The following is a 144,179-nucleotide window of genomic DNA, read 5'->3' as shown; positions in this document are numbered from 1 at the left end:
AGTATAAACAGCAGCCGTTCCCTCATCTCCATGACCGAAAGCCTACCGGCCCAGCTAGACAGCTGTTCAGAATTCAAGCGCATATTTCCAGATGCTGTTATGCAGGATCTCAGCATCTTCAGTCATAAATGTCACCATAATGCAGTTAGTAGATGCAAGGAGCTGGTTAAAAATAAAACAAGTCTGTTACTTCTGCTGCCTAGTTTTCCTTCCAGCCCCTTGGTAATATTGTTTAACCTCATGTCATTTTTATCCCGGATGTAATTACACCCACTGTTCCAGTATAACTTTACCACACTTCCCGGCTGCGTTCCCCAGTTGGAAAGAAAAGAAGGGAGCTGAGGAAAAGGGGGAGGGGATGTTCTGCAGACCTGCAGGAATAATAAAAAATCCAACAACAACCCTCTGAAACCAGCCCCCCTTTTGGGCTGTGCTGCCCAGCCACACGGCTTGATGACTTCCCCAATGCCCACCTCCGATTAAAGCAATTGATGCACCTTTGAATTAAAATGACGCTATCTCTTTAACAGAGAGAAGACAAAAAATATTGGTGCCCTGAACCCCACTGGGAGTAAATTCATACTGCCGTATTGATTAGATTTTTTTTCCCTTTTGCCTGATTCCCACAGCCTCCTGGGTAATGAAGATTAAGCTTCAAGCCTTCTGATATTACTTTGAAATGCAGAAACCCTCAGAAAAAGAGATTATGTTTGTTCTCTTCTTGGGAGACCAGCAAATATCGTTAGGGATGGACCAATATCTCCCTGTTTGCCCCCTTGCCACCTTTTTGAGCAGCCAGGCTATATCTGTGTGTGTTATGTCTCAATCTATGTCTCGATCTATCTATCGTTAATGGTAAGGATTCATTTGATTTAACTGGTGTTAAATTGCAGTGAGGAGCTTGGGTGAATTCAGGAGGCAGCCACCTTAACACCAGACCAATTAATTATCAGCACTGTTATGACAAAGGCTAGGTGGGGTGAGTGCTAGCAACACGGTTGTAATTCCTAGGATCCTGTGTGAATCGGAAGCGGTCCCAGGTATTTAATTTGTGTCATTTGGGATTTCCCGTGGTGTAATGAGTTCAGAATCTAGTCCACTAGGCCTGAATCTTTTCTCGCTTCTGCTCATTTAATACCATTGACTTTAATTATTACTAAACCAGGTGCAAGCCTGTGCTGTTGTTTATGTGTAGTGTGTTACGTGTAAAATAGCCTAAAATAGCTGAGGATTTAAGAATTGGACAGTAACAGACCGCGAATCCCACGCTGAACAAAAAGAGCTCTCCACCCTGCTTGGAGCTTTCCATCACTTCACACCAACTCAGCACAAGTTTTAGGTTTCAGCAGGACACACAGACAGGATGACGATCCTGGAATCTGAGAGCATAGATTGCAGTAATAAGATTCCAGCAGCACCCAGAAGCCCCCCTGAGCTACGGGCTGTCCCTAGACATAGTGAGAGACTATGCCCCCAAGAGCTTCCAGTTTAAATAGACAAGGCAGTGGCGTGAGTAAGTATCATTAGCCCCGTTTTACAGATGGGAAAACTGAGGCACCGAGAAATGGAATAATTTACTTGAGGTCACACAAAGAGATAGAGGCAGAACTGGCAAGTGAACCCACGTCTGCTGAGCCCCCAGCAGCTGCTACTATTCCAAATCCAGCCTTCCTTTCAATGGAGCTACTCCTGATTTACACCTGTCCAAGGGCTCACTCCTACAAGGTGCTGAGTGCCGCCAGCTTCCACAGAGCTTATGTGGAGTTTAAGGTGCACAGAGCTACCAGGAGGGGCTCAGCTCTTTGAAGAATAAAGCCCTTGAGTGGGGAAAGAATCAGGCCCATTGACTCCACTGAATTTCCTCCCCTTTCGCACCTGTACAACTGAGAACAGAATCAAGCCCTCCGTGGGCAGAAATGACCCCCCCAGAGGCTTTCTCATTGCAAACAAACAAGCCCTTCTCCTTAAGATAATGAGACAGCCTGGGGTGAAAAAAAGATTTATGGAATTTGGAATATTTGCAGCCTAGCTTAAGCAAGCCCAGTGCTCAGCTGGCATAAATAAACATTGCTCCAGGGGGGTCAATGGAGCTGCACCCATTTGTACCGGCAGAAGAACTGGCCCAAGAACTGTCAGTAGCTTCGGCTCTGCAGGCAAGTCGAGTAATGGAGCCTGTCTTCGCTGCTCCTTTGGGGCTTGGCAGGGTCCTGTTTAATTAAACCTCTGAGGACCCGGGCAGAAGAGCTGCTCCCCTGCAGTGAACGGGAATAAATCCAAACGAGATTGCCTTGCAGGAGAAACGGCCGGAAGCAGAAGCTGTGCCACTGACTTAAACCTAGTTTGGCCATCGTTTTTAGGAGTATGTGTATCATCGGAGCACCTCACGAGAAGGACAACTAAAATGATTAGAGGTTTGGAATGGGTCCCATATGAGGAGAGATTAAAGAGGCTAGGACTTTTCAGCCTGGCAAAGAGGAGACTAAGGGGGGATATGATAGAGGTCTATAAAATCATGAGTGCTGTGGAGAAAGTGAATAAGGAAAAGTTATTTACTTGTTCCCATAATATAAGAACTAGGGGCCACCAAATAAAATTAATGGGCAGCAGGTTTAAAACAAATAAAAGGAAGTTCTTCTTCATGCAGCGCACAGTCAACCTATGGAACTCCTTGCCTGAGGCGGTTGTGAAGTCTGGCTGAAAATTACCACCTGGAGAATTGCTGAGCACCTTAGAAATCTGTCTCCCTTTAAAATCAACAAGAGTTGAAGCTGCTCTCAGAACCTCTCAAGAGCTGAGCCGTGATTGCCTGGGCAATGAGATCGAGGGATGTGATCATTCCCCTCTATTCGGCATTGGTGAGCCTCATCTGGAGTACTGTGTCCAGTTTTGGATCCCACACTACAAGGAGGATGTCGAAAAATTGGAAAGAGTCCAGCGGAGGGCAACAAAAATGATTAGGTGGCTGGAGCACATGACTTCTGAGGAAAGGCTGAGGGAACTGGGATTGTTTAGTCTGCAGAAGAGAAGAATATGGGGGGATTTGATAGCTGCTTTCAACTACCTGAAAGGGGGTTCCAAAGAGGATGGATCTAGACTGTTCTCAGTGGTACCAGATGACAGAACAAGGAGTAATGGTCTCAAGTTGCAGTGGGAGAGGTTTAGGTTGGATATTAGGAAAAACGTTTTCACTAGGAGGGTGGTGAAGCACTGGAATGGGTTCCCTAGGGAGGTGGTGGAATCTCCTTCCTTAGAAGTTTTTAAGGCCCGGCTTGACAAAGCCCTGGCTGGGATGATTTAGTTGGGGATTGGTCCTGCTTTGAGCAGGGGGTTGGACTAGATACCTCCTGAGGTCCCTTCCAACCCTGATAGTCTCTGATTCTATGATTCTATGATATATAACATCCTTCTCAAGTGCACTTCGTCTTGACCCTCATGGCATGCTCTGTGTTGTTGTGGTTTATTGACATCTGCTATGCTCAGAGGGACGTATGTGTTAGGGGCCACATCCATTGTTTTGGGTCTTTGTCCTACGTCTCAGTCTTTAACAGGTTGAGAGCAAAGGACATGAGCAAAGAGATTCTGAGATCATGGCGAACTCTTCTGTGACCAGCCTGTATGTGAATTCACTGCTGGTTAAAGGTGCCGGACCCAGGGCACTGGAGACTGGGGGAACTATTCTGGTCTTGTGGTTGTGCCAGAGGTCTTCCATTGGGTTCACCACAGATTTACAGGCCCAGGTCTCCTGTTTAGACCATCCAATCGCTGGCCAGGGTGGAAACCTTTGGAGCAAAAAGATGTGTGTGGAAGAAGCTTATTTGTGCCGTGTCCACAGTGGCTGGATTTACAAAGATGTCTACGGGAGTCCAGTTCTCAGATCCAATCGCATTACAGTTGGAATTGGGTGCCTAACTCCCTTGGGTTCCTTCAACAATCCCAGTCAAACTGGACACTACACAAAGAAGCTGCCTCCACGCGTATGTCCCTGCTCCAAAGGCAGTGATCAGAAGGTCGTTCGGTCACTAAGGGCTCTTGCCGGCCCTGGGGCCAAACCCATTGCATTTGGAGACGCCCCTCAGCAGGATGCTGGGATGAAAGTAAAATGAGGAAGCTCCCGCCAAGCCTCCCAAACCTTCCCCAAGCCGTGACTTATCTCAGCAGTGTGCAATCCCAGCGCGTCACGTGGGCTCGGCATTCTGCAGGCTCTCCTGCTTTTTTCTGTCCTAATAGGCCGGCTCTAACCATGTATGAAGTGATATTTCGACTCTTTATTTTTCTATCAATAAACTTTATTGTCCTTTTCTTGCAAACCCTTCAGCAATTAAAAAAAAAAAGAGGAAGAAGAAGACAAAGGGAGTTGATGTTTGACTGCTGGGCTATCACTTAAGCCCTTGTTCCTGTTTACTCAGGGCTTATTAGAGCTCATTCAATGCCTATAGCAGGGCTAGATCAATAGCTGCTGGGAGCAAGAGCAATTCCGCTTGGCCACTGTAGCCCATGTTGCAGAATTGATCTGCTTGGCTGCTGCAATCTGAAAATCCATCTCTTTTTGCTCTCTCTCGCCAGCCGGGTTGCTAGGCAACGGGGGCTCCTTTGGGCAGTCATTGGTCAGTAGCAGCGGACAGGTCTCCATGTCCCCCAGTGGTCAGTTGGTCAGTTTGGGCTGCAATCTGTCCTCCAGGATGGCTCCAGGCTTGCGGGGGAGATGGAGGGGGGAGAGGAAAAAAATCAATAGTAACTCACATTTAACCTTTCTTTAAAAAAATCTTTTAGAAAACTATATTGACCCATTCCTTATCACTTTGTACCATTGCTGCCTGGTCTGCAGGGGGTTCGGTTTCCTGAACATATGTACTTTAGTAGGCAGTTACTGCTTGATTCTTTTTCAAGGTAAAGCACTTTTCTTTTTCTTTCTTTCTTTCTTCCTTCCTTTCTTTCTTTCTTTCTTTCTTTCTTTCTTTCTTTCTTTCCACACAAGTTGCACTGGTTTAGCTAAAGGCATGCTTTTAAACTGATTTGGTTAAACTGGTGCAAAACCCATGTGAATGCTCTTTGAATTGATTTAAACCTGGTTTATGTCCATTTAACATAGCCTGGGAAGGAATCGACTTAAGCGAACCAATATAAGCCTGTATAAATTGATTTAGTTATGGCCACACAAGACTGATTTTAGTTTACAACTTTGTGTGTAGACAAGGCCATTTCTCTTTCTTTCTTTCTTTCTTTCTTTCTTTCTTTCTTTCTTTCTTTCTTTCTTTCTAAGATCCATTCGATAAAACGTATCACTCCAGCTACAAGGATCCTAAGTCAACTATTCTTCTGGGTCCCATCTACATAGGTGTCTTGCTTTCAGTCTTCAATATTTGATCCTAAAAGTGGTTCTCAGAATCTGAATTCCTATGTCAAAGCCCATCAAATAAATGCCTAAGACACAGGGCGTGAGTTAATTGCACAAATTCTCTTCGCTGTGGTCTCCTTTCAGTGAGATAACTCTCTCCTTTGCAAAACGGGCAGCACAACAGAATGATTCCCTTTCTTCTTCCGAGATGGGGTGCTCCTGATTGTTTGGCTTGGCATGGGCTTTTGAGATGCCTCTTAAAACCGCTTAAAACATTTAACAATCAGTGCAGGTACTATTAGGCTTTACACAATGGAGGAGCAAGGGACAAGTCTCAAGGGATGAGGCAAAGGGATTTTCCATGCTTTTGTATGTCAGAAACAGAGCAGAGCTTGGAGGGGCCGGAGGAGGGAGTGAAAAAGGAGAGAGAATCATTGTCATCTCTCTCCCCCTCGAAATCTATCCCAAAACATTTGTAATCACACCACAAACTGATTGTGACATTCCACCGATACCATATTGTGTGTACAGAATACCCATGACAGCTATAGTTACCTCAGGTGATGTCTATATGGTACACGCCACTTACCTATCTGTCTATCCCCATACACCCACCCTCCATCACCTCTTTATTTATCTGTCCATCTAGCTGATATTCCCATTACCGCATTACCTATATACCACAGTATCTAGAGTTCAAAGTGCTGGACAGAGGTGGCCAGGTCATTATCACTGTTTTACAGGCAGAGTAACAACAGAAAAGAGAGGCTCGGGCTAGAATTTTTCACAAGTGGTTGCCTAAAGCTGAGCACTGAAAGCCAAGGGCCTAAAGCCGTAATAAAGTGTCTAAGAATTAAGGGGCCATCTTCAGAAGTGTGGGTGACCCGTAGCCCCCACGGCAGCCAATGAAAGCCACGTGTGTTCGGTGCCACTGTAAATTAGGCCACTTTTATTAGCACTAGGGTGACCAGACAGCAAGTGTGAAAAATCAGGACAGGGGTGGGGGGTAATAGGAGCCTATATAAGAAAAAGACCCAAAAATCAGGACTGTCCCTATAAAATCGGGACATCTGGTCACCTTAATTAGCACCTCCCCACCCCGAAATGGATTTAGATGTTTCTCAGCTGGAAAATTTTAGGACGAATTAACTTAGTCGAAGTCATACAGCAAATCGGTGGAAAAACAGAGCCTGAATATCCTGACTCCTAACCCTGGGCACATTCAATTTGACCACAGCTGCTTTCAGGGCCATATCATGCACAGTTTGACCATGAAGCATACAGCATACTTAGACCATACGCTTTTTGGCTCTGTTTGTACAGCACCTAGCACAATGGGCTTGTAGGGGCTACCACAAGATAAATAAATCATCATCAGTGGCTAGGACACTGGACTGGAACTCAGGAAACCTGGTTTCTAGTTCTGGCTCTGACACTGACATGCTGGGTGACCTTGGGCAAGCCGCTTTCCTCTCTGTGCCTCAGTGTCCCCATCTGAAAAATGAGATAATGCTGCTGCCTTTAGAAAGCACTGTGAGATCTATTGATTGGACAGTGCTATTAAAAGCCTTGGAATAATTATCATCATTATCTAGTACATGCACTATTCTCACAGTAAACCATTTACAGGAATAGACACACAGGATATGACAGCCTGCACTTTGAGGGACATATGCGTGACAGTGCATATTCTAACATAGGTGTTCGGTGTTATACAAGCTATGGGAAAGTAATGACATAGGTACTTCCACTATACCAGTGTCTCTCAACCTTCCCAGACTACTGTACCCCTTTCAGGAGGCTGATTTGTCTTGCATACCGCCAAGTTTCACCTCACTTAAAAATGATTTGCTTACAAAATCAGACATAAAAATACAAAAATGTCACAGCAACTATTACTAAAAAAATTGCTTATTTTCTTATTTTACTATATAGTTATAGTTCCCCCAACCCAACCCTGCCCTGCCCAACAGGAAAGGTCCATTGACACCAGACAGACTATTGTGGGATGTTAAAGAGGACAAAAGATGTTTGTTGTTCTGCTATCCCCCATCCCCACCCCTCTGGTGAAGATGCAGGCAAGGGGATTCCTCCCATCAGCTGAATTGCAGCTCAGAGCACAAAGCAGAAAGGGGATAAAAACCCAAAACAAAAGGAACTGAGTATCTTTATGCTACTTCGACAATGGGGGCAGAGGGAAGGCTTTTCCAGGCATAAACAAGAGATCCCCAGATGTTTTGCCTGGGTTATCCCTAAAGGACATATGGAACTTGCAGATTACAGAAGCTTCCATTATCTTTTGAAATTTAAGATTGTAATTCATTTGTGTACTTATGTTTACCTGCTTTAACCTTGTAAATAACTCTCTAATTTCTTTTTCCTATTTAATAAATCTGCATATAGTTTATTATACGGTTGGATACAAGCGTTGTCTATGGTGTTCGATCTGAATATTGCTGTGACTCTTGATGTACGGGACCATCTATCACAAAGGCAGGCTCATGTGGGTGGCAAGACAGATAGGAGTACGCAAAGAGACTGCCTATGACTCCATAAGAACAGCCATACTGAGTCAGACCAAAGGTCCCTCTAGCCCACTATCCTGTCTGCCGACAGTGGCCAATACCAGGTGCCTCAGAGGGAATGAACAGAACAGGGAATCATCAAGTGATCCATCCCCTGTCGCTCATTCCCAGCTTCTGGCAAACAGAGGCTAGGAACACCATCCCTGCCCAGCCTGGCTAATCATCATCGATAGATCTAGCCTCCATGAATTTATCTAGTTCTTTTTTTAACCCTGTTATAGTCTTGGCCTTCACAACATCCTCTGGCAAGGAGTTCCACAGGCTGACTGTGAGTTGTGTGAAGAAATACTTCCTTTTGTTTGTTTTAAACCTGCTGTCTATTAATATCATTTGGTTACCACTAGTTCTTGTGTTATGAGAAGGAGTAAATAAAAACTTCCTTATTTACTTTCTCTACACCCGTCATGATATTATAGACCTTTATCATATCCCCCCTTAGTCGTCTCTTTTCCAAACTGAAAAGTCCCAGTCTTATTAATCGCTCCTCATACAGAAGCCGTTCCATACCCCTAATCATTTTTGTTTTCTGATTCTAATATCTCTTTCTGGAGATGGGGCTACCACATCTGCATGCAGTATTCAAGATGTGGGTATACCTGGACTTATATAGAGGCAACATGATATTTTCTGTCTGATTATCTATCCCTCTCTTAATGATTCCCAACCTTCTGTTCACTTGTCTGACTGCCGCTGCGCATTGAGTGGATGATTTCAGAGAACTCTCCACAATGACTCCAAGATCTCTTTCTTGAGTGGTAAGAGCTAATTTAGACCCCATCATTTTATACGAATAGTTGGGATTATGTTTTCCAATGTGCATTACTTTGCATTTATCAGTATTGAATTTCATCTGCCGTCTTGTTGCCCAGTCACTCAGTTTTGTGAGATCCTCGAGTATCACTATCTTGAGTAGTTTTGTATCATCTGAAAAATTTGCCACCTCATGGTTTGCCCTCTTTTCCAGATATTTATGAATATGTTGAATAGGACTGGGCCCAGTACAGATCCCTGGGGGACACCACTATTTATCTCCCTCCATTCTGAAAACTGATCATTTATTCCTACCCTTTGTTTCCTGTCTTTGAACCAGTTACCAATCCATGAGAGAACCTTCCCTCTTATCCCATGACAGCTTACTTTGCTTAAGAGCCATTGGTGAGAGAGCTTGTCAAAGGCTTTCTGAAAATCTAACTACACTATATCCACTGGATCTCCTTTGTCCACATGCTTGTTGACCCCTCAAAGAATTCTAGTAGATTGGTGAGGCATGATTTCCCTTTACAAAAACCACGTTGACTCTTCCCCAACATATTCTGTTCATCTATGTGTCTGACAAATTTGTTCTTTACTATAGTTTCAGCCAGTTTGCCCGGTACTGAAGTCATGCTTACTGGCCTTACTGCCAGGATCGCCTCTGGAGCCCTTTTTAAAAATTGGCATCACATTAGCTATCCTCCTGTCATTTGGTATAGAATCATAGAATCTCAGGGTTGGAAGGTGCATTTGATTCACCTCGTTTCTATTGTGTATCGTTTTGTGCTCAAAGCAGGACCAATCAGAAGCTGATTTAAATGATAGGTTACAAACTACAGTTAGTAATTCTGCAATTTCACATCTGAGTTCCTTCAGAACTCTTGGGTAAAAACCATCTGGTCCTGGTGATTTATTACTGTTTAATGTATCAGTGTGTTCCAAAACCTCCTCTAATGGCACCTCAATCTGGGACAGTTCCTCAGATTTGTCACCTAAAAAGAATGGCTCAGGTTTGGGAATCTCCCTCACATCCTCAGCTGTGGAGGCTGATGCAAAGAATTCATTTAGTTTCTCCGCAATGGACTTATTATCCTTGAGTGCTCCTTTAGCATCTTGATTGTCCAGTGGCCCCACTGGTTATTTAGCAGCTTCCTGCTTCTGATGTACTTGAAAAAAAATTGCTATTACTTTGAGTCTTTGGCTAGCTATTCTTCAAATTCTTTTTTGGCCTTCCTACTTATATTTTTACACTTCATTTGCCAGAGATTATGCTCCTTTCTATTTTCGTCACTAGGATTTAACTTCCACTTTTTAAAGGATGCCATTTTGCCTCTCACTGCTTCTTTTACTCTGTTGTTTAGCCAGGGTGGCACTTTTTTGGTTGTCTATGTTTTTTTTTAATTTGGCGTATACATTTAAGTTGAACCTCTATTATGCTGTCTTTAAAAAGTTTCCACGCAGCTTGCAGGGATTTCACTTTTGGCGCTGCACCTTTTAATGTCTGTTTAACTAACTTTCCCCTTTCTGAAATTAAACGCTCAGTGGTGGGCTGCTGTGGTGTTTTCCCCGCCACAGGGATGTTAAATTTATTTATATTATGGTCACTATTACCAAGCGGCCCAGCTATATTCACCTCTTGGGACTGATCCTGTGCTGCACTTAGGACTAAATCAAGAATTGCCTCTCCCCTTGTGGGTTCCGTGTTAAGATTGTTTCAGTGCCTGAGACACTTACACTTGGTAACTGGTGAAATCTAGGTAAAGAACTCACCACCAATGTGAGGTTTGTGCCCTGACTCCTGACAGTCTGCCCTGAGGGTGGTACGCAATCTCTTGAACCACTGCAGGGCAGTGTTACACCTTGAAGCTATATAGGCCTGGAAGGCTGTCGTGCCTCTGTGTATACGGTAGCTACCCATACACTGCTCTGCTCCTGTAGGAACGATACACAATAAAAACGAGGTGAATCAAATGCAAGCAGTCACGTCGGCTCTTTGGCTGGATTTACAATGTGTTGTTAGACTACAATGTGGTTCACGGGCTTTGAATCCAAGTCTGGGATTTTGCTCTCAATCCCCTGGACCTTAATACGCCACAGTCGTCACTGATTTTAAAAGGTAGGGTAAAATCCTGCTTGTCTCTCACTAGAGGAGTCCCAAGGAGGTCAATTACTTATGTGATTAGGATAAGCAGGGTTTGGTGATAAATTTCTTATTGATGTGAAAAAAAAATCTGTAGTCATCTTCAGAGCAGAGCATGGCATGATGACATAATGGAAAGATACACACACACACACAATATCACATGCCTCCACTCCACTGTGTATTCAGTCTCTGGGATCTGCTGATCTGAGTTATGGTTTTTCAGTGGTCTTTGTGACACCAGCAGCTGCAATGTACAATTGGAAAGCTAAACCTCAACAGTCGATTCTAGTTGCAGGGATTCTTCTGTGTAAAGGAAATCATTTGAATTTCTACCTGTTGCGTTAGAACGTGTAGCTCATATTCGGCTCTCTGTCACTCTGGATTTACCCTGCTGTCTCTGACAGCAGAATATGGCCCTGTGTGTTTGTTTTCCACAGGCCTTCCCCTGTTCAGCTACTCACCCGCGATAACAGGCTGAAAAAAGAGGCAATGGTTGTAATCTCCTAACTCAAGGGCTCTCAGACCTGCCCCACAGTCTCTTTTCTCCTTGTGGCAAGGAAGTTGCAATATCCCAGTGATGTCTCTTCTCATGTGTTTGCCATTATTTGTCCAAGTATTTTACAGAATTGCCTGTCCAATCTTCCGTGGCCTGGGTCAAAGGACAAGGGTCAGTTCTAGGGTTAACTCATTACTCCCATAAAGATTTTCCACTTTGCACTCATGATTTGCACTGTGGAACTCCTTGCCTCAGGAGGTTGTGAAGGCTAGGACTATAACAGGGTTTAAAAGAGAACTAGATAAATTCATGGAGGTTAAATTCATTAGTGGCTATTAGCCAGGATGGGTAAGGAATGGTGTCCCTAGCCTCTGTTTGTCAGAGGGTGGAGATGGATGGCAGGAGGAGATCACTTGATCATTACCTGTTAGGTTCACTCCCTCTGGGGCACCTGGCATTGGCCACTGTCGGCAGACAAGGATACTGGGCTGGATGGACCTTTGGTCTGACCCAGTACGGCCATTCTTATATTCTTATGTTCATCAATTTTAAGTCATGATCTTCCAAACTCCACCTTCTTCCACATATAGCTAGGAGAACATATCAAGATCAGATCCCCCGATGGTTCCTAATCTCATAGGTGGTAGTTATATGGGTTAAGCAGACTGCAGAGGAAAGGTAACATCTAGGAAAGAAAGACCAAGGGGCAAGTCTTTGCAAGTCTGGTCTCTCGTGTTCGCTGTTGACTATGAGAAGGCCATGGTGTCAATGGATTGTCTCCTGTGGAGTCTTACATTCTTGATCCCCTAGAGTTTGAGGAACAATGTCTCATCTCACAAGCGCTACAAGCCAGATTCCCACCTGCATCACACCAGTGTAAATCCAGAGTGACTTCACTGGAGAGCTAATCCAGATTTACACACATGTAAGTGAGAGCAAAACCTGACCCTATGTGCATGGACAAGTCAAAGCAGTGAGATCAGAGGCAGACTGAGAAAATGATTTGATTAATTTTTATTTCTTTTTGGTTGGGTGGCCAAACTGAAAAATCAGGGGAAAAAATCATTTTGGGTGGAAGGAAACATTTCATTTCATTTTGGGATGGTTTTTACACCCAGCCCCTTTTTAAAAAGAATAAATCTCAGTGAATTCTGCATGAAATGTTGTTTTGAAACAAAAAGTCAAAATGCTGAGACTTTCTCAAAATGTTGTCTTTTTGGGCGGGCAGGGAGTGGGGGTGAGGTTGACCGTAACTTTTCACTGAATTCTATGGATTTGCAAATAGTTTCGGTCGATCTGAAACCACATTTTTGTGTCAAGTAAACTATTTGTACAAAAAAAAAATCACCCAACTTGAATCAGAACCTCCTCCGCCCACCCCCAGGCAATGACAAGGGGAGCACATAGGCGATACCTAAGGTTAAGATTTTGTCATAGTTATTTTTAGTAAAAGTTGTGACAGGTCGCAAGCAATAGACAAAACTTCATGGAAGCCCATGATCTGTCGGTGTGGGAGGGTGGGGAAGCGACTGGCAGTCCTAGCCATGCCACGTAGGCAAGGGAAGAGTGGGTGGGTGGCAGCTTACGCCCTGGCACTGTGATGGGAGCTAAAGCTGAAGAAGTCATTGAGGGCCATGAAAGTCACAGAATCTGTGACCTCCATGATCAAATCGTATCCTTTGCTATGCCTCTCTGTCAGGTGTGGCAGCATGCACTGCACGCTCACTCCCTTGGGGCCCTGGAGATGTCAAGGTTTCTGCAGCCACAGTAAGTCCCTCCACACAGACCATGAGCTCTCCCTTGTCCTCCCACTTTGCACCCTCTGGCCAGGGGTGGCTCTAGGAATTCCGCTGCCCCAAGCACGGCGGCATGCCACGGGGGGTGCGCTGGCGGTCGCGGTCCCGCAGCTCCGGGGGATCTCTTGCAGACGTGCCTGCGGAGGGTCCGCTGGTCCCGCGGCTCCGGTGGAGCATCCGCAGGCACGCCTGTGGGGGGTCCACTGGAGCCGCGGGACCAGCGGACCCTCCGCAGTCATGCCTGCGGGAGGTCCACCGGAGCCGCCTGCCGCCCTCCCGGCGACATGCCGCCCCAAGCACGTGCTTGGCGTGCTGGGGTCTGGAGCCGGCCCTGCCTCTGGTGCACAAAGCTTACTGAAGGGCCTGGTTCTGATCTGCCTCATACTGGTGGAACTCGGTAGACGCCAGCAAACTCAGCGGCATGAAATCAGCATCAGACTCTGGATTAGGAATCTAAATGCTTCTCAGAAAGTGATTGCTCCAGAGAAGTGGACGAATCAGAATCCTCCATTCATCAATGTAGCCACACTTTTAAAAAACGGGTGAAAGTGTGTGTAGTTCAAGGTAGGGTGCAAACTAGTCCTGAAGTTATTAAAAATAGGGGGGAAGACAGTAGACAGCAAAGAATGATACCTTCCTTCTGGCAGTGCCTGGCTTATGAGCAGTTGACTTCTTAACCTTAGGTCCCAAATTCATTATAGTAATTAAAGTCTATCCCTATACTTTAGAGCTGGTTAGGAATTTTCCAGTGACATTTTCTTTCTTTTTTTTTTTTTGTGAGTATTTTTGGTGAAAAAGGCTGCTTTGTGCAATCTGGCACTGCGGGAAAGGGTTGGTTAATCTCTCAATTCAACATTATTTTGAAGGGGAAAAAAAAATCTCTGACATTGTCAAAATGTCAGCACTCCATTACAGGCCTGTTGAAGACAACGAGGTCACATATAGGATTGAGACACAAGGGTGGGCAGGAAATAGATTTCCCATCTGTGAGGGGAACATTTTCAAAAAGAAGTTTCATTTTCTCCTTTGAAACAACTTTTTCAAAGCCGTAGTTAATTTAGGCTAAAAAAAAAAAATCTAAAACCATATAAAAGGTGGAAAACAAAAAAAACCTATTTCGCAATTATTAAAACAAAACATTTCCATTTACCTGCTCCGAATGTTTTGCCAGCTTATCGGTTCACACGATTTTTTGAGATTTTGACTTTTTGTCCCAATTCAGATGCGAGATGGAGTGTTCACCCCACACCGACCCTGAAGGGGTTAAGGTGCCAATTAACATCACAGTACTAATTGCTGATGAAGCACAGCTAGGCCAGGATTATAACGGGAGGAAGTTTGTAGCTGCAAGTGGCTGCAGAGAGAGAATCTTGGTCACTCTCTGAGACAACAGTGGTGACAAGGAGGAAACTCAAGGGGAAGGATAAGCCCTGAGATCTTAACCCTGAAAGAAGGGTCAACCCCAGAGGAGTTGTGGGGAAAGACAGCCTGAGAAGTCAGGGTAGGAAGAAGCCCAGGAAAACAACAGCAAGGAGGGGACTGTGTAGACCTTGGCAGATGGCTATAGGGTCCTAGGGCTGGAACCCAGAGTAGGGGCAGGGCTGGGTTCCCCTCCCAGCCACTGGTAAGTGGTGAGGGCTATTGGAGTCTCCATTTGGACAGCTGATCCAGCAATACTTTGATACCCCAGAAGGGGGGACTATACAGGCACTTAGCCAAAGGGCTGAGTCATGAAGACAGAGCCCTGTGAATTACAGGGAGAGAGACCAACCCAGCGGCAGAGTGACCGTGGGCAAGGGGCACCATGTGGGAGAAAGCTGCTATGCAATGACTTGCCAGGATGAGGTGCTCTTGCAGCAAGTGAACCCCGTTACAGATGGGAAAATGATTTCCTGCCCGCCCCTACCTTTCAGTCCCATTGTCGTCAGCGGCACTGTGATGGGGTGTTCACCCCCACACCATCTTGGAAGGGGTGAATGAGACTGCAAAGGGGCCACAGCAGAGGGGATTTAGGGGCGTTGAGGAATCCCTGAATGATGATGGAGAGGGACTAATTATAAAGCCAGGAAGCTGGCAGCAGAAGAAGTCTGCTGCGAGGGAGCCTGTAGCTTATCTCTTGGCATTAGAGAGGGAAGGAAGGAAACCTAGGGGAGAGGGTATAGGAAAAGGCTCAGGGAGCTTAAGAGGGTTTAAGATAGTGCAGACTTTGGCTGCTGATTAGAGGGTATCTGAGCTGGTAGCTAGAGGAGTGGGCAGGCCTGGGTTCTACCAGCCACTGAAGGGGCGGCATTGCCTGGATAGTGGGTCCAGAGAGACTCTGTGCCCCAGAAGGGGAAACCAGGCCAGAGGACCAAGGCACAAAGAGAAGCTGCAGCTCCTGGAGCAAGAGAGAGGCTGCAAATTGAGAGAGAGAACGGACAGGAAGAGGCACCACCTGCGGTGAGTAGGGTACCGCATGACGGAGACATAAGCACAAGCATAAAGTTAAGCACATGCTTGAGTGCTTTGTCGAATATGGATCTTCCCAGAAACAGGGCAATAACATCCTTTCCCCATAGGTTTGGGGGAGCTGGAGTCTGTTTTATGTTAATGGCTGTTGAATGATCATTTCACTAAACACTATATCAACTCCTTGTGAACGCTGTCTACTCCAGGTTCTGTGAGAATTTACCATGCCAAGAGGATGTCTCAGGAAGACCATTAACTGATTTTTGTTTTCACTTAGAGCTAGCAGCATTGACATGTCTGCTCAATATTTGACAAGCTATCTGCTGACCCTGTCAGCTGCTGAGATCTTAGCAGTATCTCTGTTAAATATTCCTCTGTTCTTCACCACCACATAAACCTTCATTTTGATCCCAAGCCTCGGTAATCAAACTCTTCTAATGAGCTGGATTCCACTTTGTCAAGCTCGTGGCTTTCTCCCGTATTCCAGCGCTAAATGGGATCCCTTTAACTTTGTCTCGGGATTGTCCAAGACAATCTGAACCAGCTCCAATGGCCTCGGTCTCCATTCTGGTAGCAAGCAGTAGCCACGCGGCAGTTCCTCTGTGGGCCTTGAGGAATGATGTAAGAGCAGCAACTGACTTCCTCATTTTCTGATTTCAAGCCATTTCCTCACTCACCCTAACCCAGCCATAGCCAGGGCCATGGACAGCTCTGGTGGCCATGACAACACCTTGCCATTTACTAGGGGCATTCTCCTACAAGGCAGAGAATTCAGCAAAGCCCACACTGGTTTTCACAAAGGAAGGACTATTATCCCCATTTTGTGGAAGGCAAACTGAGGCCCAGAGGAATTAAATGACTTGCCAAGCTAACTTCATGGCAGAACTAGAAATTGAACCCAGATCGCCTAATGCCTGCTACAGGGCCTCAACCACAAGCCCAGCTGTCTTCTCTGAAAGAGCTCATCAGAGAACCATTTAATTCCTACCTTTGCCCTGCAGACTCCGCTTTCTCGGGATTGTTCGCTGAAGTCAACGGATTCAGGCCTTCCTCAGCCGGCAGGAGAAACCAAGACTGTCGCGGATGTTCTGATTATTTCTGTTGGCTTGGTCTGAAGCCAGAATTTTTCATAAACTCCACTGGCAGCTCGTAGAGCCATCAGAACATTTCAGGTCAAGCCCACAGATACCAAGAACTTTAAGAGCTATGTTTCATTTTAAGTCCCTACATGGGGAACAAATATCTGATCATGGGCTCTTCAGCCTAGCAGAGAAGGGTCTAACACAATCCAATGGCTGGAAGTTGAAGCTAGACCCATTCAGACTGGAAATAAGACATACATTTTTAACAGTGAAGGTAAATAATCACTGGAACCATTTACTAAGGGCCATGGTGGATTCTCCATCATTGGCAGTTCTTAAATCAGGATGTGCTTTAATTCAGCAGGTTGGGACCTCAAAGGGGGTCACGGCCCCCGTTGAATGGGGTCACCAGGGCTGGCATTAGACTTGCTGGGGCCCAGGGCTGAAGCCCGAGCCCCACTTCCCTGTGCTGAAGCCAAAACCTGAGGGCTTCAGCCCTGAGTCCAGGACTTAGGTTGCAGGCTCCCTGCCTTGAGCTGACACCCTTGAGCTTCAGTGTTGGCTCGCCTTCCCGGAGAGGTGGGTCTGGGGCTTTGCCCGCCCCCAGCCAGGGACGTGGAGCTCGGGTGGGCTCAGGCTTCAGTCCTCCCTCCTGGGGTCATGAAGTAACTGTTGTTGTCAGAAGGGGGTTGCTGTGCAATGAAGTTTGAGACCCGCTGCTTTAGTTCAGAAGGAGTCATTCTGGGGAAGTTCTGTGGTCTATGTTATACAGAGGATCATATTAGATCAGTGGTCCATGGACACCTGGGGGTCTGCAGACTGTGTCTGATTTCCAAAGGGGTCTGAACGTCCATTTGAAAATGTTTAGGGGTCCCAAGGTTGAAAACCACTGGATTAGATGATCACAATTGTCCCTTCTATCCTTGGAATCTAAGAAGTGTTTCCAGTCGGATCATTCTTAGCACTAGATGGGCCAAAGCTGCCGAGGAGATGAAATTCCTCAAAGCTTGGAAGGGTTCCAGTGACTCCTTTCTTCTTTCCACAGCTCTGATTAACCCGCCATCCCTCCAGCATTCACCTTTCTTGGCTTTGTTTCCAAGAAAAGCTTTCCAAAGGAAGGACTTCAATGATACCACCTCAAGACCAGTTATTGTCATGTAACGTACTGATGCCTGGTCCCCTTCAGTGCCTGATTGGCAGGAATCTGAGTCAGTTACAACCCTCGCTTGAGAGCTTTAGCTTAAGCTCTATCAGCCATGTTTGGTCTCTTGCACCATTGCAGTCACACACATGCATAGGTGTTAACAAGTCATTCCAGGTAGCAGGTTTACCTCTGAACTGGAAACTTTTGGCTTCTGCCCTTACCCCATGATCTGAGCTCCCTGCTAATGCCAGATAAGTGGGAAGGGTGCTGCACAATTGGAAGAACAGGTCCTTTAAATGCCACCGTAAACCAAGGTCTCATCTCGGGGAAGGGGGAAGTCCCATGGTACTTGGCAAAAGTATCAAGGAGAATTCCTAGAGCTGGCTGACAAAAGCTTTTCCTCGGTTTTCGGCCAGCCAGGAAGCTGGTCAAAATTTGACTAAATGAATTTAAGCATGTGTTTAAGCGCTACCCTGAATGGGGATATTTGTCTGAGACCGATCCAGCGTCTGTTGAGATCAGTGGCAAAACTTCTGCTGAACTTGGGAAGAGCTGGACCTGCTCCTGTTTTCCAGTGAATTGGCCCTCGGCCCTGCCCCATGCCCCCTTTTGTGGTCACTTTCCAGGTGCATGCCCGTGTGTTGCTGCCCAGCGAGAATTGCAAAGCGTGTGAGGAAAACAAATGTACAGCTCAGAGGTGGGTGAATTCACATTTTCTCATCCAATCAGGGAACAGGGACCGAAGCACATGATTTCTCTTACCAATCATCACTAAGAAACCTAGCTCAGCTTGCTGGCATTTGTGATCAATCCATAGAGAAAACACACTGGAAAAAGTGTTTGGCAAATATATTCAAACAGGGCTGATTTCACCTTCATGCAGGGGCTCCCCTATGACCTGTGTGCCACTACATCCCATGTAAACCTGTTAGATTTAAATGGGGTTTAATCCACCAGGGATTAATTTCACCCTGAGAGACTGTCCTATCCCTTGCTGTAACGGTTTCAGTGCATTCACTGATGATGCCCATTAAATCTTCCCAGCTAGTCACCTTCCCATATTGCCCAGAATGATTATCATGTAACAATTGTGTTCTCCTATCATACAAGCTGTCAGGACATCCAGTATCTTTCCCCGGTGACACGTATGGCTGGTCAAGCAGAAAGTTTAGGGAGCTCATGGCACTAAAGTGACCCCATGACATGTACTATTCAGGGGGTTCCCAGTGATAAGCCATGAGTATGGAAGTTCCTGTGTTTTTGTGTCAAATGGATTCGGGACTCTAAGAGCACCATACGCAATGGTTTTTAAAGGGCGTGCACAGACAAATCAATTGAGGCCTTATGCCTGACCCTGCTCCCACCTGGAATCAGGAGCAAAATCAACATTCTCTTCAATACAAGCACAGTCAAGGCCCTTCTTTGTTAACACCGGAAAAACATGTTCTGGACCCCCCTCAGATGGGGACATGAGAGAGGGATTGTGACGCCATGGTTCAAAGAGAGGCCAAAGACCCAGCACTCCTGGGTTCTCATTCTTGTTCTGCATGAAGCTGGTGTGTGGTTCTGGGATAGTCTTTTCAAAGTGAGTTGCCCTGAAATCAGTGGGAGAACATAAGACCGGCCATACTGGGTCAGACCAAAGGCCCAGTGTCCTGTCTTCTGACAGTGGCCAATGCCAGGTGCCCCAGAGGGAATGAACAGAACAGGGAATCATCAAGTGATCCATCCCCTGTTGCCCATTCCCAGCTTCTGGCAAACAGAGGCTAGGGACACGATCCCTGCCATCCTGACTAATAGCCATTGATGGACCTGTCCTCATGAACTTGTCTAGTTCCTGTGTCGAGGAGCTGCGGATAATCAGCACATCTGAAAATCAGGCCACTTATTTTGGTCCCCAAGGCCCTTATCCTGCAAATCACTTAAGCTCATGAGTAATTTTGCTCATGTGAAATTAAAGGAATTACTCACACTGAGCGCAGTGATGTATATGCTTTTCAGGATTGAGTATGGGTTTAAGAGCCTAACTTTTCTGGATTGGTGGATTCCTAGATGTTAAAGCCAGAAGGGACTTTTATGATCATTTAGTCTGACCTGCTGCATACCACAGGCCAGATCACTGGCTGCCTGGAACACAGAACTAGACTGAGGCACCCAAGTTTGGCAGTGTTGGCCTTCATTGCTCTGTGCCTCAGTTTACCCATCTGTCCCATGGAGATAATAATCCCATCCACGAGTGTCATTCGGCAATAGTGTGTAAAATCCCTTTAGATCGGGGTCGGCAACCTTTCAGAAGTGCTGTGCCGAATCCTCATTTATTCACTCTAATTTAAGGCTCCGCGTGCCAGTCATACATTTTAACCTTTTTAGAAGGTCTCTTTCTAGAAGTCTATGATATATAACTAAACTATTGTTGTATGTAAAGTAAATAAGGTTTCAAAATTTTTAGAAGTTTAATTTAAAATTAAATTAAAATGCAGAGCCCCCCAAACCGGTGGCCAAGACCCGGGCAGTGTGAGTGCCACTGAAAATCAGCTTGCGTGCCACCTTCGGCACCCGTGCCATAGGTTGCCTACCCCTGTTTTAGATCATCGGAGGCAAAGGAGGTTGATGGAGTGTCACATTTTATTAAGATCATGGCTTCCAGCCCACACAATATTTGTTGGTGGCTTTTTTAAAGATCCCTAGTCATTTTGGGAAATCTTGGCTCATCTAGCCATGAAACTCTCCTGATCAACCAGATTCCTGAGATTTCTTTTCACCCCTCCCTACCTGAAGGGCATTCTCAGTATTGTAGTGACGCTGACCTTGCGACGAAGGTACAAACCCCTGACGTAGACGGGCTGGTCGGCACAAAGCAGGGCTGACCTCGGGCCATGACAAGGTTAAACCTCACGTGTCAAAATTCGAAGTGAAATCCAGGCCTTACTGAAGTCACTGGGAGTTTAGACACTGAGGTCAGTGGAGACTGGATTTCAGCCGAGGGGTTACCGTGGAGTGGCCGCACTGCTGCAGCCAGGCTGCTATGGATTTTAATGCAGACAGGGAGGACTGCTTGCTGCTTATAGCTGATATTCGCTGATGAAACAACAGGACGATTGAGTGTAATGGGAGAGACCCATCATCTTGGAAAAGGGAACGGAGCCTGTTCACACGGCTCCCAGTTCAGCAAAGCATTTCAGCACACGCTGAAGGCCATCCCTGTGCAGCAAAGCCCCAATTCAGCGGAGCATGTGAATAGTCCCATCAGGGGTCAAGAACATGCTCAAATTTAAGCCTGTGCTTAAGTGCTTTGCTGAATTCAGCACATGTCTAACTTTAAGCACGTGTTCAAGTCGCATTGAAGTCGATGACCTGAATGCTCAGTCTGCCTAAGGCCTTGCTACCCCTCTCTGATTTACACACACGCCGAGCCTCCTTTACACCTCAGAGCCATGGAGAATTAAGGCCATTGACATCAATGGGACATAAGCACATACTTAAAGTTAAGCACATGCTTACGTGCTTCGCTGAATAAGAATGTTCTACTGAGCTGGGCCACAAGCCAAAAAAAACTAAAAAACCAACCAACCACCCATGCACAACTCAGCAGCAAGGGTATCCAAGTTTCTTCTTTACAGATCCCGTAGAGACTTGGTGTCTGGAAGCCAAACCCTCAGCAGCCACTAAAAAGCTCAAGTGTTGAACTGCCAAGGATTATCCGTTTTTTTCACCCTCTGCTTGATTTCAACTGGACATCCACTGTGGGCAGGAGAGAGGGAGAGACAGAGAGAGAGAGAGAGGAAAAAGTCAATTGACAAAGCAAGGTTATTAATTTTTCAGAAAAGAAAATGCATTATGTATATTTCAGGAGAAATATTGATACGAGGTTTAATGCTTGCTTTCTTTGCCATTTTATTTCTGTTCTCCACACCATTACATTTTAATAAGCCTCCATCTTTCGATGCTCATCTCTTGTGCATTAAGCGAATACATTTTCAACCAAAGTGCAGGGTTTTTATTTTCTTCTTCTTTCTTGGTTTATTGAAAAAAGCGTGGGGTGATTTCACAGGCATGTTGCATGCACGTTTGCTTAGCATCTCACAACAGACCTGCTGCATGATTTCATTGACCCAGGCAGGAAAGTGGCGAGGGATGGGAAATAACTACAGATCCAAACTCTGGCAGCTTCTGTGCTGATACATTTCAATGCTATTTCTTCCAGCATTCCTAGGGTGTTTCTGCAGTGAGGGATCATGGAAACAAAACACCCAGACATATGAAAGCTAATTTTCAAATTTGTCTTAGAGGGTTTTTTTTTGCAGTATTTTTTTCCTGTGCACCCAGGGCTATTATGATTGTTATTAATATAATAGCAGAGCCTACAAGCCCCAATCAAAATCAGTGCACCCGTGTCTTAGGTGCTGTCTGTGCCCATCATGAAGGAAAGTGCCTGCTCTAAAGATCTTACAGCCTAAATAGAGAAGACAGATAAAGGGACCGAGGGAAAAATAGAAATATAACCCACTGGTGAGCATGCGTTACAGGGCCCCCTTTGTGCTGATCCACAGAGGATGTGAGTTGTCACAATATAAACTGCAGCAGCTTGGCTCAAGCTATACCAGCTCGTGCTTTTGGCTCTTGAGGTCTCCAGTTCAATTCCTTGCGTGTCCAACATCATAGAAAGTGCAAAGGTCGGGGTGGAGCTAAGAACAGAAGCCAGCTCACCTGAGTCCGGCTCCATTGGACTATCCGTTAGGCGTCACTGACTCCCAGCAGGTCACTTCTGCGGAGAGGACCCACAAAAGGCCTATGCACCACTTAAGTCCAACACTGAGGGTTTAGACCCCAGCCCTACCAGGAGCTCTGTGTGGGCGGAAGGACCCTAGCACTCATGTGGAGCATTATTGCTTTCAGGGGGGGCTCCTCTCAAGCACAGGTGTCAGCCCCCAGGCGACTCTTGACAGAATCCAGGCTTCTGCACTGGGGTAAAGGTATTGACAAGTAAAAGGGAAGCAGTGGCTCTTTCAAGGGATGGATGAGCAGCTTTTAACGTAGGGCCTGATCCATCTCTTGCTGAAATCAATGGAAAGTTTGTCCCGGCTTTCAGTGCGGACGCGTCAGCCCTGTCGCAGCGGGGCTGTCATTTCTCAGTGCGTTTTTGGTTGCAAAACGTCCCTTCTCGAGGCAAATAAAATATCTTATAGTAAAAGAAATCCCTTATCTGCACTGTTAATGACTCCTTGTATTATTAAAGGAACAGCATCTCCTTACACATCAGCTCTGTCTAGAAAAAATTGCCTCCTGTTGTTACAACTAACCCCTAGATGATTTTAGCAGAAAGATATCAGAGGAAGGGGGAAAAACACTTTTTTCAGTATCGGGGTGGTGGGGGGTTAACCCTGTTTGTGGTGTGAAGGATTCACACAAACAAGACAAACTTTAAACTAGACAAATTGTACCATAAAACCACAAAACTTGGCAGAGAGAACTCAGGGGCACTTGAAACTATTTTCAAATCATTGTAAAGATGTGGATTCGATTTCAAGTTGATTGTGTCCCTTTAAAATGGAAAGGATTTTTAAAAACTTTCCCTTTCCTTCATCATCAGCAGCATTATTTCATTCCACTTAACTTGAACATTCCCATGGATCAGTTTCCCATTGGTTTATGGTGAATTTCACTTTTCTGAGGCTCATGTGCCAGCCCACTTAGGTTACTGTTGCCATGAGTGTGCATGGCACCATGCAGACAAGAAAGAGCAGCTGAGTTTGTGTTGACAATACCCCGTAGCACGTTGACAGTGGGGAAAAAATAGCACTTGTTTCCAGTGAGCGTTTTTTAAAGATCACGAAAATACCCTGCAGATCTAATACGTGTAAAGAGTCAGCATAGTCCGATAGATACTTGAGTAAGATACTTGACAGGTAATCTGGAGACTTGTATCAGAGGGGTAGCTGTGTTCGTCTGGATCTGTAAAAGCAGCAAAGAGTCTTGTAGCACCTTATAGACTAACAGACGTTTTGGAGCATGAGCTTTCGTGGGTGAATACCCACATCCGACGAAGTGGGTATTCACCCACGAAAGCTCATGCTCCAAAACGTCTGTTAGTCTATAAGGTGCCACAAGACTCTTTGCTGGAGACTTGGGTTCTGTTTCTAGCACGGCCACCGCCCTTGGGTTAGTTGCTTCTTCCTTGGTTTCCCCTTTCGCCCCTTGTGTATTTAGATTGTAGGTTCTTTGCTGCTTTGATTGTAGGAATTCAGTGGACTTCAATGAGAGTTTTGCCTAAATAAAAAAAAAAAAAAGAAAGATCTGGCCCATGCATTCAACTGTGATTTATGAAACTCCATTGGGTATGTCTACATGGCAATTAGACACCTGCGGCGAGCCAGGCCCATTGGCCCAGACCCTCGGGGCTTGGGCTAAGGGGTTGTTTAATTGCTGAGTCGAAGTCCAGGCTTGGGCTGGCACCTGGGCTCTAACGGACCCTAATGTCTACACCGCCACTGAAACAGCCCTTTAGCCCTAGTCAGCTGGCCTGGGCCAGTCCCGGGTGTCTAATTGCAGTGCAGACAAACCCAGTGTCTCTTAGAAAGGATGCAGCCGGGAAGGAGTTGCATGTAATCTAATAGCAATGGTTGCCTTATAACATACAGCACTTACCTAACACTTCTCAAAGAGCCGTACAGGGGGGGGTCAATGTCAGTATCGCAATGAGGAAACCAAGGCACCGAGAGAGGAAGTGACTTGCCCAGGGCAACTCAGCCGGCCAGCAACAGAGGCAGGAATAGGACCTAGGTTTTCTGACTCCCAGTGCGCTATCCACTAGGCCATACTGCTGCCCCAGTATAGTCATGGCTCACTCTGGTGGCTCACTGAGCACATGCCTCAAGCCTGATCCTGCAGGCTGTATGCAGACAAGTTCCAGTTGGCTGTGATAAGAGGTTTGCTACTCAGCTCCAGGGATGAAGAGTGTATTCCCAATGGCACTGGGACACAGAGCCTCTGGCTATTATACTGGCCTGCCAGGGGTACTCATCACTTCTGGGGACAGACCCTCTGCAGGCATCAATCCAGGTAACTCCACTGAATGGCACCTCCTTTAACCCAGGCCAGCACTGGTCAAGCCCTGGCACACCAAGGCAGCAGGACATGTCTATCTCTCAGGCATTACTTGTACCTTCAGAATGTTCTCTGGTTCCCTTCATCAGGGAAGACCTGACCTTGCTTGTTGCAAGACACGCCTTTCCCTTTGCAGCTAAGAGCTGAGACACATTCCAAGAGCTCCCCCAACCCCTGTCTTTCTTCTTATGCAGCTGCATGTAGCTGTTCCTCCAGAGGGACACAGATTTATGCCTTTGCTCTGCAGTCTCTTAGAACATAAGAACAGCTATACTGGGTCAGACCAAAGGTCCATCCAGCCCAGTATCCTATCTACCAACAGCAGCCAATGCCAGGTGCCCCAGAGGAAGTGAACCTAACAGGTAATGATCAAGTGATCTCTCTCCTGCCATCCATCTCCACCCTCTAACAAACAGAGTCTAGGGACACCATTCCTTACCCATCCTGGCTAATAGCCATTAATGGACTTAACCACCATGAATTTATCCAGTTCTCTTTTAAACCCTGTTATAGTCCTAGCCTTCACAACCTCCTGAGGCAAGGAGTTCCACAGGTTGACTGTGCGCTGTGTGAAGAACTTCCTTTTATTTGTTTTAAACCTGCTGCCCATTGATTTCATTTGGTGGCCCCTAGTTCTTATATTATGGGAACAAGTAAATAACTTTTCCTTATTCACTTTCTCCACATCACTCATGATTTTATATACCTCTATCATATCCCCCCTTAGTCTCCTCTTTTCCAAGCTGAAGAGTCCTAGCCTCTTTAATCTCTTCTCATATGGGACCCATTCTAAACCCCTAATCATTTTAGTTGCCCTTTTCTGAACTTTTTCTAGTGCCAGTATCTCTTTTTTGAGATGAGGAGACCACATCTGTATGCAGTATTCTTCATAAGGATGAGGTCTTTCCGCCTCTCTCTTCCGCTGCTATTTACTAGTTCACACTGTGTTGTTTAACATGATGAAGATTTTTGTGAACACACACATTTGGGGGTAGGAGATGAGAACCTAGAAGGATCCAGCCAGTTCCTATAACCCACACACTCCAGTGCTGCAGGCCTGGAACCTACCACAGCCTTGTGAAAAGGGGGTTTGGGGGGTCCACATGGCTGTGGAGAAACAGCTGCCTCGTCCCAAAGACACAGGTTCCTTCCTGCACCACTGATAGACATCAGTGGGGTTCCTGGCAGAGTAGGGTGTTACTCAGCGGGAGTGGAGGAAGGAGAATGAGATATAAGATACACAACAGCAGGTCATGCAAATACAACCTCATTCGGGAACAGAAGGAAATGCACTCCCAGCTCCTGATCTGAGGCCCTGGCTCAGCTAAGAACCTGCTTAACTTTAAGTCAATAGGATTTAAGGCCATGCCTGAGTGTTTTGCAGCATGGGGACCTCGCCGCGTAGGTTTCTATAGAGCAATATGGTGCTGTGACACGTTACAGTGGCAACTGGATGTATGGATTAAGGGTGCCATAAACAGCTGAGATATTCTGTTTAAACAATCGTTTGTTGACAAGACTATTCTAATCCCATCGAAGCCCTAAGTGATAGATGCATGTTGTCTTTCTGAATCTCATGCTGCATCAGCCATTGATTTTTCAGCCTGGATGCTAAAGTAACCTTTACCTGAGAGCTTAGGCAGAAAGTGATAGGTGTGTGTGCTACAGCCCCTTGTTTGCACTGCGGCAGGAGGACAAAAAGGGGGTGGCGGTTGCGTTTATCCCCAGAGGAGAAAGGTGGCCTGGCCTGGCCCTTTTTAGGACCGCGGCCGGGGGAACTGGCCTAGGCTAGGCTTGCCTGGTGCTACAGTGTGGCTGTATATGATTGCTGCAATGCACACAAGTGAAGTGAGGGTTGTGCGTGGGGATATTTCCCATCAAAGGCCCTGCCCCTTTCCTGAGCAGAGGTGTTAGAGCTGAGGGTGCAGGGGGTGCAGCAGCACCCCCAGCTTGAAGTGGTTTCCATCACGTCCAGGGTTTCCAGTTTGGTTGACTGGCTCTCAGCCCCCCACTGTACACATTGTTCCAGCCTCCCTGTTCCTGGGGGCCATGTTCCATGTGGCGTGAAGCTCGGGTTACCAGTTCAGTGTTCGGGGGTCCAGGTGAGATTCAGATCTCCTGGTGAGAGGCTGTTTCTCTCTCTCTCAGACACAGACACTTCCTCCCAAGGACACCCAGACACGAGAGTTTGTAAACCCGGAGGTTTCTGGAGGGGAGGAAGGAGAAGCCTGCAAAATGAGGGACACACAATGGGAGGGGTGACCCCTTTACAATTGATTTGTTTGTTTTCTCCTTCCCCTGGGTACTTTTTGGAAGTCCTCCCAGCCCGGTTACCCCAGATCCCATGTATGTACCAAGCCGTCTTCTTGACGGAGCACACACGTGGAGGGGTGTATCCCCCACCCCCATGCACACACACACGCACACACACACACACACACACACAGTTAACTCCACAGGAGACAGCCAACTTGGTCACAGTCAGCCTGGCTTGTCTGCCTGTGCGGCACAAGTCACTGCCCCACAGCACAGCAGCGGGGACTGACCCTGGGTCACCCACCCAGGGGAGCAGCAGAGCCTGCCAACACCCCCCAGCCTGGGCTGGGGCACCCTTCCTGGGCGCTCTGTTTTAATCGCCTTTCTACAGGGGAACCAGGGGAAGGAATCTATTGACAGTCTGTCTCCACATTGCTGTCAATTCTTCCGGCGGCATCATTAAATCCAAGAGTGGATCTTAATTTAACGGGTTCGCTAACGGATCACGTCATTAGTTTTCAATACTTAAAAATAAAGAGACCCGAGTGATGTATTTAAATAGAAGTGATCCCCAAGAAGCCGATTTCCGGCTCCGCAGAGACATTCCCGGGAAGAAATCGCTCTGCTCCCTTTCACAACTGCAGAAACGACCCCCACTTCCTCCCCCCCCCTTTCTTCTCCCCACTGTGTTCAATAATAAATGACAATGGGGAAAAGCAATTCCTGCACCGGCTCAGCGTCTGGGTTTCTTATCAAAACAATTACACCGAGGAGGATTCCCGGAAAATGACTCCTCGAAGTGGGTCTCTGCCCTCCCAGCAGTCGGGATACAGAGAATAAAGCCGCCTCGAGTTTACGGCTAGAAGTGACACCAGACGGAAAGCAAATCGCAGTGGGGGTTGTTTTCTGGATCACAGGGGAAATAAGAGGCAGATCCCCTTCCTCAGAGGGCCCAGAATCCCGCCTTCTGCTTTGTAGGGTGCATGGGATTTGCAGTGCTCGAACGTGTGTGTGTGTGTGTGTGTGTGTGTGTGTGGAAACAAACACAAGCCCCAATTTGTATAGTGGGAGGGGCTGAGGGCCATTGCACCAACCTGTAACCCCTGTATCTGATGGAAACCACTTCCAGCCGGGGGGAGGGGGGGTGAAGTCCCACCCCCAGCACCCCTCGTTCCAGCACCTCTGGCGATAGATCGATCTCACCTCACCCGCCTCGCCTCTCTGGCAGCTAGCTGGGGGGGGGGGGGGTATCCACACAAGCAACTATACAGGGGCAGGTGGAGCTTTAGTAAAGCAGAAAATCCGAGCTCGTGGAAAGCACCTGGCAGAGGGAATATGACAATATTGAACTGTGACACGTCCACCCTCCTGCCCCTGCCAGGCAGGCCAGCTCGCCTGTTCGGAAAGACGTTCTGGATGGAGGAAATCGATGGTTTCCCCTTCCCCAGCCCCCGCAAAAAGTTACCTGCAGTTGACCCTGCAGAAGCTGGTTCTGCCTGGGAGGCTGTTTGTTGTCATTAAACACCTGGTTTGGGTGTTGCTTTACACACACACACACACACACACGTTGTCATTATGAACTTCCCCACCATTTTGCATGCAATGACCATAGCACCGTTTGCAATATCCTGACAGCATCTTCGTGCCTACGATCTAGGAAAGTCCCCCGCGTTGTATCCGTCGGAGGCGCAAGGAGCCATTCCAAAGCCCTGGGTGTAAAAGCTCCGTTATTCTGAGCACACGCAACGTGGGTTCAAAGGCTGCGATAAAGGAACAAAAAGTGCTTAAAAATATTGCCTGAAGTTGCTCTTGCTGCGGTGGGAAGGTGGCTTCTCTTCCTAGGCTGCATTGTACAGAGGCATGGCCACCCCCTCCCTCCTTCGGGGCCCCTCGGCTCCCTGGGTCCTTTAGGTAAAGAAGTGTGTGCGGGGGGTCCCTGGCGAGGCAGCACCTTTTCTGGGTTCGAAGCAAATGGCATCGTAACAAGATTTAGATTTTCCAGGAGAAAGAGAGAGATGAGCATAGAGGTACCCACGGACCTACCGGGTGTGTCCAGTGCTAAGTCTAGAGTGCCCAAGGGGGAAATAAAATATCTTGTATTACCATAATACAGCTCTGATTATTCCCCTGGGGCAATCGCAAATCTGAATTGCCGGGGCGATAGCGTGTGTGTGTGTGTGTGTGTGTGTGTGTGTGTGTGTGTGTGTGTGTGTGAGAGAGAGAGAGAGAGAGAGAGAGACATTTACTATTCATATATAATTTCTGATAACGGTATTTTCAGTGCTAGTTTCTAGAACCTGGACTCTGTTCATATTAGAGCTTTTAAAATATATCTGTGACTAAAGTCACTGTTCTAGTCTATATCTATCGACCAACCTACCTATCCATCCCTATACACCCCCTCTATCTATCTATCTATCTATCTATCTATCTATCTATCTATCTATCTATCTATCTATCTATCTATCTCCACCCCCCCCGTCTATCTATTCCTACACACACACACACACCCTCTCTCTCTCTCTCCTGGTATGAAGCAGAAATTCAATAACGCCCAGGGAACATATTGAAGTCGGGGGTATCACTGTGCCCCAAAGGCTGCAGGATCCGGCCCCGCACAGATCTTCCTACCCGTGAACCCGCCAGTGCCCCCTTAGCGACAGGAATAGGGTCAATAGGCCGCTGTCTGAAGTCCGATCACCCAAACTCCCAAGTCAAAAGCAGCGGTAGCAGGATCGGGCCCTCAGTCGAAGGCGCTATCTCTGGGGAGGCACGGGGAGGGGGGGCTGACCGGTGGAAACTGAAGTTAGCCTCACTTGTAGGGCTGAGAACAGAATCTCTTCTTTTGCTTTAGCCACAAACACCCCCTTCCCCTCCCCCCTTCCCCGGAGCCATTAACCCTTTATTGGCAAAAGGAGACATCACCGGGAAAATACCCTCTCTAAGCTTGCCTCTCTTTTGTTGTTGTTGGTTTAGTTTGTTTGTTTGGTTGTTTTAAAGGACAGATTCGCCTGCCTTCTTTGCGACCCGATTGGTTACAAAATATGAAAACAAGACAACTGCCCGCGAAGCTCCTTAATGTGGCTGAGAAGGGATTTGGAGCTATGGCCGGTCGATAGACTTTAACATATTCACAGATGTGGGATACCTACGGAAATACTCCTAGCGACTGCACATAAATCTCCCCCCGGCCCCCCTCCCCAAACCACCCTGCTTAGAATGGCTGGTGCTTTAGTTACTAAACACATTCGAACGAGCCGTTACATCTGTAACTTTAATATCCGAGGGAGGGGGCCTCCCTTTGTCAATATCAGCGGAGTGATCACAGCAGAGGGGGACGCGTTACTCGCTTCCCATTGGGTTTTGTGCGCCACTGAACAAACTTTTATTTTCAGATTCTCATTCTCTCTCTCTCTCTCTCACACCCACACCCACACACACACCCCTCATACAATTTCCAAACGACACAAACCGTAAAAGGAAGCAGTACCACGACTCGGAGACCTAAACCACACACTCACAATCGATTGTAGTACTCCCAGATCTTACACACGTTGGAAGGTCAAACCGAATTGCAGAAGGGTGTGTGTTAAGAAATAAACCTCAGCAATTGTTTTTATCAACCATTCTTATTGTTACAGGGTTTATTTTATAAAATAAACCCTGTAACAATAAGAATATTATATTATATCTAATATATAATAATATAATATAATTCATATACAGACTCATATATATAATATACGGTATATTATATAATATATAATAATGTAATGTGATTCATATATAGACGCATATATCTAATACATAATATTAGTATATTATATAATATATAATAATATAATATAATTCATATCTATCTAACTATCTCCATACACCCCCTCTATCTATCTATCCCCATACACCTCCTGTATGTATCTATCTATCCCCATACACCCCCATCTATCTATCTATCTATCTATCTATCTCCATCCCATACCATCCAGATTCATTTCTGCTTTTAACTGTGAGCTACAGAAGATAAACAATCCAGGTTTCTGACAAATGAAACCCTCTCTTCCGAGCTGAAATGTTTTAGTTACATAAACAGCTGAAGCCGATAGGATCAATGCTGCACTTCCCAATCTAAGACCTTTCCATGACCAGCCCATTCAAATCGTCTGCTGGGAAGTCATGGCTGTACCTCTGGCGGGGAATGTGCTTTGCCTGTGAGACGAGAAAGACTAGAAAAGAGAAGAAAAAATGGACAGAAGGAGAAAAACCAGGAAAGGGAAAGGCCAGCCGGGACCCCTTTACAAAGAAAATATGTCCCCCGTTTTATGGTTACACAATGTTGTTCTGTGTCCCTAAGCAAATGTTTTCTTGCTTTCACAAACAAAAGCTGCGCTCTTTGCAAGCCGGGCTTTGCTCATGGAAGAGTTTAAAGTTCAAGGGTTGGGCCCCATTTAACTTTTCAAAATAAATTGCGAATTAAAAAGGCTCTCCAAGTCTGCCATTGATTTCCCCCTCGTCTTATTGGGCACAGGCATTTTTTTCAGTTGGTGGAATGGGATGAGCCCTCGCCTGTGATATTTGCAATATTACACAAGCACAAAAGTTATTTTGCTGGATTTCCAAGTCGCAGAGGGAATGGAGATACCAACATCTGGGCTGGACGTCACCCCTGGAAATGTAACAAAGGTTTGCAGTTCGGAAGGCTGTGAAAAGGCGTTTAGATTAGATTAGATTCTCTTTTTGTAAAAGTTATTTCTGTGTGTGTGTGGGTATAGACAGTCGCTCTATAAATTATAAGCATATAGGATAATAGTAAGAATAATATATAGACCACTAATGGAATAAATTATATATCTAAGAAAACATCATATGATCATATCGAAAATATCATATAATTAATTCCCTTAAATGTTAATATATTATTTTCTTCCACGTCTTAATATTTTCTTTCTTTCTTTCTTTCTTTCTTTCTTTCTTTCTTTCTTTCTTTCTTTCAAAAAAAGGCAGTCAGACACCTGGTTAAACAGATTTTTTTTAAAAAAAGACTTTCCCCTGGCAGCCCTGTTCTTATGCCATCCGTCCCAGTTAAAATGTTGTGAGAATAGAAAGTTGCGAGCCAGTTGGTATGAAATGAGAAATCTCTCCCAGCCATAACTTCTCAATAGGAGTGCTTTTTAAACCTCAGAACTGGAGACGTGTCCAGCTATGAAATCGGATTGATCAATGTATGAAAATATAATGCATGATGCAAAATATTTTTTTTTGTAATTCCTTTATTTTTCCTTAAACCTAACCCCTTTCCAATTTTAAAAGATCTCCTTTTGAACCACCTTACAGTGGATTCAGAACCGAGCTTTCACAGAGTGTCATCCTACTAAAGTATTGGGGATTTTTTTAAAATTTAAAAATAAATGGCTTTATTTCAATTGATTTGAAAACCCCGGTCGGGTTCGAACCGGAAGAGTGTTTTCTCTCCGTGTATTAGATTTGAAAATAAGAACGAAACGGGGTATATAAACTCAGAAAATAGAAAAGATACAAAGTCAGCTTAAATCCTGCTACCTACTCATTTTTTTTTAAATCCCTTTCACCTTGCCTTTCCCCTGAGAGAAAAATATTTCCCACCACTCAATGCTGAATACTTCAATCAGAATCACGCAGAATCGCCACGCGGTTAATTTACCACGTGGAATGAGAACCTAGGGAGAGAAACGTTAAAAAGAAAAACCCAGGAGTTGCAAAAGGTTAATGGAAAGTTATGTTTCCAAGAGTGTCGCGTGCGGGAATTTTACTTACACAAGGAAAGACGGGGGTGATACGGGATATGTCTCTGTGTATAATGGTCTAAATTCTTTTTTCGAAAAATCTTGGGACAAATAAAAATATATAATCTATAATTCTATAATCACATGGATAGGTACATTTCTAGAGACAATAGATATTTACACATATACATACGTATCTATATAATCTAGATCTTTATCTATACGTATATAACCGTTTTTGTTTGTATATGTCCATCTATAAATAGATTGATGTGAATATGTGTGTGTGTCTCTATGGGGGGGTGTTATATATCTGTATGAATATGTGTGTATACATGTTAGTAAGATATAGGTGTGTATACATACTATATATATACAGAGAGAGAGAGAGAGAGAAGGGTATTTTTATTTACTAAAAGTTTGAGTCCCTAAGCAGAATTCCAAAGATTCAATATAAATGGACCCAAATTCTAAAGTAACTTTCTCAGCTTAGATTTTTTGTTTTGTTTTGGAGGTGAAAGCTTTTGAATTCCCTTCAAGAACCACTATCAAAGTCTCCTTTTTTTAAAGCTATTGATTGTAAAAGTCTTATTTAAACCAACACATTTTAGTTTCTCACATTTTAAACCATCATCTGGGGCCCATTGTATGGAAAATCGATTAGCAGAAATTGCCACGGTGTTCGCTTTACAGTTAATTGTTGTAAAATCGAGACATCTATAGGCACAGGCTGGGCTATAAAATATTTGGAACCGAAATGAAAGGGTCTGCAAAGGGATCTTTTCAATAGCCACTAAATAATTCACCTGCCAGGCGATTCCGTAGTTATTTTGAATCTCTGCGGAACTTTAAGGAACTTGATTTTCTGGAGGAGACATACCATGTAAGCTTTGTCTTTCTAACTGCATAAAGGAAATATTCCCTGTATCTCTCTCTCTCTCCCGACCCTGTATGCCTTGCCAAAGAGATTTGATGTTTGTGCATGTAAGATTAGATGATTGACATAAGATTGACATATCCCCTACAAAGCCGGCCAGTGAGTCCCTGAGCTACATTTCGAGACACACAACTTTTGCTTTGTAGCTATTCCTAAATGGGAAGAAACAGAGAAAAATGCAGAAAAAAATCGTAACAAAATAGCAGCCTTGACCAGCACCTTAGTCACAAGGGGGTGAGAATTATAAACGGGGAAATGCATTGATAATGTGTTGTTCATATTTTTTCTCTTGAAATTAAAATATTTTTCAGTACTCACTGGCTGATCTATTCCCAAATTCTAAGAAATATAAGATGATAGATAGATAGATAGATCAATGAAGCAACCGTAATATGTTTAGGAATACATCTAAGCAACTCAGTATCCAGCAGCTTTCAAAGGAGATCCCAGTAATTATAGCTGCAGACATAAACAATCTCTCTGCAATGCAATAGCTGTACTGGCTGCATAGACAGATATAAGCACTATCTGTGTATTACAGAATTATTTCTGGGTGGGGTGGGTCTAGGTGAACATCATTCACTAGAACACAAATTTAGCTAACCCCTCAGGAGTCACATTTAAACGGACGTTTTATCAGATGCCTTCAAATTTGCCGTCCCCATAGATCTTCTTCACGCCAGAACAGCCTGGAAGTCAGAGAGGAAGTTGGAAAACAAGGCTACATACAGGGCTGGTGGGAATAACGCCAGGACTCGGGGTCTCGAAGACACAGTGCCCTGCAGTTTGATCAGCGATCCCCTTTACTCGGCCCTTCGCAGCAGGGCTATTTCCTTCTTATTCTTTCAAAGGCAGGTTGGAACCCAGGGAACAAACGTCAGACCGTAACAAGGCTTAGTGAGTCTACGGGTTCCCTACCCCAATGACGGTCCGAAAGCTCCTGACCCCCTACATCACATCCTCTCTGTCCCTGGACTCCCAATTTACCAGCTTTCTGCCTCCTCCCCCATCCTCCGCAGGTTTTTAGCACTGGCACCCTGCAACTCCCAGCCCCCTCGCTCCTGCTCGCCCCGTGTTCGTGAAAATGACCGGGTGGCTTCGGAGGAGCAGAGAGATGAGGATTAAATAGAGAGAGGGAGCGCAGGAAAAAAAGAGCCAGAGAGCGAGGAGGGGATCAATGGGATACAGCTGTCGAATGGAGAGGGAGAAAGGAAATCAAAACCGCCTGCCACCGCTGCAGCTCAACTAATTGTTGAAAGACTCCGAGTGACCAGCAGAGAGACCGGGCTGTATTCTGAGCCAGTTTACCAAAGTGCTGGGTGTGCAGGGCCAGGCCAGGGAGTTTCCAGAGGTGACATCTGGATGCCCACCCTCAGGAGAAACAGGAAAATATTGTGTGTCAGATGCCTGCCTATCGATCTCCATACACCCCCCTCTATCCCCATACACCCCCTCTATCTATCCCCATACACCTCATTTATCTATCGATCTATCTCACCCCCTGTATCTATCTGTTCCCATTCTGTATCTATCTATCTACGGGAACACAACTGCATGGGCGTTGCAGACTGGAAAGGGTTTCCAATGAAACCTGTTTGCAGCAGGGAAATCGAATTAGCTCGAATCCCTTCGAGCTGGGAGGGCCAGAGGGTTCGGATGTCCGGGGCAGCTGGCTGGATCCATCTTTCAATGAAAGCCCTCCCACGGGGCCCGATCCTGGGGAAGCCTGGTGACAGAGAGCAGCCCGAGGCGGGCCCAGCCTGCCAAATGCTCAGGTCCTGAGGGGTAATGAGACGCGGGGCTCGGCTCGGGTAGAGGAGAAGTGGGCAGCCAGAGTCCCCCGGGGGACGGGGCAGAAAACAAGGTTCTAACCAACCCCCCACCCCAAACCCAGCATGGTTCCCGGGGGGCCTGAGACGCTCCCCCACCACCCCGCCCCCCGAGCACGTGGCCTTTGAAAAGCTGCTCCCGGCCCAGGGATTTCTGGAGCACGACACCCCTGTCCCATTCAGCGGGGCCCTGTGCTTTCTGTCCCACGAGTCCCGGCTTCAGCCTTTCCCTCCAGCGGCTCCGGCTCTGGGCAGGGGGCTCTGGGCTCCACTTGGCAGGAAGCAGCTGGTTGTAGCTCACCAGGCGATCGCCTCTCGCTGTGTTGTGCTGGTTGTTGGGTGTACATTCCTGACCGACACTATGGGGGAGCTGGAAGGGGAATGGGGATTTGGGTGTGACCGTGGGCGTGTTTCAGAAACTGACCAGCCCCCGCCAGAGATTTCCGAGTCACATTCAACCCCCCAACCCTAAGACGAGCAGCGGCAGCGCCGGATGAATGAGCCGCCCCCAGCAAGGCGGAAGTGGAAGGGGCTTTCCCCTCGCCCCTGCTTTGGAGCCAGCAGGGCCAGACCTGTTCCTAGCACAGGAGGGAGGGAAGGGCCGCTGGGGAGGATTTCTGTTATGAACCATGCTCCTTTGACCAAAACCCCACCAGCTGATCGCCCCAGACTTTCCAGCGCCTTGGACAACTTCTGATGCTCATGTATTGACTCCAAGCACCCCCTTGTTACCAGAGCAGAACTCCCCCAGACTCGAACACCCCCTGTGCCCCCCCTTTCCACCTCTCCTGGGTTGCATTTCTGGGGAAGGATTTCACGTTGTTGCAGAAATCCTGCTTCTTCCTAAAGTTCCCGTCTGCCTCCTCCTCCATATGGCTCAGCACATTTGCCAGCCTTTCGCCTAATGATATTGTATTGATCGCGGAGGAGCAATGGGGTGTCTCGCAGAGTGGAGAGACGCGCGAGCATTGCTCAATTATATTTTACTAATTACTAAAAGTCCCCTTGCCAAGCTTCGGCAGGGGAGGGATCCTTGCCTAGCCGCCCAGGGAGTCAAATGAAGAGGCGAAAGGTTTATTGTGCAGAAGAGAAGATCCCAATTTCTGGCTTCCCAAGATGCCAGCAATTGGCAGGAGTCTGTCTGCAGCACTCCAGGGAGACTCTCCAGGCATTACTACGATTAATTAAACTAGACGTTTGCCCTGTTGTGTGCTCCACCATACCGAGCCACGCACGTCCAGACGGATAAAACACACACACAAGATGTTTAGGGCCGGATCCTACAAAACTCCCATTGAAGTCCATGGACGTTCTGCAGGAGTAAGACTGCAGGTTTGAACTCACGCCAGACAAATAGATGTGTTAGTGCTGTTATGTCACATGCTATGTTTTCCAGACACTAATGTGCTTTTGTGTGTGTGTGTGAAGTTGAATAAAACCCTCCTTCAGGGGCTGCTCTTGAATTAAAGTTTGGATCTTTCTGTGTCTTGTATTTATTCCGATGTCCTCGTCCCCGTTCCCTCCCTCCTGGGTTCTCCCTCCCGTTTCTAGCTGAGGGCCAGCTCTTCTGCCCGCTCGCTAGGAATGTATGAGGCTTCCCATCAAAGTTTGCCAGCTCCCTGGCTAAGGGGTGTGATTAGGCTGCTTGGGGAAGGTTTTTCTTTCACGGGGAAATCTCTTTAACTGGCCCTGAATGAAAAGGCAAATGGGGGCGGGCGGGTGTCGAAGAATTTTTTGCATAATAAATAGAGAACCTGTAACAACTCTCCATCTCGCCCCCCCCCCCATATTCACACAATGCCCCAGACCCAGTACTGGATTTTGTCCCATAATCCTTCTCGTTGGGGGTTAGGATACCCCCAGCTCCCCAGATCCACTCTCTTCCCTTCCTGTTTCTGAATCACAAGCTGGCCGTTTGGAAAAATCTTTCTGTCTGAAATCCATTTCAAGATCAAAAAGCGATCTCAGTGTGTGTGTGGGGGGGAGGGGGGTTGTATTCCTTTATGCTACAAATCCTCCGTGTAAGTCTCTTTAAAGCAAACACCATTTCATGCCGGATTCACGGGCTACAAGTGACATTTCCCTGAGGACCTGGTACTCATCACAATAGCACACCTCTTCCACAGCCCAACCTCCAAAAGCATCTGAGATGCTTCAGTTCCTACAAGAGTCAGAACCTTCTGCATCCAGCTCCCACTCCCTTGCTAACAAGGATTCCCACAGGACTCTCCTTGCATTGATAAAGAAAGAAAGAAACAATAGATGGATGAGATAAATACATAAAAACGAAAGGGAAATTGACTGTCAACCAATGGAAATTGACCAGCCTCGTATCCAAGTTAAGAAACCAGAAGAGGCAGAATTACAGAGGACTAGGAGTTGGAACAAGGCTGCGAAAAGTGACTGGTATTTTCAAATGAAATTTACAATGACTAAAAAAAAAAAAGTTCGCAGATGGCATGAAAAGGGAAAGAGGCCTGTGGCCTTGCAACATGGTGACGCGAGGCAATGAGAGTTATTCATTAATTATTATTAATGATTAATTATTATTTTTATCAGCTCATGCACAAGCGTTGCATTCTGCGCGGTCTCCAACTAACCCGAGGCTTCTTCCTTTCCTCTTCTTTTTTTAAACGATGCTTTATTGACGAGAGGAGGAAACATCAAAGCAACTGTACAATGAACCAGGTGCCTGCATTAGGAAAAGACGGGGTTGGCTTGGCATCTGCTCCACCAGAAAGGAGCGTTAGGGAGCAACACAGAGAGCGCGCGCTGTTCTGATTTGGAGCACACTGGTGTCAATCCGGATTTAGACCAGTAACGAATCAGAATCCGGTCCAGACCCATCTCAGCCCCACAGAGCAATGGCTCAGTGCTCCTTTTGCGGGATACATTCATTATAAAGTAGTCCCTCCTCAAGGCTTCAACCGCTAAGATTTCTCACCGCCTTTCGTTTTCTTTTTGCTCCGAAATGGTGCAGAAACGCCCATGGAAAGGGGGCTTTCGGCCTATGATTTTCCTTAAAGGTTAAACTGCTACACTGAGACCACGTGAAAGCTTGAATAAAGATCCGGGGCGGAATGATCTGTTCTCTGTCCCCAGGTCTGGGGAACTTGGAGCAGTGGGTTACCCGAGGGTGGGGAATAGGTCTGGGTCTCCTGGACATTAAGGGGACCCCGGACTTTGCCACACAGGCTCCTTCAGTGGTATTCTGCCCTCTAGGGGAGGGCAGCTGTAGTGCAGCTTCTGCTCCTCCCCCAAACTTTGGAGTGAGGATTGGAGCTTTTCCTAGAGCAGCGTTTCTCCAGCTGGGGCCCTGACCGAAGAGGGGGGTCACAAGACTATTGTAGGGGGGTTGCAAGAGTGGCAGCCGCTGGCCGGGTGCCCAGCTCTGAAGGCAGAACTGAGGGTGGTATGGTATGGGGGGCTCATCCCTTTTTTTGGGGGGGGAGGGTTGTCACAGCCTGAAATATTTACAAAGGGTGTTCCAGCAAAAAAAGTTTGTGAACCCGTGTCCTAGAGTTATAATGTGGGGAGAGTGAGCCCAGACACCAGTGACCACCTGCTTGTGACAAGGGCCCTGGGAGCCTTGTGGCACTAGGTGGGGCCTTGCACGCTGGAGAAATGTGGGGAGAGGTGGCATACGCTTCCCGGACTGTAGACCTCCCTGCTCGCTCTTGGGGACTTTTCAAACACCGTCCTGTTCACACGCCTGGTGCTCCAGTGTCATGACCCTGGCATGTTCTCCGAGACTCCAAGGCACCCACTTCCTGGGGCGGGGGAGAGAGAAGAAAGTCCAGATCCTTGGGGCGCTGTTTCATGATGTCTCTCTGGGCCACCACTGACACCCTTGCTCTGGATGGAGGAAGGCTGCGAGAGGTGGAAGTGGAAGTGCCATGTTCCACCCCCCTTTCCCTTGTCCACAACCGGTTCTAGGCCACGGCAGGGTTCTGCCACCTATTGGGCTCACACAAGTGGAGCGGGAGGGGTTTGGGGGTGGGTGGGTTGTAGGGCAACCATCCTTCCTTGATGCCTGGTCTAGGGGACATTTCAAATGCTTCAGAGACACCTACAACGAGGGGGGAAAGGGATGCAAAATCATGCTCTGAAGTGTCCCTAGCCTCTGTTTGCCAGAAGTTGGGAATGGGCGACAGGGGGTGGATCACTTGATAATTGCCCTGTTCTGTTCATTCCCTCTGGGGCACCTGGCATTGGCCACTGTCGGAAGACAGGACACTGGGCTAGAAGGACCTTTGGTCTGACCCAGCATGGCCGTTCTTATGTTCTTATGGTCATTCTCCAGGATAAGAAGTTGCCCCTTCAGTAATAGGGGTGAGGGGGAGTGCATGGAACCAGTATCTCTTTTGCCCTTTGAGAGAGTCTCCTGCCCAGCTGAAGAGGAGAAATGGATGGTACAATCCATCTCAGGTTTCTTCCTTCTCAGTGAGGTCTGGAAAACAACCAGCCTCCCTACCACTTCCCTCCAGGCTGCTGCTGTTGTTTCGCATGTAAGGGGCCTACCAAGGACTAAGGAAATGGCTGGCTCTGGGATTGATTTTATATTGCTATCAAACAAAAAGAAAAGCAAGAGTTGTATTCAGGCTCACCAGTTCTAGAGTGAAAGCAGGACAGTTTTTAGCGAGAAGGCTTTTTCCTTGTCTCTGTACAGAGCAAAAATAAAGACATTTTTTGAATATTTTGCATAAAAAAGTTTGCTACGAAGTAGTAATTGAATATTCATGCAGCTTGTTGAGCGGCTGCACGGAAGCAGAGTTTAAATTTATTATTCATTATGATTGTTAATTATTAGTATGAATTATTAAGCTCAAGCCTCCCTTTGCCATTTCGGATCAGCAAGAGGCTGCCATATATCAGCTGATGCACGAGTTCAGTCATTTCATGGTGTTGAAGATGAAATGTCTCTGCAGCTCAGATGTTTCTTGAGACCTGTGGAAGCCCGAAGTCAAAGGGGAAGGATGCAAGACACGCAGCAGGTGCAAGCAGCAAACGTGCATTTTAGAGTTTTTTGTCAAGGTATTGTGGCCATCCTATTCCCCAAACTGCTGCAGGAATATATAGAGTGAGCAACATAGGTGCTTTCAATGGACATGTCTAAGGGATTCAAATACAATCGACACAAGATAACCCCTAATCTCTGGGCGCTTGCTTATCTTCTTTGCCCTTCTCAGAAGTTTGCCTTCCAGAAAGAAATTGACCAGGGATTCCAAGGGAAAAGACTGGATCAAGCGAGAAAAACTGGCAATGATTAAAATAAAATACTGCACGTCAACATGACTTTTCTCCTACATAAATTGCATTTGTGGTGTTGGTTTGGGAGGAGAGTTGGTGCAATGCATCGGGGTCAATAGCAGCTAAATGGAGACTTCTATTCCCCCCCCCAACTCATTACAATTATTTGGTCTCATGCAGGCCACTGTAATAGATTTAGAGGGTTGGAGGATGATTTCCAAAGGAATAGACGTGTCCTTTATTGATGGCGCTTATTAAATCCAAAGCTTCAGAATAGTTAGTAATGCTTTAAAAACGGTAAGCTATAGATTTTTGTTACATAGTCCAATAAAGCTTTGGAAACCAGCATATATTGACCTGAAAGGACTCAGAACAGACTGAAAATATTGGAACTGTTTCAATATCAATTTAAATATTAGCCAGAGGCTCCATGGACGCTACATTCTTTGTCCTTTTTTGTCTGCTCTTCCTCTCTTTTTAGCCAAAGAATGGTCTCGGATTTCACAAGTGCTTTTTCCCTAGAAAGGCGAGAGATGAGCTGTCGTTGTCTGCCCGTCTGGCTATAGCTAAATGTCTGTGTTTTATTGTCTCTCACCTACTGTCTCGCTTTCTAAGATTCTGTTTAATGCATGTGTCTGAGCTGAATGTAAAGATCAGGAGTTGTTTAAAGGGAGAGAGGTGTGGGCGTTATTGCAATGTCTGTACAGTCTATTGGTTCCTGCCAGTCTTTGATTTCCAGGGAGCAACCTATTTCTGCTGCGGAAATATTGTCTTTTTAATTTTGCCAGCTATTGTGCTGTTGGCGGGGGTCACACGTAAGTAAGTTTTAAAGATGAGTAAAACACTGATTGGATCCGGAAAACCAATTGCCTTCCTTCCTTCCTTCCTTTCTTTCTTTCTTTCCCCAGACACCCCATCTATCTATCTATCTATCCCCATATACCTCCTCTATCTATCTATCCCCACCCAACCCATCTATCTATCTATCCCCACCCAACCCATCTAACTATCTATCTATCCCCATACATGCCCTCTAGCTAGCTAGCTATCCCCATACAACCCATCTATCTATCTATCTATCCACCCCCATACACCCCCTCTATCTATCTATCTATCTATCTATCTATCTATCGTACAAGGCCAAAAGCTCTTGGATTCTATGGCGCGAACCCGTAAAGACCTGTGTTTGTAAGTAGCCTTGCGGAAGACGGGAGGAATACTCACCTGAGTAAAGTTACTGCTGGTTACAGGCCGCCCGGTGGTACGTGCATAACGCACGCCTATTGCTGTGTGTGTGTGTGTGTGTCTGCACACGTGCGTGCGTTGCCATCTCACACCCAGACACACACCCGGCCACCTCCCAGCGAGGGTTACCACGTTCCCTGGCCACTGCCCTGGCGGTGTGAACAGCCCTTTGCCTCGGAGCGAAGCAGCCAGCCCGAAGTGGAATCCGGTTTCCCCTGCGTGCCCACGGGTGCCCAGAGAGCTGGAGCTGACCCGCTCCTTTCCCCAGGAAGAGAGTCAGGAGATATTTCTCCTCCTCTCCTCATCTGGAGCGATCGATACCTGTGGGGACAGAGCCGAGATCGCCCGCGAGCCTGCAATCCCCAGAGGCCGGGCGGAAAAGCCCAGGTGGGACAATCCCGTTAGCCTGGGGTTGTCAGAGGGCACAACGGTGTGTGTTTTCCAACGCCTCCCCTTCCGCAACAGAGCCCCGCCCGCCTCCCCCAAAACACACTCAGGGAAAGAGATCGTGAATGTATGTAGACACACACCGACACACACACACATACACTGACACACACACGCTATCTGATACACACTCTCTCTCTCTCTCTCACACACTTACACACACACACACACACACACACACATCTCCATGGAATAGCCTGCTTGTGCATCGATTGATAGATCGATATAGAAATTAGCTAACGTCAGAGCTATATCTATCATATACAGTTGAGTCTGTATGATCTATAATAAACAGAGCAATAAGCTAACTAAAACTGTGTCCACAACTGTCAACTTTTTTTTCTCCTAGGCACATCCCTTTAGAATATTTTTCCCTCCACCCCACCTCTGCTTCAGGGCACTAATCATCGATTAATCAGTGTGTGTGTTACACCAATGCAGCGCGTGCAAACGGTCTCTTTGCTATCTACATTTTTCTATATGTTTCAAATCCGATCAATTCTCCTCTTTGACACGCGGCTCTGGGTTTGCACTCAGACACGCCTGGGCTTTGTTGCACAGGGCGGCGGGGAGGAGGCGAGGCAGGTTGCACTGAGGTGTGTGCATGGTTGGGGCCCGGGGGGGGGGGAGGTTAGAGCGCTAGGTGTCCAGGAAAGCAGAAGTTCATTTATTTTCCAATTGCACGTTGCCATCAAGTTACAGTTTCACCAGATTAGCTGGGAGGGGGAGAGAGGGGGCGGAGGGGAGGAGGGGGGGCTGTGTGGCGAGCCAGGAGCTGCTGACGTCAGGCCCTGCTGGCTGTGAGATTGAGGCTGGCTGGAGGTCCGGGATTCAATGCAATCCGCAGCTTTCCAGCGCCGGCTGCAGAGCGCGGAGAGCCCGGGCTGCCACTGCCAGCAGCCGGGGCAGAGCCCGGGCGAGCGGCGCGCACCCACTGAGGCCGGGCGTTGTATGGCGAGGCGGTGGGGGCGGGAGGGGGCAGCCAGGCGCGCGGGAGGGAGGCCAGGCTCCCCACCGAGCCATGCTGGATTGACTGCGCGCTGGGGGCAGATCGATGGCTCTGAATTAAGCCGGGCGGGCGGGGTGGGGGGGCCAGCATGGAACTGACCATGGAGAGCCTGGGCAGCCTGCACGGCGTGTCCCACTCGCAGGCCGGGGAGCTGATGAGCCCTGCCCACGGCCGGCCGGCTGCCCACCGGAACCTGGTCTCCCACGCCCGGCCGGCCATGGTGTCCAGCATGGCCTCGATCCTGGACGGCGCCGGGGACTACCGGCCGGAGCACAGCCTGGGGGGCCCCTTGCACCCGGCCATGAGCATGGCGTGCGAGTCCCCCTCGGGCATGAGCCTGAGCAGCACTTACACCACCCTGACCCCGCTGCAGCACCTGCCCCCCATCTCCACCGTCTCGGACAAGTTCCACCACCCGCACCCGCACCCGCACCACCACCCGCACCAGCGCCTGCCCGCCAGCGTCAGCGGCAGCTTCACGCTCATGCGGGACGAGCGGAGCCTCTCCTCCATGGGCAACCTCTACGGCCACTACCCCAAGGACATGCCGGCCATGGGGCAGCCCCTCTCCCCGCTGCCCAACGGCCTGGGCCCCCTGCACAACGCGCAGCAGCCGCTGGCCCCCTACGGCCCCGGAGGGCACCTGGCCAGCGACAAGATGCTCTCGCCCAGCGGCTTCGACTCCCACGCGGCCATGCTCTCCCGGAGCGAGGAGCACCTGGCCCGCGGGCTGGGCGCGCCGGGCGCCGGCATGATGCCCCCGCTGAACGCCATGCACCACCCGGGCCACCCCCACGGCCAGCCCAACGGCTCCCTGCTGGGCGAGCGGGAGAGGCAGGCGTCCGCCTCGGGCTCGCAGGCCGGCGGCTCCGGGCAGGTGGAGGAGATCAACACCAAGGAGGTGGCGCAGAGGATCACGGCCGAGCTGAAGCGCTACAGCATCCCCCAGGCCATCTTCGCCCAGCGGATCTTGTGCCGGTCGCAAGGCACCTTGTCCGACCTGCTGCGCAACCCCAAGCCCTGGAGTAAACTCAAATCCGGGCGGGAGACCTTCCGGAGGATGTGGAAGTGGCTGCAGGAGCCCGAGTTCCAGAGGATGTCGGCGCTGCGGCTCGCAGGTAGGGGGCAGAGGAGGCGCGGGGGTGGTGGGACTGGGCCGGGGGCATTAGAAACCCGAAGGACCGGGGTGGGTCTGCCCGGACCCCCGCAGCAAAGGCACGCGCACATCGGTACTGATTGCAAAAATCTGATCCGTGCTTCTCCTTGGACATGCTGCTAATCGGGGAAGGGACACACACACACACACACACACACACGGTGTGCTCTCCTTTCACTGCTCCGCACTGGGTAGCTGAATCCTTCTTTTTCTCTCTCTGTGTTTACCGGTTGTTTCAAGTCTTTAACCGATTGCATGGAAAAGCAAATCATATTTATCGTGAACCTCATCCTTTCCCCCACCTCAAAATCCCCTCCTCCGACCAGCCTGCTGCTGACAGTCTGAAATATAAAGATAATAGGTCAAAGGAATCAGGGGTGCAAATGCTATAGGTTATTTAGAATCTGTCTATCTATCTATCTATCTATCTATCTCCATACACCCCCTCTATCTATCTATCTATCTCTACGCAGCTATTTAGCTACCTACCTGCTTTTCTCTGGTTTATTTTTTGGTCTATTGGAGGGGCTTAATACTAACGTGGACTCGCCACCCTAAATGCATAGCGGTAAATCAGTTACCCCGGTAAGATCTGAAGGGTCTGTATACACAGAAAACCCCGAGGCCTGCTTCTTCGTGCTGCTGAATGAGTCCAAACTCAGCTGTTCCCCTCCTCCCATGCCTGCCCCATGGATCGATAGGCTAGCTTCTTCATTTTACCGCCAATCAATTCTCTATAGCCCGGGCAATGATTTGCATTTGGGATCTATCTGACGCGGTTCTCTCCCAGTCTGGGTTTCTTTTGCGAGCGAAGGGGGCTTTGCTAGCAGGGAGATGCTGCTGTCTGGGTCTGAAAGGCCGAGGCAGGTCCCCAAACCATCACGGCTCAGATGCTGATGCAGTCCTGACTTCATTTTAAATGAATGGACAGTCACCGACAAATAAACGCGCCCAGGCTTGGTCTTAGGACCGGGGGACAGGACACATTGCCTCTTGCGCTCCAGGGGCCTATGGCACCGAGCAGAGAGACCCCCAAAGAGCGAACTGGGAATGATTTCTGTGTATCCCGGGAGAGGTGGGGTCTGGTTCTCTGTGTTAAGATTTAGGTTAAAATTGCACTGATAGAATTTCTACACATTCCCTCCACCCCCCACCCCTCCACTAGGGTGGAATTCATGCGTCCAGTCTAAAGCCTCGTGTGGATTTCATGATTATAAACACGGTTGTCTAGAAAAATACATGCATACGGTCTGTATGATATATATCATCCATGATGCATACAGCTAAACATATAGTCCCAGGAAACGTGTATTATAACTAAGTATGCATCGTGTATTATGTACATTATACAGAATGCGTGTGTATATATGTGTGTGTGTATATAATGTGTGTGTGTATAATGCAACGTGTATACACACACACACACACATATATATATATATATATATATATTCATACTCATAGTCTTTATGTGTTTATAAATGATACAGTCTGAAGGCAAAGTGTGGATAAATATTCCTCTCTTCTGCATACAAGACAAACAGAGACAGTTTCTTTCTCTTCTGCTTGTGAGTCTGCCTAACAGAACCCTGGGTTTTATACTGGTTTTTAAGATCATTTATAATGCAGCGTAAACACAGATGCAATTCGCCTGTTACGGACCCAGAATACAAGGTGAAATGTATTTACCCAGATCGATTTTCTCCATGTGGAAACACAGCGAGCTCTTTAAGATATTCATAAGTAAGATGAAAACCTCCTTGTGTATCACGGACTTTCGCTTTCTCGGCTCGTTGTGGGCAGAGGACATTGTTCACATGGACTCGGGGTTCTCTACCGCCTCAGGGCTCTTTCCAGAAATAAGAGGCTCTCGGCTGGTGCAGCCATGGGTGTGCTATACACACCTGCACACTTTCCCCTCCTCCTTCACCTCCAACCCCCCCCCTTCTCTCCTGTGTTCTCAGGATTGCTTCTCCCCATTTCATTCCCCCCTGTGCTCTAACCCACCTGCCTTGCTGCTAAGGGAACAGGATTGCTTCAGAGGCTAAATGACAAGGAAGTCCTCTGGGTTGGACTTCAGAACTGCCAGAAGCTGGGACTTGACTACAGGGGGGATAAATCATTGGAAATTGCCCGGTTCTGTTGGTGGCCCCTGAAGCACCTGGCACTGGCCACTGCCAGCGACAGGAGACTGGGCTAGATGGACCATTGGCCTGCCCCAGTGGGGCCGTTCTTATGGATAGTTTGTGTCTGGTGGCCTCAAAGGGGGCGGATCGGGCTATTTAAAAAAAATCCGCATGACCTGTGGGCCATCTAGTGTCAGTGTATCTGAGCTCCAAGCAGATCCCGGGCGAATGTGATGAAGCGCTCCTCACCTATAGCAAGATGTCTGGGGTTATTTATGAGGGGCGAGCAGTATTCATATGTATTTAGTGTAATTCAGTTGCTCTTTAATTAGGGCAAGATCGTGGCATCCTTTAGTTCCAGTCGATGCCCTATTGAAAAGCAGTTAATAGAATGCAAATTGTTCCTGCCTTTACAAGGTTCTGGTAAATAAAGATTTAAACACTGCCACGATTGGCTTGTTAAGTACCCCCGTTGTTCAATCTAATTGAGCAGTTGGTGTTTTATTTCTGACTCGCCAAAATAAAATAAAAAAAACTTCAAAGCTTGAAGATTCAAGGGGGTTTCTCTCTCTATATATATATGGCCCTGTATTTTACCTAAAAGATTCAACAAAAACCCTCCACTAAATGAACTTACAATATTGTTGGAACAGGGTCACTCGTCATGATTATTTTTTTTAATCGTTTTTTGAATTTTGAGTTGAAATGAAATTAGGGATTCCTCTATCAACTTTTTTTTTTGTGAACGAGGAGGTAATTTGCCCTGGGTGATTTTCACTGATTTAAGTCAAAATCTGTTGGATACACATTTAACTACCTTCTCTGCTGCATATATTAAAATATAGTTCGGTTCAAAAGAAAAGTAATGTAGTGCATACTATGCAATGTGTTGCATTGGATTTTAAAATATCAGCTATGTTACGTATATAAAATTCAGTTCTATTAAATTAATACGTCTATATTACATGGCAGGAAATAGCAAACGTTTAAATATCAGTTATGTTACATATCCAAAATAAAACACACAAAATAAGGCGGATTATTATCTATGATTCTATGATTACAATCAAAGTACTGCATCATATTAAATGCACTGCATTGTAAATATGCACTGCAATTCTAAGAAAGATGAGCATTAATTTTTTTCTAGAAAGTTTTGTTTTGTTTCCAAATTAGCAGGAAAATGCCACGTTCTTTAAACAAAAAGGTAAAACGGATTGTAAATCACTAGGTGTGCCTGGAAAATGTAATCTGAAAATCGCAACCCAAACCCGAATTTAAAGGGCATTCTTGCAAACGACGTTTGCCAATCGGTTAGGGAAGGGTCTGTCTACGTTTGGTAACGCTCTGCCACTGGGTTTGGGGATGTGCAAGGAATTTTGCGAGCGCTAATTAACCAGTACTAGAGAGGGTGAGACAAGGCCATCAAGCAGTATTTTTAAAAAGCCCGAGGAGTCGCTGAAAATGGCAGCTAATGTGCTGGTAGAGGCTTTGTGTACTCAGAGGGCGAGGGTGTAATTTCAAAGGGCACCTTTCCCCGGCGCCTGATTTCAAAACTATGTTGGAATCATTGTCGGGGTGAAGAAAGGCAGGGACACAAGAGAGTTACTGCTTTGGTACTTGTATGGACGGGGGGAAAGAACCCAAGTCCTAGCTAGCCGGATTCGCTAGGTCCCCGCGCATCAGGGTGTTTTAAAAGCATGCACCCCCCTAGAGCCTAACTCTGCATTCCTAGCACTGCCAGAGTCCCCGCGCAGGCCCATGGATGACTACCTCTGGGTATATGTTGCGTGCACATGTGTGTGCAAAGGTCGGAGCAGGGAACATGCCAGCTGAGCAGGAGATGTAGGTTCTCTGGAGAGGCGCGGCACCCCGGGGGTTGTTTCCGTTTCTGCGGGTTTTCCCGGTGTTTCCTGACCGGTGGGTTGATGGTGTGTTGTTTTAGTGGCTGTGGTCACTCCTGGCTTTGCTCCCCCTGCGGCTGAGCTGCACACGCTGCAGGCGTCCCCCTTCATCGCCTTTAACAAGCGTCATCAGGTGGCCAGGGGACTTGGTCTGGGGGAGGGGGCGGCCCCAATCGATACCTTCCAATGACTCCCCCCCATCCATTGCAGTTTTTAAACCCTCTTCAGATATCGTTCCGATTGCCCGCACCAGAGCACAGCTGTATTTTGAGGGCGGATAGGGGGTGGGGGGGCGGGTTGCGATATTGAATCATACATGACTGAGACCGGCTACACGGCACAGAAAATCGATAGCGGAGCCAAAGTACAAAGCGACAGCCAGTGCGCCGGGCTGGGGACATTGCAAACCGGGGATCGAAATAGCCCAGCTCGAAGGTGTGAGCAGGGACCCCTGCCGACCCCCGGCCGAGAGGCGAGCCGGGTGTGTGGGGCGAGACCCGGAACCAGGGAAGCCAGCAAGGAACGAATCGGGAGGGGGCGGGGTTAAGGCACCGATTTAGCTGCCACTTGTAGCTAAAGGGAAGAGAGACCCAGCTGAGCGAGCAACCCAAGGAGAATTGAGGGGGTTAGAGGTGGGCGGAGAGGGCAGAAGGAAAGAAGGCTCGATAGAGAGTGGGGGGGGGGTGTTGGTGGTGACAGAGGGAGGCAGCGTGGGGTGTGTATTGGTAGGTGGCGAGAGAAAGGCACAGTGGGGTGTGTTCTGCTGGTGACAGAAGGAGCCACAGTTGGCGTGTATTGGTGGTGGTGACAGAGACGCAGAGTGGGGTGTGTATTGGTGATGACAGAGGGAGGCACACGGGGTGTGTTTCGTGTTGCTGACAGAGGAAGAGCTAGTGAGGTGTATATTGTTGGTGGTGACAGAGGGAGGCCCGGTGGGATGTGTATTGTTGGTGACAGAGGGAGGCACAGTTGGTGTGTATTGGTGGTGGTGATGAAAGCACAGTGGGGTGTGTATTGGTGGTGACAGAGGGAGGCACACTGGGTGTGTATTGTTGGTGACAGAGGGAGGCACACTGGGTGTGTTTAGTGTTGCTGACAGAGGAAGAGCTAGTGAGGTGTATATTGTTGGTGGTGACAGAGGGAGGCACAGTTGGTGTGTATTGGTGGTGGTGGTGATGAAAGCACAGTGGGGTGTGTATTGGTAGTGACAGAGGGAGGCACACTGGGTGTGTTTAGTGCTGCTGATGGAGGAAGAGCTAGTGATGTGTATATTGTTGGTGGTGACAGAAGGAGGCCCGGTGGGGTGTATATTAGTGGTGGTGATAGATGGAGGCACAGTGGGGTGTGTATTGGTGATGGTGATAGAGGGGGGTACAGTGGGGTTTGTACTGGTAGTCGAGACAGAAGCACAGTGGTGTGTGTATGGGTGGTGAGAGAAAGGCACAGTGGGGTATGTTCTGCTGGTGACAAGGAGGCCCAGTGGGATGTGTATTGTTGGTGACAGAGGGAGGCACAGTTGGTGTGTATTCGTGGTGGTGATGAAAGCACAGTGGGGTGTGTATTGGTGGTGACAGAGGGAGGCACACTGGGTGTGTATTGTTGGTGACAGAGGGAGGCACACTGGGTGTGTTTAGTGCTGCTGACAAAGGAAGAGCTAGTGGGGTGTATATTGGTGGCGGTGACAGAGGGAGGCCTGGTGGGGTGTGTATTAGTGGTGGTGATAGATGGAGGCACAGTGGGGTGTGTATTGGTAGTGACAGAGGGAGGCAGAGTGTGGTGTGTATTGGTGGTGACAGATGGAAGAACAGTGGGGTGTGTATTGGTGGTGAGAGAAAGGCACAGTGGGTGTGTATTAGTGGTGGTGACAGAGGGATGCACGGTGGGTGTGTATTGGTGGTGACAGAGGGATGCACAGTGGATTGTCTATTGGTGGTGACAGGCACATGGAGTGGGTAGTCTATTGGTGGTGACAGGCAGATGCAAAGTGGTGTATATTTTGGTGTAACAGAGGGAGGCACAGTGGGTGGTGTCTTGGTGCATACACAGGGAGGCAGAGTGGTGTGTGTATTGGCAGTGACAGAGGGAGGGCTAATGGGTGTGTATTGGTGGTGACAGGGCGGCACAGTGGGGTATGTACTGGTGGTGACGGGGAGGCACAGTGGAGTGTGTTGGTGGTGATCGACAGAGGCACAGTAGGATGTCTATTGATGGTGACACACAGAGGCACAATGGGATGTGTTTTGGTGGTGACAGAGGGAGGCAGTTATGTGCGTATTGGTGGTTGTGACAGAAAGAAGCCTAGTGGGGTGTGTATTGGTGCTGGTAACAGAAGGACACCTAGTGGGATGTGTATTGGTGATGGTGACAGATGGAGGCCAAGTGGGGTGTGTATTGGTAGTGACAGAGGGAGGTACAGTGGGTTTGTGTTTGTGGTGACAGATGGAGGCCAAGTGGGGTTTGTGTTTGTGGTGACAGAGGGAGGCACAGTGGGGTTTGTGTTTGTGGTGACAGAGGAAGGGGACAATGTATCTGATACAAATAATGAAGGAAGGGGAAGGACAGGCGAGCTGGATACAGACCCTGGGAGTCACCCAGCCCCTGGCAGTGCGTGAGACCGGCCCCTCTAACGCCTCCCCAAGAGAAGGAAGCTGCGGGGGGTGTTTCCATCTACCGGGCCTTTACCCCCAGACCCGACCCGCCCCGCCGGCCGGGCGCCCAGCCCCCGGGCAGGGAAGGGGGCTCTGACATTTGAGGGAGGTTTGCAGCCAGCCAGCCCCTCCCCCCGCCCCCCGCGGGGCAGTCCCTGGGCCGGGTTCACAAGTCCACCCTGATGGATGACTTAGAGCCAGTAAATGGAAGATCAATAAACAAGCGGGGGCCCCTATAAAATGGCTGTTGGTGCCTTTCTCTCCTTTCCACTCCAGTTCCCGCTTCCAGCCGCAGCGCCTGGCCGACGTGCAGCTGAACCATTAATTATTCAGCCGGCCCCGGCCGCGGCTCCGAGCGCCAGCAGGCGGGTTTGTTTGGCTTGGGGGGGAGCCAGCTTGCCAGGCTGGACTCCGGGGGGGGAGCTGTCTCTCTCTAGCTGCGGTTGTCCCCCCCCCGGGGGTGGTCGGTTTCTTTTAGCCCGATGGACCCTTCTCTCGCCTGCCCATCCATCGCTACCTCTGCCTGTCTCGTGGAAATCTCCCTCCGGCCCGGTACACCCCTGCAAACTTCCGTCTTCTCTGCCCTGCCTAGGTCCGATTCGGACTCTGCTTAGGAAGAGGGGGGTGGGGGCTAAGGGGGTGTGGGACCCGGGGGAGTCCTGGGGGTAGGTGCACAGACAGAAGGGCTCCCAGACACACCCGCACAAGCACTCACAGCCGGGTATAGTGCGGTTACACAGAGATACACAAGTACACCCCCTCCTCCAGAAGCAGATTCACTTGCAACACACCCGCAAAGACGCAGAGCCAAATACACAACGCACCCAGGGGCCGAGCGATGTGGAAGTTCTCTCTGTTGTGCATACGTGTGTACTTTGTGAGTGTGCACCTGTGGATGTGGATGGGCATAACTGTGCACACGTGTGTGTAAGAGAGACACGGTGGGTGAGGTAATACCTTTGTACTGGAACAACTTCTGTCGGTGAAAGAGGCCAGCTGCAGGGCTTGAAGAAGAGTTAATCTCTTTCACCGACAGAAGTTTGTCCTATAAAAGACATGACCTCCCCCACCTTGTCTCTCTCATATCCTGGGACCAACACTGCAAACAACGTGTGTCGAGAGAGGAAAAAGATACATCACCAGACGTGTAAACTAAAGGTGAACATTCGTGCAGGCCAGCACACAACAGACACAGAGAAGAAGCCACGTAGAGAATGTTACACACAGTGAACATGTGTGTGTCCTGTGTTCGTGCACTTGTGCGTGTGAATCTGCGGTGTGCAGCATGGCGATTGTAGGATGGTTTTATCAGGGTACATTTGGCAATGTATTTTGTGGGAAAATCTAAAGTGAATGTTCCAGGTCATCCTTTATGAACGTCCAGACAACATGACAGTTTTTTAATATATAATTATTTAGATTTTTAGAACACCCTATGTCATGTGCTGGGTGCCCCTTCTAATATTTAAAACAATCCGAAAATCAAGTTACGCTGAACCACTAAAATCAACAGCTGCCTCCCCATGTGATCATAATTCACTCCCACCCCATCCCTTCCTTACACCGCCACTGTGCAATTAACAACCCTCCTCCTTCTGTCCACTCCTCACATACTATCCCGTCATGTATGTGCCACACATGTCACAGAAAAATATATTTTAGAGCAGCGATGGCTTTATACTGAGACCACTTCTCGTACCCCCTGCCCCATGGAGCCAGTTGTTCCAGGGAGCATCGATTGGACTGAACCCGCGTGGCCGGCGAGAAACCAGTAAAAATAGATCCTCATCTGAGGTGAATTGAAATAGCTCCATTGAAGTCAACTGGTTTATTCTGGTTTACACCACCTGAGGCTCTGGCAGTAAGGAGCTAAATCCCCTCTCAGAAGGGCCGCACCCCCACACGAATGATGCTGATGCCCAACATCCGGGCGCGTCCCGAGACTGGATGTTGTGGAGGCAAATGGGGAATCTCCCCCTGGCTGTTGTATCAAGATCCCCCCTCTGAAGAGTTGTGAAAGATCCGATCTCAGACCAAGAGTGACTAGTACCCAGCATGCAACAGATTCCTTGGGGGGGGGGGGACGTTCTGCACTGGGATGGAAAGGAAGAAAACCCGGACCCTGGCAGATGGATTCATTTGCTGTGAAGCTGCTCAGAGGTTCGGGGTGTGGAGATGGGTCCCAGGAGGTAGATGAGTGGCAGAGGGTAGGAGCTCTGATGAACCAGAATGAGCTGAGATGTTCCCAGGTGCTCACCTCCTAGGGTCTATCTGACTCCCCTTCCACGGCCTGTTCTGGTCGCCTTTGGGGGCAGCTCTGCACGGGAACCAGAGCGGGAGGCAAGGCCCTAGCAGCTCCTCTAACCGCCTCAGACCGGGGACCCCCGTGCTCTAGGGATGAGCAATGGCGGGGTTCGCCCAGTTAACATGCAACCGGAGGGGTTTTTCCAACAGCCCGCGGGCGGGCGGGCGGGTGGAAAAGATCTTGCAGTTGAAAGCACCCGTAGGGCCGAAGCCAAAGCCCATGGAAGTAACTGGGGATCTGCCAGGACACCCGTACAGAGCGCAGCGGCCCGTGTGGATGGAGGCCTGAGTCCAAAGGTGACTGTGCGCCTGGGACAGTATTTCTCGAGTAACCTGGGGCCTCTTCTCCCCTCCGCCCATCACAGGCACCCAGAGGCAGGCCCTTAGCGGGTCACCGCTCTACAGCAGCATTTCTCAGTCGCGCACCTCCTCCCCACGGGGCCCCACTGCATTCCCAGGGGGTGCAGGGGGCAGGGTGCTCTGCGGGAAGGCGAGAAGCATCTCCCGGCTCGTAACATAAGAACCACCGGTGGTTCTTTAAAGAGCAAGGAAGCTTCTGCCTTTGTCTGATTTCTGCTGCAGATGCCTTCCCACTTGCCTGTTTCAGCGCCCAGCAGGGATCTAGGCCGTGGCGAGGCCTGTAAATAGCCATAAGCGGTATGGACAAGCGAGCTCATCCACACCGGGGTGTTTTCCGGGCAGCATATTTAACATTGCAGAAAAAAACCCTCTCTCTTCCCCATACCCACTTTATGTATCCATCTGTCTGTCCACTTACACATCGGTCAATCGATCTATCTATCCCCATACACATCTGTCCACAGACACCTCTATTATCCATTATCTCCATGCGCATCTATCTATCCCCATGCGTATCTGTCCATCTCTCCCTATACACCCCCTCTATCTCTCCCCATCCACCCCATCTATCTATCCCCAGAAACCCCATCTATCTATCCCCATCCATCTCTCTCTCCCCCACCCCTCTATCTATCCCTATACACCCCCTGTCTGTCTATCTATCCCCATGCGTATCTGTCCATCTCTCCCTATACACCCCATCTATCTATCCATCCCCAGAAACCTCCTCTATCTATCTACATACACGTCTCTTCTCTCACTTTCATTGATCGGTCCCTTACTCATTTAGTGAACTAGCTCACACAGCCTCGGTAGTCTTAGCTGGGCCCTGTTGAAACCCCCAACTCCAATCATTCCCTCCCCCACCCCGTTCTCTATCTCAGTGTGTGTCCGCAGAAGTGCTAATGTAGCAGAACATGGGCACGCCACCTCCCCCGGGCACAGTTACGTGTTTGCAAGTCGGCTCCTGGCGTGGCGTGGCGTGGGGGCAGCGGAGAAAGGCCCGCACACGCTTGGTGCCCCCCCCCCGCGCTGGAGCAGGGGCTGCTCTCCGGTTCGGCCTGGCGCCGGGTGCCGATGGCTGCCCTTGGCCGGTCCACCCGCGGCTGCACCGGGCGCTCTGCGGGAGCGGATCTGGAGCTGGTTTGAACCGAGTCTGTATCGATCCCCAGCCCGGGCTTTGCCGGTCTGTTGGCAAGGCAGCTTCTCCCGTCTCCTCTCCACTCCCTGCCCCCGGAGCAAGCCAGCCACAGCCGCTACTGGCATCAAAACGCCTGAAGCCCCAAACCACCGCTACTGATATCACACCGCTAGTCAGGGGTGCGCAACACATCAAAATACAGACAGGCAGGGGACGTTTATAGACTCATCCAGCGGCCTCATTACGGAATGTGCTATTCCTTTGCCTTGGGACTGGGGGGGAAATACCAGAGGTCAGTAACAGAGAGAGAGATTTCCATTTATATGTCTATTTCAATGTAGCTAGCGAGCTAATACGTATTGGTGATGGTTGCTAGACTAACATTTATATCTATAATCACAGATAGATATAGATTATCTAGACTGAGTTGTTATTCGTTTGTAAGCACTGTAATGTATAATGAAAGATCTCGGTATGTGCGAAGAATTGTTTAATATCAAACACCAGGTCTCTGATTTCCCCTCTCCCCAGAAACCAAAGTGTCATAAGTTTAAATGCAGAAGCGGGTTTCTCTCTCCAGGCAGGGATGTTTCCCCACCACTGCTCTCCAGCAAAGATCAAAAGACTTTCTGGAGGGGCGGGGGGGTTCGTAAATCAGGCAAAATGAAGCGACTAGTAAAGGAACCTAAACTTTGGCAGGACTCGGGGTTGGGCACGAAACAGCAGGACGGAGCAGATATTGACAAACATCCGTTCGACTCAAACACATCTGGGAGTGGATGAAAGAAAATGCTGTGGAACTAGGGCAAGTAAATCCTTAACCGAAAAGGGGAAAATAACGAGCGAGACAGACGGGGATTATATATGACTGTGTCTACAATTTTACGACGGAGCCCAATTTTAAAACAAAATCCTAAATCAAATACATTTCCAGTTCAATATCTTTCTATCAATGCCCCTCTCTCCATAGGCAGCTGTGGAGAGAGAAAGAATTGGAAATGCATTTTATTTCTGCATTACATTTTAGATGTGTGCTTCCTCGTAAAATTGTAGAAACAGCGAGGTGTTGCACACACACGTGTCTGCGTGCGTGTGCAGAACAATACATGCATGTCGAGGTATAGCCATACAGATATGACTGTTTCTGCAGTTTGATGAGGAAGGACAATTATGAAATACAATAGGCCACGACCATACGTTTGCGACTCAATCACATTTTCTGTTTTGTTTTCCTGGGAGCTGTGGTGGTTGAAGGCAGGTATCGGTCATGTCATGGCGTCTCTTTGCTCCTCCGCGATAGGTAGTTTCGGGGTGGGGGGCTGGAACCGTTTGTAGAATGGGGGTGCTGAGAGCCGCTGAATCCTGGATATGATGGAAACCGTTTCAACCAAGGGGTGCGGCAGCACCCCCGGGACCCCTAGTGCCAGCACCTCTGGGGGATTTACCAGAAAGGCATCAACTCCACCCTGGCTAAAGATTTATTAATAGATCCAGAAACAGAAAATTCACTTGCGGGGTGTGTGTGTTTCCGTTAAGCTACACAATCAGTCCCCCTTCTCCTTAGTTATTTGTCCTTAACTTGAATTAGCGCCCAGCTAATAAATCATCGGGCGTTTCTTCTCCCGCTCCGATGAGATGCACTTGCAGGCAAGAAATCAAAAAAGGCTTTAGAAACCATTTGATCTGCTGATCAGATTTATGCGCGAGTCAATGGGATCCTCGTTGTTAAAATGCCGGCGCTGAACAGAGATGGGGGGACTGGTTACTGGGGTCTCTTTATTTTCACGGTTTCTTTTGAATCGGGTGGTTTTGAAGTTCATGATATTGAATGATGCCTGACGAAATTCAATTCGATATATTGAAAAATCGTATTCGCAAATCGTTAGAGAGCCATCGAAATGTGTGCATTAGAGAGCGTATTACTGGAATATATACTGGATGGGGGTGTTTATACGATACTTGGATCTCATAGTCACATGCAGCATATTTCGTTTTTATATATGCACGTGAGTTGTATTATATTATATGGTGCAGGCATATATGAAAGCGAATTATTTAGTAAATATTAAAATGCGTGTATACAAACTATGTAATTATATCTAGGTAAATATATATTAATCTCATAGCCTGTGAACTATATATACTTATATATGACATATGTAATTAAATCATGTATATACACATACACATATATATTCTGTCTCCATATGTGTGTGTTTATACTCCCGGGAACGGCATTGATTTTGTTTATGTGTAGATATTTCTCCAGTAGCGTCCAGTATACAGTCATGCGTTCCCAGGGAAAGCAGTTCTAGGGAGAGAAGCCTGCTTTTATTAAAGGAAATACTTTACATAGAAACATTTTTCAAAGAAAGACCGTGGAAAACATAAGGGTTAAGAAAGAAAGAAAGAAAGAAAGAAAGAAAGAAAGAAAGAAAGAAAGAAAGAAAGAAAGAAAGAAAGAAAGAAAGAAAGAAAGAAAGAAAGAAAGAAAAGCAATATTGCAGTAGGATATTCACAGACCTCCCTCTGGTAACATTCTGATCGGTGTTTACTTCCTGCTTCAGTTCAGCCCAGCGGGATCTTTAATCGAGCTCACGAATTATATATAATACGACATAATAACCCGCTTTTCAAAATGCTCCATTGGTTTCTGGGTTTGCCGCAGCAACCTCGTGGGAGGGAGGTGGGCGATTTTCAACACCAAGCGAAAACACACGCACAGGGCGCAAAACAAACAAACGAACAAACAAAAAACCAACTCCCATCCCAGCCAGGAACAGACTGTACTTGGGGAAACTGACTAAAGTTAACACGAGCCTATGGCGCACGCACACCCCCACACGCGCCATGTGGGCACGCGTGTGCGCACCGACACACGGCCACCACGATCAGGCTCCTCCATCCAAAATAAGCGAGGTTCTCGACCCACGCTGACTTCCCCCCGGACACACTTGTGTGTCCGAAGTTGTGTAAGAGGATTCTAGGCAAGCCCCGAGCGAGTCGGGCCTTTAAGCACACGTGTGTGTCAGAGCTGGTGACGCGGGGCGGTTGCATGGGGACTGGAAAGAGAGATGCGTGCATGTGAGATGGGTGTGTGATACATAGATTTAGACCAGTTGTGTGTGTCAGGGGAAGAGCTAATGCCCTGCTCAGACCGATACATATTTCGAATTTCGCTTTTCATTCCCGACGGCCTCCGATCACTATTTTCAAAAGGGGTCGGTGCTCTGCCCACTTTGGCAGGCCGGGGGTCTGCCTGCACTTTCCCACCGGGAAGACTGGCAAAAACAGACCGAGCCTGCGGTTGTAAAAATCCCAGCACACCCGATTGGCTTTTGTCCTCTGGTTTACAAACAAACTAGCCAACACCAATAGTAAAACACTAATAAGCAGCTACTCTCCGATTACCGTATGAACCCAACCGCCCCTGGAATAGTGGAGTCGATTGCCGTAAAGAGCCCCCCATACACCACTTCCTGTGCGCCAGGGGGTTCATGTTCACTCCTGGTTTCTCTAATCCAGTCCCTTTGGGGGTTGGGATTTCACCAGCCGAGCCCCCGAAAGCGCCTCTTAGAACCCCTTTCCCAGAGCCGCTTTACGCTGGGCTGCGCGCTAAGTAGCCGTCGGCGCAGGGGTAGGGGGTTTAAAAATATTTGACTCATTGAAAATTGAGAGAAACACCTGTTGTGATCGAATGCGGATGTAAGGCGCCTCCCGATAATTATCAGGAGAGCCGGGCGCGCTTACACAATTAGTGTGCATGAAATCTCAGATTGCTGCCATCTGCCCAAACGAAACAGAGATGTTTGGTTTGCGACATATTTTCAAATACCAATCGTGTATATATATTATCCATTTCCATTTGCTATGGTGTGTGTATATATATATAAACACATTCCATATACAATTAAATGAGTTGCAAATATATATACACACACAGCACACACACATAGTGCATTGCAAATATATATGTATATTTGCAACCCACTATGTGTGTGTGTGTGTGTTGCAGCAAAGAATCCTGTGGCACCTTATAGACTAACAGACGTTTTGGAGCATGAGCTTTCGTGGGTGAATACCCACTTCGTCGGATGTGTGTGTGTTGTGTGTGTATATATATTTGCAACTCATTTAATTGTATATGGAGTGTGTTTATATATGTATATGTGATAAATATATAAATACCACACAACACACACACAGTGGATTGCAAATATATATATTTGCAATCCACTGTGTGTGTGTGGTATATAAATATATGTGAGAAATATATAAATACCACAGACAGACAACACACACACAGTGGATTGCAAATATATATATATTTGTGTGTGTATATATATATATATATATATATATATATATATATATATATATATATATATATATATATATATATATACACACACTATGTGTGTTATATACCACACACACAAATATATATATTTGCAATCCACTATGTGTGTGTGTTGTGTGTGTGTGGTATTTATATATTTATCACATATACACACACCTTTTTTATCGTAACATGTCCATTACCCCCAAAATATATTATTGTTCTTTTATAGATATTTATATTATAATGATATATTATTAACATATGGAATTTATAGCACAGGTGTGTACCAATGTGATCACCATATGTCATGTATGATGCTATTCTATAACAGAATTAATGAATGGCATATTAATATTTCCCGGTGCAATTCTTCATACGTAACACGCACATACAGATACATCGTAATATAGACCCGTAGCCCCAGAACTCGTATCTTTCTACGCGGCGGTTGAACTTTTGATCGAAATACGCTCAGCCAAAAAAGGAACCGGGGTCTTAGGAAATCGCATAATTAGACTTTTTCCTCATTAGATGACTCAGCAACAGAGAGACCAATATTTGGTGCGCCCCTTGTAAACACAAAACGGAGTCCCGGGTGGATGGCGGGATTTGCCGTGGCTTTCTAGACCTTTTAATTTGGCTGCTCTGGTGGAAAACGATCGTTTGGCGGCGGGAAATATTTATCCAATTTAAAAAAAAATGGAAGGCAGGATTTGAAAAAGTGAAATTGAAATAACCGTCTTGCCGGGGGGAGCTGAGATCTGTTGCGGAGCCGTAACACGTGCTCGCCACGGGAAACGTTTCGCTCCTGTTTCCTCGCTCGTGCAATTGACAAGATGCCGGAAAAAGCCCCCAGATTTTAAATCTGCTGATTTCCCAAACTGAGAGTCAGCGAGCTGGGAAAAAAAATTAAAACCACGTCGTACTTTTCTTTTTCTTTCGCTCATTCTGTGGCTGATTTATTCAAAGAAATAACAGCGAGCAATATTCGTTGTTTGTTCTTGGTTTTTTTAAAAAGAAACGACTCTCAAATATATGAATCTGTTTCGCCCCGATGCCGGTCTCGGAAGAATAAACTACTGAAATCTGCTCCTTTTCCTGCCCACTGAAGTGGAAACAGACCTGTAGAAATGGCTAAACATAATTCACCCTAAATTATAAAGAATTAAGAGAGAAACCTCTTTATTTAGACTCGGCCAGTTTCTGGGGAGGATTTGCCTTAAATTTCTCCCCCCAAGTAACACACCGTAGGTCGGATCCAGAGGAGCGAATCTGCCCCTCCATATATTTTTTTTCTGTACATTTTATCTTGTTAGTTTCAAACTCCCGTGTTCCAGAGCCAAAGGATTTTCTGTTTGCTAATAAGCACAGTGGCCAGAAGTCTAATAAAAGCTACTGTGAGTTAAATATTAAATCCCCCCCCACACACACACACAATGAAATCAGCTCAATCCCATTAAAAACAATCTGATCTCAAGCCTTTTCTCCCCCTCACCCTGATGTGTTGGTTTAAATCAGAATTCACACTTTTGTTTTTAAAATGTCATTTTTTCCCGAGAAGAATCGTGTTTCCCCCCGGTTTTGTTATTAATCTGAAACCCCAACTATCCCACCCAAAACGTTCACCTCTTTGGTCACATATAGTTGAAGCAGTCCTTTCATTTGCTGCTTGGCTTGAAAAAGGAAACACGTTCACAAAATGTGCCAGAAAAGTGGATCCGAATTCTCCACGTTGTATTCAAGTCAATGCAGATTTTTTTTGTACTGTGTCATTTTTGGGGGGGGGGGCAGATTTTTACAGGTTGTTTGGCTGTGTGTGGTTGTGAGGTTTATTTTATTTTATTTTCCCCGATTGCCACTGAAACCTTAAGGGAGAGATAACAGAGAAGAGAAAACTCTCTGAGTGACCTTTGAATCAATTTGAAAAAGCTCATTTAACTGATAAGTCTTGAAAGCCCCAGAACTAATTTGAAAATACATCTATTAAAACCCCATTGCTGGTGCCTAAGTACTGCTGTGGAGGAGTTGCAAGGCAGACTTCATGGGGTCTGGGGCTATCTGTGAGCACAGCTTTGAGCAATGGTCAACAAAGAAATTGCTTCATGGCATGAAAAATTATGAGGCTTAAAAAGAACTGCCCCTCCCTCCCAGGCGATCATGGAAAGGGAGGTAGCTTTGCAGGGCGAGGAGCATTTCCTTAGGATAACTTTAGAATCAAAAGCGACAGAGGCTGGAATCGCAGACAGAATATTGGATTTTCCTCTTGAAAACAAATCCAATATTTTATCGTTTTGTTACGTTCAAACGGCAAGGCAGGAGAGGCTGAGGTTCCCAGTATGGAAAGCAGTGGCCTTAAGAAGAGGTTGAGGCTCTGGGTTAAGGCTTTTTCATTATTTTCATACGGCTTTATCTAGCATTATCCAGGTTCGGCTGGAAAACGTGGCTACCCGTCGCAACGGGATAACTGATAAAACAGGGTTATGTCGTCGTTGTATTTCCTGCCTGGTGCCAGCCCTGGCAGTGCAAACTGGTTTTACTCCTGGACTTTTACAGCATTTGTCAAATTCAGCTAACAATTTTACAGCAAATTGTTAGCTCTGAGGACGACTGACTGTCTCACACTCTGTGTCTGGGCATAATGGGGCCCTGATCCTGTCTGCAATCTCCTGTCATCCAACTAATACATAGGGATAAAGGTTGCGGGATGGCATCTGTCTTCTGCCAGGAGAAAATGCAGGACTTTTGCCAAGACCAGCCCATTGATCCTGGTCAGGGGGTGGTTTGCTGGTCAAAATACCCTTTTCGGTTTGGTCTGGCAGGAGAAGTGATATGGGGGGCCAGTGCTAGGGATGGGACTGTCAGGAGTTTTGGTTCTTGTCGATTTCGAAACACCCACTAAAGTAGTGAGTTGGGAGGGAGGTAAGGACTTGAGACAACAGGAGGGGACCAGGAGATGAAGCTTTCTCAGGACAGGCCCTAGATTATGCAGTAAACTCCCCCAGGAGCTAAGGATCACCACAAACCTCAGCACCTTCTCCTCCACGGGCCAGACCTGGGTTTGATCTTGCCTTCTGTAACAGAACTATGGAGCACTGGGTGTGTGTACACACCCATCCACCTACTAGATATATATAAAATCCAAACCAAAACACTGCCCTGCAAACACTTGTCCCTCTGCGGAGAGGAGGAGAGACCAAACGGGTGACAGATCTTGGGCACATCGCTTATTGTTACTGCCTAGATCCTATGTGTGACGAGTGTGGTGTAAGAACTGACAGAGTAGAATAGAATGAGGAGTGTGTGTGTGGGCGGGGAGAGGTCTGCTGAGCCGTGCACAGTTTTCTCGCGGGGTCCAGGAGTTGGTGAACGGGGTTAGGCTTGTGAGTTGCAAGGGGACAAGGACCATTTTCTTGTCCTGTGTGTGTACAGCATTTAGCAGAGAGGAATCTGGCCCGTGACTGAACTCACAGGTGGTACCTTCATATAAATAATAAATAACAATATAAGGACAATGTTATATATGGCCTGATCCAACACCCGCTGATGTCAGTAGGAGTCTTCCCAGGGAAGCCCCCGGAACATTTTCATCTGGTATAAACCCCCTTGTGCCTGGTTCCCACACGCGGGCGCTCACCACAGCTCCCCTCCCACTCCGTGAGCAAGTTCTGCTGGCACAGCAGAGGAGACGTGGGCTGGCAGAAGTGGGGCAAGGCCAGCCAGGCCCTGGGGTCGGGGGAGCCCTGATGCAGGAGCTGGCCCCATGGCAAGAGCAAGGAGGAGCCGTGCTGGCCCTGCACTGGCCACTCAGATTTGGCCCAGCCCCTCCCTTGTGATGGGTGGGTGGGGCCAAACGTGAGTGAGTGGCATTGCAAACGGGTGCGCGGGGGTACCAATACATCTCAGGCCTGGCTCTGCGGTCCCTCTGCCATGACACGGGGCCCAGTCTGAGTGGGCAGGGGGGCGGCCAGCACTGCTCCTCCTCGACTGGCCAGTGGTACCCATAACATGCAGGTGCCCCTGCGTCTTGCCATTAACTTCAGTGGGTTTTGGATCGGGCCAAGAAAAACTAGCTTTGGTAGCTTCCAATTCCATATCTCGCTATATTCCCCCTCCCCCAGGTATTAGTCACAACACCGGAAGACTGCAGAGTGGCTCATGTTAACCTCTGTCTTTAAACAGTGGGGTGTGGGGGAAGGTGCGAGAAAGGAAAGCGGGGTTGGTCTGTTTGCAGTCGCAGGTAAAATCCTAGGCCGCCGTCATGGGTAGATCTATTGAATGGTGTGAAGGGGTGTACGCAGGAGTAATGACGGGGAACCAGCTGGGATTCATGTGAAATAGATCATGCCAGAGGCTCTTGACTGCCTTGAAAATATTGGGTTTTCAGCTCCTTCCAGGAAGCAGGATTAATCCCAAAGGCAATTCATGGGATATTTTGCAGCTAGACATCAGTGCCACGTAAGCACTTGGTTCTGAGGCTGGGCAGCTTGGGACACAAGTCTGTATGTTTGTTAGCAGACTGGCTAAGCGGGTGGAAGCCAAAACAAACAACAAAGGAAACAAACGTGTGTATGGCAAAGGGCTGCAGTGAGAAGGGGTCACTAGGACGGTATTTTAATGGCCACTGCTTTTCAGCGATGACTTCATGCAGTGGCAGGATTTGCTGATGAAATGGAAGTTGGAAATCTTATTAATACCTCAAGTGATATAACTCATCTCTGGAAAGATTTAAACCCGGCCAGGCAGTGGCCGGCACCATGGATGATGGAGGTTTAACACCTTTTGGGTCTTTTTTAAAAAAAGAAAGACGATAAAGTGGGATGCTGTTGTGTCTAGGAATTGGGTAGTGCCCCTTTAAATAGACAGGGGACCCCCCCGGAGAAAGAAACAATATGAAAAGTAGGCAGAAACCAGGCTGGCTCATAGCTACAAATAGACATGACGGCTCTGACAGGTTCTGGGGGGTTGTGCAGTAGAAGACAGGGTCGCCCACTAGAGGGCTTCCAATTTATTTAAAGGGATATTACCCAATTCCTAGAGCCTAGAGATGTGCCTTGCGAGGTGGAATGCACTAACAACAGAAGGAATTCACGGTCAGCGGCAACAGGGGAGGAGCTTTGCGGGTATCCGAAGAACATGGCGAGAGATATTGTTCTGCCTTAGCCCAAAGCCACGCCGTGGCCCTGCCTACTGGACCGCGTGCACATCTGCCAGCGTGTACAAACTGGGGACAAGATCCATGGAGAGCTACCAAATGGATCCAAAGTGCAGTGGGGGTCTTAGGTTTGTTGATAGGCCAAAGCCTATGTCTGGGTGCTTCTGAGAAGAAGACAGAGCATGTGATGTGATAGAGCCAGGAGCAGGACCCAGGTCTGCTTAATCCCCATGCAGTGCTAATCACGAGGCTACGCTGCCCAGGGGCTAGCTGGTAGCTTCTTGTGGCCTGCCACTTCTTTAAAGAGAGACCGCTCCATTGGTGTATTACACAGCTCCCGTGAGGCAAAGCAGCTTAGCTGGCCAATGTGCTGGTGAAAACAGCCATCATCCTGGTCAAGCTCCAAAGGGAAAGGAAGGAGGATGGCGTAAAAATCATTAGCATAAGTAGAAGGCGGGTCACGTAGTTAAAGCACTGGCTAGTCTACAGCAGAGCTGGGCTCAGTTCTCAGCTGTGCTGCAGGCTGGTGGTGTGAACTTCGCCAAGTCACTTACAGGACTCAGTTTCCCGTCCGGTAAACGGAGGGAACGGCCCAGGGTTTCAAAAATGGGTAGCGATTGAAGAGGGAGGGTGCTCAGCACTTGCTGAAAACCAGGTCCTCATCAGGGGGCTCAAAACGGGCACCCCAAATCAATAGTTGCTTTTTGAAACTTTGGCCAATTACCCCCTGCTTTCTCCCATCCTTGTGTGTGTTGGCTGTTTAGACAGTAAACTCTGCAGGGCAGGGACTCCTGCTCACTATGTATCTATGCAGCGCCTGGCACAAGAGGGCCCTGATCTCAGCTGGGGCTTTTGTACTCAGATTGTAAGTTCCTTGGGGCAGGGACTGGCTTTTTGTTCTATGTTTGCACGTAGCCCAGTGGGGACTGCGGCTCCTCATTGTTTTGCGCTCAAAAAACTAACTCAAAACTTGAAAACACACGTAAATCACCAGGCCCCCAGTAGCTTGCGTCCTGAGATACCCTTTGAGGAGCAATTAACCACGTCAGCAGATACCTGCCCCTGGTAGCAGGGAGAGCACCGGCAGTTTGGGGAATGGTTCATGTTACTCCCCATTTTAAACCGGGGGGAAAGATGTGAGCCGGGAAATTATAATTCAGTGAGTCTGCCTGTAATCACAAGAAAACTTCTGGAGATTGCCATAGATTCATAGATTCCAAGGCCAGAAAGGACCGTTGTGATCATCTGTATAATGCAGGACAGAGAATGTCCCCCAGATAATTCCTAGAGCAGATCTTTCTGAAACCCAGCCAATTTGGGTTTAAAAATGGAGAATCCACTATGACCCTTGGTAAATTGCTCCAAAGGTTAATTACTCTCACTGTTAAAGGTTAGATAGTTTATTATTAGTCAGGAGAGACTATTATTATTTACTGGAGCTGGTTGATTATTTTTGAGTTTCAAAGTATTGAAGAAAAACTTAATCGGTGCATCATCAAAAATAAAACAGGGTGAATTTTTCAATCAGGGTCTGTTATTTACATGGGAATTGTGTTTATAGAGTCCCTAACCAAGCTCAAGGCCCCATTGTGTCAGGCGCTGTACATGCAAATCCCTAAAGAGCTTACAGTCTAAATAAACAAGAGGGACAAAGAGCAGGAACAGAAGAAGAGTGACTTGCCAGAAGTCATGCAGTAAGACAGTGGCAGAGATGGGAATTGCATCCTGGCGGCCCTATCAACTAATCTAATATGATTGTCTCATAGACTCATAGACTTTAAGGTCAGAAGGGACCATTATGATCATCTAGTCCGACCTCCTGCACAATGCAGGCCACAGAATCTCTCCCATCCACTTCTATAACAAACCCCTAACCTATGTCTGAGTTATTGAAGTCCTCAAATCGTGGTTTAAAGACCTCAAGCTGCAGAGAATCCTCCAGCAAGTGACCCATGCCCCACGCTGCAGAGGAAGGCGAAAAACCTCCAGGGCCTCTGTCAATCTGCCCTGGAGGAAAATTCCTTCCTGACCCCAAATATGGTGATCAGCTAAACCCTGAGCATGTGGGCAAGACTCACCAGCCAGCACCCAGGAAAGAATTCTCTGTAGCAAGTCAGATCCCAACCCATCTAACATCCCATCACAGACAACTGGGCATACTTACCTGCTGATAATCAAAGATCAATTAATTGCCAAAATTAGGCTATCCCATCATACCATCTCCTCCATAAACTTATCAAGCTTAGTCTTGAAGCCAGATATGTCTTTTGCCCCCACTACTCCCCTTGGAAGGCTGTTCCAGAACTTCACTCCTCTAATGGTTAGAAACCTTCGTCTAATTTCAAGTCTAAGAATAGCCTCATAATACTGGGTGATAAATGAGAAATAGCAGAAGAAGAAACAGATCATGGAAGAAATGGGGACGACAGCAATTGACCAAAGGAATATGTACACTATTGCTACAAAGGGCTCATCTATGATGACATAGGTTTTTCCATCCTGAGAATATTTTTGAGACTTGGGAAATTCTTCCTCCAAATTGTGACAGAAATTAGAAAATTTGAGAAAACTGAACATTTTCTGGCTCAGTCGATAGTTCTGATACGTCTTGGTTTGATTTTCACCATTATCAAATATTATTTTAAAAAAAGTTGGACTGTGATTAGCTTGCCTTTAGAAGCACACAGTTGTTTTGAACGAGAAAACTGCAATTTTTTTGTGTTTCAAAACTGTCAAAATGGGGCATTTCAACAATTTCTCATTTTTTTTTATTAATTTCAAAATGTTTTCAAGATGAGAAATTTGTCAGAACTGACTCTTTTCCCCATGGAGTTTTGGTTTTGATGAATCAGCATTTTTTTTCAACAAAAAATGTTTTGTCAAAACATTCCCACCCAGATCTAATTATGTGCAGCATCCAAGCACCTCTCCAGCGTCAATGAATTTATCCTCACAGGAGGTAGGGAACTATTATCCCCATTTGGGGAAACAGGCATGACACAATTAAGTGATTTGCCTGGGGTGACACAGAGAGTCTGTGGCAGAGCCAAGAACCAAAACTAGATCTCTTAGCTGACAGTCCAGTGCCTGAGCCACAAGACCGTCTCACAATGATGGGACAGAGCCTGGCTAGCCTGTATATGAGACTCAGATACCCTTTATAAATTGATTAGCAGATGGGATAAAGAGGGGACATCAGAATCAGCACCATCTCCCCACCAAACACCACCGCAGCAGTATCTAGTATCTCTATCCCCGGGGAGGTATCTAATATCCACTTCCCATGTAGAAATACTAAGTACCCTCCCTCGCCCAGTCCCTCTGGCTGGGAATGGCTATTTTGGCAGTGGCAGGAAGGGGTGTCTCTCTTTACAACCATGAGGCTTCGGGTCCCAGGAGAAGGTGGCTCCTGGCTGCTCAGCTCATCAATGGCAATCACAGTAATAGATCCCAAGAGAAAAATTTAAAGGGCAAGGCTCCTCCATCCCTAATCTTCATCCCTCCTCTCATATCTCTCCCCCCACCCCCACAGAAGAACTGCATAAAAGGCCTGAGCCAGAGCCCATAGACGAATACGGCCTAGTGGAGAAAGCCTTGGAGATCTGCGTTCTGGTCCTAGCTCTGCTACTGACTGGCTGGGTAACTGTGGTCAAGTCACTTCCCTGCCCAGTGCCTCAGTTTCACATCTGCAAATTGGGGATCCTGATACTAACCTCCTTTGTAAAATGCATTGCTAAAACCACCGACAAAAAGGATGCTTATTGGAAGTCAATTGACTTCAGCGGACTTTGGATGAAGATCAAAGTTCCTAGCCCTGAATTCCCCCCTTGGTCAATTCACCTTTGTGCAAAGCAGCTCACAGAGAAGTGGCGGATAATGGACAGGCTGGCTCCATTAGGGCTCAGATGGCAAATTTATTTGGAGCTGCGGATGGGCGATGGTATCAGGGTCTCACAGGGATATCAACGCGTCTGACTTCAGAGCCGCCACAGGGTGCAGCTGATCAGAGAGTAAAGAGCAATGGAGACAGTGGAACTCAGTTGTCTGTTGCAGGGCCTGAAAGCACAGGAGTGGCTAGCAATACGGGAGCGTGTGTGTGTGTGTGTGTGTGATATGCTTCCAGACCTACCTATGCTGCTCAATTCTTGTATTTTAATCATTTATAGTACATCCACTGTGGCACCAGGATGCATCACACACAAACGGCAATGTATGAAAGTCCACAAAGGGCAGGAATGACTCTTCATTGTTATTATTTATTTATTACTTGTACGATAGCAGCACCTTGAGGCCCCCGTCAGGTCCGGGTCTCTCTGCGCCCGGTGCTGTACAAACACATAATAAGAGACAGTCCCTGTGTGGAGAGCGTACCGGCTAGAAGGAATGGGGGAGGGGGAGAAGCGATCTCTTCATAGCCAGGTCCCAGAGCACCATAGCGGTGGGTAAATTAATCTAAACATCTTGGAAGCAGACGGGGGTGCCACTGGGTTTCACGGAGCACAGGTCTGACATGCCCAGAGCACCTAGTTCTGCTAAGCAGCAGGGCTGCCATCTTCTGCGCCAGTGGCAGCTGCTGAGCGGCCTCCAACGGCGGTCCCAGGCAAGTGCGTCACTCATGCGTCCAGCCGGCACAGGAGCTGGCTGCGGTGAGGTCTCCTTCCGCCGAGAAGGGCTGACCCCTCCGAGCAGAGCGTGCCCCGCGGCAACCGATTGTGGCGCTTTGTCCCCCTCTGGTGGCTCAAGCACCTATTGCTATTTAAGAAGGCTCCTACCGCTCCGTCGTGATGGACCTTCGGCATTCAGCTCAAGCAGCAGGGGTCCGAGCTTTTAAAGCTGGAGGTCTGGGGTTCAGTCTTCACAAGTGACCTAACCGTAGTTGTTGTAGAATAATTACAACAACTGGGGGGAAGGGGAGCACATGAGAGTCATCACTTCTCTGTGGGCATCCAAGAGGCCCCAAACTGCCTTGAGACGGAGAGTGTGTGCGTGTGTGTGTGTGCGCGCGCGCTTCCCAGGGTGCGGCATGGGGGGAGCCCATTTGAGAGTGAACTTGAAAGGCAGCCATGTGTATTAAGTACACTGTCCACTCCTACAAGTCACCAGTGGGCTCTGAAGCCAGGACCTTCAACCAGCTAAGCCCTGATTCAGCAAAGCACATAGAGGAACATTTTCAATAGTACCTAGTGACTTAGGCACCGAAGTCCCATTTTCAAAAATAACTCAGATACTTAGAAACCTAAGGGAGTTAGGTGCCTACATATCTTTGAGGCCCTACATGCCTAAGCCCCTTTTGACAATGGGACTTGGGTTCATAAGATGCTTAGAATATCTCTACGCTGCGCACTAAGCTGGCCTCTGACTCAGTTAAGTTAGGCTCTGTAACCAGTTGCCTAGGGAGACTGTAGAATCTCCACTGGAGGCTTTTTAAGAACAGGTTAGACAAGCGCTGCCAGGGATGGTGCAGTTATTACATAATCCTGCATCAAGGGCAGGGGACGGGACTGGAAGACCTCTCGAGGTCCCTTTCTGTCCTACACTTCTATGATTCTATGACTCAAGTTTGAGCCCAAGCCCCCCTTCTGTCCACACACAAATCAGTCTGACTTTGGCTGGCAAGCACTCAGGACCTGGGTCCTAGCACCCTCCTGGGGGGCGGGGGGGGGGGCAGAGCCTGAATCCCGCTGTTACCCGGGGCCAAGCCCCCTCATTTTGCAGTGTGGACACAGCTCAAGCTACAGAGCTGAGTCAGAAGGCCTGCCTAGTGCAATATGCGTTCATTAGCACAGCGGTGGGACCCAGGTCTAGTCATTGTAATCCAGCTTTACAAAGCAGCGTGGATGCTCAAGCCGTGGTCTTGGCACTATCGAGTCCACAAGCCCAGGTCCCATAGACTCTGGCGCAGTGTGAAGTGAAGACACACCCGTAGGCACGTCTGAAAATGTTACCCTTAAGCAATGCTGGCTTTAAGCACGTGAGTAACCCAACCTCCATTGATCAAAGCACTGAAGTATGTATTTAAGCCCCACTGAAGTCACTAGGAATCTATTAAATTTCAGTGGGTCTTTTACACATACTTAAGTTCTTTGCCGAATCAGGGCTTAAAAGGACCAGCAGAGCTAAAGAAATAACTCAAGTAGCCAGCAGCAGTAGAAGGCTGTTATCCTCTGTGTGGACCAGCCACTAGAGGGCGACATGACACACACTTTGCCAGCGAGTCAAAATTCTGCTCACCCACTTGCCAGGAGAGTAAATGTTTTGGCTGGAGGAGGAAGATATGATTAATATCCATCACTGTCATCTTGGTAAAGGGTGCACGTGAGGATTTCTTTTCTGTGGCCGGGATAACATTAATGGTAATTTTGCAAGGGCTCCTGTGGTTTGCAGCACAATCTGCTTTGCAAGTCGGCTGAAGGTCACCTCTGCTGGGTGACTGATATTTTCTCCTGTGGTGGGTGGTCCCTTAAAAGAGATTTACTGTATATACAGTAGCATTAGCCCCATGGTGAGCCGGTAGCGTGTACAATTTGACTGGGAAGAATTCCCCAGTTGAGTTTGTTAGCACCACTAAACCAATGTTGCTCTTCAGCTGGCGGTTACCACTGTGAGCGAAATCTGATGAAAGGATGGACTGGAGCTGACAGTGGTGTTTGAGGAACACTCCTGTGTAATTCACATTGTCTTTGGTTAGATGCTAGCCTGTGGCTTGGTGCGGAGTATTGATCTATCACTTTAAATTCCCAGGGTTTTCCTGGGCCTGCTGGCAGGCAAAGGGATCTGTGGAGAGGCATGTGGTATGAGCCCAGCACAAGCCGCAGTCAGTTCTGCAGCCAGCCAGCTGCAGTGGGGGGGAGGGTTGTGCCTCTGTTTGAGGGAGCGGTCTGCTTTGTCCGTCTCTGGTTTGGGGTTCATATGCATCACTGTTCTCAATGCTAAGAAATAAAGCTCTTATGGTGCAGCCTCCCAGCAAGAGTCCACCTCTACCTCGATATAACGCTGTCCTCGGGAGCCAAACAATCTTACTGCATTCTAGGTGAAACCGCGTTATATCAAACTTGCTTTGATCCACCAGAGTGCGCAGCCCCACTTCCCCGGAGCGCTGCTTTACCGCATTATATCTGAATGCGTGTTATATCAGGTAGCGTTATATAGGGGTAGAGGTGTATTTGATGTTTTATTACCTACCATCTCTGTATCATGAACAATTGGGGAGCCTGCATTCAATTCCCTGTTCTCCGCAAACTTCCTGCATGCCCTAGAGGAAGTCACTTCATCTCTTTGTATCTCAGTTGCCCATCTGTAAAATGGGCACCTTCCTTCCCACAGGGATGCTGTGAGGGCTCAGATACTCCAGGGATGGGGGCTGTCTGAGCCCCTGGATGATACACAATAAGGGAGTGGAAATTTTCAAACTGAGGTGTCAAAAGTGAGTCCCTCAAATCCATATTGACACCTCCAAGGAAGTGGCTCATTTTAAAAAGATGCTGAGTACCCACCAATCCCACTGATTGTAATGGGCTGGCTCAAGAATAACACAGGGAGGAACCAACCACACGGTAGCTACGCTGGAAAGCGCAGTAGCAATACGGACCCTGGCAATGACTCTTCATGATGTACATAGCCCACTGCAGTGTGACGACTATTTTCGATTGGGCCCCCTTTCCTGGCTAGAGGGGGCTATGGATTCCCGGTGCTGGTTCCAGGAAGTCACTGGAGCGTATGCCGGGATGGCAAAGGGATCCATGCCATGTACCTGCCTATTCCAATTGCAACAACGGGGCTTTGAACTTGTGCAGTGCAGGCTCAGAACATGCCCTCTGCTGTGCAGTTTGGGGCAGGGGGAGTGGGGGGATAAGCACATAGAATCATAGAATCTCAGGGTTGGAAGGGACCTCAGGAGGTATCTAGTCCAACCCCCTGCTCAAAGCAGGACCAAACCCAACTAAATCATCCCAGCCAGGGCTTTGTCAAGCCTGACCTTAAAAACCTCTAAGGAAGGAGATTCCACCACCTCCCTAGGGAACCCATTCCAGTTCTTCACCACCCTCCTAGTGAAAAAGTTTTTCCTAATGTCCTAATGTCCAACCTAAACCTCCCCCTCTGCAACTTGAGACCATTACTCCTTGTTCTGTCATCTTCTACCACTGAGAACAGTCTAGATCCATCCTCTTTGGAACCCTCTTTCAGGTAGTTGAAAGCAGCTATCAAATCCCCCCTTATTCTTCTCTTCTGCAGACTAAACAATTCCAGTTCCCTCAGCCTCTCCTCATAAGTCATGTGCTCCAGACCCCTAATCATATTTGTTGCCCTCCGCTGGACTCTCTCCAATTTTTCCACATCCTTCTTGTAGTGTGGGGCCCAAAACTGGACACAGTACTCCAGATGAGGCCTCACCAGTGCTGAATAGAGGGGAATGATCACATCCCTCGATCTGCTAGAAATGCCCCTACTTATACAACCCAAAATGCCATTAGCCTTCTTGGCAACATATGTTGACTCATATTCAGCTTTTCGTCCACCGTAACCCCTAGGTCCTTTTCTGCAGAACTGCTGCCCAGCCATTCGGTCCCTAGTCTGTAGCAGTGCATGGGATTCTTCCATCCTAAGTGCAGGACTCTGCACTTGTCCTTATTGAACCTCATCATATTTCTTTTGGCCCAATCCTCTAATTTGTCTAGGTCCCTCTGTATCCTATCCCTACCCTCCAGCGTATCAACCACTCCTCCCAGTTTAGTGTCCTCTGCAAACTTGCTAAGGGTGCAGTCCACACCATCCTCCAGATCGTTAATGAAGATATTGAATAAAACCGGCCCCAGCACCGACTCCACTTGATACTGGCTGCCAACTAGACATGAACCATTGATCACTACCCATTGAGCCCAACCATCTAGCCAGTTTTCTATCCACCTTACCGTCCATTCATCCAGCCTATACTACTTTAACTTGCTGGCAAGAATACTGTGGGAGACTGTAACAAAAGCTTTGCTAAAGTCCAGAAATAGCACATCCACTGCTTTCCCCTCATCCACAGAGCCGGTTATCTCATCATAGAAGGCAATTAGGTTAGTCAGGCATGACTTGCCCTTGGTGAATCCATGCTGACTGTTCCTGATCACTTTCCCCTCCTTTAAGTGGTTCAGAATCGTGAGAACGTGAGAAAATAATAGCACCCACTCCACACCCAAATGTAATGAAGGTGGGTGCTCTGCCAGCTGCCCCAATATATAGCTCTGCTGGTGCACCCCAGTCCTGAGCTACACCCCTCTCCCCTCCCCCTCTCTATCCCAGTCCTGGGCCCCCTCCCATGTACAGTTCAGCCAATGCCCCTCAGTCCCCACCTGCAGCCCCTTCCTATGCCAGTCCTGGGCTCTGACAGGCCCCCCGACTGCTGATACCCTCAATCCTGAGCTGCCGGGCTCCTTCCTGGCAGTCGTGGAACCCGCACAGAGCTGAGGATGTGCAGAAGGCCTCCTTTGTGACGCTCCATTATATTCTGACCCTGGGTTTCCTTTGAGTCGTGACCACCGGCACCAATCACAACCCACGGCAAGAACCGTTCTGAGAGATGGGACCCACCCACTCTCTGGCTGTTTCTTTCTTGCGGCCCTGTCCCAGGACACCTTTCCCCACGTCAAATCTTTCCATTGCCTCCCCCAGCCCCATAGCACCAGCAGTATTTATATTGCTGTAGCACCTAGAGGCTCCAACAGAGACTGAGCCCCCCATGGTGCTCGGTGCTGTACAGACGCAGTCTCTGCCCTACGGGCCTTACACACTAAATGGAGAAGACAGACAAAGGAGGGGAGAGGAAGCCAATTGCCCAGGATTACAGATGGTGGAGCTGGGACCAGATCCCAGCTTTCTTAAGTACTGTGCTGCTGGCTTCATAGAATCATAGACTATCAGGGTTGGCAGGGACCTCAGGAGGTCACCTAGTCCAACCCCCTGCTCAAAGCAGGACCAACCCCAACTAAATCATCCCAGCCAGGGCTTTGTCAAGCCTGACCTTAAAAACCTCCAAGGAAGGAGATTCCACCACCTCCCTAGATAACCCATTCCAGTGCTTCACCACCCTCCTAGTGAAATAGTGTTTCCTAATATCCAACCTAGACCTCCCCCACTGCAACTGGAGACCATTGCTCCTTGTTCTGTCATCTGCCACCACTTATAACAGTCTAGATCCATCCTCTTTGGAAGCCCCCTTCAGGTTGTCTCCCCAAGACAACAGAATGTTGGGAATCATTAAGGAAGGGATAGATAATAAGACAGAAAATATCATGTTGCCTCTATATCAATCCATAGTACACCAGCACCTTGAATACCGTGTGCAGACGTGGTTGGCCAACCCCAAAAAAGACATATTGGAATTGGAAAAGGTTCAGAAAAGGGCAACAATAATGATGAGGGGTATGGAACAGCTTCCGTATGGTGAGCGATTAATAAGACTGGGACTTTTCAGCTTGGAAAAGAGACGAGTAAGGGGGGCTCTATGAAATCATGACGGGTGTGGAGAACGTACATAAGGCAGTGTTATTTACTCCGTCTCATAACACAAGAACTAGGGGTCACCAAATGAAATCAATAGGCAGCAGGTTTAAAAGAAACAAAAGGAAGTATTTTTTCACACAATGCACAGTCAACTTGTGGAACTCCTTGTGAAGGCCAAGACTATAAGAGGGTTAAAAAAGGAACTAGATAAGTTCCTGGAGGATAGATCCATCAATGGCTATTAGCCAGGCCGGGCAGGGATGGTGTCCCTAGCCTCTGTTTGCCAGAAGCTGGGAATGAGCAACAGGGGATGGATCACTTGATGATTCCCTGTTCTGTTCATTCCTTCTAGGGCACCTGGTATTGGCCACCGTTGGAAGACAGGAGACTGGGCTAGATGGACCATTGGTCTGACCCAGTCTGGCTGTTCTTATGTTTTTATGTAAGACCATGCTGCTTCTAGCTTTGCCTTTAAACTTCTACTCCTCACCTTCAAGGCCATGCACTGCTCTGCCCTGGCCTGCATCTTAGATCTCGTTTCCTGTCCCCGACTTCCCCTTCCATGCCAGGCACAATGCCAGGACCCACCACCCTAGTGGTGTCCCTCTCCTGCTCAAGCATTCACCCGAAGGCAGGAAGCCGTGCTCCAATTCAAGGGATCCCTGCTCCTCTCCCCAGCTTGGTCTTTGCATTCAGGATGCTGATGCTGGATGGCGTAAGCGTCTTCTCTCACTGCATGACAGAGCGTGTCCGTTTCTCCCATTAGCTAACTCTGGACAATTCCAAATATTTCCTCATCTCTTGCGCTCCAATGAGATGTAAGGAACTGGTTTAGGGTGTATGCATCACTGCTGCCCTCTACTGGATGGAATTGTGCTACTCAGCTGTGTGTCATATGCACTTGGCTGCCAAAGGCCACTCTCCCTTTAGGTCAAGTGGCCGGACCTTGTGCTCCTGGAGATGAGTGTCTAGGCTTATCCTTCGTGATGTGATGTTCTGAGTGGCTGTCGGGCATGGGCTGGTGTCTAATGTGTAACTCCTAGATATTTGTGAGACTGTTATGGAATGCTTTGCAACTGCAGATTTCTCCCCCACCATCAGCACCTTTAATTGAACTGCAGGGCCGTAAAGGGTGCTAAGCCGAATGAGCCAGACACATGCCAGGGGTGAGCTCCCTGGGCACGGATGTGCCCCGGGGCATCTGGAATGGCACACAGTCCAGATGTGCACTGACTGTGTCCGCTGCACAGACGTTGCTGTTCTCTTGTATTCAGGCAGGGAGTGGGGATATTCCGATTCCATGGTAACATTTACAGAGCCCGATATTTGAAGGGGACGATGCTGATGGTTCATTTATTTATTTGGATCGTGGCCGCTTCCAGGAGCCCCATCATGGACCAGGATTTCATGGCGCTGGGTGCTCTACATATACAAATCCCTGCCCCGGAGAGCTCCCCAAGCATCGGGATGGGTGGGCGCTAGTTGGAGAGAGACAAACAGAGGAATCGCCATCTCTCTCCTGCCCCGCCTCAGTTCCTGAATCAGTCCGTGTTGCGTTCTTGCCACTGATAGACTCCTCTGCCCCCCATTTTCTCTCTCTCATGCATGAGCCAGGGAGAGAGACAAGGGGAGAGAATCTGCTTCCTGTTGTTACCCCACTTCAAAACGCCAGCAGCTGCTTGCAGGAGCTTCTGTAACACAGGAAGAGCAGCAGATTCCAGTGCATCAGAGCCAGCAGCCGTGCTCCGAGACATTCCAGTGGGGAAGGCAGAGCGTACGGGGGTATCCGATGCCCCCCTGGCTATAGTGCTGCCGTCATTTCAGTATCTAACAGCCTCATGGGTGCTAATTAGTCCATTAGCAAGGCACGGGGCTGGGATTCAAGAGACCAGAGCACTCTGACCGTGTGACCTTGGCTAACCACTTCTCTCTGTGCCTTTGATTTCCCGCCTGTCCCTATTTCAGTCTGTGAGCTTTTCACGGCAGAGGCTCTCTCTCACCATGCGTCTTTGCAGCGCCTACCACAATGGGCCCGGATCTTGAAGGGGCTGCCGTACGGCAGTCAGTGCAGCTTGTGAGGCAGGGAAGTGACATCCCCCACTCCTTACAGATGAGGAAACTGAGGCATGGGGAGGGAAGCTGGCAAAACTCCAGATCCCAGCCCACATCTACTAGTTCAGGGCTGGGTCAGACAAACCCAGAGAGGATCTGTTTTACAGAGATGGTTCAGCTGCTGTCACTCTTTCTCCATACACATCTCTCTCTCTATCCCCGTACACATCTATCTGTCTGTCTGTCTAGACTCACACCGAGAACCATGGTGTCTGAGCTGCCCAGGAGGTTGGAAATCTCATGACAGTGGCTCATGAAGTTTCAGCTGGGTTATGCTCCGCTCCCCAGCTCTGGTGGGGCCTCAGACCTGAACCCCAGTGTCTGCCTGTTCCCACTCCAAATGCTGCTTTCTCCATCCAAGTCCATTAACAAGATGGGAAAAGAGGTGTGATCTCTATTGCAAGGGGTGGGATGGCTGGACTGGACTAAGCCCATAGTATGTTATGGAGGTAGGAGTTTTCTTTGAGTTAGGGCTTGCGTTGTTTTGTGTGTGTTGGCATCATGTTTGTGAGAAGTTTCAGAGGGGTAGCCGTGTTAGTCTGTTTCAGCAAAACCAACGAGGAGTCTTGTGGCACCTTAAAGACTAACAAATTGATTAGAGCATAAACTTTCGTGGGCTACAGCTCATTTCATCAGATGTATGGAGTGATGGATGGACACAAAGCAGACATCAAGAATTGTAACATTCAAGAACCAGTAGGAGAGCGTTTTAACCTCCCTGGACACTCAATTTCAGACTTAAAAGTGGCCATTCTTCAACAAAACAACTTCAAAAACAGACTTCAAGAAACTGCAGAGCTGGAATTCATTTGCCAACTTGAGACCATCAGATTAGTCCTGAATAAAGACTGGGAAAGGCAGGGTCACTACAAGAAGTAATCTACCATCAGCTGTTGAGTACGGGCCATCCACCTCATTAGCACTACAAAGAGTCATTTTTACTCTGTTGACCTTCACATCTTCTTGTCAACTGTTGGGAATGGGACACAGCAACCCTGATTGAATCATTGACACCCCGCCCCCCCACACACACACTTGGTAAGACAACTCCCATCTTTTCTTGTGCTGTATATTTATGCCTGCCTACTGTAATTTTCACTCCATACATCTGAAAAAGTGGGTCATAGCCCACGAAAGCTTATGCTCTAATCAATTTGTTAGTCTTTAAGGCGCCACAAGACTCCTTGTTATGTTGTGAGAGTATCTGCATGGGTGCTTAATGCCTCAGCATGTTGGTATGTGGGTCACATGCGTGTGTATCTGCACGGGAAGGGTGGGAGTAGTGTTGGCATATGAGTGTGTACGTCTGTCTCCATACGGGTTTCTGCCTGCTTGTCCGTGTGTACGCGCACGTGCGTGAGCGTGCGTATTGAGAGGGTGGGAACGGGGTTTGGATGTGTGCCTCAGCGTGTGTCTTTCTGCGTGTGTCACGTGTCGGCATGTGTGGGCGGGACTTGGGGTCCGGTTTCTTAAACGGGGATGTGGGCTGCTCAGCGGACAGCAGAGAATTCTGCCCATTTTGATGTTTTTCTAAAAATGGTCACTGAAATCTGTGAAAGAAAGAAAGAAAGAAAGAAAGAAAGAAAGAAAGAAAGAAAGAAAGAAAGAAAGATGCCATGGCTCAAAATATTGCCTGGAGTAACAGGTGACTTCACGCAGTGACACCATGGCTGGTTCTGGCCCCTGATGTGTCAGCGCCATGAGTCTATAATTCTGAAACGGCAGGAAGGAGCGGAATCTCTCCCCTTTTTCACACTAGAAGCGGCTGCTAATCGATAGATTCAGGGAATTGATCTTTAATCATGTGTTCTGCATTCCAAGCAGTGTCATTTCTCTTGGAAAAGTGACGTCTGGAGGAACATTTTCCCAGTCTGGTGCCTCAAATTTTCCCCTCGCAATGTTCTGCTGGGGGATCTTTTTGAGAGCACTTTATTTCCCCTTTATATGAGCTCTTTGCGATCGGTCCAGGTGGCGCTCGATCTACAAGAAGGCTACATCCTGTTGGGCTTTGCCATGATCGTGAGGATAATTTGATGATGTTCTAATTCATTCCGGTTATTCTTGTTTGTGTGACTTCTCCCAGCACCTCAGTGCAGAGGAATCATAGACTATCAGGGTTGGAAGGGACCTCAGGAGGTCACCTAGTCCAACCCCCTGCTCAAAGCAGGACCAATTCCCAACTAAATCATCCCAGCCAGGCTTTTGTCAAGCTGGGCCTTAAAAACTTCTAAGGAAGGAGATTCCACCACCTCCCTAGATAACCCATTCCAGTGCTTCACCACCCACCTAGTGAAAAAGTTTTTCCTAATATCCAACCTAGACTTCCCCCACTGCAACTTGAGACCATTGCTCCTTGTTGTGGAATGCGGAGATTTAGAGATAATAAGGAATATATACCAGTCAATAGTAATGTTACTTGCTTGGTGAGGGAAAGGTCTGAGACTCAGGATACCCGGGTTACATTTCCGGCTCTGCCACTAGCCCTCTGGGTGGCCTTGGAATCATTTCACCTTAGCGTGCCTCAGTTTACCTGAAAAAAAATTGAGTTTTGATTTGTGTTTTTCCCCCTTCTTTTTTACTTTCCTTTCCCTTTTCCTGTTTAAAAAAAAAGTGAAAGGAGGACAAAAAGAGATGGGGGAAGAAAAGGAGAGAAAGAGAGGGGAAATAACCCCAAAACACTGAAAACCAAGAGTCAAAATTCCTTACATTTTTTCTTAAAAATCCCCCCAAAACCAGAAAATTTCTACCATCTTTTCTTTTCTTTTCTTTTCTTTTCTTTTCTTTTCTTTTCTTTTCTTTTGTAATCAAAAAATGTTTTGAGGGAAAACTTCCCAACCAGCTGCAGGATTTGGTGCACTACTTTCGCCATCCTTTGGGGGAGCTGTGAGGAGAGTGGGGAGCCCCCAGCGCGGTTCCAACAGGATCTTTTTATGCAATCATAATGGAACCGCTCCTCTTCCACTCCTGCCCTCATCCCCCCACCCCCCACACATGCAACATGCATCCCATCTGACTCCATCGTTCAGATAGAAATACCCATCCCCAGCAGCCACTTTTCTCTGCCTGCCTCCTTACAAACCCTGCTGCCAGCTTTACAGCCAGTCACGTAACTATCAAACCGGTGTGCCAGCAACGTCCAACACGTAGTTAAAGCTGCTCGACGGGGTGCTCAACAAACTCAAGGATCAATGATCCGCCCCAGCTTCTCCCTGCCCCCAATACACACAGAGCGTGGAGCAGAGGGGAGCGGGAAAAATATAGCCAGGCCTGCGAAATGCATGCCGTGGGAGGGGAGGCAGCCTAGAGATCTGATTACAAATCTATCACCTCCTTCCCATGATTAATTGCTTCTTTACCAGAAGGAACCGTGTGCATGGGGGTCATTTTTTAAAGGTAGCACCGGGCTGGAAGTTTCTTTCCAAGCTGCATTTACGACCCCGATTCAATAAAACATATATCACCCGCAGGTGAGACAGAGAGAGAACCAACCAGCCAGAGAGGGAGGAAACATTAGAGGCAGCACAGAAAAACAGAAGAGAAAGGGAGCAGTTCCAATGCCATTGTAATCTACGGAATTATTCTGGATTTAAGCCTGTGTAAATAAACTCAGAGAAGGAGAGCAACTGCGTAATACTGAGATAACTCTAATGGCAGGTCCACTCCGGAAAGTTTTGCTGATTTAACTACACAGGCATAGTTACGCCATGAAAACCCTCCTAGGGTAGACACAGTTATATGGTCAGAAAGGTCCGTTCTACCAGCGGCGTTTGTTTCAGTTCAGGAAGTGGAATAACCTGTGCCAGTAAAAGCACTGATACAGACGTATCCACACGAGGGCTTTTATGGATGTCAGCACAAACAGTCGTGTCCCTCACTGGCATAGCGAGAGCAGGGAAACTTTCAAGTGTAGATCAAGCCAAACAAGCCCTCAGGTTCCGTGCGCACATCAAGGGGCCCCACGGCAATCAGGGTACTCGTGAAACCAAAACTCAAGGGACCGGATGGAGGAGCCTCTCTCACCTTATTGATGATTCCCCCCAGATCCGGGTCTCGTTGTGCCAGGCGCTGTACAAACACATAGGGAAAGACAGTCTCTGGCCTGAAGAACTTTCAATCCCAAGCACTTCTCTACACTTGAAATACAACAGTACTTCAGTGTAGACACTGCCTATGGCGATAGGAGGGGGTCTCCTGAGTCCCGTCGGTGTAGGCAATCCTCTGTCCCGAGAGGCAGCAGCCAGGTCGTCAGAAGACTTCTTCTGTCTGTCTAATGCTGTCTACACCGGGGCTTAGCTCGGCTTAACTGCACTGCTCAGGGGTGTGGATTGGTCACACCCCTGCATGACATAGCTGGGTAGACCAGACTTTTTAGTGTACACCAGGCCTGATTCAGAGCAGGGACTTGAACCAGGTGAGTGCTCTATACACCTAGCTATTGACTCTTCTAGGGTGGGCTTCCTGCTCTTTTTATTTTTCACAGGAAACGCTGAAAGGTCTTGTTTTCGTCCCAGGGCAGAACGGGAAAAATTCTTGAAAGCTTGCAAATTTTCCCAGGATAGGAAAACCATTTCCCATCCGGCGCTAGCTAGCATCCATTTGTGTGGGGTCCAGACGCAAGTCCTGAAATTCAGAAAGTGTTGAACGAGAGCTGGGCTGGAGTAGCTAAAACACCCTCCAATTGTTTAGGGTCCTAGGAGGGTGGTGAAGCACTGAAATGGGTTCCCTAGGGAGGAGGTGACAGAGCCCTGGCTGGGATGATTTAGTTGGTGCTGGTCCTGCTTTGAACAGGGGGTTGGACTAGATACCTCCTGAGGTCCCATCCAACCCTGAGATTCTATGATTCTATGACCCTTCTGGTGGAAGGTCCAAGCCTGAGTCCTGCCGCGACTTGAGTCCAAGCGCTGGTCATTCTGCAGTGTGGACGCAGACGGTCCGTGTGGTGCAGTCAGGATGCGTTAGTACAGCTGCAAGGCCCAGGTTCAGCAATTGTAAGCCCAGGCTTACAATCCAGTATGGACGTTCACACATGGGCTTGGCAAAACACCAAGTTCACAAGCTCCGGTCCCACAGACCCGAGTTTCCAATGCAGTGTAGACATACCCTTCATCTCTCTGTGCATCTGTCACCTACCGCACAGGGCTGTTGTGAAGATAAATACATTTAAAAAGGTTGTGAAGTGCTCAGATACGATGATAATGGTGGACAGATAAGGACCACAGATGGATTTAATGTGCTCTTGCCCTCTATACTTAGCCATTATCTCTATGTGGAATATAAATTGGATAAGATTTTCTAAGTAGCTGAGGCTGTTTGGACATCCAGTTGCCACTTGTTTTAATGGAAACTGGGGATGCTAATCTCTTAGACAGCTCTGAAAATCTCAGAACTATCACCAGCAAGTCTGGTTGAAAAATGGCCAGTATTTCATGCACAAAAGGAATTCCTGCAACACGTTACATGGAATTTTCGACAAAACGAATCAAAGGAAATTTTTTGTTTCAGTTCACATTTGAAAGTTGTCGTTGCATTTTGGTTTTAAAAAAGAGGTGGAAGTATAAAAAATTGAAACGAGCCAAAAATGTTCTCTTTGAATACAGCTGAACCAAAAAAATTCAATTCAAACCTAAAAGAAATGAAATTTTAAATATTTTGAAAGAAATGAATACTTTTTGCAAACAAATATTCAGCCCCTTTAAAAAAGCCCCTCCCCCTTTTTTTTTTGGTTAAAAAATGTGTAGGCAAAACAGTTCATCTAACTCTAATCTGCAGTTTTGGAATCGTAAATTGCATTCTAGTTGATGCTAAAGATAAAGAGATAATCATTTCCGTCCTTACTTACATTCCAATGGACTTGCACGGTGTATAACTGGGCCTAGTGTTTAAAGACATTTTCAGGAGGCTTGCTATCAGTTTCTACACGTAGCATTTCTCTCTCCCATATATGACAGGCAATCAAGTATAATTACTAGTTGTGGCGTTACACCCCATATTATGCCCAAATAAATTTGTTAGTCTCTAAGGTGCCACAAGGACTCCTTGGTTTTTTTGCTGATACAGACTAACGGGGCTACCACTGAAACCTGAAATATGGTTATGATATGCATATGGCATAACTAAGATATATTCAATGCAAGATGGCTCATGTAAGATATCATTGGAAAGGTTGGGACTTACTGAATGTGATTATCCAATTTGTCTGCCTGTATCATTTCTGTATCTAAAGTTAGGAATATTGACTATGTAACAATTACAACAGGGTGTGTATTTGGGAGACACCCAGCAGACAACCGGCCATCTCAGCCTTGATGGGCCATTAGGAAGAAACAATAAGACTGTGACGATACTAAACTCTGTCTTCCTGAGAGGCATCCTGGGACATAGCTGTGACACTACCAGATCACGTGGTCCTGTCACCTGATACAAAATACCACCTTGGACACTGCTGGTACTTTTCCTCTGTAAGGGGATGGGGATCAGGCAAAGGTTTTCCGTCTTAGGAAAATCCTTTTTAAGGCATGGGAGGGGGTTAATCTAGACTCTCCTCTGTTGCCTCCCAAGAAGGAAGACTGCTGAAAGTCCCTGGAGGGACAAAGGAACTAACCTGACGGGAAAGGCAGGAGTGAGTCCAGGCTGAGACAGGGATCCAGTCTGTAAGAAGAAATAACTGGAGCTCTGAGCTACAGAAATTCTGCATCCTGCCTAAGTCAACATTTAGGGTGAGAAATTATTTCTCGAAACCAGTTTAAGATCTTAAGCGTAGTATGCGTGTTTTGCTTTATTCGCTTGGTAATCTGCATTGTTCTGTTTGCTATCCCTTATAATCACTTAAAATCTACCTTTTATAGTTAATAAACTTGTTTTTGTTTATTATTAAACCCAGTTTGCGCAATCCATATCTGGGGGTGCAAGAAACTGTGCATCTCTCTCTTCACATTGAGGGAGAGGGTGAATTTTTATGAGCTTGCACTGTGCAGCTCTTTCTATACAGCGCAAGACAATATATCTTTGGGTCTGCACTCCAAGGGAGGTGGGCACCTGAGTGCTCGGGCAAGTCCCTTAAGCTGAGTCTTCTCAGAGCTGATCTCAGAGTCTGTGGGTATGTTTACGCTACGAAATTAGGTTGAATTTATAGAAGTCGATTTTTTAGAAATCGATTTTATACAGTCGCTTGTGTGTGTCCCCACTTAAGACCATTAACTCGGCGGAGTGCGCCCACAGTAGCGAGGCTAGCGTCAACTTCCGGAGTGTTGCACTGTGGGTAGCTATACCACAGTTCCCGCAGTCTCCGCTGCCCATTGGAATTCTGGGTTGAGATCCCAGTGCCTGATGGGGCAAAAACATTGTCGCGGGTGGTTCTGGGCACATGTCATCAGGCCCCCCCCCTCCATCCGTGAAAGCAATGGCAAACAATCGTTTCACACCTTTTTTTTCCTGGGTTACCCATGCAGACGCCATACCACGGCAAGCATGGAGCCCGCTCAGCTCACCGTCACCATATGTCTCCTGGGTGCTGGCAGACATGGGACTACATTGCTACACAGCAGAAGCTCATTGCCTTTTGGCAGCAGACGGTGCATTACGATTGGTAGCCATTGTCATCGTCTCCTGGGTGCTCTTTTAGCCAACCTCGGTGAGATCGGTCAGGGGCTCCTGGACATAAATGGGGAGTGACTCCAGGTCATTCTCTTTTTAAGTTTAGTCTCCTGGAGTCCTGCCTGCAGTCGTACTGTACCGTCTTCTGGCGAGCAGCCAGGAGATGATGATGGCTAACAATCGTACTGCACCGTCTGCTGCCAGCCCAAGATGTATAAAAGAGATGGAGCGGATCAAAACAAGAAAGAGACCAGATATGTTTTGTATTCATTTGCTCCCCCATCTCTCCCTCCATGAAATCAATGGCCGATAATCGTTTCGGTGAGGTCTGTCAGGGGCACCTTGAAAAGTTTAATGGAGATTCAGTCCTGCCTGGCATAGTGTGGGGAGCGATAGCTCAGTGGTTTGAGCATTGGCCTGCTAAACCCAGCATTTTGAATTCAGTCCTCAAGGGAGCCGTTGTATGTGTTTCTCCTCGATGCAACCCACCCCCTCCTTGTTGATTTTAATTCCCTGTAAGCCATGTCGTCAGTCGACCCTCCCTTGGCACTGCTGCGGGTCCCTGTTATAGCCTCTGTCCTTCATGCCCTTAGAGATTTTTTCAAATGTTTGGGCATTTCTTCTTTTGGAAAGGAGTTCTGATAGCATGGACTCATCTCCCCATACAGCGATCAGATCCCGTACCTCCCGTTCGGTCCATGCTGGAGCTCTTTTGTGATTCTGGGGCTCCATCATAGTTACCTCTGCTGATGAGATCTGCACTCAGCTGCAGATTGCCATGCTGGCCAAACAGGAAATGAGATTCAAAAGTTCACGGGCCTTTTCCTGTCTACCTGGCTAGTGCATCTGAGTTGAGAGTGCTGTCCAGAGCGGTCACAATGGAGCACTCTGGGATAGCTCCCGGAGGCCAATACCGTCAAATTGCGACCACACTACCCCAAATTTGACCTGGCAAGGTCGATTTCAGCGCTAATCCCCTCGTCAGGGGAGGAGTACAGAAATCGATTTTAAGTCGGAAAAAATGGCTTTGTCGTGTGGACGGGTGCAGGGCTAAATCCATGTAATGCTGCTAAATTCGACCTCAACTCGTAGTGTAGACCAGGGCTGTGTCTTTCTTCAGCTGGGTGTGGCCCTGCCTGTGTGTGCGCTAGAGGAGGTTTAAGAGCCTGGCTCAGCAAGACGGGGTAAAGGGGGCCCAGGCTGGCAGAACAGGCAGGCTCAGTGGTATCCCAGTACATCAGGCGGCACCTTAAAACTGTCACACCGGCACCTTCTGTTCAGCCTGGATGTAGTTCCTCTCTGCCTTGAGGGGGGACCTTAATGCCAGTCCAGCTGTCTGTCCTTCCTGCATGAGGCACACACTTAGATCTTCAGAAAATGCACCTACAGATAATGCAACTGGCTTAGTCAGATCATAATCATTTCAAACTGGTGGACTGGTGATCAATGGACCTAACTGCTCCAATGCCTGAATTCTCAATGCCAGGCAATGTCAGTTTCCAGGCCCCTTACGGGATTATTGACCATGGATGGATTTGGAGTTAATTTTGTCAAATAGTTTATCATCAGCATAAATCTCTGAAGAACCCATTACAAGCAGTCAGCCAGAAGGGCTAAAGCAATCCTTGGACGCATAAACAAGGGTATCTCGAAGAGGAATAGAGAAGTTATATTAGCTCTGCATTTGGTACTGGTGCGACCGACCACTGCTGGAATACTCTGTCCCGTGTTGATGTCCAAAATTCAAGAAGGATGTTGATCATTTGGAGGAGGTTCAGAGAGGAGCCACAAAAACAGTTAAAGGGTTAGAAAGCCTGTCCTATTGTGATAGACTCCAGGAGCTCAATCTATTTAGTTGAACAAAGAGAAGGTTAAGGGGTGACTTGATTGCTATTATATCTACGTGGGGAACAAATATTTAATAATAGGCTCTTAAGTCTAGCTGAGAAAGATACAACACGATCCAATGGCTGGAAGTTAAAGCCAGAGAAATTCAGACTATAAAAAATGTGTAGATTTTTAACAGTGAGGGTAATTAACCATTGGAACAATTTACCAAGAGCCACAGTGGATTCTCCATCCCTGACATTTTAAAGTCAAGATTGGATGTTTTTGTAGATCTGCACTAGGAATTATTTTTGGAGAGGTTCTCTGGCCTTTGTTACAGAAGAAGTCAGACAAGATGATCACAATGGTCCTTTTGGGCCAGGGAATCTATGAATTGTAAAGTGGCCATTTCAAGTATTGTTTTTATTTTATCCGAATCACCAATCAAACCATCAGGGTGAAATCCTGACCCCATTTTAGTCTATGGCGGTTTTGCCATTGACTTCAATGGGTCAGCCTGTCACTGTCTATGCTTAAGACATAACTTATAGCGGTAACCGCTGTTAAATCAGCTGAGGACTTTCTAAAGTTCAGCAAAAGGTGTCTTGCTTGCTGTAAAAAACTGTCTGTGTCTTTCATTGTGTCCTTTAAGGTCCATAGCTCAAATTAAAACATCATCCGTTATAACTTTAGCATCTTGTAAATCCTTCACAGTTCAGCGCAATTATTCTTTGAAATACCTTGGGAGAAGAACTAAAAATGTCAAAATGGTGTATTAAAAGTCCCGAGCTTACAGCTTGACTCACTTGACTGGCCAGCATGTATGTCCCACCCCTCACACCGAGAATAATTTTGCTCTTGAGAGTTCAGCTTTCAGTTCTTCAACAGTTTCATCAGATAATGGTGACATTTTCTGGCTTTAAGGAAATCATGGAGGTAAATGCATATCCATTAGTGCGAGTCAAAAAAAAAATTAATTAAAAAGTAATTGTGAGCAAAAACCAAAAATGGTCACAGGAAAAATGTGAAAATTTCAACGTTTGCCAGGTTTGGGATGAAAAATCAGAAAGCAAAACCCAATTTTTAAAAATGAAAATGGAACATTTTTACCAAAACAGTTTTCTCAAAACATTTTTTTCCATTTTAGTTTTTTAAATTGGAAAAAAAAGCCAAAAATAAAAAAAAATTTTTTTTTTAAATTTCCTGAAAAAAATAATTGGCATTTTTTGATCAGCTCTAAAAACCGGTCCTTTATTTGGCTTTTCAGTTCCACTCTTACAAGTGGCCAAAGGCTGAGGTCAGGAGCAGAGCCGCATCGTACTAGGAGCTGTTCAAACACAACGAGGCCTGTTGCCTGCCCCGAAGATCTTGCAATGTCACTAGCCAAGACAGGCAGACGGTGACTGACAGACACCGTACCAGCAAAGTGTCAGGACCGTAGCTTGTTAGTTATTTTTTTTATTTTGACTTCCCTCAAGCCATCGTGTTCTACTGGCATCTGAGCTTCTGAAGAGAGCTCACCAACAATGTGTGTCCGGTCGGTTTTCCCTACGAAATGGGGAATGCAAAAGGCCAAGGCAGCCCCTGGGTTGAGGTAAATTTGATGGAGGAGCTCAGCAACGTATGTGGTCCGATTCTAAGCCCAAATCACCATAATCGACCAGCTGCCGCTGCTGGGATCTCTCGGGCGCTGTGTATATGTGACCAGTCCAGGACTATTACATCCACTTCACGAGGGTGAATGGTCAAAAGGGCCTTTGGGAGCTGCTGTTGCTTTTTCAGAGGGGATTGGCTTCAGACAAACATAAGCACACAGGAACGGCCATACTGGCTCAGACCAATAGTCCCTCTAGCCCAGGGGTGGGCAAACGTTTTGGCCTGAGGGCCACATCTGGGTATGGAGATTATATGGCAGGCCATGAGTGCTCATGAAATTGGGGGTTGGGGTGCGGGAGGGGGTGAGGCCTCCGGCTGGGGGTGCGGGCTCTGGGGTGGGGCCAGAAATGAGGAATTCAGGGTGCAGGAGGGGGCTCCAGGCTGAGGTGCTGGGGGGTGTGAGGGCTCAGGCTAGGGGGGCTGGCTCTGGGGTGGGGCGGGGGATGAGGTGTTGGGGGTGCAGGAGGCTGCTCCAGGCTGGGACCGAGGGGTTCGGAGCATGGCAGTGGGGATCAGGGCTGGGGCAGGGGGTTGGGGCACAGGAGGGGGTCAGGAGGTGCAGTATCTGGGCGGCACTTACCTCAAGCAGCACCCGGAAGAAGCAGCATGTCCCCTTTCTGGCTCCTATGCGGAGGTGTGACCAGGAGGCTCTGCATACTGCCCCGTCCGTAGGCGCCGCCCCTGCAGCTCCCATTGGCCATGGTTCCCAGCCATGGCATGCATGGAGTTGGGGAAAGTCCCAGACCCCACTCCCCAGCTGGAGCACTGGAGGGAGACGAGCCCCAGATCCCACTCCCTGGCTGGAGCTTGGGGGCTGGATTAAAACATCTGAAGAGTCGGATGTGGCCCTCGGGCCGTAGTTTGCCCATCCATGCTCTAGCCCAATGGGCTGTCTTCCAACAGCGGCCAGTTCCAGATGGCAATTATTGAGTGATCCATCATGCCCTGTTGCCCAGTCCCTGGCAGTTGGAGGTTTAGGGACACCCCGAGTATGGGGTTGTATCCCTGACCATTTGCGCTAACAGCCGTTGATGGACCGATCCTCCATGAACTGATCTAAATCTCTTTTTAACCCAGTTATACCTTTGGCCTTCACAACATCCCCCTCCACCCCCGGCGGCTGGGAACTGCATGTTTCCCAAAGAGAAAACAGGACACTCCCAGCCGCTTCCCCAAGGTGCCCCCTCCCCCCTTCCTACCCCTCCCCCACACGCAAGGCTGTCGCCCATTGCTGGGACCCTGAGGAGGGCCCCCTCAGGAGGATTTCCCCTCTCGTTGGAACCTTGCAGGGGCCCCGTGAGGAGGCTGTCACCTATTGCTGGAATCCTCCCCGGGCCCTGCTGCCTGCCAGCTCCAGTCCCTCGGCCCCTGGGCTGAAGCAGAGAAAGTCGTGGAGGTCTCTGGAGGTCTCAGAATCTGTGATTTCCATGACCTCCATGACATAAACAGCCTTATTTATGAATATGTTGAACAGCACAGATCCTTGGAGGACCCCACTATGTACTCTCTCCACTATGAAAACGGACCATTTATTCCTTTCCTTTGTTTCCTGTCTTTAAACCTGTTATTGACCCATGAGAGGACCTTCCCTTACCACCCAGTAGCGCCCCCTTACCACCCAGTTACCGTCTTTAATGCCAATCTGCTTACAGGTATGATGGACAGGTCTGGGTTCTTCTGGATCCAGCCACCCACTCAGCAGGGTGCATCTTCTTTATTTTTTCCAATTAATTTATTCGGCGGTGCCTCCACCCTCCTCGTTCCTTCCTGGCAGGGTCACCAGGGCAGCGTGGGAGGAAAATTCTACCCACAGGGTAACCCCCACTTACTTGCCAGATACTTGGAGACTCCCAAGAAATAACACAAACACATACAATATATTCAACACAATAATTATATTAAACAGGAGACAAATATAACATAATGGGTAACACTATTGTTAGGGTCACCGGTGCCCACGCTGCTAATACCTGTGACTTTCCCCAGTCACGTGACGATGTAGCAAATGTAAGATCAGTGTCGCGTTGGTACACGTACCTTGTTGGGGCCCTTGATGACCGATGACCACGAGATCTTCTCTGCCGTGGTTTAGCCGTGTGGCTGACGGGGTTCAGTAGAGCCCAGGACTCACAAGTGGGAGGAGGTGGTAAGTCCCTCCACAGGGGGGGTGTAATACGCAGCAGGTTATAAAATCCCCAAAGCCTCACTCCCTGGCTTGAGGACACCGTTTGGGGAGTAGGGGTCCCCAAAACAAGTTCCCTGACTGACTGACTAAAAGCTGGTGCCCTCACAAACTCCATGAATGATCCTCAGGGTCAGAGCTGACTCTGGACTCCTCGGTCACTGCAGAGGGGCTGATCTCTGCTGGCCGGGATCCTCGTCAGGCAGGAGTCAGGCTGCTTCGGTCCCAGGGTTTTCCCTCCCCACAAAGGGGTGCAGGGCTCAAGGTGCAGGTTACACAACTACACTAGCATCCAAACTGTCGTCTCCCAGCCCAGCGTCCAGACACACCCCCAGCAGGCAGCAGCCCTGGACTAGCAGCCAGAGCAGAGCTGACTGTGTGGGGACTGGGCTCCTCTAGGGAGCTCAAGGGTGAACTCAGCCTGGTTGGGCAAATTTCCTAGCAAAACTCTACAAACTGGGAATCACCAGGGGAGAGGGGAAAACCCAGCGGAGGGATCTTGCTTTCAGATCCGTAGAGGCCAGTTCTCAGGGGGAACCCTGCATGCAGGCCTGGGACTCCCCAGCTCCCCACACAGCTAGTCCTGCCCTTGCCCTGGCTGGCTCCAGACTGACTCCAAAATGGCTTCTCCCCTTTCCTGAGCAACCTGGGAGGGGGCATCTCACTCCCTAATGGCTGCCGGACAGATTCTGAGTGTGCCTTGGCTGCCCCTCCCTGAGCTGCCAGCAGACAGAGCCCCAGGAATCTAGGTCATCTCCTTGGGGTTACACCTCTTATCCCATGGCTGCTTACTTTGCTTAAGAGCCTTGTCAAAGGCTTTCTGAAAGTCCAAATACACTATATCCCACGGGTGTGCAAACTTTTTGGCCCGAGGCCTCATCAGGGTGGGAAAATTGCTTGCAGGGCCATGAATGTAGGGCTGGGGCAGGGGATTGGGGTGCGGGAGGGAGTGCGGTGTGTGTGTGTGGGTGCGGTGTGCAGGAAGGGGTTCAGGGCAGGGGGTTGGGGCACAGAAGGGGTGTGGGGTGTACAAAGGGGCTCAGGGAAGGGGGTTGGGGTGCAGGAGTGGTGCAAGGTGAAGCAGGGGGCTCAGGGCAGGGGGTTGGAATGCAGGAGGGGTGCAGCAGGGGGCTCAGGGCAGGGGGTTGGAATGCAGGAGGGGTGCAGCAGGGGGCTCAGGGCAGGGGGTGGGGGTGCCGGGTGCAGGAGGGGTTCGGGGTGTGGGCTTCTGGGTGGCAGCAGCATGCAGCAGGATCAGGGCAGGCTCCCTACCTGCCTGCCCTGGCCTTGGCCCTGGCCCCGCACCGTTCCGGGAAACGGCTGGCACTGCGTCCCTGCCGCCCCTGGGGGAGGGGGCACAGAGGGCTCTGCGCGCCTGTGGTACCTCCCCCGAAGCTCCCATTGGCTGCGGTTTCCCGTTCCCGGCCAATGGGAGCTTCGGGGGAGGTACCCAGAGGCAAGAGCAGCGCATGGAGCCCTCTGCTCCCCGGGCCGTAGTTTGCCCACCCCTGCTATATCCACCGGATCACCCTTGTCGACATGCTTGTTGGCTCCCTCAAAGAATTCTAGTAGATCAGTGAGGTATGATTTCCCTCTACAAAAAAATGGTTGACTCTTCCCCAACATATTGTGTTCATCTGTGTGTCTCAAAGTTCTGTTCTTTATTTTACTTCACTTTAGTTTCAATCAGTTTGCCTGGTCCTGAAGTTAGGCTTACTGGCTTGTAATTCCCAGGATCACCTCCGGAGCCTTTTTTTTAAACAATGGCATTACATTAGCTATTCTCCAGTCATCTGGTAAAGAGGCTGATTTATGCAATAGGTTACATACCACAATTTCATCTAAGACCATATTCCACAGAGAATCTGCTCAGAACAGGGAACATTAATTTTTCATTATGTTCCGTTAATTACAAGTAATTATTTCACATGTATATATTTATATATCAAATCAAATTTAGCATCGCAAGGGTCAGCAGTCTTCATTTCAATTAGCTCCTTTCCATGCAGCTGAAGCTCAGCAGCTATAATTGCTCTGACTCGCCCGCACTGTTTGGCCTTGGGATGGTCTCCGTTGGTAAATAATAAAAAAGCATTGATTTCCCATGTAGATGAATCGCTTTGGCTCTGAGTAGTTCCAGTTTGATATCCATCCCATATGCGGATTTATTGGGAAGCCCGAGTGTTTGAATAGATTGTTTCCCTTATGCCAGGAGTAAATATTCCCATTCATCTTGTTAGCTGTGGCCCAGCCAGACGCCCAGATAGCCAGCTGCTAATCCTTTTACTGTTATGGGTGTAAATGACCCACATTTGTTTTATAGACACACATCAAAGGGCAGTTTATTATTCCTGGCACCCAGAGTGGCCCAGGGCTGCCAACCACATTAGCACTTGTTTTCCTGTTGCATCGTGAACGCAGGCGAGGCTACCAGCCAACCTGTGTGTTGGCCCAAGGGTCTATCGGCTGTGTTGGAACCGATAAGAAATGTCTTGCATGGGGCATTTACATCCCCCGGAATAGAGGCTGCTGATTGGTTACGGCTGGGGGCCCCACCCAGGCTTCCTCCCGCCAGCCCTTCAAAAAGGGGCAGAACATGTATGAGAAATGGACCATTCCATTCTTGTGTGTCGTGTAGGGGTCTTGGTGAGAATGGTTCATTCCCTTGCATCATGTCACATTCCATTCCATTGAATTGTGTAGGCCCTGTCCGCTGGAAGAGTCCATTCCCTTGTGTAGTGTAGGGGTGTCCGCTGGAACGCTGTAATCCCTTCCATCATGTAGGGGTGTTAACTAGACTGTTCCATCTTCTTGAATCACGTTGGGGGGGTTGGCTGGAATGCGCCAGCTCTTGGCATCACGTAGGGGTGTCAGTTGGCATGCTCCATCCCCATGCCTCGTGTAGAGGTGTTGGCTGGAATGTGCCATAGATTTCCTAGATTCCAAGGCCAGAAGGGACCATTGTGATAATCTCGTCTGACCTTCCCTATAACACAGTTCATAGAACGTCACATTACTTTGTATCATGTATGGGTGTCAACTGGAATGCTCCATTCCCTTTTGTTGCATAGGGGTATTGGCTGGAACGTTCCATGCCTTTGAGTTGTGTAGGGGTATTAACTGGAATGCTCCATTCCTTTTTGTTGCATAGGAGTGTCAGCTAGAATGCTCCATGCCTTTGTGTCATGTGGGGGTATCAGTTGGAATGCTCCATTCCCTTGCATTGTACAGGGGTGTTCCCTTTACCAAAATAAAATGTAGAGAAAAGAAAAAGCCAGACATAGTGATTTATAACATATTAATTTAGTGCACACAAGCACGGTAATTTTGCCAAGTGGGAGTGACATCTGTTCTCTTCACCATCTAACAATGAGATGGATTTGAATGGAATTCACTGGAGTTGGGAGCATTATATCAATAAGAACCTTACTAGGTGGGAGCAGAGCACCTAATGCTACCTGAAATTGATCATTGGTCATCTGTTGTTACAGGAGTGCTACATAAATTGTTCACACGTTAGTGGGTTCAGGAAAGTTGTTGTTATGAACTGCAAAATGGCTTCCAACATCCCGCTCTTAACGTCTATTGGATCAGATCAGGGAACCCCAATGATTGACCTTAAAGGCCTCATAGTTACATACATTTACAGATGAAATGGGAAGAGTTTTACCACCAAACCTCTTTCTGTTTGAAGTCAGTTTGAAATCAGGATTCATCTTCACTTTCCTACCTAAACGCTTGTGTGGCTTTGCAGCCGTTAAACAACCCCAGAGGTGGTTGCACTTGACTGGTAAAGGGATGTGATCCTTCTGCTTGTAGCTCCAACTCCTGAAGTTATCACTCGGTCTTATTATATTGGAATGAATCAGAGTTTGACCAAAATAAGAACTGAATAAGGCTTAGCAGGGATTTGTTCTACAGTAAGTGAAATGTTTTGAGAGCCTTCAGGACGGAGGGCACAATATTGAGGTCAGTGTTTATGGTTATTTCATAACTGATGTTAATGCATAACTGATGTTAATGCATCAGTTTTACTCTTTTAGGAGACTGAATATCAGCTTTGCCCCAAGCCTAAGGACAGAGAAGTGCACAGGTGCACTGCCCCAGCTGCAGAGGCACAGACATGCATAATCTCATCCTCAGTTCCCCCTTTGCTCCAGGGCAAGGATTAATCCATGCCAGCCTTTACTGGTTTCTGACCAACTCCACACCCCAGCTCATCCTCTCCACACCCACTGAGGCTTCTGCTTTCTTTTTACAGCTTTCTGTTAAGGTTGTTAATTCTTGTAGCTAACTCTTCCAGCTCCCAGTCATCCCACTGATAAACACCTAGTCCCCAGGAACATGTGGCTCTGACCAGCCAAATCTGCAAAGGGGACTCTTTATGGGTGTGGGGAGTCAGCAAAACCCCAGACAGCCTCCTCCGGTCACGCTGTCCTTTGAAAAGGTAAAAAAGGATACAGTTAGAAACAGCCCCTCCCCTGCCACACACACCACTACAGTATTTTCTTGTGATGACCCACTGGGGTACATTTCGCCTGTGCTCACAGATGTTTCCTCACAATATGACATCGCTATTTGTCATATATAAATAACAAAGTGGAATTTCATTATGAGCTTATCTGGGCTGTTTAAGCCTTGAGGTCTTGGCTCCCAATGGAATGGAAACCTGATTATAAGCCTCTGGGGCCAGATTCATGCCAATTGTAAGCAGGTCTGGCTCCCATGAAAGTCTCAGAGACAAACTCGCCGGTGATCTTATCAGTGCAATGGATGGAACATGAGGTGCTGCTGACCTCACCTTCAGGGGTATAAATCAAATGGAGCTGATCTGAAATCAGAATTCCCACCCTGAGGGACACGCTGCTTGTCAACATTTGTGTTTGTCCAAAACTGGGATGACAAATTGAAAATTTTTTATTGTTTTCGCAGAATGAAAATTTCCCAGAAAGTGTCCATTCAGAAATGTCAGAATGTTTTGTTCGAGTCAGGCTGGCCTCATTCTAGCTGCTGCAGTGTCTCATGAGAGTTGTAGTTCAAGTGCCTCATGCCTCCATTCTCCCATTGGGCCAGCCACCTTGGTCAGACTACACCTCCCATGATTCCCTGCTGTGACACGTCCAGAGTGCGTCATGGAAGATGTAGTCGAGCAAGGGTGCCTGGCCCATAAAGGACATGAGGCCCCTGAACTACAACTCCCATAAGGCACAGCAGACGAGCTGGTGAACACAGCTCAATGTCCAGCTGACTCATAATGAAACAATATATTAAATTTGTGGCAAAATTACCATTTTCCTGCAGAAAATTTCTTTTGTGGAAACTATATTTTCCTGACCAGCTCTAAAATCCGGGGTAACTGCACTGATGTCAACTGAATTACACTAGGATCAGAATCAGGCCCTGCTGTGAGACAGTGGGTTGTAAATGGCATATGAGTTAAATTCCTTGTGCATTCTATAGATCAAAGATCTGGCAGTTGGCTGATGCTACTGAACTGGAAAGAGGAGGAAGGCAGTTAGGTTGGGAATGATTGTGCTACACCCCATGTAGCACAATCATGATCAACCTAGTGATCAATGGTTCCATGTCTAGTTGGCAGCCGGTATCAAGTGGAGTGCCCCAAAGGTCGGTGCTGGGGCCGGTTTTATTCAATATCTTCATTAACGATCTGGAGGATGGTGTGGACTGCACCCTTAGCAAGTTTGCAGATGACACTAAACTGGGAGGAGTGGTTGATACCCTGGAGGGTAGGGATAGGATACAGAGGGACCTAGACAAATTAGAGGATTGGGCCAAAAGAAATATGATGAGGTTCAACAAGGACAAGTGCAGAGTCCTGCACTTAGGACGGAAGAATCCCATGCACTGCTACAGACTAGAGACCGAATGGCTGGGCAGCAGTTCTGCAGAAAAGGACCTAGGGGTTACGGTGGACGAAAAGCTGAATATGAGTCAACAGTGTGCCCTTGTTGCCAAGAAGGCTAATGGCATTTTGGGTTGTATAAGTAGGGGCATTTCCAGCAGATCAAGGGATGTGATCATTCCCCTCTACTCAGCACTGGTGAGGCCTCATTTGGAGTACTGTGTCCAGTTTTGGGCCCCACACTACAAGAAGGATGTGGAAAAATTGGAGAGAGTCCAGCAGAGGGCAACAAAAATGATTAGGGGTCTGGAGCACATGACTTATGAGGAGAGGCTGAGGGAACTGGGATTGTTTAGTCTGCAGAAGAGAAGAATGAGGGGGGATTTGATAGCTGCTTTCAACTACCTGAAAGGGGGTTCCAAAGAGGATGGATCTAGACTGTTCTCAGTGGTAGAAGATGACAGAACAAGGAGTAATGGTCTCAAGTTGCAGAGGGGGAGGTTTAGGCTGGATATTAGGAAAAACTTTTTCACTAGTAGGGTGGTGAAGAACTGGAATGGGTTATCTAGGGAGGTGGTGGAATCTCCTTCCTTAGAGGTTTTTAAGGTCAGGCTTGACAAAGCCCTGGCTGGGATGATTTAGTTGGGGTGGGTCCTGCTTTGAGCAGGGGGTTGGACTAGATGACCTCCTGAGGTCCCTTCCAACCCTGAGATTCTATGATTCTATGATTCTATGTCTTGGCAACTGGGAACTATTTGGGTAATGGGAATTGTTCTTGGCTCAGGGGAGTTCCTGGCTTTGCAGGCAACCTTGGTTCATGGATCCCTCCTTTATCTGTATTCTTCTGGTCTACTTGCTGCTCCTCAGCAGAATGGGCATAAGGTGTGTCACCTTGAAATGGAATACAATAGCATGACATTTCCATTTGGACCTGGAGGAGTGCCAGCCCATTTCTGAGAATAATTCTTGGTCTGTAGCTCACTTGGGAGCACTTTGTCGTGAGCGTTTGAAATCCAAGAGCCCCAATGACATCACCAGTTGCCCACATGTGTAACACACTCATAGAATCATAGAATATCAGAGTTGGAAGGGACCTCAGGAGGTCATCTAGTCCAACCCCCTGCTCAGAGCAGGACCAATCCTCAATAAAATGCATCTCATATCTCCCTTTGCAATGGTGGGTCATCAGAAAGGTTTGAACCTGGGGCCCTCTAGCCTACATCACAGACCTGTACTACATGAGCTAAGAGCTGGTAGCAGTTGTAGACTGTTATCCTCCAATGAACTAGTCAGACAGCATGTCACATACGCATCTCCCACTGAAGTCAACGGGTTTTGTACATATGCCTCTCCTGGGGTCACTGGACCCAAGCCCTTTTGATTGGACAATAGGTTACACGGAACATCTTTGCTCCCTGGCATGTAACTTAGAATGAGGTTTCCAGCAAGAACACAAATGATTCCGAATTCATGGTTTTCCTATGTACATGCTCCTTTAAATTCACCATCCAAGAATGCCCCCTCCCAGCAAACTCTTTCACCAGAAGCTTTGTGGGAAGCAAATCCCAAAGGCAAAGTGAATTCATTAAAAAAAAATAATCAAAGCCACCTTCACAGAGCATTGTGTTTTTGCAATATTATCCCATGTGCAGCCACCCACAGAGCTGAGCAAAGGACGTTCCCCCCCACCCCCACAAATATTTCCTAGATGTGACGATAATAAAATAAAATAACAATTTTGCACACGCACAAAGTCTCCCTTCCATTCTGGGTGATTTTTAAGCCCCTGAACTTTTCATTTTCTTTAGGAGGCATGGGGGGGAATGAACAGTGAACTGGGTACAAATGTCAAAAGCCTCTTTTGTGCACGACACTGCGCTGGTGAAATCTGGAGCAGTGGGAAAAGTGGGGGAAAGCACCTGGAGCAGTGGGGAAAGTGGGGGAAAGGGGGGTCCAGCACCCCTGGGGAAATCACAAAGTTGGCGCCTCTGGGGAAAAGAGAGAAAGAGAGAAGGAAAGGGATAGCTTGAATCCGGGCAGAACTATAGGTGGGTTGAGATTTATAGAGGGCCTTGCCGGCGGATGCAATATGAAGGAGGAAGCGTGAGAAAGAGGAAGTTTTGTACGTGCTGTCAGCTGTTTGCATGCATCCACGCAGGGCCTGATCCAAAGCCCAGTGCAGTCAATGGGTGTCTTTCTTCTTGACTCCTGGAGGCTTTGAATCAGGCTCTTGGTGCAGCACAGCTTTAGGAAGCTGCTGAATCCAAACCCACAGCTCCCTCATCCCCATTGGTGCAAAAAGGCAGCACAGAGAATGAGGTGTCCGGGGATCCCGCTGCCCCATGACAACGTCCCTGCCGCAGTCGCCTCGCTGCCCTTAGCCTGCATCGCCGACAGACGTGTTTTAAATAACATAAGGCCAAAGTGGAAAGCCAGCTGTGAACCTTGGACCCCTTCTGGACGTTGGGATGTTGTGTGTGACCTCCTGTGTTCACAGAGAGCTACTGCACCCACCAAGTCTGTAAACTGGCTACGGGTCTGATTCCGCTGCATGGGAGTTCAGCCACTGATTTCGGGGAGAGCAGGATTAGGCCGTTATACAATGGAGCCCAGTGACAAGAATACATCCATTAGAGGAATGAATCAGACAAAACCTACAGGGTAGCTCAGCTGTTGCCTTTTCAGATTCACTCCTGATAAGTAGGCCTGGAAAGATTAGATATTAATCAGGAAATGAGGATTATTGTCAATTTCTCTCACCACCCTCCTACCCTAAAAAAAAAAAAAAGACACAAATGTGTCCTTGATTGATAATTGAAAGGTGCCAACCCTGGCTGCCAGTTCTCCCCAGAGATCAGTTCAGAAGGACATAATATGATGTAGCGATATTAGAATGAAATACTATTATTTTACTTCTCAAGCTGCTATGGCTCTCAACTCCTATCGAGTCAGTAAGAAACAAATCTTGGTGCCATTGAAGTCAGCGAGACTTTTGCAACTGGCTTCAACGGGAGCAGGATATTTAATATTATTATTTGCGTAGCAGTGAGGAACCCTAGTCGGGCTCTGCCAGAAGAAAGCTTGCAGTCTAAGTAGGGACGCGAATCAGAGATCAGGGCCCCACTGCAGTACAAGCACTTAACGAAAGGGTGATCCCTGCCTCAAAGAGCTGTATGTATCAGAGGAAAGACGCAGAGCGGCTACAAAGCTTGCTTATACACACTAGCTGAGTTCATCATAAGATCCTTTAATGCACTGCCGGGTATGGCCGAGGTTAACTTTTTATCAACTATTTTACATACAGCTCCACCTAGTGCCAGAGCAGTATAATACACTTTAGCATTCCACTACATCTCCCCCTTTTAAGTTCTACATTTACAATATTTACACTCCCACCCTGTCTTTGAAGTTAGTATATATCAGTCTGGTAAGTCTCTCTGAATCAGCCTGGTTTCTAATTACATGACCTGAACGCATAACCACTTGGTCATCTGGGTGTCCATGAGTTGCAACGGCTAGCTTTGGTCGGTTTGGAAATTCCTGAGTCGTATTCTTCCTGTTCTGCATCTGCCATCTATAGAGTTTGCTCTGTTGGTTGTGCTTTCTGAGGAACAAACTGTAGATGTCCATGGTTTCTGCTGAACTCTCCCCTGTTGGTCTCAATCACATATGATCTGGGCGCTGAATTCTTTTTCTTTATGAGAGTTTTCAACCCCTTTTCTCCGTCCAATTTGACATGAAGACGGTCACCAGGTTCTAGACCCAGCAGTTCTGTAACTGAGTGATGTCAGCTGTAAAAGCGTTTGTAAGCTCTTTTAGCCTTTAAATCCTATTTGGCTATTCTTTTCATGTCTGGCCATGTTGGAGATAGATTCTTTTCCAACGCTGGAACAGTAGTTCTGAGTTGTCTTCCCATCAGGAGTTGTGCTGGACTATATCCAGTAGCTGCTATTGGTGTAATCAGAAGAGCAAGAAATGCTGTAGGATTTTCTTGGCTGTCTGTACAGATCACTCAGCCTCTCCGTTTGCTTGTGGGTAATGTGGGCTGCTAGTAATATGATCAAAATCTTATTTTGTTCAGAATGAATTAACTTCTACTGCCGTGAATTGTGGTCAGTTGTCTGTCACTAGTTGTTCTGGAATATCAAAGGGAGCAAAAGTGCTCTTCGGTTTCTCGATAACACTGCAACATGTTATGTCTTTCAAGTACATTATTTCTTTATATCTGGAAAAATAGTCCAGAACAACCAGGTATTGATGTCCTCTGAATTCGCATCAACCTGCACCTACCTCTTCCAAGGTCTGCCTGGTAGGGGTGTTGTTATTAAAGGTTCCTTGTGTTGTGTTGTTCTGTTAGTTCTGCAATGTTCACGTGCAGATACTCTATTCTTTATGTCCTTGCTGACCCAAACTGACTGGTTGGTCCATTCACAGCATTTAGTTAATCCCTGATGTCCTTCATGGAGGAGGTTTAGGATTTCTCCTCTCATTTCATTTGGAATTACGATGCAATTTATCATGAGTGCATTTGACTTGCTTAATTGTCCACACACCGCAAAGTAGTCTCTTGCCACTTCCTTAGTGTCATAGAATCGTAGAATATTAGGGTTGGAAGAGACGTCAGGAGGTCATCTAGTCCAATCCCCTGCTCAAAGCAGGACCAACCCAAACTAAACCATCCCAGCCAGGGCTTTGTCAAGCCGGGCCTTAAAAACCTCTAAGGATGGAGATTCCACCACCTCCATAGGGAACCCATTTCAGTGCTTCACCACCTTCCTAGTGAAATAGTGTTTCCTAATATCCAATCTAAACCTCACCCACTGCAACTTGCTTCTTGTTCTGTCATCTGCCACCACTGAGAACAGCTGGGCTCCATCCTCTTTGGAACTCCCCTTCAGGTAATTGAAGGCTTCGCTCAAATACCCCCTCACTCTTCTCTTCTGCAGACTAAATAACCTCAGTTCCCTCAGCCTCTCCTCATAAGTCATGTGCTCCAGCCCCCTAATCATTTTCGTTGCCCTCCACTAGAGTCCTTTAGATACTTGCGCCAACCGCCCCTAATGTAACTTAGAACTTCCTGAAGTTGCATGTCTGTAGAGGTTGCTTTTTGTAACTGGAATAGTCTCCTTTCTGACACTGGCCTGTGTGTGTCCACAGCATCCACATATGCTTTTATGTCATCTTTGAGCTCACAGGTAGTTGACTGTGATGCTGGGGTCCATGACAGGGTGTCTGCTACTACCAGATTTTTTTCCAGGAACATATTTAGCAATTGGGTTAAATCACATTAACCTTAATAATAGACATTGTAATGGACTCAGCACTGCTCCATGCAGGTCTTTTCTTCTGTTGAAGGTTAGAAGCGGTTTATGATCTGTTATTAATATAAACGAATCCAGTCCACACAGATAGCTGAAAAAGTTCTCACATGCCCACGTGCTTGTCAGGCACTCCTTTTCAATCTATGCATGGCATTTTTCAGCCTCTCTAAATGTGTGAGAGTAATGAGACAACTTCCACTCCAGAGCCATGTTGTTGCAACAATACACAACCGAGGCCGTAGCTGCTTGTGTCCACACTTACCACTTGGGTTTGTGCACATTGTAGTACTGGAGAACTGGAGCTGCTGAGATCATTTCTTCTATCTTTTTAAAGGCAATTTTGATGTAGCCCCCATACCCAAGATGTGGTGGACTTTAGCAATTCATTCAGTGGTTTTGTCACTGTAGAAAGTTTTTGTAGATATCCACCAAGGTAATTTACCATCCCCAGTATACATTTCAGTTCTGGTACATTAGTTGGTGCATTCAATTCTGAATTGCTTTTACTTTCTCAGGGACAGGACCAATTCCATCTTTGTTTATCGTCTGTCCCAAAATCTCAATTTGGGGTGGGCAGAAAATGCATTTTTCCTTGTTTAGTTTCAGTCCAGACAGATTGATTAGGCTTAGGACTTCATGGAGGGTTTTGTTATGTTCCTCCATCGAAGAGCCACATATTAGAACATCATCCCTGAAAACTACAACTCCATTTGTGTTCGTTAACAGTTCTGCCATCTTTCTTTGGAAAATGTCAGGCACACAGATAATCCCAAAAGGTAATCTTTGAAAGCAAAATCTCCCAAAGGGTATGATAAATGTAGTCAGTTTAGCACTTTCTTTGGTTAAAGGAATTTGGCAGAATCCAGATTGGGGAATCCTGTAACGTCTTTCACTTTGGGAAGGAAATCATCCAGTGCTGGAAGAATATATTTTTCTCTCATTACTGCTTCATTGAGTCTTTTAAGATCTACACAGATTTGTATTTTTCCATTTTTCTTTATAACTGATGCCATTGGGGCACTACCAGGCTGTTGGCTCAGAGATTTTCTTGATTATGCCAATCCGCTCCATTCTCTTTAACTCCGTTTACACTTTTTGAAGTGATGGGATAGGAATCTTGACAGGTGTTTGTACACTGTATGGTTCAGCATGGTCTCATGGATCTCCTTTCAAGAGTCCAATATCACCAAACATTCCATCAAGTTCTTCCACCTTTCTCACTAGGCCCATTGTGGCAGCCATGCTGAGAAGGCTGCTGGCCTGTGGTCCTTTGAGCACATGCAGTATGAATGCAAATCTTTTGCCTTTGTAAAGGTAAAGCCCCACAGGTGTAGAACCCAGACATGTAGAGATACCAGCCAGCTCCCTGCCCTGTATAACCCCAAGAGACATTCCAGGAAGTGTCCAGGTAACAGTGTGGATCTTCTGTAGCTATTTTGATTGGTCCTTGCTCTTGAATTCCTGGCTTGACCTTGGCTTGATTTGGACTGTGTCTCCTGACTCAGACTCTGACCTTTTGTAACAACCCTGGTCTGGACCTGACTGTGAACTCCTCTTCTACTCCCAGCCTCAGGTTTGCCCTGCTGTTCCCAACCTGACTGCCCTGGTTGGGAACCTGGCAGTGAGTTGTTTCTGTGGTGAACTGGCCCATGCAGTTCAGAATACCTCTAAGGCTAGTCAGTGACTTCACCTCTGGGAGGGGTTGAAGGTGACTGTAAATCGCTTCTGAAATGTCTAGGATGTCAGGTCCTGAGTCAGTTTTAAAGTCATTAGTCTTGCCATGAATATTCAGTTATGAGTTAACTTCCCTGACTACTTTGGTGAGGCAGCAGCACCAAAATGTTCATATTTCATGCATTTATTACACCTGGTGCCTCTGGCTGGACATGCATCACCGCTTGGGATATGACTTTCTCTACACCTTGTGCATGTAGGCTGGAATTTGTTCCTCTTAGCCTGAGAGTTCTCTCTCCTTGCCTCGGCGTGTGTGTGTGTGTGTGTGTGTGTGTGTGTGTGTGTGTGTGTGTGTTCTGATAATGACTTTTAATACGCAAGTGTCTGTTTAAGCTTCTAAGCCAGTTTCTGTTTTTTAAAGTTGCTCCTGCCTTTTGTTCTGTTGTTTGTCTAATTCTGACTCCATGCATCTGAAGAAGTGAGGGGTTTTTTACCCACGGAAGCTTATGCCCAAATAAATCTGTTCGTCTTTAAGGTGCCACCAGACTCCTCGTTGTTTTTGTGGATACAGACTAGCATGGCTACGCCTCTGATATCTGTCTGCTTTGGTATCTGTATAGCTATGGATAAGGGTAAATCTCTCTTCAGTTGTAGCGGCTGTGAAAGGTTTTTCTCTCTTAACCCAGTGGTCCCCAACCTTTTCGTCTGGCGGGCGCCAGATGAAGGACCGTGGTGGTGGTCGAGCATCTGCCGAAATGCTGCCGAATGTGGACTGGCTACAGAGCTTGCTTACACACACCAGATGTGCTCATCTTCAGATCTTTTATGCTCTGCAAGGTATCCCTGAGGAGGTTAATTTAAATAAGGTATTTTAAAACCAGCGCCACCTACTGGCTGAATAGTATAATTCAGTTTAACATTATATTATGGTGGCTATTGTGAAATAGAAAAGAGCTTCTGTATTGAGGCTACAGGATACAGAGTCAGGTTTCCTGACCCCTCCAGTCCTGTGCTTGAACAATTAGGCCAGCAGTTCTTAAGGTGCTTGGAAAAACTTTGATGGAGCCATTTTCTGTTAGAATATGCAGTTCTCTTGAAATCTAAATGCTTCACAAAATTGTGTTGATTGTGCTGAAATTTCCTTTTGGAGAAAAAGCTGGGGGTGGCGGTGGGGGGGTGGGAAGATCCTATTTTGACATTTTCAGAATGAAATGCTTTGATTTCTTGTTTTGAAATGGTTTTTCATTTTGGTTTTTCCGTAACATATGTTGTAATGGAAAAGTAAGTGAAGGTCAAAAGCAGAACAAAACATTTCAATGTTTGTCAACCTGAAACGTTTTGATCAATCTTAAATAAATGTTTTCCCCTGAATTCTCTTTCGCAGGCAGTTTTGAAACATTGGGGCTCTGGTCCAACAGGGACTGAGAACACAGTTTGAAATCTCAGAATCTTTCGTGAAACAGAATTTCTGTCCTCTGCACAGCTCCATTCTCAACCTTTCCCGTGCCGTGACCCCATGTTACAACAGAAGGAAGTTTCAGGCTCCCTCCCCCAGTCTAGCCGTAAAGAAAACGAGGGTGGTCCCGATCTCCCAGGAGGGTCAAAATCCACACGCTGTGTCTATAGTGTCCTTCCTCCCAATATGATACTTTACATCCAGCCCCAATAATCCATTTCCCAGGACTTACCTCGGCTCACAGCAGGGGCTGATTTTCCCCTGTAGATTTTGGCGTGCGTTTAGCCACTCCAGGTCCTGGCAGGTACGTTCTTGGCACCGATGGACTTGGCCTGCCAATTCGACTTACTCCTGCACTTTATTAGCACCAATTTGCTCTTGTGACGTTAACTAGCACTGACTGCGAAGACGATAAAGAGGAAGAGCTCAGCCAGCAATGGACGTAATGGGAACCTCGATGCAGCTTCCCTTCCCCAGTGCCAGGGTATCACTCTGCAATGAGGGTCACGATGGGGATTAGTCAATGAATGATGGATGACACTGGCCTCCCCACCGGAGAGCAGGGCACCATTGCACTAGGCTCTGCACAGACCCAGAATGAGAGACTGTCACTGCCCTGAAGAGCACACAGTCTGTCTAGACAAGACAGACAAAGGGTGGGACGGGAAACTGAGGCACCGCGCGGGGAAGGGACTTGCCCAAGATCACAGGGTGGCGACATAGTCAGGAATAGGAATCCCAGTTTCCTGAGTCCTAGGCCAGCTCTACACTACTGCTTACATTGCTCACGGGCAGCTAAAAGCCCTCCCCCAAGTTTCACACTGTCCACACCGGCGCTATGTCAGCGGGAGACGCTCTCCTGCCAACGTAGCTTCCGCTTCTTGCCGAGGCGGAGTAATTATGCCGATGGGACAGCGCTCTCCCATCAGCATAGCGCGTCTTCACCAGGGGGCGCTGCAGCGGTGCAGCGGGGCCGATGTAGTGCTGTAGTGTAGCCATGCTAGTTCATTTGCAAGCATTTTCTTTTGCCATCGTTTAAACATTCCCCTGCAGCACTGGAGACCCAAACACAACAGCATTGGGGCTGAACCGCTTGGTGAAAGTGACTAAATAAAGAGAATGGGAAAGCAACCGACCTCGACCCGCTGCTGAGTTGAGTGATGTCCAGAAAAGTAACCAAGCTGCGTAACTGGTAAAAAATCAGCATCCTGGATTGGGATAGTCCTTTTTGTCAGCCAGTGTCATTGGTGAGGTAGGGAGATAACCTGCGGTCACTGGGAGGCGCATCCCACCCCAAAGGGGCTGTGGAGCGGGAGGGATCCTGGCCTTTCCTTTCCCCTCTGCAACAGCCCGGTGAGCAAGCTGCATTTCCACAGGGGTGGGCAGGTGTCAGACTCCCCCCTGCACACAGAGGGGTCAGGGGCGGGGACTGTACCTCCGTCCTGATGCAAAAGCCACCCTGTGAGGTGCTGGAGCCTGATGCCACGACTTGGCCCATTGCGTTTTGAGATCTCATTTCTAGCTGGGCCTTTAATGCCCCGATCTTTAAAAGTCACCCAGTACAGACCCTAAGAAGAGCCTCCTTCATGAAACTCTCCCAGCAGACGCGTGCATTCAAAGCAGCGAAGTTATTCCCAGCATGCCTTGGGGAAACAAAGCATCTCTGACACGGCTAGACTGGAAGGGCACTTGTTTGGATATGAGGCCTTCCTGGTCTGTTACAGGGGGCCAGACTAGAGGAGCTAATGGCCCCATCTGGCCTTAAACTCTGAAACCGTGAAACACCACATCAGCAGCGACTGAAAGGTGTTACCATCTTACAGCAATTTGGCCAGCTGCTTTTAACAAGCTCGAGGGTCTCCGTGCCTCTCCTCCACATCCTAAAGACATAGGGCAGCTGACGGTCTGGCACGCTTTGTGGCCAGCTCAGCAAGAGGCTAAGGATGAAATGAGCCATGCAGACCAAAGTCCCCTAACACTAGGGTGTGACTACAGATAAAACACCTTGGCAGGGCAGCGTGACGTTGGGGAATCTTGCCCTGTCTAGTTTGCATGGACAAACGGAGACCTTCCCTTGCCAGCAGCTTCAATCCAGTGTCGTTCCCCAACGACTAAGTTCATCTTAAGGAAGAGACAATACCCACAGCGACGCACACAGGAGCTTTGTGTATTGCCTTACACCCTACTTTGTGGAGTGCAGCGGGAGATTTAAATGCTGCCACTGGCCTGCGTGGGACAGCAGATTGCCCAGAGCATGCAGGCTGCACACCCTTCCACCACTCCCGGGAAGTGAAGGGAAAATCCCAGCCCACCACATGCAGGCTGCACAGTTAGAGACACAAGCTCAGGCCTCCTAAATGTTTGGCTTCCTAATTTGGGGTTCCAAAGAAGCTGCGGTGGATCAGCGCTCGGGCAACTGTCTCTCACCAAAGATCTTCAGGTCTGTCACCATCCCCACAACTGGAAGGATTCGGAACAGATCCTTTCGCCCCGATCCTCATCTGCTTTGTGCAACTGATGATGCGACCAAGGGCCATTAACTGCCTCCCGCCCACCTCCCAATGCTTTTTGCGAGAGTCCCTGTTTTCTGGAAAGGTGCATGCAACTGCGTTCTGCCTCCCCCAAAACTCCTTCCTCTCTTTAACTGGATATAGGATTCTTCCCGCTATCCTAACTTAAGGTCTTGTGCAACCTTGCTGCATCCAGTTAAACAGTCGTCTTGATCCACCACTCCAGTGATGAGTTAAGTGATTCCTTTGCGCTTTGCAAAGTGCTTAAGAGTGAAATACACTAAACAAATGAAAGATGTGTCTCAAGGGCTTGGACGCTGCAAAGCTGGGCAGTGCTGCCATCCTGAGGACTTGGGAGGTGATGCATTTGAACTGCAACAGTGACCCCTTCACAGCCTTCGCATTTGAGACCCTACGTTCCATTTGAAATATGCAATGATCTGTTTTTAGGGTCATGCGACAGGCTCAGGTGGTTGAATAATCAAAATTCCTTGCCCTTCTCTAGAGTTTTTCATCTGAGGATCTCAACCTTTTAAGCAAGTGTGGTGCAGTTACAGGGCACTAGAGTGGGCTTCGAGAGACCTTGGTTCCACACCTGATTCAGCCGTTCACCTGTAAGATGAACCTTTGGGTCATTTCACTTCTTCATGCCTTGAGGTTTGTAGCTTGTACTGCCCCGGAGATATTCACACCTTGCCTGCTCGTTTAAGATATTTATTTTTTACTGTCAGATTTTGTGTGTATGTGTGTGCTCGTGTGTGTGTGTGATTGTGTGTGTGTGCAAGTGTGTGTGTGCTCATGTATGTGTGTGTGTGGAGGTGTGTGTGCTTGTGTGTGTGCGCTCATGTATGTGTGTGTATGCTCATGTGTGTAGTCGTGTATGTGTGTGTGCAGATGTGTGTGCTCATGCTCATGCATGTGTGTGTGCTCGTGTATGTGTGTGCGTGCAGGTGTGTGTGCTTGTGTGTGTGTGTGTTTGTGTATGTATGTGTGCTCATGCTCGTGTGTTCGTGTATGTGTGTGTGTGTGCTCATGTGTGTGTGTGTGTGTGTGTGTGTGTGTGAATTAGATGCAGAATATTTGCCAGGGCTACTATTCCAGATAGAAGACGCTAAACTCCATTGTTTAGAAGCTTTAGGAACATCATGGCATCTGGAGTTTGGTCCCTTTTTAGGAACAGCGTGAGTTTGGGGACATTTTTGAACGGAAGGGTTCTAGAATTTGGAACCTTTTTAGAAGTTCACTGACTGAAGTTTGGAACCTCTAGGGAGTGAAGTGGTTCTAGAGTTTGGGATCTTCTAGAATTTTGTGGATTCTGGATGTTTGGTACATTCCACTGCATGTGTGCGTGGGGCGGGGAGGGGGGAGCACTTTTTCATTCTAGACATAGTCTAACGTGGAGAAATCCCAGATTTCTCCAAGTTATTTCCAAGCCCCCACCTGGTGTTTTCCTGGGCTGCCCTGCCGTGAGGGATATTGTGCAAGAAGGCAATACAGTAGTTGAACGAGGTTTCCCAAATCCCAGGTATTTGGTATCCCACAGGGTCTGAGAAGAAGAGAAGGGGTAGACTCCTGGCTCTGTTCAAGTCAGTGGGTGTTTTGCAGAGTTATGCAGCAGCATGGCCCTTGGGGACCCGATGGTCGTTGGTTGAGCTGATCAGAATTTTTCAAATTTCAAACAACAGTGTTCATTTTTACATTTTCCAAAAATAAAAAAGCAGGAAAAAGTTGGAAAAAAATCATTAATTTTTTTCTGGGTTTTTTTCTTTCCCCCTCCGCAGCTATAGAGCCGGCGGTGGCAATAATTCAGGTTTTGAAAATAGTCATTAAAAACCTAAAAACTTTGACACCGTTTTCAAAACAATTTTACTGTTGTTGTTCTTTTCCCCAGCCAGCTACAGCAAGTACCGCCACGAGAGAGGCAAGCTAGCCTGGGTTTGAGTCTTTGCTCTAGCACAGTCTTCCTATGTGGTCTTGGCCCTGTCACTTAACCTTTCGGTGTCTCTGTTCCCCACCTGTAAAATGGAGATAATAGCAGTGCTCTACCTCCTGGGGTGTGTGCGTGTGTGTGTGAGACGCACACATGTTAAAGTTAAGGGGATCATATAAGTACCATAGACAGCTCGCAGGAGAACCCCTGCTCCCTCTAGAGGCGTTGAGTGATGGGTACCCAAGAAACACTGTAGCAACACAGAGTGACTTAGATGCTCAAGTGTCACTGGAAAATCAGCAGGACGAAGGCTCCTAAATCACTGGGGGGGAGGGGGAGTTTGAAAATATTTAGCCCCAAAGCATATGAGAAGCAAAGGTTGACTTCAAACGGAATAGAGGCTGCCCAGTGTTTCTGAAACCCAGTGGCCGATCCGGGTCTGCCTTCCTATTAATCACAGAGAGAAGCCAAGTAACTGCAGGCTACCCCAGGGGCTTATCACCTGGCGCTAGTGGGGCCCAGCCTTTACACTGAACACACGTTTGTACGGGTGCTTTCACTGGGCATGTCTCCACTGCCAGAGACACCCTGGGGCAGCGAGTCTCGGAGCCTGGGTCGACTGGCAGCGCTCCTACTACAAGGCTGAGCTAGCAGTGTAGACGTTCTCACTCCGGCCGAAGGCCCTCCTCCCCCTTCCCTGGGTTTCCAGATCCAGCCCAAACCCGACCATCTACATGGCTATTTTAGCTCCAGAGCACAAGCCTGAGTCAGTTGAGCCGGGCTCTGACAATTGCCACTGCAGACTTGTGTGGCTTTTTGGCTGCACTGATGTAACCGCTGGCTTTTCTGTGGCAGAGGAGGACTTTGCCAGCACCAGAGAGCAGTACAGTGGGGCATCAGCAATTGAGATTTCCCCCAGCCCTGGATTCAAGACAGAGCCTTGCCAATTTTTTTTTAAATGGAAACTTTAAAAAAAGAACAGCAGGGTTTTCTTCAAAATTCTCCGTGACTTTTGAGTCTTCATGGCAAGAAATAAAAAAAAAGTTTCATCAAACAAAAGACACATTCTCCATGAAGATTTCTTAGCTATGGAGGGAATGGTGCTGAATGTAGAGGAGGGGACAGGGAGCCAGGACGCCTGGGTTTTAGCGTGGTAGTCCCTGATAGGACTGTATACCCTAATGCAGGGGTCAGCGACCTTTCAGAAGTGCTGGGCCGAGTCTTCATTTATTCACTCTGATTTAAGGTTCCGCGTGCCAGTCATACATTTTAACATTTTTAGAAGGTCTCTTTCTATAAGTCTATAATACAGAACTAAACTATTGTTGTATGTAAAGTAAATAAGGTTTTTAAAATGTTTAAGAAGCTTCATTTAAAATGAAATTAAAATGCAGAGTCTCCCTGGACTGGTGGCCAGGACCCAGGCAGTGTGAGTGCCACTGTGTGAGCCTGGAGAAATCTCTTACATTTCTCCATCTGTGAAATGGGTATAATACTTACATTAGTGTCTCATGGGCCTTAATTCTGTGAAATGGGTATAATGCTACACTAGCGTCTCATGGGTCTTAATTCACGTGATTTGGGAGGCATGGCTGGAAGGTACTGTATGAGAGCAAAAATATGAATATGCTGCATTTAGTGATAGGTGAAATACCCATCAGCAACCTACACTGTCCAAACCCCAGCCCTATATCATGTGGTGAAAAGCAGGACTGGAGAATAGAGTACAAGCTCTCTAGCTTATTATAATATATGATTGCACAGAGATGCCCCGGTCATGGACTCATTGTGTTAGGTGCTGTGCAAACACAGAGAAAAGAGATTCCCTGTCCGCGAGAGCTGACAATCTTGTGGTTTCCCTCAGGTTATGGTGAATAGGCATTGAAAATATTGCCATCCGATACTTCTGTGTGTGTGTGAGATATGGGTCTGCAATGTAGTGACTAGTCCATTGCATGACTGCTGGGACCCAGCCAGGATTAAAGGAAGCTACATGTGCCAGAAAGTCCTACAGGTTGTGTCTGTGTCCAGCAGCCTCAATAAGGAATCCCCTTCATAATTTATTACAACCCAGTGAGGTCTCTTTACTATGAAGTAAGCTGGAAGAGCCCCACTAGTTAGCATGCACTAGAGCTGTTGATCCATCTGAACTATCTGCTCCCAGATATGCAGTAATTACCGTGTCTCTAAACAGATGTGAAGGATGACTGTCTATGGTCTTCTCCAGAGGGAAGGTTATTACTAGTGATGGCTATTGTGGATTCAGGGACTGGTCAGTTTTCGTGACTGAAATTCTTTTCAATCCAAAAAATACAGTTTTGTTGAAACCGAACAGCTTTGCAAAAACAAGCCAATTTCAACAAAACCATCATTGAAAACGAGCAGGTGTTGCATCTTCAACATGGGCTCCTTTTACATAAGAACATAAGAACGGCCGTACCGGGTCAGACCAAAGGTCCATCTAGCCCAGTATCTGTCTACCGACAGTGGCCAATGCCAGGTGCCCCAGAGGGAGTGAACCTAACAAGCAATGATCAAGTGATCGCTCTCCTGCCGTCCATCTCCATCCTCTGATGAACAGAGGCTAGGGACACCATTCCTTACCCATCCTGGCTAATAGCCATTTATGGACTTTACCACCATGACTTTATCCACTTCCCTTTTAAACGCTGTTATAGTCCTAGCCTTCACAACCTCCTCAGGCAAGGAGTTCCACAGGTTGACTGTGCGCTGCATGAAGAAGAACTTCCTTTTATTTGTTTTAAACCTGCTGCCCATTAATTTCATGTGGTGACCCCTAGTTCTTGTATTATGGGAATAAGTAAATAACTTTTCCTTATCCACTTTCTCCACACCACTCATGATTTTATAGACCTTATGACAGACCCAAACCAGTGGGGTACAGGAGTCTGGTAGAGGGCAAATCTACTGGTCACTGGATGAGTAGTTTTCTGTTCCCTGAGTGACCAGAGCAGGGGCTGCACTAGAGTAATCAGGAACCTGCTAGAACCAATTAAGGCAGACAGGCTGATTAGAACACCTGCAGCCAATCAAGGCAGGCTAATCAGGGCACCTGGGTTTAAAAAGGAGCTCACTCCAGTCAGGCGGGGAGGAGTCAGAGGAGAGGAAGTGCGTGTGAGGAGCTGGGAGCAAGAGGCACCAGGAGCTGAGAGGGAGTGGCTGTGCTGCTGGAGGACTGAGGAGTACAAGCGTTATCAGACACCAGGAGGAAGGTCCTGTGGTGAGGATAAAGAAGGTGTTGGGAGGAGGCCGTGGGGAAGTAGCCCAGGGAGGTGTAGCTGTCATGCAGCTGTTACAAGAGGCACTATAGACAGCTGCAATCCACAGGGCCCTGGGCTGGAACCCGGAGTAGAGGGTGGGCCCGGGTTCCCCCCAAACCTACCAACTCCTGATCAGACACAGGAGACGTTAACCCAGACTGTGGGGAAGATCACTGAGGTGAGCAAATCTTCCAATAAGCGCAGGACCCACCAAGGTAGAGGAGGAACTTTGTCACAACCTCTATCATATCCCCCCTTAGTCTCCTCTTTTCCAAGCTGAAGAGTCCCAGCCCCTTTAATCTTTCCTCATGTGGGACCCTCTCCAAACCCCTAATCATTTTAGTTGCCCTTTTCTCAACCTTTTCTAGTGCCAGTAGATCTTTTCTGAGGTGAGGAGACAATGTTTTCTCAACAATGTTTATTAGTTATCGCAGTTAAATATGTTTTAACAAAAAAAACGAAATTAAAAAAAAAAGTGTTTCAACCCATCTGACTAAGAACCCCTTCCTCTCTCAACTGCTTTCAATTCCTGGCCTCTTGTGATGTCACCATTTCACTAGCTCGCAGTCACTAGAGAGACCTGAATTTTACACGTAAAAAAAGCGTATTTAACAAATCTTTTCAGGCCTTCTTGCTACATCATCAAGGGCACACGTTGTTTTTTTCTTTGCAGCTTCTCTGTTCACGAGAGACTCAACCCAACCTTGGACTCTACGTTTTTTGTAGACATTCAGATCAAGACTCAAAATTCCCCCAAAGCTCAGAGATCAGATCTGGGCCGGGGGGTGGGAAGGCGGGAGAGGGTTCATGCAGGGCAGACACAAAGCTTGGATCTCACATCCAAGGGCTGCTGATCCCGTCTTGGGTTTTGGTTTGGTCCATTTCTAGCATCCAATAGGACCCAATTTTGGCTGGAACAAACCACCAAAATGCCCATGAGGAAGGCAGATCTTATAGAACAGTCTAGAACAGGGGTCCCCAACACAATGCCCGCGGGTGCCATGGCGCCCGCAGGGGCATCTAAATGCGCCCGCATCTTGGCCGGTGGTGGAGGATCCGCCGAAATGCCGCCGAATTTCAGCGGCATTTCGGTGGCGACGCCTCTCGATGATGCCGCTTGCCGCTGACAAGTGACGTCATCGAGAGACGTTGCCCCTGAATTTCTGCGGCATTTTGGCGGTGACACTTCTCGATGATGCCGCTTGCCGCCGACAAGTGACGTCATCGAGAGGCGTCACCGCCGAAATGCCGCGGAAATTCGGTGGCATTTGGGTGGGTGCTCCACCGCCGCCACGGTCCTTCGTCTGGCGCCCGCCAGACGAAAAGGTTGGGGACCACTGGCCTAGAAGAAATCTGCTCTTTCAAATCACATAGGTGACATGAGATACGTTTGCACTGAGTGCTCGGCGTATAGCAGAGTGGGACATACTGACAGCAACTCGGAAAGGCCAGGATTCCGCTGTATCTCTGAGCAGGCTGGGCCAGAAATCTTCCCGGGAAAGCTATTCCCAGCCTGATTTCCCAACAGAAATGTTCGGATAAACCCCCCTGAGCTTCCGAACACTCATTCAAACCGAACCTCCGAGGAGATTTCCCCACCCCTGGGCTAGTTCAAGCCTATTTGACAGAGAAGAGAAAAGAGCCCGGTGTTTTTCTCACCTCACTTACACCCAGCATGTGGGCCCTGAAAAGCTCTGCCTGTCTTTTGTGACTCCAACAAATCGCCAGCACTTAAGCAAAGTGGGCAGAAAATTACAGGTTGTATTGCAGATGAATGGAGAGGGAGAGAGCATCGGGGTGGAGAAAACAGAGGTTTGGTGGGTATAATGGAGAAACTGCTGGCTGACAGCCTGCGGAGGCCTGGAAAGCCATCAGGTATTAGTTAAATGCTTATCGGCGCTCATGTTGGGAGGCATAATCGGTGCTTCTGAACAGCAGCCGCTTGATTGTCACTATTATGGCCCTTTAGAAATGATTTGGTGGCTATTTTGCTTTGCGTTGTCAAGGTTAAGTCAAGGAAAATGCTCTTTCCCCCTGTCTCTGTGACACTTCCCCAAGAGCAGAAACCCGTCTGGGGGAAACAGGAGGCGGGCGTTTCTTTGCCGTCCGTCTCTCGGCACTAGTCCTGCCCTGGAAGTTGACTAAGAAAATGTCCCCTTCGGACTTGCTCCCAGTATGTTTTTCACAGTCAGATCTGCAGATCTTAATGCCAGAAGTAAGCAAGGTTATAGCTGTTAACCCTGCAGAGACAGCTCCGCTCTGGGAGTGGGGGCTGGCTCCTATTTCTGCTTGTGTGTCGTCAACAGAATGGCTTGCTAAGTCCCAATCAGTGACCCCTCGCCGTGGGGCTATGGAGGGGTCATGGAGGGGCTGATTAGCCCCATAGCAGATTCTTAGTTACAGGTAATGATGCAGAAGAACAGAGTTCAGAGCTCAGCGTTCAGAGCCCAGGGGTGTTTGCAAGGGTGGCATTTGGACAAAATATATTTTTACTTGTAAGCTGAGCACGTTTGATCTGGAGTCACTGAGCGACCATAAACATGGAGCCTCTCCAAGGCCATTTTTAGAGAGTTCTTCTTCCAGGGGGAAACCACCTTTGAAGTGCCCGATTCTGCTCTCACCCAGCTGTAGCTCAGCGGCATTGCTCCTGATTTCCACATTTGTAAGTGAGGTGAAAACCAGGCCCCACGTCTCATATTTCCATACTGAGCTGCATTGCCATAGGAGGGTTGTATCCATGTCAGGGCAACTACTCGTAATATCCCTAGCTCTTAGCATCCATAGATCTTAAAGCGCTTCACAAAGAGGTCAGTATCATGAGGGGGAAACTGAGGCACGGATTGGTGACGTGAGCTGGCCATGATCATCCAGCAGCTCAGTGGCGGAGTTGAAAAAAGAGAACCTAGGTCTTCTGAGATTCAATCAGTGATCTAGCCGCACTGCTTCCTTATTCTGCCCCACCATCGTTCAACTGAATTATTTTGATACAAATGAAACGGCCTTATCCGTCGCATTGAGTGGCCCATTGATAAATATGTGCCGCTGCACAGAGCAGGACAAGCCAAAGAATAAACGCCCCAGTGGTGAGATGATTCGCCTACGAAGTAGTTTCCTGGGGAAAGTGGAGGAAGTCTGGTCACCGTAGACTTTTAAAACAAGACCAAAGCCAACAGCGGCCGTACTAGCTGAGTGGGACTAGATTGGCTGGGGTCCAACAGCCCCGGGTAGAACTCGGGTCTAGGAATCTGGCTGGTGGGTCATAATCACGGCTCAGCCATGGACCTATTCTTTGACCTTAGACACATCACTTCCTCTTTCTATTTATTTCCCCTCCCACCCTTTTTCTGTCTTATCTGTTTCGACTGTAAACTCTCTGTAGAAGGGACTGTCTCTTACTATGGGTCTGTTCGGCGCCCGGCACGATGGGGCCCTGATCTTGAACGGATTCTCTAGATGCTACTGTACAAATAAGGTATTTTCTCTCTCTGTTTTGTGAAAAAATACTTTCCTCTGCACCAAACCAAACTCCTCCCTGGAAAGAGTGAAACTATTTGAATGGAACGACTAAACTTCCCACAGTAAAGAGACCAGGTGGGGGCGGTAATATCGCTGATTGGCCCAACTTCTGTTGGTGAAAGAGACAAGCTATCGAGCTTACGTAGAGCTCTTCAGGTCTGGGAAACTCACTCAGCACGTCACCGCTAAATACAAGGTGGACTCGGATTGTTTAGCATAAGTAGTTAACACACATCTCGAGAGACCATTCAAGGAAAAGAGGCCAGCGAACAGGACAAAAAGGGGCTGGCGGGTTAGTGGTTACAGATTGTTGTAACAGACGTAAATCCAGTGTCTCTGTTCAGTCCATGGTTTTTTAGTGTCTAGCAAAGTTATGAATGTAAGCTCCCAGGCTCGTCTTTCGAAGGTGCTGTGCAGGTTTCCTTTGAGGATGAGGACTGAGAGGTCAGCTGTGGAGTGATCGCTTTGTGAAAAGGATTCGCCCACAGATGATCTCCAATTTTTGTCTTTTTTTCCTGCACGAGTTCATTCGAGAGCACAGGGATTGTCTTGTTTCACCCCCTAGTTGTTGTTGGGGCACGGGATGAGGTACACCATATGTTGCGATACTTCCCATGTGGTAAATAGAAAAATGCAACGGGAAATCCTTTGTGCAGATATTTTTGCGCATGCCACACTGGAGTATCCTATCTATGGTCCTTACATAGCCCCATTGCTGTAGTACCAGAGCATCTTGCAACCTTTCATGCATTTTGCTTCACAACCCCCCCACGCCCCCAAGTGAGGTAGGGCCATGCTATTATCTCCATTGTACAGATGGGAAACTGAGGCACAGAAAGAGTAAGACCTGCACAAGATCATACAATAAGCCTGTGGTAACGCAGGGAATTGAACGTGAGTTGCTTAGGTCCCAAGTCTGCGCTCTAACCACTCTCTCACTCTCTCGCCTAGAAGAGCAATGTTGCTTGCAACAAAGATGTATAGAATGGACACTCCTTGTCACAAGTAGCTCGAGGGTGTGACTCTCCCTTGCCCTGCACCTTGTCTCATCCCTTGCACCAGTGCAGAGTGTGTGTAAAACACTACCATTGTGATGCAGTAGTGATTACCTGCCCTGTGGCTGAATAGAGAACTTTAATCTCCAGGGCTGCTGGTTCATTTATTTTTTTTAAAGAATACTGTTGTGGGGTTTCCTGTCCGTTCCTCGACGTTGTCTTGTAATCTAGCAAGTGAGGCGCATAAACAGCTACTGGCCAGTGTGGATCACTCTGAGCTTTAAAGTGAGGGTCTGCTTGCTACTACGAGTGACAGGGGGGATGCAGTTATAGGGCTGCCTGTTTCTCCTGCCTCGCTAAGTACGATCCCAGTCGCAAATGCACTCAGTTTAAAGGCAGAGGATGTTTTCCTACCTGCCAGCCCTGCAAACTCCCCCTGGGATCTGAGAACCAAGCTGGGCTCATTCCTTCTCACGCTTCATCACCCATCATGCAGAGCCACCAATGCCCTCAGTGACACCCCAGTCCCTGCAACCTTAACGTCTTAACGTCTATCCCTCAGTGACACCTGCGGTGTCCCACTGCCAGCAGCAGATTTGCACAGTTACCGCTGACTGGAAGGTAGGAAAACGTAGCATAGACTCCAGCTCCGCTCCCAGAGTGCCATTGGCAGAGCTAACAGCAGTAAAAAGCTGCAGGAGCTTAGATTTCCAAAGGCATCTCCATGTGAGATCCTGTCTTAAATTAGCATTTATTAGGGGGCTGGCTGGATGTTTCAGTTGGTCATGGGTTTGAAGCCAGCCCAGCCGCACAGGGACTGAACATTGATCCCCTCTACTGGAGGTGGGGTGGCAGCCGTGAGATGAGTTTGGTGGGTCTCAGCTCCAGCTCCCACATTCCAAGCTGTGCGCTAGCGGGCAGGTTCAGCAGAGAGTCAGAGAACTGCAAGGGGGATGGAGAGTGACCTGCACACAAAGGAGGTCCCGTCCCCCCCCTAGATTGTGCATGAGGCATGTTGACAGGGCTGAAGGCAAGGAGAGCGCTTCCTTCCCCAGGCCTGCCAGGCCACTGCCTTCCGCCACCACTAAATCCACACTGGTTTTTAAAGCTGACGTTTATGGCTCTACACAAACTATTTGCAGACATACAAATTGTCTCCTTTAATAATTTGCCTATAATGTCGCCATGTGGAGCGGCACCAACCGTGGCCACAGGAGCATGTGGTTTAATACCATCCACATGCCCTAACCTGAGCAGCTGAGCCTGACGCAGGTGGGGTGGGGGAGCGGGGAATCCTCTCCAGCCAGCCCGCGGAGGGGGAGCAGAGCCCCTGATGCTACAGCACTGAGGCACCCGATCCAAGGAGGACTGGATCCATCAGCCAGCCCCAGGCTGTCGCCCCGTCTGCCCACAGGCAGCAGCGCCCTAGAGAAGGGGCCTGAACGCTCAGGGAAATGACCGCAACACACACTTAATCAATCAAAGGCAAGAACTGTGAGGCCTGGCAGGCCGAGTAATTAGTGACTGTGCAGCAGCAGAGTGAAACATTCGTCTTGCCCTTTGAAGCAGAAATTAGAGAGAAAGTGTCTGGTGCGGAACTAGCAGTTGCTCGTCTTTTGGCGAGCAGGTTAGGGGCTGTTTGGTAAATGTCAGTGCTGATGCAGGGCTGAGCCAGGTACAGTGCCGGCAAATGCTATAAGCACAGAGCTCTGCCCAGTACCCCTCAGGCCTGACCGCAGCCCCCCTGTCACTCCAGTTCTGAGCTCCCCGCCCAGTTCTGCCACCGCATCTCGGGCCTGGCTCCGGCCCCCTGCCCCGTCACTCCAGTTCTGGAGCTCCCTGCCCTGCTGGCGAACCAGTTCTGTTGTGCAACGCTCTAACCTTCTCAGGCCCCCACCCCGCTCTGCCAGTGCAGGTCAGTTCTGATCTTGCAGGGTCTGTGCGCACAGCCCACGGCAGCCAGCCTGGGTGAACAGGCTCGGGCTCGCCCCACTGCACTAAAACCAGCCGTGTAGACGTTGCTGCTCATGCTGGAGCTCGGGCTCTGAAGCTCGTGGCGGGAGGGTGGAGGTGGTTTCAGAGCCTAACCCCCAACTTCAAAGCGCTGTCCACACAGCCATTTTCAGAGCGCTAGCGCCAGCCCCACTAAGCCACGTCTGTCAACCCAGGCTGGGAGCCTCACTGCCACGTGCGGTGTAGACGCAGCCCTGCTGTTCATGCCCAACCATGGGGTGGAGCCACAGGAGAACAACACACTCGTTGCACATGTGACCACACCCTTTACCAACCACTGAAGCAAATCGGCTCTTAAACAGCAGGCAACTGCACTCTGCATGGGAGACAGTGTTGGCTAGTGGCTAGTGCAGAGGGTTATGAGACCTGCAGTGCTTAGTTTGTGTCATGGTTAAGTCCCGGCATCTCTGGTCGTGGCGGTTCAGAGCCCCGGCACCTCTGGGCCTGGCAGTTCAGAGCCCCGGCACCTCTGGGCCTGGCCGTGCAGAGCCCTGGCACCTCTGGCCTTGCCGCATCAGCAATGAAAGTAAAAATAATTAGCCCTGGCACCTCCTTCATTACAAATTAAGCACTGGAGACCTGAGTTCAGGTCCTTACACTGCTAGTAACCTGACGTGTGACCTCGGGTGAGTTACTTCCACTCTCATTCCCCTCCCGCCCAGCATCTAGTCAGATTCTTTGGGGACAGAGACTGTCTCTTGCTATGTACAACAGCACCTGTAACACTAATAAAAGTAACACTTTGAGACAGGAAGTGAAGAAGAAGAATGTATCCAACTGCAATTGCAGGTTGGTAAAATATAATTCATTACTCAGACTGGAATTTGGCCACATCCCTCTGGTTAAAACCCTAATGTTAAAAATTATTATTATTATTATTTTATTATTGCATTAGCAAGCAAAAGCTTCCATCAAGATGGGGCATCATTGCTCTAGGTGCATAGACACAAGCTGACATATTCTTGCAGCTTTGAAGTGGAACTTTAATGACCACAAGAGAGCCAGATCTGAGTTTTAATTGTCTACCCAAAGACACCCGTATAAAATAGGGCTGTACTGTACTTATGGGAACAATCCTCTTCCCCGCGGCTTGCGTCAGTGATTTGAGTCGAGTAACTAATTCCCAGCAAATAATGTAGTCAGCGAATTTTGCTCCATTAGGCGAGCGATTTGCCGTTTTCTCAAATGAACTCCTTGTTACAAGCTAGTCTGGGATTGGCACCAAGTGGCTGACATGGTAACACAGGATCAGCAGGGTATAGGGAAGTGCTGGCTACTCTCTTCCCTCCACCTCCCATGCCAGTAGCAACGGACCCTACATCCAAACAGTTCCTCACTCTCGTTAGAATTGCAGTCGCATGCAGTGGCCCCAGCTAAGGTCCCGACCCCCTTGTGAGAGGCTAGTTAGAGAGTTTCCAGTGGAACCTTTTCTGTTGGGAAAGGCTGATGCGTTAAAAGCGAAACGTTTCATGGCAACGGGCCCAGCTGGATTAAATTTCGTTTTAGGGGCAAACAAATGTCTTGAGAAAGTTGAACAGAAAAAGGGCGACAGCGCAGAATTTCCTGCAAAATGGAAAATCGAGTTCCCACCCAGCTCTACTGTGGACACAAGAACGGCCCAGTATCCTGTCCTCTGAAAGTGGCTGGTACCACGTGCTTCAGAGGGAGTGAAGAGAACAGGGCAATTCTCGAGTGATCCATCCCCTGCCATCCAGTCTCAGCTTCTGGCAGTCAGAGGTTCAGAGACATCCAGAGCATGGGGTTGCACCCCTGACCATCTTGGCTAATAGCCATTGATGGATCTATCCTCCATGAACTTATCTGTAAGAATATAAGAATGGCCATAATGGGCAAAGTTGCCAGCTCTCATGATTTTATTGCAAATCTCATGATATTTGGTCTTTTTCTTAAATCCCCAGCTCCTGGAGTCCTGGGGTTAGACGGAAATCCCAGCATTTCGTTTTAAAAAAAATAACTTTCTAGCCCTCATGATTGTTGGATCTGAAACCATGACCCCATAAAACTTCAAAAAGCAGAAGGCAAATAACAGGGTACAAAATCTATTATTTTTCAAATCTCATGATTTTAAGCCAATCGCATGATATTTGAATGCATGGGGTTGGTAATACTGCATGATGGCCACCCGCTTGGCCAGCACACCAGGGATTATACCAGACCTAAAAGCTTTCGATACTGACCTCTTCAGCTGAAGAGCCAAGCAGTTAGAGTAACGGAGTGTAACAATTCAAATCCTCTGTGGAATGGCATCGAGGGGGACCTGTAGCACGTACACCAGTGGGGTCCATATCTACGTAGAACCGTACATCTCTGTCCCAAAGAGCTTACAACCTTAAGAGACAAGAGGAGTAATAATATCCCCATTTTATAGCTGAGGAGGGACACGGTTACGTGCTATAAGGAACCTGTGATAGCAGGGCCACCCGGGGGGGGATGGGACAAGTGGGGCAATTTGCCCCAGGCCCTGGGACCCACAGGGGCCCCATGAGAGTTTTTCAGGGCCCCTGGAGCAGGGTCCTTCACTCGCTCCGGAGACCCTGGAAAGCTCGCGGGGCCGGGCCCCGGGAGCTTCTTCTGCTCCAGGTCTTCGGCGGTGGGGGGGTCCTTCCACCCCGGGGCGGAAAGATCCCCCCGCCGCCGAATTACCGCCAAAGTGGGACCCGCTGCCGAAGAGCTGGGTCTTCGGTGGTAATTCGGAGGCGGGGCCCCCCGCTGCGGGTCTTCGGGGCACTTCGGCGGCGGCTCCCGGAGCGGAAGGACCCCCCTCCTCCGAATTACCGCTGAAGCGGGGGGCCCCTGCCACCGAAGACCCCAGGCCCCCTGAATCCTCTGCGCGGCCCTGTGTGATAGAACTAGAAATTGAACCCAAAGTACTGACATCTCAGGCCACAAGACCATCCTCTCGCCACATACTTGGATTGTCCCCCCTTTGTCAGGCTGGTGAGAACATTAGAGCCCCAAACCCATCCCAACATTCTGCACCCCCCCCTTCCGTGCTCCCAGACACCTTCTTCCAAACATCCACGTAGCGTTGGTCTGCCCAGCACAGCGACTGCAGAACAAGCTATTCAGCACAAGCTATTCCAGAACGGCCCCCCCCATGGGCACTGTATTCCAGAATAAAAGTGATTGTATTCCCAAATATTTACCCTACTTTGTAAGGGCAAATCAGTCCAGAATGAAGGGGCTTTTATTCTGGAATAGGGTGTCCACTCAGGAAGCTATTCTGGACTAGCCTGTTCTGCAGGAGCTAGTCCGGTCAATTTCCCCCTGTAGACAAGCTTTACGCTCCTTGTGCAATGACCTCTGTCCTGCCCCCACCATTCCCAGAATGCTGCATTTTGGGGGAGGCTGCCGCATCCAAGGGCACCGATTGGCTGACCAAGAAGCCCCGCCTTTGTGAGAGTTGGGCTTTGTTCCAGCACTGGTGCAACGCAAATGTGGCAAACCTCTCGCACTCCCATTTCCACCGTGTTGATGCGGTATGAGGTCAGGGACTCCTTCCAGACAGAGGACGCCCAGACAGCTCCTGGCAGACAAAGCCTGCCTGGGAAAGCAGCTGCGAGGGATGAGAAATATGAAAAAGATCCATCAGCGTGGGGTTTAGATAGCCATTGTAAATAGACCTGACTAGAGTCACTATTGATTTTCCTTGCACGGAGCTGTAATTAGATTGAACCGGGAAGAGGCATGTTAAGCTGCATCAGCAGAAAAAGAAAGAAAGAAAGAAAGAACGAGGGAGGTTCTTTACTGATCCGCGTCACTGCAGCATCCCTCCTGCCTGTGTCCACCCCTTTCAGCACGATAAGTCTAGAAAGTGCATAAACTGTCCAAATCCCAAAGGCAGCAGCGTGAGCCTCTCCACGAGGCCCAGGATAGGCAGTCAGGGGAGCACGATTCTATCCCTGGCTCTGCTGCTTGCTCCCCGGGTGACCTTAGGTGAATCACTATGCCTCCCCGTGCTTCAGTTTCCCCAGCTGTAAAATGGGGGTGATGATACCGACCTCCTTTGTAAAGTGCTTTGAGCTCTCTGGGTGAAAAGTGCTATATCCGCGCTAAGAATCAAATTCCAGCCTTAGTGACTAGAGTTGGGAGATTTTTTGACACATCATAAGATAGGATTCGGCCTCGTTCAGGTGGCCACTATTATGGCCTCTCAGTCCTGTATGGGTTGGCAGCAGGATTTGAACCAGGGACCTTCAACCCTTAAATGATAGGCTTCTTTTGAGAGAAAGAAGGTCTCCTGGTTGAAGGAGTGGACTAAGACCCTGGAGATCTTTGCTCAAATCTCATCTGGGTCACAGACTTCCTGTGTCTTTCAGGCAATCACTTTATCTCCTGCAGCCTCAGTTGTCCAGCTGTGAAATGAGGAGGACCATCCCTTTGTCGTCTATTTAGATTGTGAGCTCTTAGGATCAGGCTATACGGCAGCTGGGCTTGCTCCTCCTAGCCTGGCTAGACAGACTCGTGCTGGCAGCGCAGACGCTACAACTCAGGGTCTCAGGCCCAGCCAAGCCCTAGACTTGCTCCACCGCAAGCCACGTCCACACTGCTGTTTTCAGCATGCTAGCTCAAGCCCCACTAACATGAGTCACCAGGGCTGAGGGCCTGCTTCCAGCTGCAATGGAGACACAACTTTATACATCTTTATCCGTGTGCACAGCACCCAGCATCATGGCGCCCCGATCTCAGAGAGGGTGTCATCATCATACAAAGACTAAGGGTTTAATATTTAGTATCTCTATAGTCCCGCTAATCCCTAAGGGTGTAGGAAGGGCACTGATTGCACAGCCACAGTGTGGCTAATGCTCGTGATTTTATCCCAAGGGTTGCCATATTTGGCTTCTTTTTTTAAGTCCCTGGCTCTTGGATTAGGGGAGAATCTCAGCTTTCACTGTTTGTAAAAGAAGTTTCTAGATTATCTGAGACCTGGCTCAAGATTTTCAAATGTTTGGGGTTGCTAATACCGCACCTGGGAAGCATTGCTGTTATCAGAGAGCCTCAAGGATTAAGGGTTCTTCTGGGCTGTTTTGAATCTGTGGGTCCCTGAGCCAGTCCTATACAACAATGCAGCTTTTGCAAAAGAAAATCACGCCTCACCAATCTATTAGAATTCTTTGTGGGTGTCAACAAGCATGTGGACAAGGGGTGATCCAGTGGATACAGTGTACTTGAACTTTCAGAAAGTCTTTGACAAGGTCCCTCACCAAAGCCTCGTAAGCAATCATGGGATAAGAATGAAGGTCCTCTCATCAGTAACTGCTTAAAAGATATAGGAAACAAAGGGTAGAATTAAATGGTGAGAGGCCAATAGTGGAGTCCCCCAAGGATCTGTACTGCAGCCTCTGCTCTTCAACATATTCATAAATGGTCTGGAAAGGGCCCTGAATAGTGAGGTGACAAAACTTGGAGATGATGCAAAATTACTCATGATAATAAAGTCCAAAGCTGACTGTGAAGTGTTACAGAAGAATCTCACTCAACTAGATCTCTGGGTAACACAATGGATGAAATTCAATGAATTCAATTCACATGAAATTCAGTGTTGATCAATTCAACGTAAAGCACATTGGAAAACATAATCCCAACTGTACATACAAAATGATGGGGTCTACATTAGCTGTTACCATTCAAGAAAGATCTTGGAGTCATTGTGGCTAGTTCTCGGAAAATACCCCCTCTATGTGCAACAGTGGTCATAAAAAGCGAACAGAATGTTAGGAACCATTAAGAAAGGGATAAATAAATAAAACAGAAAATGTCAATGTCACTTCTTAAATCCTTGAATGCTTCATGCAGTTCTGGTTGCCCCATCTCAAAAAAGGACATATTAGAATTGGAAAAGGTACAGAGAAGGGCAACAAAACTGATTAGGGGGATGAAGAGTTTCCATTTGAGGAGAGATTAAAAAGCCTGGAACTGTTCATCTTAGAAAAAAGACGACTAAGGGGGGATATGAGAGAAGTCTATAAAATCATGACCGGTGTGGAGATAGTAAATAAGGAAGTGTTATTTACCCCGTCACATAACACAAGAACCAGGGGTCACCCAATGTAATTAATAGGCAGCAGGTTTAAAACTAGCATAAGGTTGTATTTCTTCACACAGCGCACAGTCAACCTGTGGAACTCATTGCCAGGGGATGTTGTGACGTTCAAAAGTATAACGGGGTTCAAAAAATAATTCCATAAATTGATGGAGGATAGGTCCATCAGTGGCTATTAGCCAAGATGGTCTGTGACGCAAGCCCGTGCTCTGAATGTTCCTAAACCTCTGACTAGACACACAGGGGATGGATCCCTCGATAAATTGCCCTGTTCTGTCTATTCCCTTTGAAGCACCTGGCACTGGCCACTGTCGGAAGACAGGATACCGGGCTAGATGGACCATTGCTCTGACCCAGTATGGCCGTTCTTATGTTCTTACAGAGAGGAAAAATGACTAGCCCAATGTCACACAGACAGAAAAGTATCAGCACCAGAGTGAGAACCCATCTCTATTTGCTCCGTAGCCTTCTGCCTAACCCGCTAGATCACAACAGACCATGGTCCCCCCGTCCTAAGCACATCACTTCTAATACTGTGTATGACAAATATATTCAGTGGCAAGATTAAGGCTAAACTTTATTTTCAACAGCAGCCCTGTTTGTAGCCAACCAATCAGAACACTATATCTGAGGTCTGAGTGTTCCAACAGTGCTATTAGTAATGAATTATTGCATATTGCTATGATTATTAATAATTACTCGTGATAATTGTGTTTAGAAACAAATGCTGGTTTTAAAAACTTGAAACACCGAATAACCGATATTGTCTATGCTTATCTAGAGGATAATCAATACATGGGAAACGTAATAGGACAAATTCATCCCTGCAGGTCATCCCAGTAGCTTCACCCAGGGTTAATATGGCCTATTATCTGCCTATGGGAGAGCACACTGACCTCACACATACCACACGGGAGTTCCCATGCAAACCACCGAGCTACTGTAGCAAGAAGCTGGAGGTATTTGCAGCCATACCACACGCAGCAGGAGACAAGGGCTACAAGAGGCAGCACCGATTTTCAAAAGCTGCGGGGCATTTTGGGTGCCCGGTCCACCTGGACACACTTTCGACAGACCTGATTTTCAAAGTGCGCTGAGCAGTCGCCCTCTGAAAACCAGGCCCCTAGAAGGTGCTGAATGCTGGGCCCTGAAAACTCTTTTGAAAATCTAGGCCCCTGGCAGGAAGTATTTGCAGATAAAAGATATGGGTGGGTCCTGCAGCTCTGCTACATAAAGGACAAGGAGCAAAGAGGGGCTGCAGACATATTGTACTCAGGAGGTCAGACTAGAACAAGATCTTGTGACCTGAAAATTTATAACTCTATAGCCCAATGGAGAGCAGGAGGTATGATTGTTATGCCACCCATAGCAAGAAGCTGGAGCTATGCCACACACCAACAGAGGGAGATGCGGCTGCATTTATACAGTGGTCACTAACAGAAAGTCAACATTTGCCATGCGCGTTAATTCCTACTCTGATCACAGGGAAGATGTTACATTAGTCCAGAGATTGCTGGGTAGTAATTGTTGGCAGACGGTGACCATTCTATCACAGGTAGCAAGAGGCAGTAAATAGCCTTGACACGCCCGTTATGTCTTTGCTTTCTCCACAACGTTAACAATTCCTTTACACTCCAATACCACATTGTTATTGCAGTTGCACCGTCCCAAGTCCTTTGTACACACTGGTTTGACCTGCTGCACACCTTTGCCTCTGGCTCGTGATTGTAACATTGCGAGTGTGAGCAGAGGATTGGACAAAAGCAGGTCTTGCAGCGAACGGGGAGGTGGCGGGGGTGAAGGTGGAGGAGGGAATATTGTCGTAGCAAACACATCACTCACTGTTCCGATTGTGCACATCTGCGGGTTTTTTGTTTGCTTGCTTTGTTTTGGTTTGTTTGGTTTTTTTTAAAATTGGTATCTGGAAAAAAAGTCAAATTTTCTATAAAAGGTTTCTTTTGTTTGTTTTTTTTGCAAGCATCTGATGGTCATAGGGTAGGTTTTTCCACTACAACATTCATCTGCCGGTTGTTTGACTGAGGTACCTTATGGGACGCAGGCTCCACCTGGTACCACAAAGGGTTAAAAGTGTCTTTGTTATGTAGGCTGTTTGTTTCCACTGAAGAAAGAGCCTCTGGATTCAGGGCCATTTGCAAGGGCCAGGATAATTATTTCTGTTAACCATTATTACCAGAGAGAAAATGGCTTGAACGGAATATATTTGCTTGGACAAATCTGCTGCCTCCTGTAAACCATCTGTCCTAAGTAGAGCTAAGCAAATATGGTGCACTCAGCCAATCAGGGGACAGAATCCACACCGGGGGATTTATATGACCAATCAGTTCTCTCTGACAGAAGCATGGAATGCATACAGAATCTGTTTGGGAGCAGTCCATGGAGCTAAAAAAATGCCTAAAATTCATTGATTAGTGAATAAATCTGAGGAAATTACAACCTGCTTGTGTCTATTCCAGGCAGCAGGCAAAGAGGCTAAATCTGCTGGACAAATGATTTGTGACACATGACTCACTCAGCACAAGACCTGCCCAACTTTGGCTGGAAGTGGAGGACCTCAGAAGTTAGCTTGATACTGTTAGTTCCAGGTGCCTGTCATTTAAATAGGATTCGTCCATGAACGTGAACTTAGAAAGCAAGTCAGAAAAAGAAATGGGTTTTGCCAGTAATTAGGAGGAACTGAATTGCAATTAAAATGTACTCTCACTATTCCTCATGTTAAAGGCCAGGATTAGAAGCGGCCGCACTGAGGCCTGCAATTTCATTTAAACTGGAAACAAGAAGCACATTTTTTAATGGAAAGGTAATTTAACCACTGGAGCAACTTATCCCGGGTTGTGATGGATTCTCCATCATCTGGAGTCTTTAAATCAAGCCTGGATATATTTTAAAACAATCTTCTCGAGCTCAGTCACAAACTATTGACCTCAAGGCAGGAGTGCCTCGGTGGCATTCTCTGGCCTGGACTATGCAGATTAGATTGGATGGTCCCTTCTGGCTTTCAGATCTATGAATTTTGCTCCTGCAATAAGCTACCCGCACACACCATAGTGCGAAGAGCTGTGCATGCCTGATATGCACAGTAATGTTTTCAAAAGCAACTAAGGGACTTACGCACCGAAATCTCATTGACTTTCATTGAAATACACGGCCCTAAGTCACTGCAAAAAAAAGGGGGGGGGTGTTTTTATATTGAGCTAGCTCTGGCATTGGTGACAAGGCAGAGGTAGTTTGTACCTTGATGCAGCTCAGAATAACACTTAGCTCTTCTGCAGCTCTTTTCTTCCAGAGATCTCGAAGCACCTCATCATTAGCCCTCATGCCGTCTGGCGTGGCTCACGCGCGAGAATACCACCCTCAGGGCAGACTTTGAGGAGCAGGGCACAAACCCCAAACTGGTTGCAAGTTCTAAACTTAGATTTCACCAATCGCATAACAGGTGTAAACTCCTCCGGCACCATACAGCCTTGCCATGGAGTCACAGGCAGTCCCCTTGGGCGCGCCAGTCTATCTTGCCACCCAGGCCAGCTTGACTCTGTGACAGACGGTCACGTTACACCAAAGATCACAAAAAAGTCAGGTTACTCCCAGTCCCAAAGGACCAGTCACTTACCCCAGGTCGATTTGCACCTTAGCTCCCACACCAAAGACAACGCTTGTAGCCACGCCTGTAGTCAACTAACTAAGGACTCATTAACTAGGAAAAAGAAACGAGCGTTATTTACAAGGTGGAAGCCGGGAAGCAAACACACACAAACGAGTTACAGTCAGCTGTCAAAAGGAATAGCAACGTCTACAGTAAGCAGACTCAGAACATCCCTTAGGGTTAACCCAGGCAAAACAGTTGGGGGGCTCCTTGCATGTGCTTAGAAATCCCCACCTCTCAGAGTTCCAGGAAGTTCTCTCTAACAGGCATTTTAATTCCCTTCCCCCAGCGTTCACGCTGTGATGGCATGAGGGCTTGGGCAGGTACCCCCTTCAGGGCTGGGGGGGAGGCAATCAGCAAAGTGCCTGTTCCACAATGGCTCGTTTGCATTCACTAGTCCTTCCTGATGGGCAGGAGATAACATCTCCTGTAGGCACTCAGCATTAGATGAAGTTTTCCCCCATTTGGTGAGTTACATAATTTCAGACCAAACATTCTACAGTAACAGAACAAACACGTAAGTATTACCTCATAGCGTGGGAACTCAAGGTCATGCGTGAGATTAATGCATGCAGTGACTCACAAGCATTTCATAAAGTCTAAACACTGTACACCATCTTAGTCCAATACCTATCTTAACAATACTAACACACAGGTGAGACAGACGGGCGTCCAGCTATGCATTGTTCGGTGAGGCCTAAAAGCCTTGGCATGAGCTGGCACCTGGGCTGCCAGCATTACAATCCCCATTTTACAGATGTGGAAACGGAGGCTCAGAGAGACTTGCCTGATGTCACCCAGCAGGCCAGTGGTAGAGTCTGGGATAGGATCAGGGCTCCTGAATCCCCATCCAGAGCTCTATCCACTAGGGAACCTCGTCTCCCCTATAGATGACTCTAGTTTTTATATATACTCCCACCTAGGGTTGATCTCCACTAGCCACCACAAGGTGTGTGTTTTATATTGAGATAGTGTTTCAAGGTGGCTAGCTAGCTTCTTGTGAAAACACGGCTTATTTTTTGCAGTGGAGACATAGCCTTAGGCACATTTTAAAATGTTACCCAGTTAGGTAGTTAGATGTCTAAATGCAAGTGATCTCGCATGCAAAATGAAAGGCGCTTCTCCAAAATCCATCCCTAAGGCTCTACGAATCTTCAGAAAGCGAGCTGCTATCTGAGGGCAGGTCTACCCTGAAAACGTTGCATCGGCATAGCTGTGGCACGTAAGTGAAGACACTCCTACACCCACGGGAGAGATTTTTCACACCCCAGAGCACCACAGTTATACCAATGTAAGTCTGTAGCATAGACCTGGCCACAGTTAATTTCAGTTCACCTTTAAATCGGCCTTAATACAGAGTAAAATCCCACTGTGATTTTCTACCGCTCTGATCTTTGTGGGTGTAGAACACTCCTCTGCTGATCCCGTGGGATTTCACACTCACTTTGTACGGGTGTACGTGACCACACGTGTACAGCAGGGGAGAATCAGCCCCACATGTCTGACTTTTCCCTGCACTCTGGATCCCTTTATGTCACAAAGCCTGACACAAGGGAGTGCTTGGGACCGGTAGATTAGGGCAGACGGCTTCAGAACGATGCCTTTACACTGGGACTGACTGTATAACATGAGACCCTCCCTTTCCGTCCCACTAAATATCTCCCCATTTGCACATTGTCACGGACTCACAGATCGAGCCCACTCGTGGCCCCGTGTGGTCCGTGGGGGGTGCCCCTTTCAGTGCCACAGCCCTTCTCGGGGGTCCACTCTCTCTTGGGGTCAGGCCCCCCCACCTCCTGGAGCCGCACCTCTCTGAGCCTTAGCACATCTGTCTCTGCCGTGGGCCCCCTCAGGGAGTCCACGCGCTCTGCCCCCCCCGGGCCTCCTCACCCTCGAAGGGGTTGATGCCCCCTGTTCTCTAGACCGGTAAAACAGGAGGGGTTATTGAGAGTTGAACACAGCACAGGAAACTCTCCGGGCCTCAGGCCTGGCCTCCCTCAGCCCAGCACATCCCAGTCTCCCTGCAGCCAGGTGGGCTCTGCCTGCTCCCCATCTCCAGCCCCAAGCCCCCTGCTTCCCAGCTGGGCCTCCGATATCCCTGGCCCCAAGCACCCCCTCTGTCCATTGTCTTCTCTCCAGGGAAACAGGGTCGTAAACAGGAAGGCCTGGGTCTCCTCCTCTCCTCTCAGCCTTCCTCTGGCTGGAACCGGCTGGTCAGGTCACCGGGGTCCTCTCTTCGCAGCCCATTGTCCTCCCACTGGCCAGAACCGGCTGTGACTCCTGAGCTGGGTCTCCGGGTCACCAGTCGCCGGGGTCTCCATCCTCCAGGCCATCAGCCGGGGTCCGGAGTCCCTCTCTGGTCCTATGTACCAACAAACTCCCTCTCCCCTCCCCTCGTTAAACCAGTAACACCCGGGGACACTGAGTCCCACTCCCTGTGCATGCAACCCACTGGAAAACACAGGAAAACCAAGAACCCCGCCCCCACTTCGTCACACACATCAACGCTGTTGAGATCTGATAACATTTCTATTGGACATTAAAAATAGATAAATATTGGGGAGATTTGTGAGGCCTTTTTTTTTTAATGTTTCCCCTCTGTTTTCTGAACAAGTACAGAGGTGATCAAAGACGTTCTGAAATTTTATATGAAATTTTTAGAAATGAGAAATTTTGAAATAAAAAAGGGTAAAGCTTAAAAAAAATCTTCACAGGTTCCCCCCTCACTCCCCTCCACACCCTTTTTTTTTTTTTTAAATCCAGCTCACCTACCAAAGAGCCAGATCCTCAGGACTGACTTTATTCATTTTTTGTACTTACTCAGGCAAAACTACTACTGAAGTTAACGGCAGCTTTGTTGCAATGAGTAAAGAGTGAGTAAGGACCCTCAGAATTCAGCTCCAGGACAGCTCACTGCTTGGACAAAGGTGCTGTGCATCATTAAGCAGAGATGCCAAAATGCAGAGCCACACGGCCGTTATGACGTGTTACCTTGGGAATCAGAGAGCTGGTGCTGAAATGTGTTGCCTTTCTCACATGATAATCCTTCTTGTTTGTTAGAAGCTTCCGAAAAAAAGAGAACATATTCAGGGTTCTGGTGCTTGTGACTCCCGCTTATCTGGATTTTGGATGATGTCTCCATAAATACCACAAGCTAGAGGGTAGTTTTGATAATAGTGTCATGACTGCGTTTCTGGAGGACCTTGGAACTCTAGAGATCAGATGTTGCTTTCATTTACATGGCTACAATTCTAGAGTAATTCCTTTGACTCAGTAGGTGTGTCTACACTTAAATATTTAGTCATGTTTTAACACATGTTAAAGAACACAATTGTAAATTCGGGGGTAGACAGGACAGTCTGGACCAAATTCTCCATTGCCCTGTACAGGGGCGGCTCTAGACATTTCGCACGGTGGCACACCGCGGGGGGTGCTCTGCCGGTCGCCGGTCTCGCGGCTCCGGTGGACGTCCCGCAGGCATGCCTGCGGAGGGTCCACTGCTCCCGCGGCTCCACCGAAGCCGCGCGGGACCAGTGGACCCTCCGCAGGCATGCCTGCGGGAGGTCCACCGGAGCCGCCTGCCGCCCTCCCGGTGACCGGCAGAGCGCCCCCTGCGGCATGCCGCCCCAAGCACGCACTCAGCGTGCTGGGGGCTGGAGCCGCCCCTGGCCCTGTACCTCGTACAGTCTTTTACACCAGTGCAAAGTGGCACTAAAATCAAAATGGGTTTGTTTTATACCCACTATGCACTGGTGTGAATGACCATACAAGGTACAGAACAATGGCAAATCAAGCCCAGAACGTGCAACCTAGGGCTAAACACAACTAAGAACAAATATGTGTCATGTCCACACTAGAGTTTACAACCATGTTAGTTAGCACATGGGAAAACATGAGTAGAAATTCCAGTGTAGACAAACTCTAGTAGAGTTCCCTGGCATAAGATCCTCACCAAAGTATTGAGACCAAGTCCCAGTGTCCTCAGAAGGTGCCATTCTGCTGACCTAATAGCTCTCCTGAACTGACCCCATAAAACCCCATTAAATAACAGGCCAGGAACGCTTTAACCTTTACCTTGTGTCACTGGAACTGAAGATGGATTGTGCTCCTCATTGTGAATCATCGGGAAAAGGAGAGGATACTATTTAAGAGTGTTAAATGGCAGGTGGGCAGAGCAAAGAGGTGAAAGTACCAGACCAACCTTGCCAGATCCATGATAAACGAGTCTGAAATGGACTTGGAATCCTCAACACAAAAATGGAGCTTCTTGATTGGCTGTGGGGGATGTCGCACACATGAAACTCAACGAAATGCACCAGTCTAATCTGTATCCTCTGTTCCTCCTTATTTGGTCTTGGTTTTTAAGGAATTTCCATTTCACAACAGCCATAGGACACGACGGGCTAGGCATTCCCATCTGTCCTCTCAAGCAGTCCAGCTCCCACAGAGTTTTTGAGGCCATAGACTCATAGACTTTAAGGCCAGAAGGGACCATCCAGATCATCTAGTCTGACCTCCCGGACATTGCAGGCCACAGAACCTCACCCGTCCGCTCCAGCTCAGCTCCTTGCAAGTAGAACCAGGGGTATCCTGTCCTTCTGCTCCAGCTGGCCAAAGTCCGCGAACAAACCACTCCTGATGAGACTCAGATATTTTTGATGTGAGGCTGGCACGGGGGCTGATGGCATCTGTTTGCCTAAGAGCTTAAGGCATGAGCAGAGAGCGTGCCCATTAGCTGAGTGTAAATATCCCACCAGGGAGATCCTCCGCTGAGAAGGTGTTGAGTGTGTGTGATGTCGCACTCACACGGCTGATCCACAAAGGGTCTGGTACAGTTACAGCGAGAGAACTCGCCGTGTGGGAAGGACCTAGTACAGGGAGCCTGGGCACCTGACTCAAGGCTGTGTATCCCGGCTGGCAACAGGACACCTGCAAGTTAGACACTGCAACGCTGAATCCCCGGGTATGTCTACACTTCCAAAAAAGACCTGCAGCAGCGAGTTTCAGAGCCTGGGTCTTCAGCCTTGGTCTTGCAAGGCTCATGCTACAGCCGAAAACAGCCGTGTAGACATTCCCGCTCAGGCTGTCAGAGCTGGCGAAGGGGATGGATCCCACAGCCCGAGCTCCAGCCCAAGCGGGAACGTCGGCACGGCTATTTTCAGCGCCAGAGCACGAGCCAGAGACCCAGGCTCTGCAACATGCCACCACGGGGTTTTGTTTGCAGTGTGGACGCGCACACGCCATAAGTTTCACCCAAAGGGCCGTTTTAGAAAATGGCACTTAGGGCAGGTCTACACTAGGGTGTCCAGATGTCCTGATTTTATAGGGACAGTCCTGATTTTTGGGTCTTTTTCTTATATAAGCTCCTATTACTCCCCACCCCCTGTCCTGATTTTTCACATTTGCTGTCTGGTCACCCTAGTCCACACTGAACATGGATATCAGCATAGGAACCTCTCTCAGGGACATGAAAAATCTGCACTCCCGAGAGATGCAGCTTTGCCGACCTAACCCGCTGTGTAGACAGGGCTAGGGTGATGGAAGAATTCATCTGTCGACCTAGCTACTGCTTCTCAGGGAGGTGGCTTATCCCCAGCGATGGGAGAACCCCTCCTGGTGCTGTAATGAGTGTCCACACGGCACCACCAGAGCTGTGCCGCTGTTGCGTTTGAAGTGTAGACACCCCCCAAGGCTCCTAAATCACTTAGGCACTGTTGAACCTCCCAGTCAGTGTTAACATATACTGCAGAAAAATGGCAACCCAAAGCCACGTATTTTGCTTCAATGAGGAGTTTTTTTCCTTTAAAAAAAAATGACAAAAGCTTTCCCCAAAAGAGCAAAAATTGGGCATTTGTGCCAAGTAAAACCCATATATTTAGTCATTGCCTCAGCCCCCCCGGCAGAGTGCAGAGAGTTTAATGGGGCTTTATTTATTATTAATTATTATCATCTCCTGGGGTGACCTATTGCTCAATGCCGAGACAGGGGCGTGGGGGGGATTTTTAACTATGGAACCTGGCTCTGTTGGACAGAAATGTATCAGTGCCGTGCTGAGAATGGACTTGAATCCAGCAGGAGAGGGAGCGAAGAGAGCAGCGAAGGCAGTTGAGGAAGCCTAGATTTCCTGGACCGTCGCACAGTCCATTTCACAGACAGAGGGGAAATGAGGGTGTCACGGAGTGTGGGGGAGTCCAGGCCCTGCACCCCCCACTTCCTGTGATTCACCGTGACTCTCAGCCAGCCGGTAACATGGAAGGTTTATTAGCCGACAGGCACACAGTCCAACACAGAGCTTGTAGGTACAGCCAGGACACCTCAGCCAGATCCCTCTGGGGGGCAAGGAGCTTAGACCCCAGACTTGGGGGTCCCTGCCTCTTCCCAGCCATCCCAAAACTGAAACCTCCTCCAATCCCTCCTTTCTGGCCTTTGTCTCTTTCCTGGGCCAGGAGGTCACCTGATCTCTTTGTTCACTTTAAGCCATCCCCTTGCAGGGGGGAAGGGCCCCGGCCATTTGTTGCCAGGAGACAGAGTGTCACTGTTATGCACGCTGGAGACTTAAGAAATGCATAGGGGAAACTGAGGCACCCACACAGTATTCAGAGGAAACATTAAGAACAGTCCCACTTCATCACAGAGGGCAAACCCCATCACACTGGGGAGCTGAATCATCGTTGCCTCATTTTGCTTTGAGAACCACTGGTGCGGGGCAGGAAACGTGAGGAGCCATCACAGAAAGTCCACGTAGAAAATCTCAGCTGTTTCCTGCTGTTTTAAGTTGGCATCTGGGCTTAGGGGCAGAGCCACGGGTCTGAGGAGAAACTGGTTCACAGGTTTGTTGATTGTCCAACTGAGGTCAGCAGAGACCAGCAGAAGCCAATGGAGAGCAACAGAAGGTTTCCAGTGGGGCCTACTGGAACCTCTGCTTTAGGGCTGTAAACTTGGCAGAAGATTGCATGCTTCCCTGTGTTAGCCCCACTCAGGATTTAGGAATTAAGAGGTCCCAAATTGCCAGAGGGTGAGGAGGGCAAAATCAAGCCATGAGTTTCCTCCAATTCCAGCCCTGCTGCCAGAAGGAGATATTGGAGTGACCCATGAGGTGCAATCCAAGGCTTCCACGTGGTCGCTTGCATGGCATGTCTTAGGCAGGTGGCCCCATCTCAAGAGACGGAGGCAACAGAGAGGAAGAGAGAGAAGGAGAGGTGGCAGAGAGGGATGGGCCGAAAGTGAGGGCAGAAGTAGTGAGAAAGGAGCGCTGGGCACCATGGGCCCGCACCCAATTAATGGCCGTGTTCTTTCTTTTGAACATCTAGCCTGCAAACGCAAAGAACAGGAGCAGCAGAAAGACAGGAACCTGCAGCCCAAGAAGCAGCGGCTGGTCTTCACGGACCTGCAGCGCCGCACCCTGATCGCGATCTTCAAGGAGAACAAGCGCCCCTCCAAGGAGATGCAGATGACCATCTCGCAGCAGCTGGGCCTGGAGCTCAACACCGTCAGCAACTTCTTCATGAACGCCCGCCGGCGGTGCATGAACCGCTGGCAGGAGGATGCGGGCGCCAACCCTGGGGTTCCCTCATCTTCTACAAGCACTTTCTCCAAAGCATGACGCCCCTCTTCTGTCCCTCCCCGACCCCCAGCCACTCCCTCCTCACGACAAAGCCAACCACGTCCCCCCGCCCATCTCACAACAAGCCACGCCAACCTTGGCCATTCAGGTGGGTGCTCTTGGGTGCTGCAGGGAAACCACCCCACCAAACCCATCGCGCGGAGATGCTGCGACTTGCCCCCTGGGCCGTGGCTTAGTCCCGTGTCTCACTGCCACGCACGAGCCCTGGAAGAAGCTCGCTTCAAAGGGGAACCATTCGGAACAGGGCGGTTTCCTTCCCTTCAGAGCTCTGAGGAATCTCCCCCGATGGAGTGAGTGACCCCCCAGGCCATTGGGGGAGAATGGGGGCTCCTGCTTTTTGCAGCGGAGGAGACTGTGCCCACCCCCGCCCCCCACACGCTGCCGCATTTGCTGTGCTCGTCTTTCCATTGCACGTTATTGGCCTTTCCCATCCCCCTGTAAGATACAAGATTTGAGGGGCGAGTTTCAGCCCTGCGCTCTCCACATGTTCAGTCCCTGAGCGTGTGTGTGTGGGCGGGGGCGATTCGAGGCATTCAGGCCCAGCCTGTCCAAGGCACGTAGCACTGGGGTGCCTGATTCCCTTTGATCTCAGTGACTGATTTCATCAGGAGTTCGGCTCCGAGACCCTTCCCAAAACCCCACAAGGCACCTCTCTGCAGCTGTAGGCACCTGCGTACGTTTAAAAATCTGGCCCTTTGAGCCCGGGGGGCGGGTGCCAGGGCACCTGGAGAGAGGATATGCTGAGATGTACACTTTAAAGGTAACTGAGCACCCAAGGGTGGGGAGAGGGTAGGTGCTCTCCTCCCTTTAAAGTGCTATTGCTCACAGGGAGAGCGGGGCAGTGTTATCTAGCAGGGAGAGCGGTAGGACTCCTGAGTTCTAATCCCACTGCCGCTGCCTTGATGTAGGGCCCTTGGGAGAGTCCCCAAACCCTCCGTTCGCCTCCAACACCTGGGGTGCAAATGCTTCCTCGGGGACCAGAGGCTTAAGGGTGAATGTTTGTGTCAAGAGCATTCAAGACCCAGAGCTGGCCAGCGTGAGCGGAGCAAAGCACTGGGGTGGTAGTCACAGTGGTTGCTTACTGCACACGAGCTAGCCCACTGCAAGCGGTAGCTCCCCCGGGGGGGCCAGGCACAGCAGGATGAGACTGTAGGTTGTGAGGAAGAGCTCGCCCCCTCCCTCCATTCACTCCATCCACCCCCACCTTGCAGCCAAGAGACCCCACATAGGGAAGATTATTTGCTCTTCTGAGGAGTGCCCAAGAGCATCCATCACGGCCACCAGTCATGACGCCAGGTGCACAAAAGAGGTCCCCAAAAAAAGAAAGAACCCCCCCAAGAGGAGATCCTTTTCTCCTAGGATTCCTTCCAAAGATATTCCACGCCCAAGGCAAAACGTGGAGACGCTAACGTCACAACACTCCCCCAAGCCCTGCTCACCTTGCTCCGAAAGCAGAGGGACTCGGGAGCCAGCGCAGGAGGCTGCTACGTTGAATTGCACTGTGTCACCTAGAGTTCAAGCAGGTCAAGAAGCACATTTTAGCGACATAAATCGGGTATTAAAATAATCCTTTGAAAAAACCCAAGAGGAAAGACTTCGCCTGAAGGATCTGCTCTTTCCTGGGGACTGGAGCGGTGAGGCCAGTCTGGCTCAGCCCATGATCTTCACCTTTATTTCAGTTTTGGTTTATAAGCAAACCCAAACAAAGCTCTGTTTTGACTGCTTTGTGTCTCTCCTCCCCATCCCCAGCACATGCACTGTCTCCTCCGCCCCCTCCCTCCCTCCCTGCCCCTTTCCTCTTCACTGGTACCAAAGACGGAAAATCAAAATCGTCACGGAATCAACATTGGTGCACGGTAGAAAACCAAAAAATATGGATCCATATATATACACACACATACACACACACGTTTCATATGTTTTTGTGTGTGTATATATATATATATACACACACACACACACACACACAACACTTATATAGAGCGGGGGAGAAATTGAAAAAAGAAAAATAAACAAAACAGGAATTAAAACAAAAAAAAAATAATAATAATAAGCTCACCTGAAACCCCCCCAGCAACTTGCGAAAGACGACAGATTTTTTTTTGTGCCAATTAGCAACCTGCCTTAAAACGAAATCCTAGAGAGATGGTACTAGCTTCAAAATGATTGTTTCCTCTGAGCTCTCAATGGTGACTCGTGCCATATACAAAGCAATCACAAGGGAAGATGATTAAGATCTGCTATCAACCAACTAACCATCCCTTCCACATGCCTCCGTAAAAAACTCCAGTGCCTCCTTGGGGAGAGGAGGAGGCGTGGGAGGGGACAAGACGGGGGTGGGGGAAAAAGGGAGGCTGCGCCCCACACTGGGAAAAAAAATTTTTTTAAAGGGACAATATTGAATTGATGCGGGTAAAACAGTACCATCTTTGATCTAGCGTTACGGTTTCTTCTATTCACTTTACTTTGGAAAATGGTCTGTTGTGAAACAGCGAGGCACCTTGTTGAAAGATACCTAGCTATCTCTACAGATACAGCTATAGACACAAAAACGGTAGAGAGAAAGAAAAAAAAGAAATAGACCTACAAAGAAAGAAAGAACCGATTGGTATTAGAATTGTCCCCATAGGCTATCGGGACGCCTTGTGACAGTCACACCAAAGCAATCATTGGGAAAGGTGAGGTTGGGACAAACCAAACGCGGGGGGAAGGGGGGCTCAGATCGATATGGCTCTGACCAAATCACACGTAACAATTGACTACTAGAAAAGCGCGAGCAAACGCGCGAGCAGGAGGGACGGAAGGCAAAGGCCAGGTGCCACATCACGTTCTGCCAACCAAAGTGACCAGTCATGGAAAAGCCAACGTCGTTTCCCTCCCCCCCTGCCACCGAGACTCCCCTAACGTTGTTTCTTCTTGTCTTGTCGTGAAGCGGTGACGGTGATGGATTCCTGAACCCCATCTAGTAGTATTCAAGGGCTGAGAAGCCAGGAAGGGGCCTTGGTTTGGGAAGTGACAAAAAAATTGAGTCAAGCAGGCCCCAAGGATGCAAAGACATTTCCAGTGAGAACCCGAGAATAAAGGCTACCTCACTTGAGTTTTCAATTTCTGTGATTTGAAAATCACGTCTGATACCAAAGATTTTGTTCCCCTTGTCTGGTCTGTGCTGGAAACGCCACTTTCCCAGCTACCTTTGCGACAGGTATATGAGTAAAACCTTCCCCCCTTTCCCTCCATCCCTGCCCCAGCCTCCTGCTCCTTTCCTGAGCACTCCTGTGCAGCCCTGTCCAGCCCCTAGCGAGAAAGAGAGAGAGAACCGGATGGTAGCGTGGTAGACGAGTGCCTTTTTCTTGTACCAAAGGTGTGTGGCTATTTTCTTTTTCTTTTTTTGCTTCTTTGCTTTTGTCCGAGAGACTCACTATTACCTCAGCTCTCTAAGCAGATGGATTCTGGCAATTCTTGCAGCCTTTGGGTGTTGGGACAGAAAAATACCCCTCTGCCTCCCATTTCTGCTCCTCATGGGCAGAACCCCCCCTTACCTCCCTTTCACCCTGAACCTCCCCCTTGCCCAATGCATACCACTCCCCCACCCCCTCTGCCATCAATCCCCCCTCACGTATCCCAGGCCATGATCACCACCCCTTGTGCAGGCCTCAAGTCAAGGGATGAAATGGGAGCTGGGTCTGTTTGAGGCCCTCTTGTAGCCTGGCAGATGCCACAGAGATGTAAGCGTGTTTCACTGTTAAAAATTCCCTTCTTCATCCTCCTGTGTAGGGCTGGGAGGTGCATTCCTTGACCCCTCCCTGCTTTTCGCAGCACGGTCAGAGCCCAAGGAGGAGCAGCTACGGAAGTTGGCAGGGTGAGGCTCCCAAATACCAAGGCTAAAGGTAGAGAGAAAGGAAGGGGGGATGGGAAATTCTCTGCTCAGATCCATCCCATCCATGTTTTCACTGGGAGCCTCCATCCCATCCCAGAAGATGCTATACGGGACACACGAACATCCTTCCAGCAGGACGCTTAGCCTTTTGCCTTTAGCTTTCTTTGAACCTCTCTTTTAGAACATGGTCTGGAGCCACGAAATTCAGATCCTGAACCCTAGTTTGTGGGTCAGGAGATCCCACCCAGGGTATCCTCCAGTCCACGGCTCCGCATGTCTGATAGGAACAATCGAAGCAAGATGGCACCAAACCTGGGAGGAGCGGAAGGGAAGCTGAGAATGAGCTCATCGTTGCATGAGGGCTTTGATCAGTGAGTGAGAAATAATGTGTTACTCCCCTCTTTGGTGATATCAAAGATCTGCAGCACCAATTCTCACACTATCCCAGGTCCATTGCGACGAGGCAGGTCGTGCCCTCCCTCATTTACTGTCTCAGGGTCAGTTGCACGCTTAGTTAGAATCATAGAATCATAGAATCATAGATCAGAAGGGACCAATATGATCATCTAGTCTGACCTCCTGCAAGATGCAGGCCACATTAGCCGATCTCCCCACTCGATTAGCAAGCGACCCCTGCCCCATGTTTCGGAGGAAGGCGAAAAACCTCCAGGGCCACAGCCAATCTACCCTGGAGGAAAATTCCTTCCCGACCCCAAATATGGCGGTCAGCTGAACCCCGAGCATGCGGGCAAGACTCTCCAGCCATACCCTCTGGAAAAAGGTTAAGAATAACATATCATTGACCCATTGTACTATTTACCAGTGTGGCACTTAATTAACCTATTGACTAAGCCCGGTATCCTATCATACCATCTCCTCCATAAACTTATCTAGCTTAGTCTTAAAGTCATGGAGGTCCTTCGCCCCCACTGTTTCCCTCGGTAGGCTGTTCCAGTATTGCACTCCCCTGATAGTTAGAAACCTTCGTCTAATTTCTAGCCTAAATTTCCTAACTGACAATTTATATCCGTTTGTCCTCGTGTCCACATTAGCACTGAGCTGAAATAATTCCTCTCCTTCCCTGGTATTTATCCCTCTGATATATTTAAAGAGTGTAATCATATCTCCTCTTATCCTTCTTTTGGTTAAGGAAAACAAACCGAGCTCCTCAAGTCTCCTTTCATATGACAGGCCTTCCATTCCTCGGACCATTCTAGTGGCCCTTCTTTGTACCTGTTCCAGTTTGAATTCATCCTTCTTAAACATGGGAGACCAAAACTGCACACAATACTCCAAATGAGGTCTCACCAACGCCTTATATAACGGGACTAGCACTTCCTTATCCCTACTAGAAATACCTCGCCTAATGCATCCCAATACCGCATTTGCTTTCTTAACGGCCACATCACATTGCCTGCTCATGGTCATCCTACGATCAACCAGGACTCCTAGGTCCTTCTCCTCCTCCGTTACTTGCAACTGGTGCGTCCCCAGCTTATAACTAAAATTCTTGTTAGTCATCCCTAAATGCATAACCTTACACTTCTCACTATTGAATTTCATCCTGTTACTAATACTCCAGCTTACAAGGTCATCCAAATCTCCCTGGAGGATATCCCGATCCTTTTCCGAATTGGCAATACCTCCCAACTTGATGTCGTCCATAAACTTTATCAGCCCACTCCTACTCTTGGTTCCCAGGTCAGCAATAAATAGATTGAATAAAATTGGACCCAAAACCAGACCTTGAGGAACTCCACTAGTGACCCCCCTCCAACCTGACAGTTCCCCCTTCAATACTACCCTCTGCAGTCTCCCCTTTAACCAGCTCCTTATCCACCTCTGGATTTTCATTTCAATCCCCATCCTTTCCAATTTAACCAGTAATTCCTCATGCGGTACCGTATCAAACGCCTTACTGAAATCTAGATATATTAGATCCACTGCATTTCCCTTGTCTAAAAATCTGTTACTTTCTCAAAGAAGGAGATCAGGTTGGTTTGGCACGATCTACCTTCGTAAATCCATGCTGTAAACTATCCCAGTTGCCATCGGCCTCCTGCTCCGTAACCACTCTCTCTTTTAAAATTTTTCCATGACTTTGCATACTACAGATGTTAAACTAACAGGCCTGTAGTTACCCGGTCACCTTTTTCCCTTCTTGAATATAGGAACTACATTAGCTAATCTCCAGTCCAACGGTACAATCCCCGAATTTAGAGATTTATTAAAAATCATCGCTAACGGGCTAGCAATATCACTCGCTAGTTCCCTTAATATTCTAGGATGAAGATTATCCGGGCCCCCCGATTTACTTCCGTTAAGCTGTTCAAGTTTGGCTTTCACCTCCGATACCATAATGTCTACCCCCATATCCTCATTCCCATCGGTCCCTGTATCACTATTCCTTAGCCCTTCATTAGCCTCATTGAAGACCGAGGCAAAATATTCATTCAGATATTGTGCCATTCCAAGATTATCCCTAATCTCCACTCCGTTCAAAGTTTTAAGCGGTCCCACTTCTTCTTTCTTGGTTTTCTTCCTATTTATATGGCTAAAAAACCTTTTGCTATTGGTTTTAATCCCCTTCGCTAAGTCCATCTCCACCCGTCGTTTTGCCTTTCTCACTGCTTCCCTACACCAGTGAGAAAGGCACAGTGAGTTAGGATGTTACAGGTCTGCAGCTCCCAAAGTCCTATCCCCAGTGAGGTGGAACCGTCGGCTTTGATTCAGGAGAGCATTGCAGCAGAGGCGCTCAAATCTGCTGACTTCCAGTCAAAGTCAATCACAGCAGCACCCTCCTGAACCGGCACGGTCCCAGAAAGAACAGGTTACTGTTTGCATGGGGCCAGACTAGCTCAGAAGCGAAACCTAGATAGGGCTCGAGAAGACGGTTTTTAAACATGGTCCTGCTAATTCTGTCTGGGTCAGCTGGGGCCAGGTCTCCAAACCTCAGTTCTTAGCCCAGTGAAGAAGAGGCAAAGACCAAGGCCAAGATATTATCAAAGCAGCCTCACAGACTTCGATGCCCGTTCCCATTGACAGTAATGGCCGCTTTGAAAAAACACAGTCCAAAGCTAATTTTCCCCTTGGCTCTCCCAAGCTAAAATGCAATAGGAAGCCCTCAAAATAGGCAGGTTGGGTGATCAGCCTTGTTAAGCCATCCACACCCAATACTTCTCCTACACCCCCACCCCCACACACCCTACAAATCCTTCCCCTGGCGCTACCCATCCCAGACCTCTCCTCCCCATCCCCCCAGCCTTCTGCCCAACACCCACATGGCTTTTGATACCAAAGACATTTTTCCATGCACGGGAAAGCCCTTTTTAGACCCAGCACAGACCTTACAAGCCTTTGACAATGTTCTCTGAAATACCTCAAAATATTTAATGTATAGTTTATGTGATAAAAAAAATTACTTAGCTAGTTTTTGGAATTTGTGACTTGAAGCTTTATACTGTTAAATTATAATTTTGCAGAAGACGGCATGTTCTTATTTCTTTGACGCGTTCAATGGGAGACATATTGAATGTTAAGGAAACGAAAGCTGGTTAGTTTCACGATATAAAGAGAGAGAGAGAGAGAGAGAAAGAGAGAGAAAGATTTTAAAAAAGGACCCGTGGAGTTTACAGATTTCATATTTAAACAAGTCCTTTTAAAAAAAAAAGAAAAACGAATACTGATGAGGACGATACCTTTGCGTTGGGATGTGTTACTTTTCTCTGAGTCATGTCTTACGAGAGTATTTATTATATGTGTTCTGTGTTCTAATGTAATTTAAGAAG

General features: G+C 48.1%; 1 protein-coding gene across 1 annotated transcript; it reads left to right on the top strand.

Moving 5' to 3' along the window:
* The first annotated feature begins 43,706 nt into the window (after nucleotides 1-43,706).
* Nucleotides 43,707-136,688, top strand: ONECUT3 (one cut homeobox 3). The gene is made up of 2 exons (XM_039515891.1): nucleotides 43,707-44,736; nucleotides 136,201-136,688. The coding sequence occupies exons 1-2, from the start codon at nucleotides 43,707-43,709 to the stop codon at nucleotides 136,491-136,493; spliced, it is 1,323 nt and encodes a 440-aa protein (XP_039371825.1). The 3' UTR covers nucleotides 136,494-136,688.
* The last annotated feature ends 7,491 nt before the right edge of the window (nucleotides 136,689-144,179 follow it).

The sequence above is a fragment of the Mauremys reevesii genome, linkage group 26, assembly GCF_016161935.1.
Source record: "Mauremys reevesii isolate NIE-2019 linkage group 26, ASM1616193v1, whole genome shotgun sequence".
Lineage (NCBI taxonomy): Eukaryota > Metazoa > Chordata > Testudines > Geoemydidae > Mauremys > Mauremys reevesii.
Note: the sequence above shows the minus strand (reverse complement) of the source record. Positions and strands in the feature narration are given on the sequence as shown.

What these genes read in the sequence shown, in the direction of transcription:
- ONECUT3 (XM_039515891.1), top strand. Translation starts at nt 43,707, where the DNA reads ATGGAACTGACCATGGAGAGCCTGGGCAGCCTGCACGGCGTGTCCCAC. An exon ending in GTCGGCGCTGCGGCTCGCAG is followed by an intron (nt 44,737 to 136,200) that starts GTAGGGGGCAGA and finishes TTGAACATCTAG; the next exon opens with CCTGCAAACGCAAAGAACAG.